This window comes from Euprymna scolopes, chromosome 1 (assembly GCF_053919585.1).
Source record: "Euprymna scolopes isolate OS-2025 chromosome 1, ASM5391958v1, whole genome shotgun sequence".
Lineage (NCBI taxonomy): Eukaryota > Metazoa > Mollusca > Cephalopoda > Sepiida > Sepiolidae > Euprymna > Euprymna scolopes.
Window position 1 is genome coordinate 199,790,701 of NC_136482.1, and position 130,906 is coordinate 199,921,606.

Genomic DNA, 130,906 nt, shown 5'->3' on the forward strand with positions numbered 1-130,906 from the left:
TCTTCCTGATCTACATCAATGATCTCCCAAAACACATACTTAAATCATTCGTTGACATCTATGCTGATGACACGACCATCTATGGCAACACATCAAAGGCTGTAAATGACAAAGTTCTCTCTGATTCTCTTTCCTCTGATCTTGAGCACATGGTACAGTGGGGGAAGACGTGGCTGGTTACTTTTACTGCATCTAAAACCAAGCTCCTATCTTTATATCATTAACGCTCTGATCCCCATCTGGCATCAATTATGATGGATGGCTCTCGTCTTGGGGAGGCTCCATGTTTTGACAAGCTTCTGGGTTTGACCTTTACTCCTGATCGGAAATGGAACACATATATCAAATCTGTTGCCAAGGCCGCTGGAAAAATGGTGGGATCCTTCTACTGCTCCAGCAGATATCTCACTGCTGATGCAATTCTCTATCTATATAAAAGCCAAGTACGTCCAAGGATGGAATACTGCTGCCATATCTGGGCAGGAGCTGCTAAAAACAGCCTATCTTGCCTACAAAAATAGACTTCGTAGCCTAGTAGGAGATGCTCTTTTCTCTTCCCTGCAACCTCTCTCCCATAGAAGGGACGTTGCGAGCCTGTCGTGATTTTATCATTATTTTCATCGGAAGTGCTCGTCTGAACTCCAATCTCTGGTTCCCCCTCGCCAATCTTTCATAAAAAACATTCGTCTAGTTAAAACGTCTGTCAATAATTTTCCCCACTCTTTATCTGTGCCTAAATCAAAGCGTAGATTCTTTCTTACAAGTGCGCGCCTGTGGAACTTTCTTCTGTTTGCCTGTTTCCCACCTGACTACAAATTCCTGATAAACCGCTCCCTTAAGTAAGACACTTTATCAGATCTCACTTACTAGCGATTACTACGATATTATCCCATTGATTACTGTACACACAATAACCATTATCCCCGAATGGCCTCTGGGCCTTGATAAGTGGTGACTTTCTTGTATATATATATATATATATATATATATATATATTGATATATATATTGATATGTAGTTTGCTTGAAGCATTGTGTGGGATAGGCATGTGAAAGAGATTTAGAAGGCTGTCACAATGCGAGGAATGAATTATAGTCGCTGTTGGTAAAAGGAGACAAGAACAAGTGGTGATTTACAAATCAATAAGTACATATATATATATATGTATTTATATATTTTTATTATTATTATTTATTTTTATTTTTTTTTTACATACTGAATAAGTATATATGTAAAAAAAAAATAAAATAATAATAAAAATATATATATACATTTATAATAATGAATAAATATATATATATATAAAAACAAATAAAAAATATATATATATGTACTTATTGATTTGTAAATCGCCACTTGTTCTCGTCTCCTCTTACCAACAGCGACTATAATTCATTCCTCGCATTGTGACAGCCTTCTAAATCTCTTTCACACACACACACACACACACACACACACACACACACACACATATATATATATATATATATATATATATATATATATATATATATATATCGGGTATATCTAGGCAGCATGTTCGCGTTGAGGCAAATGTTATTAAAAAGTATGGAATGTTTTTTTGTTTTTTTTTTATCGTTTCGAATATCCGAATTTTTGTTAATATATTTTTATCAAGGTTGTATAAGTTCAATCCAAATGTTTGTTTTTGTATAGCGAAAGCTTTCGGCTGGAACATTTCCATCATCCTCACACAGATTATGTCATTTAGGTTCTTAAAATTACGTTCTTTTTTTTTAATTACTCTCTCTATATATATAATTAATCCCGACCAATATTCTAGTCATTACATATTATAATGTATGTATTACATTTGTTAACGCCAAGATTTCTCAATCATAGGTCATTTGGACACTAAAAGATACATTCTGTCTTTCTTTCGTTCTTTCTATCTCTCTCTCTCTCTCTCTCTCTCTCTCTCTTTATATATATATATATATATATATATATATATATATATATATATAGTAGAAATGGTAATTAATAAAAACCTGAAGAAAGTGCTCAATACTGTTATAGAGCAAATATGCGTTTTATTTTTTATTACCGTTTTTTTTCTGTTCAGTTACATTTTTGTTTCAGCTACACGACTGTTAAGTCTGGGGAGGCTACATAAGGGCCAAAAAACGGTCGTGTAGCTGAACAGAAAAAAACGGTAATAAAAAACGTATATATATATATATATATATATATATATATATATATATATATATATATATATATATATATATATATAAGAGAAAGAAAATAAAAAACTGTAAGTTGAAATTTACAATCCAAATTTATTGTTCGACTGGATACTACCAAAAACATTTACAAAGTCCTTATTCCATGGAGTTTCAAAAAATGCTATTCTTGCTATTCTTCTCATCGGAGGACAGAAATAAATCAGCAAATTATATTTGTAGCAATGTTAGAATTTGCTGGTTCTGACATTAAATTAAACTGCAATTTGTTATAGTCATAAATTGAAAGAATGTACATTATATATATATATGTGTGTGTGTGTGTGTGTGTGTGTGTGTGTGTGTGTGTGTGTGTGTGTGTGCACACGCGCGTGTTTGTGTGTGTGTGTGCATCTATAACACTTTTCCTGGAGGTATATCAGACACAGCAGGGCACATACCTTCTCCCATTTCTTCTTTTCTCTTTCATAGTTCTTCCATTGTTGCGATGTTGCGAAATCATTCTTTCTTCGAAGGAAAACGCCGTGACGCGAAATTATATTTCTTTACATAAACATTTATTCACGTATCTGTTACGCAAGCGCTTCTTGCCTTGTCTTCATGACTGACGATAAAGTTCTAATTCCGTGACTATCTGGATGGGTCCTTTCTCTCTTTCCGATTGTCGATTACGTGTATATATAAAAATATCTCCTTCATTTTCCAACTGACGTCACAGATAAATCCTGACATTGTTTTGGTAAAACTATAAAAGTATTTGTTTAGTTTAAACTTGTTTATGCAAGTTTATTATTGTTTAGAAAATCTATTTTATTGCGAATCAAAATCTATTTTAAACAACTTTCTATTAGTGAAGCACTTCATACTTTGAAACGATTAACAATCGTGTTGCCATCTCTCGCTTTGTTTTCGTCACATGGGCATTCGATTATTCAACAAAGATCTTTAAAAAAAACACATGAAAATTAAAAATATTAAAAACGTGTTTATTTCCAATCCCAACATACTTTTTTTTTTATCAGGATGGAGATGGGGTATTAGCATTTTCATGTTGGAGTTTCTCGCTTTGATATGCGCACTAGTCTAAACTAATTTGCATATTGGTTTACAAAATTATATCTCATTAATTCAGTATTCGTTGTTAGTGTTTTCCAAATCAATGATTGTTTTCATCATACGTACTTCTGATAAACCAAAACATCTCATAACAAAAACACAGAAACAGCAACCAAGCAAACAAACCAGTGAGCATCCATTGTAACCCCCTTCTTTATCATTAATTTCAGCATTACATTTCGCTACACAAATCAGCCATTTTATTATTTTGTTAAGTGTATATTAAAAACAAAGCATAACTAAGCATCTCTTCATCAAAAAAATTTATTTCTAAGCATAATTAAATTCCCTCAGAATGCATTTTGGCCCATCTGTACACCAGTTATCCATTTCATTCTTTTATCATATTGTATATTATCTCGTTAATATACAAGCAACAAAAGCCTTAGGGAAATGAACGTTGATTCATTGATTTTTATTATGATAAAAGGTTTACGAAATCCTGTTTCACGTGAATTGGGTTTTGGTCTTTCTATAAATAAACCATCCCATAACGATTACTTAGTGGAAATTAGCTTATTTGTCAAATATATAACAACGCTTATTTGTCAAATATATAACAAAGCTATGCGATTTGCAAATTTTATACTTAAAGTTTTTTTTTAGCATTAACATCGTAGCGCCTCAATTTGCACTAAATAACCATAATCTGCACACACACACACACACACACACACACACACACACACACACACACACACACACACACACACACACACATATATATATAACTAATTCATTTATTCGCATAAATTTAATATATGAAAGTATAGATTTATGCGTAAACTTTAAGTATTTACTTCAAAAGTGCTCAATACGTAGGTAGAGCTAGTTAGTAATTTATAAAATATATATGGCGATTAAGCTACACTGAATATTCTGCGTTTCATCCAACTATAGGATTCGTCAGGCTTATATATATATATTAGACGAAATACTGAACTGCCGTAGATTACAGGTTGAATAATATTGTAAACATAAAGTCCAAATTAATATTAATATCAATATAAAGACGATTCCAAGCAGACAAAGAAAGCTCAACATGCTAAATGGAACAATAATATAAATGGAAATTTGGAGTTAAATCATTTAGAATTACAACAAAATTTATTGTTTGACAAATGAATGCAAATAATTATTAAAGTTTTTTCCTTAGTCCATGGATTTTCAAAGAATAACTCATCTCATTGGAGGAAATGTTTTTAAAGTTATTTTGTTGTTGATTTTTTAGCGTTAATGAAATATTCGGTATTAACGTCTCCTATCTAGGAGATCAAGGAATTTGTTTTCTCTAAGACACCAGACCCAACATCATTCTTCAATAAACTGGTTTTAATATAAATGTTTAGGATTAGCGATAAATAATAAATATTTTTTTAAATTTTATTTTAATTTATTTTGTTCTATTTTACAAATTCTATTATGAATTCATTTTTTTTTTAATTAGGCCCTTCTCAACCTTCCTAATTTTCACATTGTTCATTTTTTTTTTCTCTCTTTAGAAAAGCGATGATGAGACGCAGGAGAGTTTACCTGATGAGGATTCAAAGAAGAAAAATTGTTCTCTTCAATAAAACAACCAACACAACAACAAAATAATTGCCATCAACACAACAACAAAATAATTGCAATTAACACAACAACAAAATAATTGCAATTAACACAACAATAAAATAATTGTTATCAACACAATAAAATAATTGTCATCAACACAACAAAATAATTGTAATTAACACAACAACAAAATAATTGCAATTAACACAACAACAAAATAATTGTCATTAACACAACAAAATAATTGCAATTAACACAACAACAAAATAATTACAATTAACACAACAACAAATTAATTGTCATTAACACAATAAAAATAATTACAATTGACACAACAACAAATTAATTGTCATTAACACAACAAAATAATTGTTGTTAACACAACAACAAAATAATTGTCATTAACACAACAATAAAATAATTGTCATTAACACAACAACAAAATATTTGCAATTAACACAACAACAAAATTATTGTCATTAACACAACAAAATAATTGCAATTAACACAACAATAAAATAATTGTTATTGACACAACAAAATAATTGCAATTAACACAAAACAAAATAATTGCAATTAACACAACAATAAAATAATTGCCATTAACACAACAAAATAATTGCAATTAACACAACAACAAAATTATTGCCAGTAACTTAACTTTTATTAAACAAAATAATTGTCATTAACACAACAAAATAATTGCAATTAACACAACAATAAAATAATTGTTATTGACACAACAAAATAATTGCAATTAACACAAAACAAAATAATTGCAATTAACACAACAATAAAATAATTGCCATTAACACAACAAAATAATTGCAATTAACACAACAACAAAATTATTGCCAGTAACTTAACTTTTATTAAACAAAATAATTGTCATTAACACAACAAAATAATTGCAATTAACACAACAATAAAATAATTGTTATTGACACAACAAAATAATTGCAATTAACACAAAACAAAATAATTGCAATTAACACAACAATAAAATAATTGCAATTAACACAACAATAAAATAATTGTTATTAACACAACAACAAAATTATTGCCAGTAACTCAACTTTTATTAAACAAAATAATCGCTATTAGATGTATCCAATCACAATGCCACAGCTTTGAATATTGTAATACAAACGACATTAAACAATTGTTCATTTTAAAAATATTTATAAACTTGTGTGAAACATCTATCATGCTCATAAGATTTGTACATATATATCCTTCCTGTCACGTAATATTGTGCCCGGCGAATAAGGGAAGGAAAAACGCGAATAATGAGACATTTTCTTTGTTTTACTTTTCACTTTTGAGACCAATTTTTTTTTTCTCTTTTTTTTTTTTCGCTTTTTTTTTTTTTTTCTCCTTTTTTTTTAAATATCTTGCTGACACCTCTCGATAATCAAAAGAAGAAAATTTAAAACAAGCAAAAATAACATCGTTGGTGTTATTTTTTAAATTTTTTATTTAAGTCATAAAAAAAATGACCCACATTTTTTTTTTCAATTTGTAATATTTCAGTCTCTAATTATTCTATTGAAATTTTATAAAATTCAATAGATTTACATTGGAAACTAAATAGCAAGTCAGACAAACACCGCCATTTGAAATTCTCAGTGCAATTACACTATAATAGCGAAGTTCGGAAAACGAAAAAAATCGATTAAAAACGTGGTATCTACTAACTTTTTTGTGTCAATTTCAACTAAAAGCAATGGTATCTATTTAATCGTCATGTCAGAAGTACTTAAATATTGACACATTATTTAAAAAAAAACTCGAGTTTTCGATCTTTATCGCAAAAACCATCGCCATATTTCTCTGGGGATACGTGATAAGGGAAGTAAGTCAATTATGCTAAAACGTAGTTCATTTTTATGATTGTTAACACGCAAGTTATTAAAAAAAAAAATGGCAACAATTAGACACTATTTACCTTTATTTAGAACTCTCCGGTGTTTTTTTTTTTTATTTTTTTTAGCAGAACGTTTTACTTTCGTAAAAAAAAAGTACGCTACAACAGAACACCGACCACTCTAATTTTCTTTTTAGAAGTATTCGAGGTCGCTACTGAAGGCGGTGAAATGGCGCAAAATAGTCCCAGGGTCCAGGGGTTCATACCATGCAAACGGCAAATTTGCGACGGGTTTAATTATCAGATTCGTTGTCAGCAACCTCGAATACCCCTAAAAACAAATTAGAGTGATCGGTGTTCTGTTGTAACGTAAGATAACATTTACCAATGTTTCCTTTAATAGTTGTTTATCTGCCTTATCATTTTTCATAATTTTTGTATATTTTCAATACTGTACGCATATTCTGTATGATGCTGTATATTCGTGTAACATGACAATTAAATAGAAATCATTCGTTTAATATTAAAATTTACAATTTCGCTTCATAGTGTAGTTCCACTAATTCTTCTAAAAAACAGATTTTTTTTGTCTTTAGGTCATAGGAATAATAATAATTTATGTATGAAACATTGGATCTCCTGTAGCAGATGTTTCCCTGGTTTTTACTTTCGCTTTTCTCGCTCACGTGTCTCTATTCCGAATTCATAGCAGCGAGCCGACATCAGTGGACTTGCTTTTATTTCTACCAAAACGATTATTAACAATATTTGTGTGGTTTTTTTTTTTTTGAAATGTTTAACAAATTTCAAACTGATAGAAATTATTTCACAATAAAAATAATAAAATTAAAACAAAAATCGTTTTTATTATTTCGAATCAAGTAAAACTTTCATTTTTTCTACTTGATTAAAACATTTTAAAAGCTTTTATTTTTCATATTATTTTCAATTTAAATTAAGTTTTTACAATATTTTGTTTATGAAATTGTTAGTTATTTGCTAGAATAACTTTTTAAATAAAAAAAAATGGAATTTTTTACTTGATTAAATAATTCGAAATAATAAAAATGATTTTTGTTTTAACTTCATTATTTTTATTGTGCAATAATTTCTATCAGCTTGAAATATGTTAAACATTAAAAAAAAAAAATGTTAATGACCGTTTTGGTAGAAAAATGTCTACTGGTATCGGTTCGGCGGTTCGGTTCGCTGCTATGAATTCTGAAATTGGGGAACGTGAGCGAGAAAAACGAAAGTAAAAACCAGTGAGACGTCTGCTACAGGAGAACCGAAACATCAAATTACTGGCATGATTCTTGATTTCATATAAATATTACTGCGAACACTAGCAGATCATAATTTTGAACGGCTACTAGTGTTTGATAAATTATGATTTTGAAAAGTGATGAGGCGATATACAAGTGCAGAAGAAACTTTCGAAAGGCCTTGTATTTTTCATCCACAAAATCTTAATAATTAATTTTTCATGTTTCATGCTGAGTACAAAAGTTTATAAACAAAATAAAACAGTGGTTATCACTAAATATTAGACAACATAAACGTCTTCTTGTTTGCCTAATCACTAGCAAGGAAAACTGGCATTGCCCGGGTCTAATTTTTATACATTACGTAGATATAAAAAAAAATAAAATAAAATTCGTATTCATTTGGGGAGGGGGAAACATTTTTGGGAGGGAGAAACAATTTTGGGGAGGGGGAAACATTTTGGGGAGGGGAAAACAATTTTGGGGAGGGAGGAAACATTTTGGGGAGGGAGAAACATTTTTTGGGGGGAGGGGGAAACCATGTAAAATATTTATGACATATGTATTTATTATTATGCTGTACTCAGAAGAATGACAACACTTTGATATAAAAAAAATATAAATCAGCTTTATTGTGGACTAGCCTGGGTGCCCGGTGTTGCCCGGGTGTTTGGGAGTATGTGTTGAGCCAAAAAAAAATGTGGTAGTAGGCAGGCAGGCTCGAACCCGTGGCGCGAAAGCAGAAGAGAAAATGAAAAAAAACTTGACGTCTTACCGCTACTTCATGGGGCGACCGGAAGTTCGGAACGTTGAAATTAAGTAAAGTCATCCCAACCGATACAATGACTTGCAAAAATGACGACGTAAACTAAAACCGATCCTCCTTGTAGAAAAGTGCTTAGTTGAGGATAATTGTTTTAAGCCAATTTTTTTCTATATTTGTTGTCCGAAGGGTTGAGCTTCAAAACGATACCGATCTCGTGAAAATCCGTCGCCTTTGTCGAAAGTTTTACGCATACATACATACATACATACATACATACATACATACATACATACATACATACATACATACATACATTTAAACAGACAGGTGAGATTTATATTATAGATGTTACATTATGTTGTGCTTAGAAGAACAGCAGTTTGATTTATAAAAATAAATAATTATATTGTTAATGCTTGGGTTGGTGGGGAGAAGTGGGAGAGGGTGGTTTGGCAATTGGCTGGTGGCTGGCGCACCGCTGGAATTTGGTCTCTTTCTCTATCGCTAAAACAAAACAAACTGCTCTCAATTCAATTCTAGTCTATGTTATATAATTCGTTGCAATTTTTTGACAATTGATTCGCCTCTCGTTTGGTGGCGTCAGCATACGCCAAAAACAAGTTCAATAACTAAGACGAATCATTCTCATTGTTTTTCCGATTCATTTTGGATTCTTAGTGTTTGGGTACACCCGACCTTGATTTTCTAAGAAAGATTTGAACTCACAAGCGTTTTCTCTAGTTACTTTATTTAGATAGCACAATTATGATGAGGTTTCTGCAAATTTCAAATATTTATACAATTTATACTTTTTATATCAACGTAGATTACAAAAGTCCATTTGTTGCTTTAGGCATGAAGTCCTAATGGTTTAGGGTGGAGTGGGGGATCGGTTGTCATGCGATTTGTAGATACTTTTTGAATTACTCTACGCTAGATTCTTTCGCCAAAATACTGCATTCACGTTGTGGATTGATCCTACTTACATTATTCCCAATTTTTTTTTCAAATTGTTTTATTCACAAAAATAAATACCACGTTGAACAATGAAGCTATTATGGCCACATTGTTATTTTGGTCACCCACAACTCATCTCTCTCTCTCTCTCTCTCTCTCTCTCTCTCTCTCTCTCTTCAGTTTCACAACAACTATTGTTGAAAGCGAGAGTTCTTTCTTTTCTTTCATCTCCTTCGCTCTGCCTGTCTGTCCCTCTCTCTTTATCTCATTTTCTCTTTACAATTGCTAATTTGTCGTACTAGTATGACTACTAAGAAACAATATTGATCCGGGCTAAATATAAAAATTGCTATAATCATGATGATCATGATGGCGATGATGATTCAAGGTTCAAATGATAGTTTAATGCATTCTTCTTTGATGATGGACCACGAAAGAAATTTTTCTAAAGTTTATAAATATTTCTCAAATGATGCCGTTGTTCAAAGTAATTTATAATAAAATGACATGTATTTTAACGAAATAGAAACACATTTCGCACGATTTTTTTTTCAATAAAGCATCAGCATAAATATTCGCATATTTCGACGTGTTTTTTTTTGTTGTTCATTTGATGTTCTTATTCATTGATTTTTTTACTTTGTGTGTGTGTAATTACGTTCCCTATCTACTCCGAAACAGCTGAATTGATTTTTTTTTCACGCAAATATACTTCATGTGCCTGGCAGTATTGTTAAATAGGTTTTGCATCGGAATGTCTTCGATAAGTATCAACAATCGAAAAAAAATCGATAAAAAAAGGAACGAGCGATTTTGACTAAAGTTAACGCCTTCTACAACCTAACATTATAAATTAATTTAAGAAGCAGAAAGACTCGGCATATAAAATCAAAAGTAGGTTCTTTGTTATGACAGGGGCGTGTTCGAAATTAATGTTTCTGTTTAGAGCACAGCTGAACTATAATACTTGACTTTTGCATTTTAAACTTTAATTTAAGCCATTATATAAAATAATTTTATGAAATCAACAGTAAGTTCTCTACGGTTCAATGTAAACTACGATGTATCGTAGACTAATCAGTGCTGGGGAGGCATGTGGAGCATTCACGAGAATAAAGAAGGAAACATCTCTTTAGGTCGTGACATTTCGAAGCTAAATGCTTCTTATCAGAAAAGGAGAAAAGCGTTTAGCTTCGAAATGCCATGGTCTAAAGATTTTTCCTTCTTTTTTCATCTTTATTGATCAGATAGTACAATAAAGTTCTTTGTAATTTTTATCACCCATCTTTTTAAATCAATTTATGGATTGCTTCATCACATCGACAACGTGTTGGGTCTGTATGTTAACACCTATGTGTATACTATGTGGCTGTAATTATCCAATCAGACGTGATTGCTTAGAGTAAAAGGATTTTAAAGTTAAAATTAAATCAGTTGCGTTGACAATAATATACTTTTAGGATTCAAGGTAAATTTAATTTGTCAGATGCAGTGAGTTATTAAGTATAATCGACGGGGTTTAGTCGCAGCTGAAAAAACATGTCGGTTCAACTTCAATTTTTTTTTTATTTATTTATTACATTTTCACCCCAAACAAGGCACATCGCCACTTTGATGTAAGGGCTACTGTCAGGGACAAAAGCTACAGGGGTACTATGTAGGGAGTTGGGCAGCAAGATGTCTTTTCACATTACACTTGAACTTCTGCATGCCAGTACAGTTGGGGAAGCAGGGACCCGGAAGGGAATTCCAAAGGCTAGCAGTTCTGAGGAAGAAACTATTGGAGTAGAAAGCTCTCTTACATCTAGGGATCTCTACTGCGTAGGGGTGAGATTTAGCTGCTTGCTGGATTTGTAGGGGGTATTTACGTCGAAGGGGTACAAGTGCTTGCAGTTCGTCGGAGCATTCACCATTAAAATACTTGTAGAATAGGCAGAGGGATGCAACATTTCGTCGATGGGACAGAGGCTGAAGCTTAGATGACAGTTCAGGACCTATCAGATTGGCGACTCTCTTTTGAACCTTGTCTAGGAGCAAGAGACTAGTAGCAGATGCACCAGCCCAAATATGACAACAACACTCTATACATGGGCGAATGGTAGCCTTATAGAGGTACAGGATACTTTTGGCCGTTAGTAGTTTCTAGCACGGTAGAGAGAGCCTACCTTCTTTGCAGCCGTCCTGGCAATGCTCTTAATGTTATTGTTCCAACTCATGTTTCCTGTGAACGTTAGGCCGAGAAGTTTAAAAGAAGTACTTTCAGATAATAGATCTTTGGCCATTGCTATTGGTGGTAGAGAAGGTTTCTTGTAATTATTGAAGGAAACCAGTTTAGTCTTGGCAGCAATGAATGTAACCATCTATTTTTGTTCCCATCCGACTACAGATCGGAGGTCATTCTCTAGTGTTTCTGCCATTTCCTTAGATATGTGTTCATTTGTTTTCCTGTCGTGTCTGTTATGCAGCGTGGTGTCATCAGCATATATACCCATCTCAGAGACAATTTTGTCAGGGAGATCATTTATGAATATTAGGAATAATAAAGGTCAGGATAGACCCCCCCCCTGCATTTATATCATATTGTTTAGATGTACGACCATCGAGGACAACCTGAATTTTTCTCTTCTCTTAGAAGGATTTAATTATGTTAAGTATTCGTCCAGTAATACCGTATGATCTAATTTTCCCGAGAAGACCTTCATGCCATACCCTGTCAAAAGCCTTAGATATATCTAGAGCTACCGCTCTACCCTCCACTGCTTTGTCCATTGAATAGTATATACGTTCAGAGATTACAGTTAGGATATCTACTGTGGAACGGGCTTGCCTAAATCCATATTGTTGGTCTGTCAGATATTTAGCATCTGTAAGGTGATAGACTAGAGCTTGGTTAATATTTTGGCTAAAAACAGGAGAAGGCTAATGGGGCGATAATTTAATGGGTCAGTTCTTTTGCCAGAATTCTTGAAAACTGGTACCACAGAAGCAGATTTCCAGCTGTCAGGAAATCAAGATTCATTAAGGTATTTGTTGTAAAGTTTGGAGAGAACTGGGGCTACTTCGGCAGAGCACTTTTTTAATAGAAAAGTCGGGATGAGATCAAGTCCACATGCTTTTGAAGTGTCAAGGTTTTTTGTGATAGCATGTACCTGAGATGGGGTAATTTTCAGATCGTCTAGTGTGGTGTCTGTCCGCAAAGGAAAGTCAGGGAGGGGGTGGTAAGTAGGGTCTAGTGTGGACTTGGAGGTAAACCGACTGACAAGCATGTTAGCCTTTTCGGTTGCTGAGCGAACAACCTCATGATTGTTGGATAGTGAGGGAATTGTTGATTGCCCATTATTTACTACACTGTTGTAGATTTTCCAGATATCACAGGTTTCTAATTTTTGTGCTTTGATGCGTTTTTTTTTTTTGTGGTTTCAGTAAATTCTCTCTTAGATGTCGCTATTTCTTTCTTACAGTTATTTCTAGCTTCTATATACTTCTGTCTGTTTGAACTGGATTTATGTCGGTTTAATCTGCGGTACGCATGCTGCCTTTGCGCGATGGCGGCTGCATAAGGAGAAGTAAACCATTGGGGAGAGTAAGGTTTGCTATAAAATTTCCGCATGGTACACGTGCTTCAATTACCGTTTTGAATCATTCAGTGGTCTCATTTGTGCACTGTTCAGCAGGAAGAGAAAAGATATTTCGCCATGGGGAATCTCTGATGAGATCCCTGATGGCTTCCCAGTCAGCCTTTTTATAATATCTCGTTGTTTTGAGCACTGGCTCTTCAGTTTTGGCTCTAGAGTTTAGGGCGATTTCAACCATTATCACGTTCAAGTGGGCTGTGAGAATTCGTTATACAATCATCGGGAATTGTGATCAGAAACAGACCTAGAAGTGATGCGGGTTGTTACTGGTCTGAGAAACGGGTTGGAAACGTAATAATCTGTGATAAGGAATAAGATATAGAGAAGCTATGTGTTGCTACCAGTTGCGTCTGCTGTGGTGGACATTGAAGTCACTAAATACATGCACTTGTATGCTAGTGTCGAGGGAGAGTGCTGTATCTATGCTATCAGAGACTTTGTTTATTAGGGTGCAGTCCTGGGTCATTAACTTTAGGAAAAAAAGTTTTATGCTTGGAGTTCTTCATATATTTACATTTTGTTTGATTTGGTTGTAGAAAAAAAATTTTTTTTTTTTTGTTTGACTTTGAAAACCATGAAAAACATGAAAACCATGAAAACCATGAAAAGGGGACAAAACAGTATTGACAGAGCAAATTAAGATGCTACACTCTGATTCTAGTTATGTTTTCATGAATAATTCTTAGTCATGCTTACGTACTTCCTCTGAATGAACTAATCAATTTATATGCGTTCGTTTACAGGAATCAAACGGATATTGAAAATTCTTGGCGTTCAACGTTTTTTTTAACTGATAGGACCATATTTTCCTTTTCTTATGATACTAGCCTGGGCGTTGTCCGGGAGTTTGTAGGTGTATGTTGAACAAAAAAAAAGTGGTAGTAGGCAGGCAGGCTCGAACCCATGATGCGAAGATGGAAAAGAAAGTGAAAGAAAATCTGACGTCTTACTGCTACTCCATGACGCGACCGGAAGTTCAGAACATTAAAATTACACAAAGTCAATCCAACTGATACAATGACTTGAAAAATACCTCGCAAAAAATCGACCCCTCCTTGTAAGCAGCCCAGTTGAGGGTGAAGGAATTAATGTTTTTGGCCAATTTTTTGCTATTTGTCGTCCGAGACGTCGAGCTTTAATACGATACCGATTTCGTGAAAATCCATTGCCTCTGTCGAAAGTTTTAGACATACATACATACATGATGATGATGATGATGATTGCAACGTCTTGTCAGACGAGTGCCACTCTCTCAGACACTTAAAGTCCATGAGCTCGAAAATGACTTCCATCGCCACAGGACCATTTTTATAGACAAATGCCTGAGGGAGTATCTATACATATGATGTTACAGAGTCTTAGCTTTGTACGACAGCTAAGTCTCTCGGTTCAAAATGTTAAAATCCAGCAACAAGCAAGAGCAAGATAGCCAGCAACAAGTTAAACTGCAGACCAGCTTAATGCGGGTACTGGTCTCCCGCTTTATAGTTTTTTTAAATCAGAGATTTGCTTCTCCTAGAAAGGTTGCCTTCACCACGGCTTACGGGAGTCCTCTCCACCCCAGCACATACATACATACACACAAACACACATGGTGCTAGTTGGCCGTTGACCCTAAAAAGTGTTCATTCACCCTTACATACATACATACATACATACATACATACATACATACATACATTTAAACAGACAGGTGAAATTTATATTATAGATGTCATGTGAAATTTATGCTAATAATTCATGCTTCATTTGTGTCGGACTTTTTTGCAGTTGTTTTCTTCAGTTGTAACTTTTATAAACACTTTGAACTCTAAAGTAAATTTTTGGCTTTACTTTCGTCAACGTCGTAACTTTCGCTTCCCTTATTTTGTCATTTAGTCCTCTCATTCCTTGAGCGATGTTTCCGGCAAAAGGAGGAGAATTGCTGTTTTCTGAGTTAAAATCTATCCAAGCTATAACACCTATTGATGGTTTGTGTTTTATGCCATGATCACGTTTGACACACCGTCAGATCACCGAAGTTAAGCAACAATAAACCTGGCCAGTACCAGATGAATAACCATTGAGAATATTAGGCGCTATATGTGCTCTCCGCTTATTTCGGCATTGTTTCTAGTCGTCCTGAATATCTACTTTCCATTGAAACTAAACAATGCCGACTCAGGAGAAATAGGTTTGGGAATTGCGCAACTCTTGACACAAAAAAATTCATGCACAGGTACGCTTACAAACTGAACGAAGCCATTTTTTTACCTTGATGTATTATTTTATTTATTTTAAGCTCTTTACATCAAGTGGCTTTATGCCTTGTTTGAAATGATTTTCATGAAAAATACTTATCAACACTTTTTTTATTAGAAGAAATCGTAAATAAAATATATAAAGTAGAACCTCGATATACGGTGGCCCTAGGATACGTTTTTTCAGGTTACGTTGTGGAATACGATGTTTTTCCGGCCCCTGGTTACGGTATTTGTCCCGCCTTACGGTGTTATTTATAATATTATTTGATTATATACATGTGTGTATTATATACTGCACCGTATATTGTTACTAATTTTTAATGCCATATCCCGGGGGTTCTACTGTAGTTTTAATACAGATAAACATTTTTATAATGTCCTATTCCCCACAATTTATAAATATCGATAAATTTTCAAGAGCACAGTCTTATTTATTTGACAGGTTTATTGACCTTATAATTGATCAGCTATCTTTGGAGAATCGAAGTTTTCTGTTAGATTTTTGTAGGTGTCGTTCGGTAGTGCGCATATACTTTCTATGAAATGTTAAAATTTGTGAACATCCGGTTTTAAATGAAGTTGTAATTCCTTACTTCATAGTTCACCTTGTAGACGTTCTGCCATTGAGAAAAAAAATTGACATATTGGAGATCGTGACACTAGAGTTTTTAAATGAAAAATCTTGGACACGATTATTGCGAAACATCGCTCATAATAACAAAAATTACTTAAGCAAAATATAAAAAAGAGAAGATATCATTCATTTATCTTTAGCGTGACTGGCAAAACAGAGGTGATACCTTGGGAATTAATCGTTTAACTCTGTGGATGTCTGTTCTCAACTTTCCGACTGATTTTCACCTCATATTAGTTCAACCTCCTGTGCTTATAAATGTGTCGTTATCACATAGCCTTCTGTAGTAATGATGCGGAGAGACAGAGAAATAAGCGGCCACGGTTAGCATGTGATCGCTGTAAGGATATAGTAACATTTTAATTTGAAACTATTTAAATTACGAGACGATATGAAAATTTAGGCGTTCTTGAAAGTCCGAATTACCAGAATAAAAAGGGCTAGTTTGCTCGAGTGACTTTTGTTTTGGGACGCCACGTCGTTCGTGTGTTTTTACTGCTGGTGAGAAAAGGAAGAAAGGAGTGTTGCTGCTGCTGCTGTTGTTGATGTTGATTTTATGCAGAGCGAAGTCTTTGTTGTTAATAAATATAAGGATCATGCTGAAATAACAAGAAAGCCATTAGAAATTAGCTTGTATGAAAATGTTATTAATTGGCATGATAAATATTTTTCGAATCTTTTCAGAATGAACTTTTTTATTTTACAGATCGAATGAGTTGTGATCATCCAATCAGATGTGATTGCGTAAATTTTAAAGTTAAATCAGTTTTTTGGGGGGTTTTTTTTTTACATGGAGGTCACCATTTATCAAGGTCCGGAGGCCACTCAGGGATAAGCGTTATTGCATGTACAGTAATCAATGAGATAGTATTGTAGTAATCATTAGTATTGGAGATTTGATAGAGTGTCTTACTTAAGTGAGCTGTTTTTCAGGAATTTGTTTATGTTGGACTTGAAGACATCCAAGTTGTAGTCAGGTGGGAAACAGGCAAACGGAACAGAGTTCCACAGTCGTGCACTTCTGAGAAAGAAGCTCTGCTCATGGAATCTACGTTTGGATTTAGGCACAGATAAAGAGTGGGGAAAATTATTGACAGTAGTTTCAGCCAGGCGGGTGTTGTGCTGACAATAATATACTTTTAGGATTCAATGTAAATTTAATTTGTCAGATGTAGCGGGTGAATAGATATGACAGATAGGGTTTAGTTGTAGTTAGTTAGAAACCCATTCTTAACACGGGGAAAGGAGGGCGTTTTATAACAAGTTTGTACTTTCACTTAATTTAAATTAAAAAAATACCCTAAAAATTGTATTCAACTTGAAAATCCTAGCACGTCCACCTTCTGCACAAGTGTCTTTATTTCAGATCGTGATTCGCGTCAAAAACTGCGACATTTTGATGTTCTAAATAAAATACATTTTTTTTGCATCCCATTTCTTTGGTGTTTTTTTTTTTTTGTATTTTTTCGACGATGTTCAGCGTTCAGTTCTTTTTAATCTTAACGACGTCAAGTCAAATAAGGCGAACCGATGACAAGTTGTTAAAGTTTGTTTTCGCCATCGACCAATCAAAATCACGAAGAAATGGTCCATAAAATGTGCTTCATTTGGTCACAAATTTCAACATTTTGTAATTTCCAATCCAAGGCTGAAAAATCCGCTGTTTCGAGAATATCCCTTGATATGCGTTTCTCTTCGCAGTCATCCGACGTCTCCCATCTGGAATGCAAAAATTAATAAATAAATAAATAAATAAATAATACTTATTGTTTGATATGAGATTTTTTAAATTCAGATTAATGCTGTATTACAATAACATATTATAACAGTGAATTGATGAAGACCACTAGACCAACGAGTCAAATGAGCTGGAACAAATGAAGCACGGGATGTATCAAACAGTTCTGAGGAACACATACCATAATAGTATTTATAAAAAAAAGGTTGAGACTAACAACATCACGTCTGTGAAAGAAAAGATTGCAGAGAAGAAGAAATAGTGGTGTACATCAAATTATACATAGGTTTTTGCAATTTATGAAGGACATTCAAATAAGACAGACATACCATTCACTGGACAAAGTGGGGGGGGGCAGAGCTTTTGACAGGGTATGGTATGAGGGTCTCCTCAGGAAAATTAGATCATACGGTATCACTGGTAGAATACTTAACATAATTAAATCCTTCTTAGATAAGAGAAAAATGCAGGTTGTCCTCGATGGTCGTACATCTAAATAATATGATATAAATGCGGGAGTGCCCCAGGGTTCTATCCTTGGACCTCTATTGTTTCTGATATTCATAAATGACCTCCCCGACAAAATTGTATGTGAGATGGGTATATATGCTGATGACACTACACTCTATGGCAGGCACGACAGGAAGACGAATGAACACGCAGAAACACTAGAGGAAGACCTCTAATCTGTAGTGGAATGGGGACAAAAATGGTTGGTCACGTTCAATGCCGCCAAGACTAAACTAGTGTCATTCAATAATTACAAGAAACCCTCTCTACCACCTATAGCAATGGCCAGTGACTCTTTATCTGAGAGTACATCTTTCAAACTCCTTGGCCTAACGTTCACAGGAAACATGAGTTGGAACAATTACATTGAAGGCATTGCCAGGGCCGCTGCAAGAAAGGTGGGCTCTCTCTACCATGCTAGACAACTACTAACACCCGAAAGTATCATGTACCTCTATAAGGCCACCATTCGCCCATGTATGGAGTATTGCTGTCACATTTGGGCTGGTGCACCTGCTACTAGTCTCTCGCTCCTTGACAAGGTTCAAAAGAGAGTTGCAAACCTGATAGGCCCTGAACTCGCATCTAAGCTTCAGCCTCTGTCCCATCGACGAAATGTTGCATCCCTCTGCCTTTTCTACAAGTATTTTAATGGTGAATGCTCTGACGAACTGCAATCACTTGTGCCCCCATGACGTGAGCACCCTCGACAAACCCGACAGGCTGCTAAATCCCACCCCCATACTGTAGAGATCCCTAGATGTAAAAGATCTTTCTACTCCAATAGTTTTTTCCCCAGAACCGCTAGACTTTGGAATTCCCTTCCAGGTCCCTGCTTCGCCAACTGTACTGACGTGCAGAAGTTCAAGTGTAATGTGAACCGACATCTTGCTGCCCAAATCTCTACATAGTACCCCAGCAGTTGTTGCCCCTGATAGTAGCCCCCTACACCAAAGTGGCAATTTGCCTTGTTTGGGGTGAAAATGTAAAAAAAAAAAAAAAAAAAAAAAATCACGATCCCACATATGACAGCAATACTCCATATATGGTTTGATAGTAGATTTGTAGAGATAGAGAATAATGGCGTCGTGTTTGAGTTTTTGTAATTGTAGAAAAAACAATTTTACACGAATCGGAAATTGTAATGGATTTAATATATGGACTTCAAGAAAGATTTGATAAAAAAGAATAGCTAAGAAGTTTTGGAATCGATTTCTCATCGAGAGCAAAGCCATTGGAATGTCAGGAAGAAAAAAAAAACAAAACTCTGCGAAGCAATAGGTAAGTTTTACAATTGATTAAACGAAACAATCCATTTCTTACTCCAATCCATAACTTCTAGTTTAGTTTCATGACTGACCAAAGAAAGATGGGCATTATAAAGAAAATTCGCAGGAAGTTGTTTTATATTTTGTAATCAGAAAAAAAAATCATATAGTATTACTCGACGAATATTTAATATAATTAAATCATCCTTGGACCTTTATTATTCCTGATATTCATATATGACCTTCCTGATAAAATTGTCTCTGAGATGGGCATATTTGCTGATGAAACCATACTCTATAACAGGCACGAGGGGAAAATGAATAAACACATACCCAAGGCAATGGTAGACATCTTAGAGGAAAACCTTCAGTCTGTAGTGGAATGGGGGTTATAAATGGATGGTAACTTTCAATTTTGCCAAAGCCAAGCTTATTTCTTTTAATAATTACAACAACAAAAAATCTTCTCGTGGCTAAAGATACATTACCTGAAAGTACTTCATTCAAACTCCCCGGCTTAACGTTCACAGGTAATAGGAATTGGAACAGATACATAGGGGGCATTGCCAAGACTGCTGCAAAGAAAGTTGGATCTCTTTACCGTGTGAGAAAGTTACTTATGCCTGAAAGTATCCTATACCTTGACAAGGTCACCATTTGCCCTTGTATAGAGTATTGTTGTTACATTTGTGCTGGTGCATCTGCTACTAGTCTCTTACTCCTGGACAGGGTTCAAAACAGTGTCGCCAACCTAATAGCTCCCGCACTCAACTAGGTTTTAACCTCTATCCCATCGACGAAATGTTGCAGCCCTCTGTCTATTTTACAAGTACTTGTACTCCTTCGACGTAAATACCTCCGACAAACCCGACAAACAGCAAAATCCCACTCTTACCCAGTAGAGATCCGCAAAACCTAGTTTTTCCCCTCATACTGTTAGACTTTGGAACTTCCTTCCGGGTCACTGCTACCTTGACTGCACAGACATGCAGAAGTTCAAGTGTAATGTAAATAGACATCTTGGTGCTCAACTCCCTACATAGTATCTCTGCGAATTATATCCCAAATAGTAACCCTCTACATCAAAGTGGCACTGTGCCTTGAATGGGGTGAAAATACACAAAAAAGCACAGTGTAATATAAGAAAGGTAACATTAGATTTAAGCGTAATTCCTTTTACGGTGTTATGGGTCTAAGGAAGATGACATATTGCTATTGTGGGTTGTCACTCCTGTTCTCACGCTGAAATTAGTAATTAAACTGTCCCCAATAGTATCAAATTGACTGTCTATTGCTTTAAACATAATTCAACATTCATAATTCTTGTTTTTGCTTTTTAATTTTTATTAAATAAAGTTCAATATCAATATAATTAAACCGTGTTCCTTATTTTTTCATCCAATTTTTTAAGTAAATGATAAATAAAATTATAGTCGTTTCAATCCATGAAACAACAATATTTTCTTTACAAAATGTCACACAACTATTCCCGTTTTAATTAATTCTCATTGTTCTTTCTTTTTTAAATAAATTAAGTTTCAATCTATATCGTGTTTCATTTTCAATGCAAGTTTTTAAGCCTTCTAATGTTTTTGTAAAAAGCTCTGATTCATTATCGTTAGTTTGACTTTTCGACAGATCTTGCATGCTAGGACTTCAGGTACGAAATCATTTTTTTTTTTTTTGAAAAAGCCTGAATCTATATTACTCCTGGCTCTTCACTTTGTTTTATGCACATGTGTTCCACACATTTACACTCTGCATAATATGAATTATGGCGTAGTTTTCGATAAATACTCTTTCGACATTCTTCCTCCCACATTCATATCACATAGACGCCATCTTGTTTTTTTTTTCACTTACCAATTGTTACTAAACAAATACATCGAATAATTTACTGTCCATAATCTATCATGATAACCTTTCAAATTATTTGAATAACTTACTTGAATTTTCGCGGCTGTCGGTGAAAGTTGAATACATTAATCTGTATTTATTTTGTGAATTACAGAGAGAGGGGGGGGGAGAGAAAGAAAAAAAGAAGGCGGATAGAAACCAAAGAATGCAGAACGCACAATTGCCGAAGTCTCTCTCTCTCTCTCTCTCTCTCCTTCTCTCTCTCTCTCTCTCACACTCTGTTAAAATTAGTGAGTGAGAGAAAAGAGGAGAATTTGATAATTACGCGATCCGACTTGACCTCTTTCGTTTTTTTTACATGGGAATCACCACTTATCAAAGCCTGAATGCCTTTCGAGGATAAAATAATAGCGTATAAATACTTAGTAATGGAAATGGGGTAAAAATGGACTATTTAAGGTGGGATCAACAAGAACTTGTTTGCATTGGACTTGAATACCTTTTCTTTCTATTTCTCTTTCTCTCAATTTAATCAGATAAACTTACTGCTTTCTCTTTTTTCTTTCTTTCTACTCCTTTCTCTTATTTACATCGAATCATTCCTTCAACAAAGTTACATTTTATGTTCGATTCTGCCAGCGTGCTTTTTGGTTTTTTCTCTTTTTTTACAGTATTGAGCTTTAGGGATTAGCTATTTCCAATTGTTTTTTAAATAACCATTAAATTACTGTCCTGTAGTGGAATGGAAACGTCACTAACCCTATGCGCGTTTAACCGGCTTCCTCCAAAGGAGGAAGTTCCATGGGAGTATGAACTCACAAGCGGTCCCCAGTCGCATATATATCCCCATTAGGGGAGATGACTACGTTAGGTTTTTGCAACTCTTGCAGGGAGGTGTCGTTTTCTTACATATAGCACCTGGAATTCCCAAATGGTCACCTAGCTCTCTTCCTGATCTACATCAATGATCTCCCTAAACACATACTTAAATCATTCGTTGACATCTATGCTGATGGCACGACCATCTATGGCAACGTATCAAAGGCTGTAAATGACAAAGTTCTCTCTAATTCTCTCTCCTCTGATCTTGAGCGTGTGGTACAATGGGGGAAGAGGTGGCTGGTCACTTTTAATGCATCCAAAACCAAGTTTCTATCTTTACATCATCAACGCTCTGATCCCCATCTGGCATCAATTGAAATGGATGGCTCTCGCCTTGGGGAGGCTCCATGTTTTGACAAGCTTCTGGGTTTGACCTTTACTCCTGATCTGAAATGGAACACGTACATCAAATCTGTTGCCAGGGACGCTGGGAAAATGGTGGGATCCTTCTACCGCTCCAGAAGATATCTCACTACTAATGCAATTCTCTATCTGTATAAAAGTTAAGTACGTCCAAGGATGGAGTACTGCTGCCACATCTGGGCAGGAGCTGCTAAAAACAGCCTATCCTGCCTTGACAGAGTACAAAATAGACTTCGTGGTTCAGTGGGGGATGCCCTTTTTTCTTCCCTGCAACCTCTCTCCCACAGATAAGACGTTGCGATCCTGTCTTTGTTTTATCGTTATTTCCATGACAGGTGCTCGTCTGAGCTCCAATCCCTCGTTCCCCCTCGCCAATCTTTCACGAGAAACACCCGTTTGGCTGAAACTACTGTCAATAATTTTCCCCACTCTATATCTGTGCCTAAATCCAAACGTAGATTCTATTAGCAAAGCTTCTTTCTTAGAACTGCACGCCAGTGGAACTCTCTGCCGCTTGCCTGTTTCTCACCTGACTACAACTTGGACGTCTTCAAGTCCAACACAAACTCCTGACAAACCGCCCCCTTAAGTAAGACACTCTATCAAAACCCCCAATACTAATGATTACTGCAATACTATATCATTGATTACTGTACACGCAATATCCCTTATCCCTGAGTGGCCTTCGGGCCTTGATAAGTGGTGATCCCCATGTAAAAAAAAAACAGACAAACCTATCTGGTACTGACTAGGCTCAACGTTGTTTAACTTTGGTGATCTAACGAGAACCGGTGTGTCAACGTGATTATGTCGTAATATGATCACCTGTAAGTTCTGTAAGCATATATATTAATTGCAGACATTATAGAATGCGAGGTAATCGTCGCAACAATAGCCTTAATCGTTTTATGCAAAAGAAAAAAAAATCAGAGTTTACTTGCAATGTTTGTTGCTGCAACTAAATTGCCGTTATCAAGACGTCGACAAATTCGAAAGTAATTACTGTCAGAAATAAAACTGTTAATACACGAAGTTAAGTATTATTATTGGATGCTAATAATAGTTAATATGACCGCGAACTACTTTGTTTATGAAAACGTTTCCCAAATATTAATTCACTGTGAATGAATATTAAACAAGAACATTTACATGTATTCTTACTGGTCTTTTTTTATAACTGTAAATGCAATGTATGGTAGTACCCAACTGAAACATTGCAGAAAAGGTTTTTATCTGTTGACCGTAATTAGAGTGTTTATTGTGTGCGCTTTTAATTTTTATTAAGAGGATAATTACGACTAGTAAATAATTGTCGTTTGTTATAAGTTAAATGATTAGCTATGAACCGTTTGAAACAATTTGTAAGTAATATGGGTTAATGTAAGAAAATACCAGAGATTGTTATTATAATGCGTATCTGTAATGTTAACAATCAGTAATGTATGAAAATATGTATGGTACTAAATTAAAATCATTCGATGTAATGGGTGACAGGCAGAGAACATGTTTATGATAGAGTACAAATTCTGCCGACATTTTTTGTAATATAATGGAATCAAAATAGACTTCGTAGCCTCGTAGGGGATGTACTTTTCTCTTCCCTGCCACCTCTTCTCACAGAAGTTGCGAGTTTGTCTCTGTTTTATCCTTATTTTCATGGTAAGAGCTCGACTGATTTATAATATATGGTTCCCCCGTCGCCAAACTTTCACAAGAAACACCTGTCTAGCAGAAAACACTATAAATAATTCACCCACTCTTTATCTGTACCTAAACCTATACGTAGATTCCATGAACAAAGCTTCTTTCTTAGAACTGCACGCCTGTGGAATTGTCTTCCGTTTTCCTGCTTTCCAGCTGACTACAATATGGTTGTCTTCAAGTCTAACGTAAACAAGTTTTTGATGATCCGTTCCATAAAAGTTAACAAATTTACCAAATTTCCTTTACTAACGAGTACTATATTCTCCAATTGCCTACTGTACACTCTTTAACCGTTATCCTTGAGTGACCTTTGGGCCTTGATAAGTGGTGATGCCTATGTAAAAAAAATCAAAATACTGAAGGAAGAGAAATAATAAACGAGATTTGGATCGAAAATGAAATCGATAACCATATCGAAATATGATGTCTGGTTATATAACTGTAAATGGAATATCAAAATATGATGTCTGGTTATATAACTGTAAATGGAATATCGAAATATGATGTCTGGTTATATAACTGTAAATGGAATATCAAAATATGATGTCTTGTTATATAACCGTAAATGGAATATCGAAATATGATGTCTTGTTATATAACTGTAAATAGAATATCGAAATATGATGTCTGGTTATATAACTGTAAATGGAATATAAAAATATGATGTCTTGTTATATAACTGTAAATAGAATATCGAAATATGATGTCTGGTTATATAACTGTAAATGGAATATCAAAATATGATGTCTGGTTATATAACTGTAAATGGAATATCGAAATATGATGTCTGGTTATATAACTGTAAATGGAATATAAAAATATGATGTCTTGTTATATAACCGTAAATAGAATATGGAAATATGATGTCTTGTTATATAACTGTAAATGGAATATCAAAATATGATGTCTTGTTATATAACCGTAAATGGAATATCGAAATATGATGTCCTGTTATATAACTGTAAATAGAATATCGAAATATGATGTCTTGTTATATAACTGTAAATAGAATATCGAAATATGATGTCTTGTTATATAACTGTAAATGGAATATCAAAATATGATGTCTGGTTATATAACTGTAAATGGAATATGGAAATATGATGTCTGGTTATATAACTGTAAATGGAATATCGAAATATGATGTCTGGTTATATAACTGTAAATAGAATATCGAAATATGATGTCTGATTATATAACTGTAAATGGAATAAAAAAAGATGATGTCTGGTTATATAACTGTAAATGGGATATCAAAATATGATGTCTTGTTATATAACTGTAAATGGAATATCGAAATATGATGTCTGGTTATATAACTGTAAATGGAATATCGAAATATGATGTCTGGTTATATAACTGTAAATGGAATATCAAAATATGATGTCTTGTTATATAACTGTAAATGGAATATCGAAATATGATGTCTGGTTATATAACTGTAAATGGAATATCGAAATATGATGTCTGGTTATATAACTGTAAATGGAATATCGAAATATGATGTCTTGTTATATAACTGCAAATGGAATATCGAAATATGATGTCTTGTTATATAACTGTAAATGGAATATCAAGATATGATGTCTGGTTATATAACTGTAAATGGAATATCGAAATATCATGTCTGGTTATATAACTGTAAATGGAATATCAAAATATGATGTCTGGTTATATAACTGTAAATGGGATATCAAAATATGATGTCTTGTTATATAACTGTAAATGGAATATCGAAATATGATGTCTGGTTATATAACTGTAAATGGAATATCGAAATATGATGTCTGGTTATATAACTGTAAATAGAATATCGAAATATGATGTCTGGTTATATAACTGTAAATGGAATATCAAAATATGATGTCTGGTTATATAACTGTAAATGGAATATCGAAATATGATGTCTGGTTATATAACTGTAAATGGAATATCGAAATATGATGTCTGGTTATATAACTGTAAATGGAATATCAAAATATTATGTCTGGTTATATAACTGTAAATGGAATATCGAAATATGATGTCTGGTTATATAACTGTAAATGGAATATCGAAATATGATGTGTGGTTATATAACTGTAAATGGAATATCAAAATATGATTCTGGTTATATAACTGTAAATGGAATATCGAAATATGATGTCTGGTTATATAACTGTAAATGGAATATCGAAATATCATGTCTGGTTATATAACTGTAAATGGAATATAAAAATATGATGTCTGGTTATATAACTGTAAATGGAATATCAAAATATGATTTCTTGTTATATAACTGTAAATGGAATATCAAAATATGATGTCTGGTTATATAACTGTAAATGGAATATCGAAATATGATGTCTTGTTATATAACTGTAAATGGAATATCAAAATATGATGTCTGGTTATATAACTGTAAATGGAATATCGAAATATGATGTCTTGTTATATAACTGTACATGGAATATCGAAATATAATGTCTTGTTATATAACTGTAAATGGAATATCGAAATATGATGTCTGGTTATATAACTGTAAATGGAATATCAAAATATGATGTCTGGTTATATAACTGTAAATGGAATATCGAAATATGATGTCTGGTTATATAACTGTAAATGGAATATCGAAATATGATGTCTTGTTATATAACTGTAAATGGAATATCGAAATATGATGTCTTGTTATATAACTGTAAATGGAATATCAAGATATGATGTCTGGTTATATAACTGTAAATGGAATATCGAAATATGATGTCTGGTTATATAACTGTAAATGGAATATCAAAATATGATGTCTTGTTATATAACTGTAAATGGAATATCAAAATATGATGTCTGGTTATATAACTGTAAATGAATATCAAAATATGATGTCTGGTTATATAACTGTAAATGGAATATCGAAATATGATGTCTGGTTATATAACTGTAAATGGAATATCAAAATATGAGGTCTGGTTATATAACTGTAAATGGAATATCAAAATATGATGTCTGGTTATATAACTGTAAATGGAATATCAAAATATGATGTCTTGTTATATAACTGTAAATAGAATATCGAAATATGATGTCTGGTTATATAACTGTAAATGGAATATCGAAATATGATGTCTTGTTATATAACTGTAAATGGAATATCGAAATATGATGTCTGGTTATATAACTGTAAACGGAATATCGAAATATGATGTCTGGTTATATAACTGTAAATGGAATATCGAAATATGATGTCTTGTTATATAACTGTAAATTGAATATCAAAATATGATGTCTGGTTATATAACTGTAAATGGAATATCAAAATATGATGTCTGGTTATATACCTGTACATGGAATATCGAAATATGATGTCTTGTTATATAACTGTAAATGGAATAAAAAAATATATGTCTGGTTATATAACTATAAATGGAATATCGAAATACTATGTCTGGTTATATAACTGTAAATGGAATATCAAAATATGATGTCTGGTTATATAACTGTAAATGGGATATCAAAATATGATGTCTTGTTATATAACTGTAAATGGAATATCGAAATATGATGTCTTGTTATATAACTGTAAATGGAATATCGAAATATGATGTCTGGTTATATAACTGTAAACGGAATATCGAAATATGATGTCTTGTTATATAACTGTAAATGGAATATCAAAATATGATGTCTGGTTATATAACTGTGAATGGAATATCAAAATATTATGTCTGGTTATATAACTGTAAATTGAATATCGAAATATGATGTCTGGTTATATAACTGTAAATGGAATATCGAAATATGATGTCTTGTTATATAACTGTAAATGGAATATCGAAATATAATGTCTTGTTATATAACTGTAAATGGAATATCGAAATATGATGCCTGGTTATATAACTGTAAATGGAATATCAAAATATGATGTCTGGTTATATAACTGTAAATGGAATATCGAAATATGATGTCTGGTTATATAACTGTAAATGGAATATCGAAATATGATGTCTGGTTATATAACTGTAAATGGAATATCGAAATATGATGTCTTGTTATATAACTGTAAATGGAATATCAAGATATGATGTCTGGTTATATAACTGTAAATGGAATATCGAAATATGATGTCTGGTTATATAACTGTAAATGGAATATCAAAATATGATGTCTTGTTATATAACTGTAAATGGAATATCAAAATATGATGTCTGGTTATATAACTGTAAATGAATATCAAAATATGATGTCTGGTTATATAACTGTAAATGGAATATCGAAATATGATGTCTGGTTATATAACTGTAAATGGAATATCGAAATATGATGTCTGGTTATATAACTGTAAATGGAATATCAAAATATGATGTCTGGTTATATAACTGTAAATGGAATATCAAAATATGATGTCTTGTTATATAACTGTAAATGGAATATCAAAATATGATGTCTGGTTATATAACTGTAAATGGAATATCGAAATATGATGTCTGGTTATATAACTGTAAATGGAATATAAAAATATGATGTCTGGTTATATAACTGTAAACGGAATATCGAAATATGATGTCTGGTTATATAACTGTAAATGGAATATCGAAATATGATGTCTTGTTATATAACTGTAAATTGAATATCAAAATATGATGTCTGGTTATATAACTGTAAATGGAATATCAAAATATGATGTCTGGCTATATAACTGTACATGGAATATCGAAATATGATGTCTTGTTATATAACTGTAAATGGAATATCAAAATATGATGTCTGGTTATATAACTGTAAATGGAATATCAAAATATGATGTCTGGTTATATAACTGTGAATTGAATATCAAAATATTATGTCTGGTTATATAACTGTAAATGGAATATCGAAATATGATGTCTGGTTATATAACTGTAAATGGAATATCGAAATATGATGTCTGGTTATATAACTAAATGGAATATCAAAATATGATGTTTGGTTATATAACTGTAAATGGAATATCGAAATATGATGTCTGGTTATATAACTGTAAATGGAATATCGAAATATGATGTCTTGTTATATAACTGTAAATGGAATATCGAAATATAATGTCTTGTTATATAACTGTAAATGGAATATCAAAATATGATGCCTGGTTATATAATTGTAAATGGAATATCAAAATATGATGTCTGGTTATATAACTGTAAATGGAATATCGAAATATGATGTCTGGTTATATAACTGTAAATGGAATATCGAAATATGATGTCTTGTGATATAACTGTAAATGGAATATCGAAATATGATGTCTTGTTATATAACTGTAAATGGAATATCAAGATATGATGTCTGGTTATATAACTGTAAATGGAATATCGAAATATGATGTCTGGTTATATAACTGTAAATGGAATATCAAAATATGATGTCTTGTTATATAACTGTAAATGGAATATCAAAATATGATGTCTGGTTATATAACTGTAAATGAATATCAAAATATGATGTCTGGTTATATAACTGTAAATGGAATATCGAAATATGATGTCTGGTTATATAACTGTAAATGGAATATCAAAATATGATGTCTGGTTATATAACTGTAAATGGAATATCAAAATATGATGTCTGGTTATATAACTGTAAATGGAATATCGAAATATGATGTCTTGTTATATAACTGTAAATGGAATATCAAAATATGATGTCTGGTTATATAACTGTAAATGGAATATCGAAATATGATGTCTTGTTATATAACTGTACATGGAATATCGAAATATAATGTCTTGTTATATAACTGTAAATGGAATATCGAAATATGATGTCTGGTTATATAACTGTAAATGGAATATCAAAATATGATGTCTGGTTATATAACTGTAAATGGAATATCGAAATATGATGTCTGGTTATATAACTGTAAATGGAATATCGAAATATGATGTCTTGTTATATAACTGTAAATGGAATATCGAAATATGATGTCTGGTTATATAACTGTAAATGGAATATCAAGATATGATGTCTGGTTATATAACTGTAAATGGAATATCGAAATATGATGTCTGGTTATATAACTGTAAATGGAATATCAAAATATGATGTCTTGTTATATAACTGTAAATGGAATATCAAAATATGATGTCTGGTTATATAACTGTAAATGAATATCAAAATATGATGTCTGGTTATATAACTGTAAATGGAATATCGAAATATGATGTCTGGTTATATAACTGTAAATGGAATATCAAAATATGAGGTCTGGTTATATAACTGTAAATGGAATATCAAAATATGATGTCTGGTTATATAACTGTAAATGGAATATCAAAATATGATGTCTTGTTATATAACTGTAAATGGAATAAAAAAAGATGATGTCTGGTTATATAACTGTAAATGGAATATCGAAATATGATGTCTTGTTATATAACTGTAAATGGAATATCGAAATATGATGTCTGGTTATATAACTGTAAACGGAATATCGAAATATGATGTCTGGTTATATAACTGTAAATGGAATATCGAAATATGATGTCTTGTTATATAACTGTAAATTGAATATCAAAATATGATGTCTGGTTATATAACTGTAAATGGAATATCAAAATATGATGTCTGGTTATATACCTGTACATGGAATATCGAAATATGATGTCTTGTTATATAACTGTAAATGGAATAAAAAAATATATGTCTGGTTATATAACTATAAATGGAATATCGAAATACTATGTCTGGTTATATAACTGTAAATGGAATATCAAAATATGATGTCTGGTTATATAACTGTAAATGGGATATCAAAATATGATGTCTTGTTATATAACTGTAAATGGAATATCGAAATATGATGTCTTGTTATATAACTGTAAATGGAATATCGAAATATGATGTCTGGTTATATAACTGTAAACGGAATATCGAAATATGATGTCTTGTTATATAACTGTAAATGGAATATCAAAATATGATGTCTGGTTATATAACTGTGAATGGAATATCAAAATATTATGTCTGGTTATATAACTGTAAATTGAATATCGAAATATGATGTCTGGTTATATAACTGTAAATGGAATATCGAAATATGATGTCTTGTTATATAACTGTAAATGGAATATCGAAATATAATGTCTTGTTATATAACTGTAAATGGAATATCGAAATATGATGCCTGGTTATATAACTGTAAATGGAATATCAAAATATGATGTCTGGTTATATAACTGTAAATGGAATATCGAAATATGATGTCTGGTTATATAACTGTAAATGGAATATCGAAATATGATGTCTTGTTATATAACTGTAAATGGAATATCGAAATATGATGTCTTGTTATATAACTGTAAATGGAATATCAAGATATGATGTCTGGTTATATAACTGTAAATGGAATATCGAAATATGATGTCTGGTTATATAACTGTAAATGGAATATCAAAATATGATGTCTTGTTATATAACTGTAAATGGAATATCAAAATATGATGTCTGGTTATATAACTGTAAATGAATATCAAAATATGATGTCTGGTTATATAACTGTAAATGGAATATCGAAATATGATGTCTGGTTATATAACTGTAAATGGAATATCGAAATATGATGTCTGGTTATATAACTGTAAATGGAATATCAAAATATGATGTCTGGTTATATAACTGTAAATGGAATATCAAAATATGATGTCTTGTTATATAACTGTAAATGGAATATCAAAATATGATGTCTGGTTATATAACTGTAAATGGAATATCGAAATATGATGTCTGGTTATATAACTGTAAATGGAATATAAAAATATGATGTCTGGTTATATAACTGTAAACGGAATATCGAAATATGATGTCTGGTTATATAACTGTAAATGGAATATCGAAATATGATGTCTTGTTATATAACTGTAAATTGAATATCAAAATATGATGTCTGGTTATATAACTGTAAATGGAATATCAAAATATGATGTCTGGCTATATAACTGTACATGGAATATCGAAATATGATGTCTTGTTATATAACTGTAAATGGAATATCAAAATATGATGTCTGGTTATATAACTGTAAATGGAATATCAAAATATGATGTCTGGTTATATAACTGTGAATTGAATATCAAAATATTATGTCTGGTTATATAACTGTAAATGGAATATCGAAATATGATGTCTGGTTATATAACTGTAAATGGAATATCGAAATATGATGTCTGGTTATATAACTAAATGGAATATCAAAATATGATGTTTGGTTATATAACTGTAAATGGAATATCGAAATATGATGTCTGGTTATATAACTGTAAATAGAATATCGAAATATGATGTCTTGTTATATAACTGTAAATGGAATATCGAAATATAATGTCTTGTTATATAACTGTAAATGGAATATCAAAATATGATGCCTGGTTATATAATTGTAAATGGAATATCAAAATATGATGTCTGGTTATATAACTGTAAATGGAATATCGAAATATGATGTCTGGTTATATAACTGTAAATGGAATATCGAAATATGATGTCTTGTGATATAACTGTAAATGGAATATCGAAATATGATGTCTTGTTATATAACTGTAAATGGAATATCAAGATATGATGTCTGGTTATATAACTGTAAATGGAATATCGAAATATGATGTCTGGTTATATAACTGTAAATGGAATATCAAAATATGATGTCTTGTTATATAACTGTAAATGGAATATCAAAATATGATGTCTGGTTATATAACTGTAAATGAATATCAAAATATGATGTCTGGTTATATAACTGTAAATGGAATATCGAAATATGATGTCTGGTTATATAACTGTAAATGGAATATCAAAATATGATGTCTGGTTATATAACTGTAAATGGAATATCAAAATATGATGTCTGGTTATATAACTGTAAATGGAATATCAAAATATGATGTCTTGTTATATAACTGTAAATGGAATATCAAAATATGATGTCTGGTTATATAACTGTAAATGGAATATCAAAATATGATGTCTGGTTATATAACTGTGAATTGAATATCAAAATATTATGTCTGGTTATATAACTGTAAATGGAATATCGAAATATGATGTCTGGTTATATAACTGTAAATGGAATATCGAAATATGATGTCTGGTTATATAACTAAATGGAATATCAAAATATGATGTTTGGTTATATAACTGTAAATGGAATATCGAAATATGATGTCTGGTTATATAACTGTAAATGGAATATCGAAATATGATGTCTTGTTATATAACTGTAAATGGAATATCGAAATATAATGTCTTGTTATATAACTGTAAATGGAATATCAAAATATGATGCCTGGTTATATAATTGTAAATGGAATATCAAAATATGATGTCTGGTTATATAACTGTAAATGGAATATCGAAATATGATGTCTGGTTATATAACTGTAAATGGAATATCGAAATATGATGTCTTGTGATATAACTGTAAATGGAATATCGAAATATGATGTCTTGTTATATAACTGTAAATGGAATATCAAGATATGATGTCTGGTTATATAACTGTAAATGGAATATCGAAATATGATGTCTGGTTATATAACTGTAAATGGAATATCAAAATATGATGTCTTGTTATATAACTGTAAATGGAATATCAAAATATGATGTCTGGTTATATAACTGTAAATGAATATCAAAATATGATGTCTGGTTATATAACTGTAAATGGAATATCGAAATATGATGTCTTGTTATATAACTGTAAATTGAATATCAAAATATGATGTCTGGTTATATAACTGTACATGGAATATCAAAATATGATGTCTGGCTATATAACTGTACATGGAATATCGAAATATGATGTCTTGTTATATAACTGTAAATGGAATATCAAAATATGATGTCTGGTTATATAACTGTAAATGGAATATCAAAATATGATGTCTGGTTATATAACTGTGAATGGAATATCAAAATATTATGTCTGGTTATATAACTGTAAATGGAATATCGAAATATGATGTCTGGTTATATAACTGTAAATGGAATATCGAAATATGATGTCTGGTTATATAACTAAATGGAATATCAAAATATGATGTTTGGTTATATAACTGTAAATGGAATATCGAAATATGATGTCTGGTTATATAACTGTAAATGGAATATCGAAATAGATTTTAAATTGAAGCGAAAGTAGCTGCGCTTGTCAATGTTATGAAAAAGAAAATATTCATAAGAAAATATTCTTCATAGCAAAAGAAATGTTGGAAAAAAAACAAAAACAATTCGAATAAATATTCACAAATAATAAGCAAATAAGATTATAGTTTTCCAAAACAATAACTGACCTGGTTATGTGACGTCAGATAACGAACAAAGAGTTATTATATAATCATAGGTCAGAGGTTTGGGGGAAATATCAGATATTTTGTAATTCATATGCAAAACTAGGAAAATATATGACTATGACTGAAACATTGGTAAAGTTGCAGTATCTTTCTAACCTCAAAAAATCCTTTAAAATCACCATTTTTAAAGGTTTTCGAGGGTGCTGAAAACGAAAATAACGTTTTAAATTCCATGAAACGAGTAGTTTTAAAAATATGAAGAAGTTATAGTTTCAAAAAGTGGGGGATCACTTTTCTATATTAATTTAACGTAAAATGAACGTATACTTTATAGACATATAGATATATTGAGGGCGAGGACATCTGTTAATTTTTTAGGGGTGGTGTTTATTTGGTAATTGTGGCTTGGTAGACCAACACAAAGGCTACTTTAAAAAAAACTTGGTTTTGGGGTGTGCTAAAAACGAATGTCGCATTTAAATTTTCCGCAAATAAGTATTTTTCCGGTAATATGTTATAATTGGTGGCCATTGTTGTACGCGCAAGCGCGCATATTTTTACTCAATGCCCGAGAAAATAACATATTTGCAGAAAATTTAAATGCGATATTCGTCTCAGCACACCCGAAAACTTATAGAAAACAAGTTTTTTTTTAAGGTAGTTTTTGTGTTGGTCTACCAGGCCACAATAAAAACCACCCCTAAAAACTAATAGATCCCACCCAAAAAGGGGGGGCATAAATTTGGTGCTGCTTTTACGTTAAATTAATATTCAAAAGTGATCCTCCACTTTTTGAACTATAATTTTTTCATATCTTGGAAACTACTCGTTTCCAAGAATCTTAAACGTTATTTTCGTTTTCATCACCTTTGAAAAGCTCTATTAGTGATATTTTAAAAAAGATTTTTTGAGGTCAGAAAGATACCACAACTTCATCGAAACATTTTATGGCTGTAAAAAAAAAGTGTCAAAAATAGTTTCTGGATGATGGATGATCCCCTTAATGTGTGACCTTAAGGGCAAATGTCACATAGTCCACTACACAATTCAGGTCATTAGCTTTAATTTGTTAAATTCTAATCAATAGTCGCTGAGATTTGAAACTTATAAAGGTACCAAAAAAATTGATATCTCATACATGTATATATATATAAAGAAAGAGATAGATAGATAGATAGATAGATAGAGAGATAGAGAGAGAGAGAGAGAGAGAGAGACAGCACTTATTTTGGTAATTTTATAAGTTCCAAATGTCAGCGACTATTGATCAGAATTTAACAAATGAAAGGTAATGACCTGAATTATGACAGAGTATAGAAAGATAGGATTTGGGTTTGATGGTGAGTGACCACCGCTCGTCAGTGTCTCAGAGTGCGACGCTCCGCAGCTGTTCGCTCATGCTTGTTGTTGAAGAAGACTATCCTGCTATCACATGTGAAGCGCCAGGTCTCTCTATCCACTGCCAAAGTCTCCAAAAGATTGAAGAGGATATTGCGACACTTGAGGGTGAGCTTGATGCAGTCTATGTAGCGTTTCTTCAGGTAGCCGATGTTTCGTCGGCCGTGAGTGAACTGACCGAAGAGAACTGTTTGAGGACATCCTGATGACGTGGACCAATGATTGAAGCTGACGATGGATAAGAAGTGACTCTAGTTCTCCTGCGAATTTCTGAATGAGACACTTTGTGCCACCGATGGAGGCCGAGGATCTGTTGTCGTCTGATGTGAAATGACTCTAGCAACCTGATGTGATGGCCATACGGAACCCATGCGTCGGAACCATACAGGAGGATGGGTATGATGACTGCATTGTACACAGCAGCTCTTGTATGGGTCCTGAGATTGCAGTTGGCGAACACTCGGTAATTCAGGCGATCAAAAGCAGAAGAGGTGAGATTAATCCAACGCTGAACTTCGTTGTTAAGGTCGTAGAAGAATGAGAGATTGGAGCCAAGACATGTGAAGCTGCAGGTATTCTTTTGAGGGATACCATTGACAGTGAAGATGGGAGTATCAGTTGGAGACATATTTGGCAGAATTTCCGTCTTCTTGGTGTTGATAAGAAGGCCAGTTCGGTGGCGGGTATTGCAAACTACGTCAAGTCCGCTGGAGGTATGGCTAGGGAATGCAGCATCATCGGCATATTGTATGTTGAAGATAAGCTCTTCAGAGGTTTTTGCCTTGGCCTAAAGACGTTTCAAGTAGACGGTACTAGACAGCAACGGCATCAAAAGGTTGAAGGTCACGCCGCGAAACCAAAGTGATGGCAAGCAGGAACCAAGACGTATCCTTGCTTCACATCGAAATTTACGACGAAAGTGTCTAATTACGCACCTGACATGGTAACACAAGCACGCATGACCGAGAAGAAAGTAGGAGGGCAACGAAAATTCCGGAGAATGTTCCATAACAGCTCACAATTCACGATGTTGAAGGACTTGGTTTGATCTATAAGGCAAAACAGACTTCAAGATGCTTTTCCCGGGGGAAACGAACAAAGAAAATCTTATCAGCAGTTTTATGCTCTTGGCGGAAGCCACTTTGTGATTCTGAGACGACAAGATCAACAATCTCCAGAAGTCGAGTGATCATGATCTTAGCCAATACTTTGCCGGCCACAGAGAGGAGAGAGATGCCTCGACTGTTGCCACAGTCACCCTTACGTTTGTGGACGAGGATGGTGTAAGCATCCTTCACTGCTGTGCAGGATGAACCGTTGGAGACGCAAAAGGAGGTCAGTTCCGCCACACTTTAGAATCTCAGCGGGTATCTGTCGGGACCGGCTGCTTTGTTGCTTTTTAGGCTGTGAATGGTCTCCTTCACTTCACTGATAGATGGTGGGTTGTCCAGCACAGGAATGGATGGCAGGGGAGATTATCAATAATGGGGGGATCGGTGACATTGATCTTATTAAGCAGCTCCCGCGGGTGTTCAGCTCATCTTTCCGGGATACTTCTCTTCTCTTTGATGAGAGCGCCATCTTTACAACGCACGTGGTGCATGGAGCGTTGCCTTGGGCCATGGGTCATCTTTACTGCCTCGTAAAAACCGTGAGTGTTGCCAAGGTCCACACGACTTTCGGATCTCCCTAGCCTTCTTCAGCCACCGTTCATTTTTCCATCCAATGCAATTCTTGCTACACCATGGCACGGAGGGACGAAAAAGCTCGCACAGTGTGGAATATGCTGGATTTCTAAGAAGGGCATCATGAGCGACATTTCTATTGGATATTGTTTTTATTTATGTTTTATTTGTGTTCATCATCACCATCGTCATAAACATCAAAGAGACCTGGCGTTCTTAAAACGGTTTTCCTATATGAGCTTTTTAATAGAAGATCTGCCCATTACACATATTTCATCAAAAAGACCTGGCATCCTTAAGATGGTTTTCCTTAAAATGAAATATATCCATACTCGTAGCCAAATTAAATATTGAAATGCTTATAGCTGTGGAACAATAGGATAAAACTACAAGAAAATTTGCAGGTCTTTCGGAGATTATAATACTATTCTATGGTTAAAATTTTATGATAATTGGTAAAAAAGAACCTATATTGTTAAACCAAGAAAATATGGCCAAATTTGCTTATATTTGTATATATAGTGTCTTGGCAAGCCAGCTTAAGTTTTGCTGCTTTGGGATAAATTTTGCTTAGGATTTTTCTTTGTTGTCTCCCCTGTGGCCTTGTCAGGCCAATAACGCACGCTATACGACATGATCTGTTACGAAGCCTTATGTACGCAAGTGCATTTCAAAGACGTATTTATATACACACTCACTATATAGACTGCTATAACACACACACACACACACACACACACATATATATATATATATATATATATATATATATATATATATATATATATATATATATATATATATATATAAATTGAGGTTGTTATTTTTCAGAAGTAGGGTAACCAGTGAAATATAACGAGGCTGATACAAAAGTGCTCAATACGGAAATAGAGCAAGTTACATTTCTAATTTTCTGCTTATGTAAAGACAAATTGAATATATATATATATATATATATATATATAATATAATTTATATATATTATTATATTATTATATTATTATATTATATTATTCTATTATATAGACTTTTTTTTAAGATCATCAAGCCAAATATCAGCTGACGTAATATTGTAAACAAAACCAGACGGAATTTGATGGGCGACATTATCATTATTATTTCAAACAAAATTTGCGAATTAGTCCATCGGGAAAATTATTCCTTGCAATATATAATATTCAATATATAATACTACATAAATAATCTGCATAAATTCAATCATTTTTAAGTGTATTGTACGATCAAGTAATTCATGTATTGTACGATCAAGTCATTCAAGTATTGTACGATCAAGTAATTCAAGTATTGTACGATCAAGTAATTCAAGTATTGTACGATCAAGTAATTCAAGTATTGTACGATCAAGTAATTCAAGTATTGTACGATCAAGTAATTCAAGTATTGTACGATCAAGTAATTCAAGTATTGTACGATCAAGTAATTCAAGTATTGTACGATCAAGTAATTCAAGTATTGTACGATCAAGTAATTCATGTATTGTACGATCAAGTCATTCAAGTATTGTACGATCAAGTAATTCAAGTATTGTACGATCAAGTAATTCAAGTATTGTACGATCAAGTAATTCAAGTATTGTACGATCAAGTAATTCAAGTATTGTACGATCAAGTAATTCAAGTATTGTACGATCAAGTAATTCAAGTATTGTACGATCAAGTAATTCAAGTATTGTACGATCAAGTAATTCATGTATTGTACGATCAAGTCATTCAAGTATTGTACGATCAAGTAATTCAAGTATTGTACGATTAAGTAATTCAAGTATTGTACGATTAAGTAATTCAAGTATTGTACGATCAAGTAATTCAAGTATTGTACGATCAAGTAATTCAAGTATTGTACGATTAAGTAATTCTATTGTACGATCAATTCTAGACGCCTGGAATATTAAATATTACGAGGAATAATTTTCCGGGTGGACTAATTCGCAAATTTTGTTTTAAATAATAATGATAATGACGTCCATCAAATTCCGTCTGTATTTGTTTACAATATTACGTCAGCTGATATTTGGCTTGGTGATCTTTTTTATCTATAAGAGAAGAAAGACTATGTTTAAGATCGTCAAGCCCAAATATCAGCTGACGTAATATTATAAACGAACACAGACGGAATTTGATGAACGATATTATTTTTTATTTTATGCGAATTAATCGATCAGGCAAAGTATTCTTCGTACTATATAACATTCAATAGAGGATTGATTCTATAATTATGCATACGCAATCTGCATAAATTAAAATATCATATTTAAGCGTATTGTAATAACAGGAAACGCCAGGCGGCCAGCTAATATATCTATAAAAGTGGGAATGTGTGTGTGTGTGTGTGTGTGTGTGTGTGTGTGTGTGTGTGTGTGTGTGTGTGTGTGAGAGAGAGAGAGAGAGAGAGGACATTTCTCAACCTATATACTCAACGTATTTTTAAAACTCTTACTTTGGAGTTTCACTATCGACACATCATCTTTTAGATTATAGGTTGAGTGGAAGGTTATTGCGGTTTTTTTAAATTTTGATTTCAAATGATATATTTTCAAATAAGTTTTCGTTAGAATACCTTTATTTTTTGTCTATCTAATCGTATGAATTACAATATTTTTAAAACAATTATGTCTTCTTTTCAGAACTTTGAATAAAAGATGGAAAAAAAAGCAAATTCGCACAATTTTCTTATTTCAATTCAAGCTATAACGTTCACGAGATTACTGTACTTTCTGGCTCTAAATTGAAATTTTCAAAACGGAAGAAGAGATGGTTCAGATATGTTAGATTTGCAAGAGATTTTGTTTAACTATAAACATTTTTGTATTGGGGTGTATAAACACTCTATGGGACTAACCATGTCTGGAACACCCAGGTGACTAACGCTGAGTTAACGAAATGGATTTGAACAAACAAATAACGTCTCGAAGCACATTTTGTTTGTAATCAATGTAGAAATGTTTATGGTGGTTTGCAATTTCACGCTCAAATGTATCAGTTCATCTGATTTATTGTTTTTAAATAATAAAACTCCTAAAAGTAAATAAATATAATCACATTCTTTGATTACACGTTTCATACCTTTTAGCATAGACGAAAATGACCCTTCCTACAAGTTCATACCTTTTAGCATAGACGAAAATGACCCTTCCTATAATTGCATACATTTTGGCCAGAATGAAACTGGCCCTTTTTACGGGTGTACACCTTTGGACCTGAATGAAATTGATCTTTTCTGCGAGTTCATACCTTTCCGTCTTGTCGTGGCCGACCCTTTCTGCTAGTGCCGCGATCCCACAAAAGAGTTTGTAATCGATAATCGACTCCTCATTGATCCCCGTCATCGCATGAATCATCTCCATTTTTTCCCGGTTGAAATTATTCACAGTAACATCCCGAAGCGCAGTTTCCAAATCCTAAAAGAGAAATCAAAATGGTTGCCACACTACAAAGAAACATTGTTCAAGATGACCAAGTAATTTATTATTTTTTTTATTATTATTTATCATTTTTTTTAATTGATCATCACTGTAGCAGCTTGTTTTCTTTTATTTTTATTTTTCTTCTCGTCTAAAACAAGGCGTATTGCCACTCAAAACGTAAGGGGATACTAATAGCGAATTGTGGGGAGTTGAGTAGATAGACATCTGTGCATATTACATTTACACTTTTGTGAGTTAGTACAGTCAGGCAAAATATATATATGTGTGTGTGTGTGTGTGTGTGTTTGTGTGTGTGTGTGTGTGTGTGTGTGTGTGTGCGTGTGTGTGTGTGTGCGTGTGTATGTGTGTGTGTGTCACCCTTACACTCGCCTTCTTAGAAAAGACCCTTTATGAAAGGATAGAGCAAAAGTACGGGCACAATATAAAAACACTCTTCATAAAATCTTGGAAAAGATACCTAGACGACTGCTTTATCCCCTGGAGAACCTCATGGGGGGATATCAAAGAACTCCACACTTTGCTACAAAATCTACACCCAAAAATAAACTTCACACTAGAACAAAGCCCCACAGAACTACCTTTCCTAGACATCCTAGTAACAATTAAAAAACAACAAAATAATCACAGACATCTACCACAAACCCACAGACACTCAACAATAGCTCCACTTCAAAAGCCACCATCCTAAAAACTGTCTAAAATCAATACCCTACTCCCTAGCACGTAGAGTCTGCACAATAGGAACAGACAGGCACCTCCGTTTAACTAGACTGAATGAACTACAAATAACACTGCGGAAAAGAGGATATCCACTACCACTAATACAGAAAGGTATTGAACTGGCTGAAAAAATTTCAATAGACCAACTAAGAATCCCAAAAGAACACAGCAAAGAACAAATTTTAGCATACGTCTCCACACACAACACAAACAACCCAGAACTATTCACACAGATAACAAAAAACCTTATCCTCCTCAATCAGAACGACAAACTAAACAACATACTTAAAATAACAAAAATAATAAAAAGCAAACGCCAACCCCAAAACTTAAAACACATCCTAACTACCTCAAAACTCGTCCCACACACTACAAAAGGGGTTACAAAATGCAACAAACCGCGATGTGGAGTATGTGACATAATAATAGAAGGTAACACATATACATTCAAAAACCCAGCACAAACATTCAAAATAAAAAAGGATCTAAATTGCACCTCCAGAAATGTAGTATATGCCCTAAGATGCACAGCATGCAACAAATCCTACATAGGCGCCACCAAAAATTTCAGCAATAGAGTGGCCTTACATAAGAGCAACATCAAAATTGCAGATAACAGACACCTCTATGTTTCAAAACACGTACACACATGCAGTGGAAACAGCTTCAAAATAATGCCAATCTTCCAAACAGACAATTATTTTTATTTACTTACACAGGAAAAAAACTTCATCACCAGATTCACTCCTGAACTGAACAGAGCCTAATATCAACACACAAAAACATGAAATGCAAGGCACACTCGCATGCACATCCATATACATATACACACCCACACATAAATCAGAACCGACACATTAAAACACACACACGTGCGCGCATACAACCACACACAAACATAACACTCCTATCTCTAATACAACACACTGAACAATACCAACCCTACTTAACCGCGAAACCAACAACACTAGGAAACACCTCGAACCATAGTATAATATTTGTTCCAACACCTCGCTCCCTCCTCAGTCAGTAGAGGAGAACCCCCTCATGACTAAGACAACTATCGTCCCTTCTATCATCCCCCTCTCATACCTATACCTCCTCCAATTGCCCCCCCCTCTGGGGAACAAAATCTTCCCCACACTAGGAACCGATCCTGGGTCTGGCCATACCCACATGGGGAGACAAATAAATAGAAACATTAAAAAATCCCCAATACATATTTTTAAATACACCCCTCTATCTAAACAAACATAATATAAGGAATACCCGAAGAGACTGAAACGAAAAATCACAATACTAAAATTGAAGAATCCAAAAAATAAATATCGAAATAGAATGAAAGCACCCCTACCCTTATTTCAGAAGAGCTGGTCCCCCCCCCTCCTCACGCATACATATTAGTAACGACCTTGGATCACAGTCACCTTCTTAGGGAAGCAAATAACCTCATAATACTATAAAACAGTACACCTATTCTCAAACCAATAAAAGAAAACACACACACACACACTACCCTAAAGGAAAAGGAAAAAAAAACAAGCAGAAAGAGAGAGTGACTACAGCCGAGGTCAGCGGCCTCGACAAGCCCAATAAAAGAGTAATAAAAATTGAACATGCCAATGAATAATAGACACTTACACGCCTCAACCCCTTGGAAACACTTCAAATGAATTACGAAAATGACATTTTTACATCTCCAACACATTTGAAAATAATTTCTGACGAGGACGCTTCACAGAACGTCTGAAACGCGTAAAAACGATTTCAATGATCTAAAAACATTATTAAAATGATACAAACAGAATTCTCAATGGAAAACAAAGACACGGAATAATAATGTTAAAAAATACACATTGTTGGTGACTACTCCCTTATTTAAATATATATATATATATGTATATATCCAAACTCTACAACAAATGTCTTAATGAAGCTTGCTTTCCGGGCTGTTGGAAAACTGCTTCTGTTGTACCAGTATTCAAGAATTCTGGCGAAAGGACAGACCCATCAAATTATCGCCCCATTAGCCTCCTCCCACTTTTTGCCAAAATATTTGAGACCATAATTAACCATGCTCTAGTCCATCATCTTACAGATGCTAAACTACTGACTGACAAACAATATGGATTTAGACAAGCCCGTTCCACAGCAGACATCCTCACTGTGATCTCTGAACGTATATACCATTCACTGGACAAAGCGGGGGAAGGCAGAGCGGTAGCTCTAGATATATCTAAGGCTTTTGACAGGGTATGGCATGAGGGTCTCCTCAGTAAAATCAGATCATACGGTATCACTGGTAGAATACTTAACATAATTAAATCCTTCTTAGATAAGAGAAAAATCCAGGTAGTCCTCGACGGTCGCACATCTAAACAATATGATATAAATGCGGGAGTGCCCCAGGGTTCTATCCTTGGACCTCTATTGTTCCTGATATTCATAAATGACCTCCCCGACAACATTGCCTCTGAGATGGGTATATATGCTGATGACACTACACTCTATGGCAGACACGACAGGAAGACGAATGAACACATTTCTAAAGAAATGGCAGAAACACTAGAGGAAGACCTCCAATCTGTAGTGGAATGGGGACAAAAGTGGTTGGTCGCGTTCAATGCTGCCAAGACTAAACTAGTTTCATTCAATAATTACAAGAAACCCTCTCTACCACCTATAGCAATGGCCAACGACTCTTTATCTGAGAGTCCATCTTTCAAACTCCTTGGCCTAACGTTCACAGGAAACATGAGTTGGAACAATTACATTGAAGGCATTGCCAGGGCCGCTGCAAGAAAGGTAGGCTCTCTCTACCGTGCTAGAAAACTACTAACACCCGAAAGTATCCTGTACCTCTATAAGGCCACCATTCGCCCATGTATGGAGTATTGCTGCCACATCTGGGCTGGTGCATCTGCTACTAGTCTCTCGCTCCTTGACAAGGTTCAAAAGAGAGTCGCAAACCTGATAGGCCCTGAACTCGCATCTAAGCTTCAGCCTCTGTCCCATCGACGAAATGTTGCATCCCTCTGCCTTTTCTACAAGTATTTTAGTGGTGAATGCTCTGACGAACTGCAATCACTTGTGCCCCCACGACGCGAGCACCCTCGACAAACCCGACAGGCTACTAGATCCCACCCCCACACTGTAGAGATCCCTAGATGTAAAAGATCTTTTTACTCCAATAGTTTCTTCCCCAGAACCGCAGGACTCTGGAATTCCATTCCAGGTCCCTGCTTCCCCAACAGTACTGACGTGCAGAAGTTCAAGTGTAACGTGAACCGACACCTTGCTGCCCAAATCCCTACATAGTACCCCAGTAGTTGTTTCCCCTGATAGTAGCCCCCTACACCAAAGTGGCAATTTGCCTTGTTTGGGGTGAAAATGTAAAAAAAAAAAAAAAAAAATGTATATATATATATATATATATATATATATATATATATATATATATATATATATATATGAGAGAGAGAGAGAGATAGATAGAGAGAAAGAGAGTGACATATTGGTTGTTTCGACTTACCTTAAAGTGTATCCTCATCATTTGTGGCCGCTGATATTTGCGAAAGATATTTTGGTAAACACTTCGGAATTGTGGAGTTACAACACAGTAACGCCTTAAATAATCTTCAGGCGCCATATCTGTTCGAAAAAGAATTCATTTTATTTACTTTTCAAATAAATAGTTATCATTTAATAAAAGTGACCATTTCAAGAGTGTGGAGATTAGAAAGGAAAAATAAGAATTGTAATCGAAAATTAGCACTGATCGTCGAATTGGGAGTGGCAGTTTTTGAAGTAAAGAAATAACATTTTTTTTAGATGAAGATTGATTATTCGTAGTAGTTGTATTATTTGGACTACTGTTCTCATTTTGTATATTGAACGTGATTCTTAGAAGGCTTCGGCCGATGTAACCTCCAACTGTCTTCAGGTGCACATTTTCAAACTCCAAAGAACCTGTGATGTAACAAATATAAATTTTAAGTTATAATCAGTTCTGACAGAGTTCGAAGGTTCACTCCTCAGCACGGGCGATACCAAGAATACAATACGGTTATGGCAACGAAAGCATGCTATTCCCCACCCCTGGTCTAAATAAAGGGTTCCGTTCGAAATTCCGTACAGATTACCCAGTTTGATAAGAGACACTTGAAGGCGGTCGGAAGTTACATCGATCGAAACGTTGTGAGAAAAATATATATTAGATAATAAAAGTATGTAATGTAATCTAGCTATAATCGAATTATTTGGGGGCAAATAATGAAAAAAGGATAAGGAATAGAAAATAGAAAAATAGCAGAGAGTTAGGGTTTGCAAATATGTGAAAAGTTTTCTTAAATACAGTTCGAGTGACAGGGATGAAGGCGTTTTAGTTCCAACAATTCCGGCTCATTATGTCGAGGGAGAAATGGCTGTTGCCTTTGATTACCTTCTTGGAGCTTTTTTTCATTAAGCAGTCAAATACACATCAAACGAAGTAAAGGAACTAGAAAAAAGGTGTAGCGCCAAGCGTTTGAGGTCATAAACTGGCTGGCGTGATCCTATAAGGCGCAGTGATGGAATTATACAGGGTGGGCCAAAATAAGGGTCCTATCTTTAAATTTGAATAACTTCCACAAAATAAAAGTCACCAAACTTTATGTGTGTGTAGACTGACCCTTCCGAGATTTTTTTTAAATAAACAAAAAAAATTTTGGCCGAAAAACACTTCTTAAAACTTACATGAATTTATGAATTTTTAAAAATAGGACCCTTATTTTTGGCCCACCCTGTATTTTACTCAATGCGCACAACCCTCAATACAGGGGAGACAACTCTTGACGAATTTATGTGTTTCTTATTGTTACACAGCAGGGGGCGTAAGTCGTCGTCTTCTCGTGCATACCTTTCGGTCCATGCTCAACTCTCCGACTGGCATTCTTCTACTTTCGATGAGTTCGCTAACCTAATTTTTATGGAAACCTCCGAACCTACTTACGTCAGCAAAAAGGTCAAGTTTTGTTTATTGTTAAACTATTTTCGTACACCAGGTTAACTTTTGCTAGTGTAAACATTTCCCATCGCTTCATTTCCTATCGTAAATATCCTAAAATATTTTCTCTTTTTTAAACGAAATATTTGCCATTATTTTATTGTTATAAAATCTAACTAGCTCAACTATGCAAACTAGCTAATGCAACTCAATCTTCACATTCGCAGGGTCCTAATCTTCAGCATCATAAATACCAATAAAAATGGTTACAAAATATAATAGAATTATTGATGCTAAAAACGGAGTCTACCATCGGTTTACTGATCTACATAAAAATCATCTATCTATCTTGTCGAGCTCCTTGCCCGGACCAATGGGACTCTCTCTCTCTCTCTCTCTCTCTCTCTCTCTCTCTCTCTCTCTCTCTCTCTCTCTCTCTCTCTTTCCAGATTTCCCTGTTTTCTATCAGCTGCCTCAGACATTCAGGATCACAGTTGGCATCATGTGCGATTTGCTAGATGTACATGAATCTATGTTGTCCTATGTTTGTGCACCCATGCCGTGGAGTCCACACTAATACATTTCTCACTAGCTCTTTCTTTCTCCTCTGGCAGTGACCAACAAATCATAGATGTCGCTTCCTGATGGAAGTAGATATGGCAGGTAGATTGCCATAAAGTTGCTGCTTCGTGGGATGATCTTGCCAAGATATATTTTACACTTTTCGTAGCATACGGTTGTACGTGCCGTCTAGCTTTCTTTCCAATCTTTTGGTGAGTGTCCAGGTTGTAGAACCGTAAACAAGGACAGACTCCACCACTGCTCTAAAGAACTGCCTTCTCAGTTTGTCAATTAGTCTTGAAGTCCATACTGACCGCAGTTTACCCAATGCAGCCCATGCTTTTGAGATACAAATTTCGATCTCTCTCTCTCTCTCTCTCTCTCTCTCTCTCTCTCTCTCTCTCTGTGTGTGTGTGTGAAAACTATGTCGCTACCCATTCACTTCTTTCTGTGTTCTGCCATCTAAAGCTTTGATTTCCCCCTTCGCATTGAAAGTCATAAACTTTGTCTCACCTGCATTAACGTAAATACTAATGTCATTTGCAGCTAACGAAAAGTCTGCAAATGACATAAAAACAGAAATGACAGCCAGTTGTGTTTGTTGGCGTATATTGACAGCAAGCCGTGTCTGGTGTTGTGTAATGACAACAGTTGTGTTTGTTGGCGTATATTGACAGCAAGCCGTGTCTGGTGTTGTGTAATGACAGCCAGTTGTGTTTGTTGGCGTATATTGACAGCAAGCCGTGTCTGGTGTTGTGTAATGACAGCCAGTTGTGTTTGTTGCCGTATATTGACAGCAAGCCGTGTCTAGTGTTGTGTAATGACAACCAGTTGTGTTTGTTGGCGTATATTGACAGCAAGCCGTGTCTGGTGTTGTGTAATAACAACCAGTTGTGTTTGTTGCCGTATATTGACAGCAAGCCGTGTCTGGTGTTGTGTAATGACAGCCAGTTGTGTTTGTTGGCGTATATTGACAGCAAGCCGTGTCTGGTGTTGTGTAATGACAACCAGTTGTGTTTGTTGGCGTATATTGACAGCAAGCCGTGTCTGGTGTTGTGTAATGACAACAGCTGTGTTTGTTGGCGTATATTGACAGCAAGCCGTGTCTGGTGTTGTGTAATGACAACCAGTTGTGTTTGTTGCCGTATATTGACAGCAAGCCGTGTCTGGTGTTGTGTAATGACAGCCAGTTGTGTTTGTTGGCGTATATTGACAGCAAGCCGTGTCTGGTGTTGTGTAATGACAACCAGTTGTGTTTGTTGGCGTATATTGACAGCAAGCCGTGTCTGGTGTTGTGTAATGACAACAGTTGTGTTTGTTGCCGTATATTGACAGCAAGCCGTGTCTGGTGTTGTGTAATGACAGCCAGTTGTGTTTGTTGCCGTATATTGACAGCAAGCCGTGTCTGGTGTTGTGTAATGACAACAGTTGTGTTTGTTGGCGTATATTGACAGCAAGCCGTGTCTGGTGTTGTGTAATGACAGCCAGTTGTGTTTGTTGCCGTATATTGACAGCAAGCCGTGTCTGGTGTTGTGTAATGACAGCCAGTTGTGTTTGTTGCCGTATATTGACAGCAAGCCGTGTCTGGTGTTGTGTAATGACAGCCAGTTGTGTTTGTTGCCGTATATTGACAGCAAGCCGTGTCTGGTGTTGTGTAATGACAGCCAGTTGTGTTTGTTGGCGTATATTGACAGCAAGCCGTGTCTGGTGTTGTGTAATGACAACAGTTGTGTTTGTTGGCGTATATTGACAGCAAGTCGTGTCTGGTATTGTGTAATGACAACAGCTGTGTTTGTTGGCGTATATTGACAGCAAGCCGTGTCTGGTGTTGTGTAATGACAGCCAGTTGTGTTTGTTGGCGTATATTGACAGCAAGCCGTGTCTGGTGTTGTGTAATGACAGCCAGTTGTGTTTGTTGCCGTATATTGACAGCAAGCCGTGTCTGGTGTTGTGTAATGACAGCCAGTTGTGTTTGTTGGCGTATATTGACAGCAAGCCGTGTCTGGTGTTGTGTAATGACAGCCAGTTGTGTTTGTTGCCGTATATTGACAGCAAGCCGTGTCTGGTGTTGTGTAATGACAACAGTTGTGTTTGTTGGCGTATATTGACAGTAAGCCGTGTCTGGTGTTGTGTAATGACAACCAGTTGTGTTTGTTGCCGTATATTGACAGCAAGCCGTGTCTGGTGTTGTGTAATGACAGCCAGTTGTGTTTGTTGCCGTATATTGACAGCAAGCCGTGTCTGGTGTTGTGTAATGACAGCCAGTTGTGTTTGTTGGCGTATATTGACAGCAAGCCGTGTCTGGTGTTGTGTAATGACAGCCAGTTGTGTTTGTTGCCGTATATTGACAGCAAGCCGTGTCTGGTGTTGTGTAATGACAGCCAGTTGTGTTTGTTGGCGTATATTGACAGCAAGCCGTGTCTGTTGTTGTGTAATGACAGCCAGTTGTGTTTGTTGCCGTATATTGACAGCAAGCCGTGTCTGGTGTTGTGTAATGACAACAGTTGTGTTTGTTGGCGTATATTGACAGTAAGCCGTGTCTGGTGTTGTGTAATGACAACCAGTTGTGTTTGTTGCCGTATATTGACAGCAAGCCGTGTCTGGTGTTGTGTAATGACAGCCAGTTGTGTTTGTTGCCGTATATTGACAGCAAGCCGTGTCTGGTGTTGTGTAATGACAGCCAGTTGTGTTTGTTGGCGTATATTGACAGCAAGCCGTGTCTGGTGTTGTGTAATGACAGCCAGTTGTGTTTTTTGCCTATATTGACAGCAAGCCGTGTCTGGTGTTGTGTAATGACAACAGTTGTGTTTGTTGGCGTATATTGACAGCAAGCCGTGTCTGGTGTTGTGTAATGACAGCCAGTTGTGTTTGTTGCCGTATATTGACAGCAAGCCGTGTCTGGTGTTGTGTAATGACAGCCAGTTGTGTTTGTTGGCGTATATTGACAGCAAGCCGTGTCTGGTGTTGTGTAATGACAACCAGTTGTGTTTGGTGCCGTATATTGACAGCAAGCCGTGTCTGGTGTTGTGTAATGACAACCAGTTGTGTTTGTTGGCGTATATCGACAGCAAGCCGTGTCTGGTGTTGTGTAATGACAACCAGTTGTGTTTGTTGGCGTATATTGACAGCAAGCCGTGTCTGGTGTTGTGTAATGACAACCAGTTGTGTTTGTTGGCGTATATTGACAGCAAGCCGTGTCTGGTGTTGTGTAATGACAACAGGCTGACGTAGCAGACAGAAAGAACGAACATACTAGTGTAAAATACATGTCGGCGACTTATGTGGTAAACGAAGAAAATAAAAAACATTTTATTGCAATGTTTGTGTGGAAGCCCTCATTTCCTTTACGACTGTTTCTATCCTACAATGTTTGCGTAATAGAGACCAACAACGTTACAGAAAGCAACGTTGGATAATTATTCATGATGTCCTGGTGATTTTATATTGATTGTTAACTTATGATCAATTCATGACAAATAATAACATGGAATATTCAACATATGAATTCGTTCAGTTCCACCATCGTCATCAGCAGCTGGTTTGGTGACGTCATAATTTTATAGGGCTTTACACTGTTCAATAATTTCTCAGAGACTCTTGATTGGAAGACAGCATTTTAGGATTTGTTGTCGACAATTAGTCAGATAGAAACTGAACCATTTCGGTGGCCTTTAATCTATCAGGCTGATGTATTCCCTTGGATAGTTCATTCAAAAGTTATAACTAACTCATATTAGTTCGTGTAAAGTACCGGACTGTGTATATCTAAATATATGTTATATAGTGTTTTATATCACGTGTCTCTTTAAAATATGTTTATGTAAATGTTTAATTGTTAATAGAATCGTCTAGTGTGTCTATAGTTCGTGTTATGTACATTGCGAGTGCGGGTGTTCGTTGGTTACACATTAGATATTTTCTCGCGGACAAAGGACAACATACCTTCTTTTATCGTTTCTTTCTCTTTGGGTGGTTGGCAACAGCTTCACGTTCTGTAAACAGGTTATATTTTGTATAACTTTATTTCTTTAATATTTCGTGTCGTGGAGTTTGCAAAGGTTTCTATTGGTTTCTACATCTTTCTAAAATGCGTCCATTTGCGCTCTGGTGGACGTAAAAATAACGGCGGATTCCGAGTTCAATCTCCATACTTCCTCAATTATTTACGTGATTATATCATGACCGCTTCTTTGTTAGTTAAGCATTTTACGTACAAAAAACTCTTATTCCTTATTGTCAATTATAAATATTGTTAACATTATATTGCTGAACTATATTCCAAGTCCTTTGATATTTGTAAATATTTTATTGCGATGTTAAAATATTTCACTCATTGGTAAATTCGAAATCCGTTTTTGTTTCAAATACTACAAATTTCAATAATATTGTACATTCATGAAAATACAATAAATCTAATCTTTAGACGTAACAGATTATCCTGTCAAGCCATAATATTTAATATCAGGATCTAAACTAATATTTTTCAAGAGTTTCTTTTATTTTAAAGATCAAATTAAACTAAATACAGCAAAAACAGGTATTTTTAAAAACATAATAACCGTATAGTCTGATTTATCTCCCTTTGTTAGAAGTTTCGAAAGAATGAACACAAGATTAAATAGGTTTCAAAAGTCATATTAAACGAAATGGGTTTGAATGAACAGGTGACATTTTGTATGTTATCAAATGTAGACCTGTTTATGCCTCTCCTTTTGCTAACCAAATGGAGCATGCAGCGTGAATATTAAGGCAGAACGGGTTATAACAGAATGAATGTTTAGGCAGAACGGGTTATAACAGAATGAATGTTTAGGCAGAACGGGTTATAACAGAATGAATGTTTAGGCAGAACGGGTTATAACAGAATGAATGTTTAGGCAGAACGGGTTATAACAGAATGAATGTTTAGGCAGAACGTTTATAACAGAATGAATGTTTAGGCAGAACGGGTCATAACAGAATGAATGTTTAGGCAGAACGGTTATAACAGAATGAATGTTTAGGCAGAACGTTTATAACAGAATGAATGTTTAGGAAGAACGGGTTATAACAGAATGAATGTTTTGGCAGAACGGTTATAACAGAATGAATGTTTAGGCAGAACGGTTGTAACAGAATGAATGTTTAGGCAGAACGTTTATAACAGAATGAATGTTTAGGCAGAACGGTTATAACAGAATGAATGTTTAGGCAGAACGGGTTATAACAGAATGAATGTTTAGGCAGAACGGGTTATAACAGAATGAATGTTTAGGCAGAACGGGTTATAACAGAATGAATGTTTAGGCAGAACGTTTATAACAGAATGAATGTTTAGGCAAAACGGGTTATAACGGAATGAATGTTTATGAAGAACGGGTTATAACAGAATAAATGTTTAGGAAGAACGGGTTATAACAGAATGAATGTTTAGGCAGAACGTTTATAACAGAATGAATGTTTAGGCAAAACGGGTTATAACAGAATTAATGTTTAGGAAGAACGGGTTATAACAGAATGAATGTTTAGGCAGAACGTTTATAACAGAATGAATGTTTAGGCAGAACGGTTGTAACAGAATGAATGTTTAGGCAGAACGTTTATAACAGAATGAATGTTTAGGCAGAACGGGTTATAACAGAATGAATGTTTAGGCAGAACGGTTATAACAGAATGAATGTTTAGGCAGAACGTTTATAACAGAATGAATATTTAGGCAGAACGGGTCATAACAGAATGAATGTTTAGGCAGAACGGTTATAACAGAATGAATGTTTAGGCAGAACGGTTGTAACAGAATGAATCTTTAGGCAGAACGGTTGTAACAGAATGAATGTTTAGGCAGAACGGGTTATAACAGAATGAATCTTTAGGAATAACGGGTTATAACAGAATGAATGTTTAGGCAGAACGGTTATAACAGAATGAATGTTTAGGCAGAACGGTTATAACAGAATGAATGTTTAGGCAGAACGGTTGTAACAGAATGAATGTTTAGGCAGAACGTTTATAACAGAATGAATATTTAGGCAGAACGGGTTATAACAGAATGAATGTTTAGGCAGAACGGGTTATAACAGAATGAATGTTTAGGCAGAACGGTTGTAACAGAATGAATGTTTAGGCAGAACGGTTGTAACAGAATGAATGTTTAGGCAGAACGTTTATAACAGAATGAATCTTTAGGAAGAACGGGTTATAACAGAATGAATGTTTAGGCAGAACGGTTATAACAGAATGAATGTTTAGGCAGAACGGTTATAACAGAATGAATGTTTAGGCAGAACGTTTATAACAGAATGAATATTTAGGCAGAACGGTTATAACAGAATGAATGTTTAGGCAGAACGGTTGTAACAGAATGAATGTTTAGGCAGAACGTTTATAACAGAATGAATGTTTAGGCAGAACGGGTTATAACAGAATGAATCTTTAGGAAGAACGGGTTATAACAGAATGAATGTTTAGGAAGAACGGTTATAACAGAATGAATGTTTAGGAAGAACGGTTATAACAGAATGAATGTTTAGGCAGAACGGTTATAACAGAATGAATGTTTAGGAAGAACGGGTTATAACAGAATGAATCTTTAGGAAGAACGGGTTATAACAGAATGAATGTTTAGGCAGAACGGTTATAACAGAATGAATGTTTAGGAAGAACGGGTTATAACAGAATGAATCTTTAGGAAGAACGGGTTATAACAGAATGAATGTTTAGGCAGAACGGTTATAACAGAATGAATGTTTAGGAAGAACGGTTATAACAGAATGAATGTTTAGGAAGAACGGTTATAACAGAATGAATGTTTAGGAAGAACGGTTATAACAGAATGAATGTTTAGGAAGAACGGTTATAACAGAATGAATGTTTAGGAAGAACGGTTATAACAGAATGAATGTTTAGGAAGAACGGTTATAACAGAATGAATGTTTAGGAAGAACGGGTTATAACAGAATGAATGTTTAGGAAGAACGGTTATAACAGAATGAATGTTTAGGAAGAACGGTTATAACAGAATGAATGTTTAGGAAGAACGGGTTATAACAGAATGAATGTTTAGGAAGAACGGTTATAACAGAATGAATGTTTAGGAAGAACGGTTATAACAGAATGAATGTTTAGGAAGAACGGGTTATAACAGAATGAATGTTTAGGAAGAACGGTTATAACAGAATGAATGTTTAGGAAGAACGGGTTATAACAGAATGAATGTTTAGGAAGAACGGTTATAACAGAATGAATGTTTAGGAAGAACGGTTATAACAGAATGAATGTTTAGGAAGAACGGTTATAACAGAATGAATGTTTAGGAAGAACGGTTATAACAGAATGAATGTTTAGGAAGAACGGTTATAACAGAATGAATGTTTAGGAAGAACGGTTATAACAGAATGAATGTTTAGGAAGAACGGTTATAACAGAATGAATGTTTAGGAAGAACGGGTTATAACAGAATGAATGTTTAGGCAGAACGGTTATAACAGAATGAATGTTTAGGAAGAACGGTTATAACAGAATGAATGTTTAGGAAGAACGGTTATAACAGAATGAATGTTTAGGAAGAACGGGTTATAACAGAATGAATGTTTAGGAAGAACGGTTATAACAGAATGAATGTTTAGGAAGAACGGGTTATAACAGAATGAATGTTTAGGAAGAACGGTTATAACAGAATGAATGTTTAGGAAGAACGGTTATAACAGAATGAATGTTTAGGAAGAACGGTTATAACAGAATGAATGTTTAGGAAGAACGGTTATAACAGAATGAATTTTTAGGAAGAACGGTTATAACAGAATGAATGTTTAGGAAGAACGGTTATAACAGAATGAATGTTTAGGAAGAACGGTTATAACAGAATGAATGTTTAGGAAGAACGGGTTATAACAGAATGAATGTTTAGGAAGAACGGTTATAACAGAATGAATGTTTAGGAAGAACGGTTATAACAGAATGAATGTTTAGGAAGAACGGGTTATAACAGAATGAATGTTTAGGAAGAACGGTTATAACAGAATGAATGTTTAGGAAGAACGGTTATAACAGAATGAATGTTTAGGAAGAACGGGTTATAACAGAATGAATGTTTAGGAAGAACGGTTATAACAGAATGAATGTTTAGGAAGAACGGGTTATAACAGAATGAATGTTTAGGAAGAACGGTTATAACAGAATGAATGTTTAGGAAGAACGGTTATAACAGAATGAATGTTTAGGAAGAACGGTTATAACAGAATGAATGTTTAGGAAGAACGGTTATAACAGAATGAATGTTTAGGAAGAACGGTTATAACAGAATGAATGTTTAGGAAGAACGGTTATAACAGAATGAATGTTTAGGAAGAACGGGTTATAACAGAATGAATGTTTAGGAAGAACGGTTATAACAGAATGAATGTTTAGGAAGAACGGTTATAACAGAATGAATGTTTAGGAAGAACGGGTTATAACAGAATGAATGTTTAGGAAGAACGGTTATAACAGAATGAATGTTTAGGAAGAACGGTTATAACAGAATGAATGTTTAGGAAGAACGGGTTATAACAGAATGAATGTTTAGGAAGAACGGTTATAACAGAATGAATGTTTAGGAAGAACGGGTTATAACAGAATGAATGTTTAAGAAGAACGGTTATAACAGAATGAATGTTTCGGAAGAACGGTTATAACAGAATGAATGTTTAGGAAGAACGGTTATAACAGAATGAATGTTTAGGAAGAACGGTTATAACAGAATGAATGTTTAGGCAGAACGGTTATAACAGAATGAATGTTTAGGCAGAACGGGTTATAACAGAATGAATCTTTAGGAAGAACGGGTTATAACAGAATGAATGTTTAGGCAGAACGGTTATAACAGAATGAATGTTTAGGAAGAACGGTTATAACAGAATGAATGTTTAGGAAGAACGGTTATAACAGAATGAATGTTTAGGCAGAACGGTTATAACAGAATGAATGTTTAGGCAGAACGGTTGTAACAGAATGAATGTTTAGGCAGAACGGTTGTAACAGAATGAATGTTTAGGCAGAACGGTTATAACAGAATGAATGTTTAGGCAGAACGGTTATAACAGAATGAATGTTTAGGCAGAACGTTTATAACAGAATGAATGTTTAGGCAGAACGGGTTATAACAGAATGAATCTTTAGGAAGAACGGGTTATAACAGAATGAATGTTTAGGCAGAACGGTTATAACAGAATGAATGTTTAGGAAGAACGGTTATAACAGAATGAATGTTTAGGCAGAACGGTTATAACAGAATGAATGTTTAGGCAGAACGGTTGTAACAGAATGAATGTTTAGGCAGAACGGTTGTAACAGAATGAATGTTTAGGCAGAACGGTTATAACAGAATGAATGTTTAGGCAGAACGGTTATAACAGAATGAATGTTTAGGCAGAACGGTTGTAACAGAATGAATGTTTAGGCAGAACGGTTGTAACAGAATGAATGTTTAGGCAGAACGGTTGTAACAGAATGAATCTTTAGGAAGAACGGTTATAACAGAATGAATGTTTAGGAAGAACGGTTATAACAGAATGAATGTTTAGGCAGAACGGGTTATAACAGAATGAGTGATTAGGCAAAACGGGTTATAACAGAATGAATGTTTAGGCAGAACGGTTATAACAGAATGAATGTTTAGGCAGAACGGTTATAACAGAATGAATGTTTAGGCAGAACGGTTATAACAGAATGAATGTTTAGGCAGAACGGTTATAACAGAATGAATGTTTAGGCAGAACGGTTATAACAGAATGAATGTTTAGGCAGAACGGTTGTAACAGAATGAATGTTTAGGCAGAACGGTTGTAACAGAATGAATGTTTAGGCAGAACGGTTATAACAGAATGAATGTTTAGGCAGAACGGTTATAACAGAATGAATGTTTAGGCAGAACGGTTATAACAGAATGAATGTTTAGGCAGAACGGTTGTAACAGAATGAATGTTTAGGCAGAACGTTTATAACAGAATGAATGTTTAGGCAGAACGGGTTATAACAGAATGAATGTTTAGGCAGAACGGTTATAACAGAATGAATGTTTAGGCAGAACGTTTATAACAGAATGAATATTTAGGCAGAACGGGTCATAACAGAATGAATGTTTAGGCAGAACAGTTATAACAGAATGAATGTTTAGGCAGAACGGTTGTAACAGAATGAATGTTTAGGCAGAACGGTTGTAACAGAATGAATGTTTAGGCAGAACGGGTTATAACAGAATGAATCTTTAGGAAGAACGGGTTATAACAGAATGAATGTTTAGGCAGAACGGTTGTAACAGAATGAATGTTTAGGCAGAACGGTTGTAACAGAATGAATGTTTAGGCAGAACGGGTTATAACAGAATGAATGTTTAGGCAGAACGGTTATAACAGAATGAATGTTTTGGCAGAACGGTTATAACAGAATGAATGTTTAGGCAGAACGGTTATAACAGAATGAATGTTTAGGCAGAACGGTTATAACAGAATGAATGTTTAGGCAGAACGGTTATAACAGAATGAATGTTTAGGCAGAACGGTTGTAACAGAATGAATGTTTAGGCAGAACGGTTGTAACAGAATGAATGTTTAGGCAGAACGGTTATAACAGAATGAATGTTTAGGCAGAACGGTTATAACAGAATGAATGTTTAGGCAGAACGGTTATAACAGAATGAATGTTTAGGCAGAACGGTTATAACAGAATGAATGTTTAGGCAGAACGGTTGTAACAGAATGAATGTTTTGGCAGAACGTTTATAACAGAATGAATGTTTAGGCAGAACGGTTGTAACAGAATGAATGTTTAGGCAGAACGTTTATAACAGAATGAATGTTTAGGCAGAACGGTTATAACAGAATGAATGTTTAGGCAGAACGGTTATAACAGAATGAATGTTTAGGCAGAACGGTTATAACAGAATGAATGTTTAGGCAGAACGGTTATAACAGAATGAATGTTTTGGCAGAACGGTTATAACAGAATGAATGTTTAGGCAGAACGGTTATAACAGAATGAATGTTTAGGCAGAACGGTTATAACAGAATGAATGTTTAGGCAGAACGGTTATAACAGAATGAATGTTTAGGCAGAACGGTTGTAACAGAATGAATGTTTTGGCAGAACGGTTATAACAGAATGAATGTTTTGGCAGAACGGTTATAACAGAATGAATGTTTTGGCAGAACGGTTGTAACAGAATGAATGTTTAGGCAGAACGGTTATAACAGAATGAATGTTTTGGCAGAACGGTTATAACAGAATGAATGTTTAGGCAGAACGGTTATAACAGAATGAATGTTTAGGCAGAACGGTTATAACAGAATGAATGTTTAGGCAGAACGGTTATAACAGAATGAATGTTTAGGCAGAACGGTTGTAACAGAATGAATGTTTTGGCAGAACGGTTATAACAGAATGAATGTTTTGGCAGAACGGTTATAACAGAATGAATGTTTTGGCAGAACGGTTGTAACAGAATGAATGTTTAGGCAGAACGGTTATAACAGAATGAATGTTTTGGCAGAACGGTTATAACAGAATGAATGTTTTGGCAGAACGGTTATAACAGAATGAATGTTTTGGCAGAACGGTTATAACAGAATGAATGTTTTGGCAGAACGGTTGTAACAGAATGAATGTTTTGGCAGAACGGTTGTAACAGAATGAATGTTTAGGCAGAACGGTTATAACAGAATGAATGTTTTGGCAGAACGGTTATAACAGAATGAATGTTTTGGCAGAACGGTTATAACAGAATGAATGTTTTGGCAGAACGGTTGTAACAGAATGAATGTTTTGGCAGAACGGTTATAACAGAATGAATGTTTTGGCAGAACGGTTATAACAGAATGAATGTTTTGGCAGAACGGTTGTAACAGAATGAATGTTTAGGCAGAACGGTTATAACAGAATGAATGTTTTGGCAGAACGGTTATAACAGAATGAATGTTTTGGCAGAACGGTTATAACAGAATGAATGTTTTGGCAGAACGGTTATAACAGAATGAATGTTTTGGCAGAACGGTTATAACAGAATGAATGTTTTGGCAGAACGGTTGTAACAGAATGAATGTTTAGGCAGAACGGTTATAACAGAATGAATGTTTTGGCAGAACGGTTATAACAGAATGAATGTTTTGGCAGAACGGTTATAACAGAATGAATGTTTTGGCAGAACGGTTGTAACAGAATGAATGTTTAGGCAGAACGGTTATAACAGAATGAATGTTTTGGCAGAACGGTTATAACAGAATGAATGTTTAGGCAGAACGGTTATAACAGAATGAATGTTTAGGCAGAACGGTTATAACAGAATGAATGTTTAGGCAGAACGGTTATAACAGAATGAATGTTTAGGCAGAACGGGTTATAACAGAATGAATGTTTTGGCAGAACGGTTATAACAGAATGAATGTTTTGGCAGAACGGTTATAACAGAATGAATGTTTTGGCAGAACGGTTGTAACAGAATGAATGTTTAGGCAGAACGGTTATAACAGAATGAATGTTTTGGCAGAACGGTTATAACAGAATGAATGTTTTGGCAGAACGGTTATAACAGAATGAATGTTTTGGCAGAACGGTTGTAACAGAATGAATGTTTAGGCAGAACGGTTATAACAGAATGAATGTTTTGGCAGAACGGTTATAACAGAATGAATGTTTAGGCAGAACGGTTATAACAGAATGAATGTTTAGGCAGAACGGTTATAACAGAATGAATGTTTAGGCAGAACGGTTATAACAGAATGAATGTTTAGGCAGAACGGGTTATAACAGAATGAATGTTTAGGCAGAACGGTTATAACAGAATGAATGTTTAGGCAGAACGTTTATAACAGAATGAATATTTAGGCAGAACGGGTCATAACAGAATGAATGTTTAGGCAGAACGGTTATAACAGAATGAATGTTTAGGCAGAACGTTTATAACAGAATGAATATTTAGGCAGAACGGGTCATAACAGAATGAATGTTTAGGCAGAACGGGTCATAACAGAATGAATGTTTAGGCAGAACGGGTTATAACAGAATGAATGTTTAGGCAGAACGGGTTATAACAGAATGAATGTTTGGGCAGAACCGTCACGCAGGTGTTAACAGTTGAAATAGACGTTTGGAATGTTCGATTTCGATACTACTTGTCCATTCTTAGTGACTTTATCTGCTATCTAGACCCTCCACGTGTAGAACCTGAACTGCATAAATATCTGTTTTTCATCCATAGGGGAAACGTTATTATGATTGTTATTAAACATACATTTATTGTTTTAACAGTAAATACCGTTACACACACACACACACACACACATACACACACACATATATATATATATTTGTGTGTGCATGTGTATACATATATATATACACACACACATGTATACATGTATGTATAATGCATATATATAGATATATCCACATATACATACATGAAATAAAATGGAGGTGGAAGGACCTGGATATTCAACGTTTCGCCCGATTTATGCGGACTTCTTCAAGAGGGATGGTTATTGACTTGAAGAAGCTCGCATAAATCGGGCGAAACGTTGAATATCCAGGTCCTTCAACCTCCATTTTATTTCATATCGTCGGATTTAATCCAGCTCAACAATCATATATATACATATAAATGTACATACATACATATATATATGCAGATATACACATATACATACATATATGTACACATATATATATACACATATACATACATATATATAGAGAGAGAGAAAGAGAGAGAGAGAGAGAGAGAGAGAAATAAAAAGGAACAAACCGACTTATGTGTTCTCAACGTTTCGTTTTTATTTCAAGACTTAACAGGAAGTCTCCAAATAAAGACGAAACGTTGATGAACACATAAATCGGTTTGTTCCTTTTTATTTCTATATTTTGTCTGAATACGATTACCATTATTCTCACTATATACATATATACACATATGTATACAATTATATATACATCTACACATATCTACATACACATATAATTAGATATATATACATATATATGCACACATATATGCATACATATATACCCATGTAAATACATATATACACATACATATATACACATGTACATGCATACATATACACACATATACATATATATATACATATGTATACATATACATACATATATACATACGAACATATACATACACATATACTTACTTATATATACATATATATACACATATATGCACACATATACATCTATATACATATATATATTCATATATATGCACACACATATATATACATATGTCTCTGTCTGTCTGTCTGTCTGTCTGTCTGTCTGTTTCTCTCTCTCTCTCTCTCTCTCTCTCTCTCTCTCTCTCTCTCTCTCTCTCTCTCTCTCTCTCTCGGGCAGTCTGTCGATTTCGATGATGACGCGGAGGTTGATTAGTGTCCGTGTCGATAGTGCGATGTGAGGCTGATCGGAGCTCTGAAACCCCGGCCTCAGATGTGATACCTGATGGCAGGAAATCCGCGTAATGGCGCCCGTAGTCGCGCTCTTTTTGCTTCCTGAGTAACCCCGAACAAGGCACAGTGCCACTTTGATGTAGAGGGCTACTATCGGGGGCATAAGTTGCAGGGATACTATGTAGGGAGTTGGGCAGCAAGATGTTCGTTCATATTACACTTGAACTTCAGTTACAAGAGCTTGTAATTCGTCGGAGCATTCACTATTAAAATACTTGTAGAACAAACACGCAACATTTCGTTTAAGACAACTTAATATGTTAAGATGTAACATACAACGTTACACTCCCCGTTAACTTAATATATGTTCACATCTTTATATGCCTCAGTCGCCGAAACCTATTTACTATCGAACATATTTCTTATACTCTCCTTTATCCTCACATTTCTCAAGCGCAGTTCACAGATGTTATACTTGTCATCACACTAGATAGATAAAGAGTAACATAGCATAAGTGAGCGTCGGGAAAATGTCAGTGAAAAATAAATGAAGCGATTTTTAATATGAAACTTAATGACTTATGCTTAATTCGCTTGCGTCAAATGACATTTACATTCTCGATTACTAGAATAAGAGATTACCAGTATTGGATTTGCCGAACATTATTAGTCTTTCAGATATTTACATTTTTCTTAATTTTTTAAAATGTACTGAACCCCTTAATTTTAAAATTTTATAATGTGATAAATCAAATAACTTTGACAAGAAATAAAGACGACAATTAATGCAGCTTACAAAATGTCTGATTTCAACAAATAATTCCTTGTATGAAGAGCACCATGTTCCTGAAACAAAACGCATATATAAACTCACCGCAAATTCAAATAAGTGACCCCCTCCCTAAAATGCTTACCTTGCAGAACACGTCCATCAATTGGTAACTCGAAACGACATGCTCGAAAAGAAAATTCCAATTGTTCTTGCAGCCATGATTGAATCTCGTTGCTCTAAAATGGAAATTGAATGCACCATCGTTAACCATTGTTCGTGAAGTAATTACGCATTTTGTGCGGTAAAATACTTGATTATTTATATTTCTTTTAATATTCATTATTTTTTAAATATTTTGCTATTTTATTTATTTTTATTATTTATTATTTGTTGTTAAAACTTTTATCTAGTAAATTGAGATTTTTGTCTGATATAAATTCATAAACAAGGACTATGATGACGTAGAATTAATATTCGTACTTTTATATTTCATCATCGATATTTCTCTAAGATAATCAGCAATATATATATATATATATATATATATATATATATTTACTATTTTTAAAACAGTAATCTCAGGATATGTATGTTTCGAGGTTACTATGTATCATCAGCGTAGTTTGACTGTGTTTCTCTAAGAATCGAACCCTGAACCATGTGTATCATAGTCCGGCACGTTTAACCATTACGCCACGAAATCCTAGACAAAATTCCCTTTTTATTTCTATCGTTTATATACTTATGTAGATTTCTTATTGATTTTTTTAAACGAGGTTTTTGTTTGGACTCAGATAAATAATATTCATTTAGTATTTTTTATTTTTAATGATATATATATATATATATATATATATATATATATATATATATATAGAGAGAGAGAGAGAGAGAAAGAAAAGTAAAGAATATAAGCATGAAAGGGAAATAATTGGGGGATTTTATTGAAAGCAGACGAGTGCCGTACAATTTTATTGTGTTTATGGGGGGCAAAAAATAAGACTAAAATTAAACAGAAATTAAAACAAGTGAATTTATTGAAAGTCTGGAAAAATCATGGATTACAATAGAAAAATGCGAGCATGAAAAGTAATATGATTAAGCTTAAAAATAGAAAAGTAAAAGACTAGTTGTTAAAACGAAAAAACAAGGACAAAATATTCTAGTAAAAATATAATAAATTTATAATTTAAAATATTGCAGCATTAAGAATTCTTATTAAAATTCAATTTATAACATTATATAATCAATTCTTAGTGCTGCAATATTTTAAGTTATAAATTTATTATAGTTTTAACAACTAGTCCTTTACTAGCTTAACTATATTAATTTTCATGCTCGAATTTTTCTATTATAAATTTTTATATATATATATATATATATATATATATATATATATATATATATATATATTGTTTCAACATTGATTGAACACGACAGAGTTATTCTTTTTCCGATTTTTCAGGATATCGTTTCCATTCGCCGAGCGGCTTTTTCATTTCAGCTGGTATATTGTATAAAATGGCGCCCAAAAAGTTGTTGTTAAACCATATTCTACTACAGCACTTTCTATCGATTCAAAGGAAAAGAAAGAGAAAACGATAACAATATCAATTACTCCAGACGACGATCGGATGCACCGATAGAAAGCGCTTGAGAAGAATATGGCTGAACAACAACTTTTGGACGCCATTTTATGCAATATGCCAACTGAAATTATATGTATATATGTATATATATATATATATATATATATATATATATATATATAAATATGCATACAAATAGAAAATTGAAAATTACATTAACATTACTCGCTGTGTTCATCTGTCCGAAAAAACTAACAATATTTTTTGTCTGTGGTTTGTTCGTTGTTCCGTTCTGAAATGAGAATGAAAAATATTACAAATGAATACAATGTTAATTATCATTGATATAGTTTCACTTATATACGAATAGATACAATATATATATATATATATATATATATATATATATATATATATACAATATATACAATATATATAAATATATACAATATATATATACAATATATACAATATATATATATAAATATATAAAAATATATGCAATATATATAAAATATATACAATATATACAACATTTATAATATATACAATGTATAAAATATATACAATATATACAAATATATACAATATATATATAGTATATAAAAATATATAAAATATATACAATATATATACAATATATACAAATATATACAATATATATACGATATATACAATATATACAAATATATAAAAATATATACAATATATACAAATATATACAATATATACAAATAAATACAATATGTAATATATACAAATATATTCAATATATACAAATATATACAATATATACAAATATATACAATATATACAAATATATATAATATGTAAAATATAATATATATAAATATATACAACATATACAAATATATACAATATATACAAATATATACAATATATGTAATAGATATAATATATACAATATATACAAATATATACAATATTTACAAATTTACACTGATATATAAAATATATATAAATATATACAATATATATAAATATATGCAATATATACAAATATATAAAATATATATGCAATGTATACAAATATATACAATATATACAAATATATTCAATATATATAAATATATACTATATATACAAAGATATACAATATATAAAATGTATACAAATATATACAATATATACAAATATATTCAATATATATAAATATATACTATATATATACAAAGATATACAATATATAAAATGTATACAAAGATATACAATATATAAAATATATACAAAGATATACAATATATACAGATAATGGGAACTTAAAGAAAGACAAGCAAACATATGTAGAGACCTAGACGATCCATGTAGATTATGCAATCATGAAAAATTTGCTATCCAACTTTAAAGAACCTCAACATCTATTAAACTGTAGGAGAGAAATAGTGAACAACTGTGCTCACAGGATAAACTTTACTCTAGGATAGTGACACAAAATAATTTTAAAATTAACAATAGAAAATAAATAAACATACATAGATCTCTCATTACCCCCTCTCTATTTTCTTTTCTCTGTACCATTCACTCCCCCTCCCCCTCACTATATCCACATATCTCCACCCAAGCCTACCTGAATCTGCTACCCTCCCCCACACACACACAATACAACCTAATATACTTTAAACTTAAAAACTGAAATATTGTCATTACCTGCCTTCCCCCTCCATTATCTCCTACCCCAACACCCCCTCCTTTTTCTTTCTCTTCCCCCCCGTACTCCTCCTAAAAACAATTCTTCCTAATACTAACCAACCATTTCTGTAAGGTCTGGCGAAGCTGTTAGATCGTAATCACGGTCCAACATCCGAAACATATGTAACCAAACAGATAAAACGGTAATAAAAAAATAAAACACATATTTGCTCTGCAATAGTATTGAGCACTCTCTTCAGGTTTTTACTAATTACCAGTTTTACCATATATATATATATATAAAGTGAAAGTGTCTGTCTGTTTGTCTGTCTGTCTGTGTACATTTCCCTACACAATAACTGTCAATTTTTAGTCTACAGACTCGAAATTTGATATACAGGTTATGGTGATTTGGGAAAATCAGAAATTTGGCTGTTAAGACCTTTGAGAACTCTACCAAACTCCTCCGCCAATTTTGGGTATAAACAATTGAAATTTTAGATATAGGTTTCTTGGACATGAATCTAACTTAACAACTTGATTTGAGCCCAAAATAATAAATGTTAAGGGGTCATAATAGGGGTCAAAGTTAAAGGATTGACCGTTTTTTTTTTGTTGTTTTTTTGCTCAACATACACCTCCAAACACCCGGGCAAAGTTATTAAGTTAGATCCATGTCCAAGGAACCATATATCTAAAATTTCAAGTGTTTAGACCCAAAATTGTCGGAGGAGTTTGGTAACGTTCTCAAAGGTCAAATCGTTCAACTTTGACCCCTTAACGGCCAAATTTCTGGCCGAAAACCGATTACAAAGATTTTCCCAAATCTCAACACCCTGTATATCAAATTTCGAGTTTGCAGACTGAAAATTAACAGAGTTATTACGTAGGGAAATGTACACAGACACACACAGACACGCTCACTTTTATATATATATATATATATATATATATATATATATATATATATATATATATATATATATATATATATATTCCAAACTAGACGGTACTGGATATGACCTTAAACTATATCCGATGGTAAGGCCCCAACTTGTGGGATATGGTACTCATGCAGAGAGCGAGCCAAACGTAACTCAGCACACGCTTGACTTTCCTCGTCCTTTCCTTGTCCCTCAGTCCTCATGCAAATGAGTGCGTTTTCTGACAAAGGGTGAAGAAAAAGCTGCTTTAAAGGTCGGTAGTACTTGGTAAACAGTAGTCTGAGATGTCGGAAATTTTTCTGCCTCTATGTCTATCCTTGTGGCCATGTCACTAGTAAAGGTGCTGGAGGTAAACGTTTTGTCTGGGCTGACGTTATCCGCCTGATAGTCAGGAACCCGAACCTTTGATTAACCACTAAGGAACCTGTCCTATCAGCAGGCGCAAAGTACTGGGACTGCTGTATTGCCATTTGGTGAATGGACTCTGGACCATACAGTAGTTTATGGTAGAGTCTCTTGATGCCATACTAGTGGGTAATTGTTACGGCTTTACTTTTTCGTGTACTACAAAAAAAAAAAATTTCCTGTCTTTTTCTCTCTTACTTTCTCTGTCTGTACTGCTCTAACCAAGTATGCCGACCTGTTCCACAAATCCCAAAACCTCAACATGAAACATCTCAAAAAAAAAAAATTCGAATAAACCTAGAACCCCTTCTTCCAGCATAGACCCCTACTACCATGTCTCTTTCTCCAACATCAGGAGTCTATGTTCCAACCTTCCAGAGGTTGAAACCCAATTACAAGAGGCGACACCGGACATATTCTTTCTAAGTGAAACTGGAACAGGGCCGACCACTTCGCTAGATGAGTTCATAATTAATGGATACTCTAACTTAACATCTAAATCTGACCCTCAAGATCGCCATGGGCATGGAATATGTGCCTACATTAAGGATGGCTTTCCATGTGGCAGGGATATCTCTAGAGAAGATCCTAATTTACCCTATATGTGCTTCCAGGTTACACTTGCTTACACCACTGCATTCATATTTGCCCTCGCATCGGCCCCGCAACAGCGGAGTTACTGTCTTTAAGTGCATATCTGAGAAAATAGACCACATCCTGTCTGCACACCCGTCGGCTAACATCCACATCTGTGGTGACTTCAACATCCATAACGTGGAATGGCTGACCCATTCAAATAAGACGGACGATGAGGGGAGGTTTTGTCATGATTTTGCCATTGCTTATGACCTCACTCAGATTGTTCGCGAGCCCACCCGTGTGCCGCATACTACAAGTCAATATGCAAGTCTCATAGACATTTTTCTCTCAACTTCCCCTGAGCTATGTTCATGTTCTGTTCTTTCTCCTAGGATCCTCCGACCACTCCGTCGTATCAGTTAAGATAAAAATGAAATGTAATAAGTCCTCAGACGTACCCCTCCACCATACTGTATACCGATACTCCATGGCTGACTGGGATAGCTTCCATACATTCATATCTGATTTACCTCTGCACTCCATGTTTAAAAAGGAAGTGTCCTCTATAGTATCAGACCTGACCGAATGGTTAATTGTAGGCATAGACCGATTCATACCATCTAAAAATTCCAACAATAACCTAACAGCCAGCCATGGTTTTCCCCAGAATGTGCTGCTGCCATCGCGCACAGAAATCACTTTTTCCATAGCTACCAACGTAACAAATGCACTAAGACTAAAGCTGCTTTCAGGAACGCCAGCAACCACTGTAAAAGAGTAATTAAAAAATGCAAGAGAGCTATATGCTCAGTCCGTTAAATCCAAAGTAGCTGAGCAGCGGCTTGGTTCCCACCAGTTTTGGCAAATAACAAATAGGATCCTGAACAGAAGTGTGCGTTCTATCCCAACCATCATCAATGGACCAGAGGTCATCTCCTCAGCTTCAGACAAGGCCAAACTATTTGCAAAGAACTTTGCAGTTAATTCTACCCTATGTGACGAAGGCCATCAACTCCCCATATTTCCTCCTATAACACACAACACGCTAGGTAACATACACATATCTGTGCATGAGGTCGCCAAGCTAATCAAGAACCTTGATTCCAGTAAAGCAACTGGCCCTAACGGCATCCCAATTATAGTGTTAAAAAAGCTTCAAACAGAACTTGCTCCCATACTTACGAAACTGTTTAAGCGTTGTCTTAAGGAGAAGTGCTTTCCAGCACCCTGGAAAACCTCATCAGTATGCCCTGTATTTAAGAACTCAGGTGATAAGTCATCTCCCTCTCAGTACAGACCAATAAGTCTCCTGTGTGTCATGAGTAAGTTGCTGGAATCCATATAAAATAGAGAATTAGTCAACTACCTCAGCAGAAATAACCTTCTTAGTGACACACAATATGGTTTCCGTTCTGCAAGATCTACCGCAGATGTGCTAACGGTTATATCTCAGGGTTAGCGAATCTCTTAACAAAGGCTTCCTTTCCAGGGCAATTGCTCTTGACATATCAAAGGCTTTCGACAAGGTATGACATAAAGGCCTACTTCACAAGATCTCCAGCTACGGTATAACTGGAAATATTCTCTCTATCATTAAATCATTTCTCTTTGATAGGCTCATAAGAGTAGTGGTTGATGGACAAAAATCAGAGGCCTGCAGTATTAATGCTGGAGTCCCTCAAGGGTCCATTCTGGGCCCAACTCTCTTCCTGATCTGCATCAATGATCTCCCTAAACACATACTTACTTAAATCTTTCGTTGAAATCTATGCTGATGACACGACCATCTACAGCAACACATCAAAGACTGTAAATGACAAAGCTCTCTCTGATTCCCTCTCCTCTGATCTCGAACGAGTGGTTCAGTGGGGGAAGATGTGGCTGGTTACCTTTAATACATCTAAAGCCAAACTCCTATCCTTACATCATCAACGCTCTGATCCTCATCTGGCATCAATTGAAATGGATGGCTCTCGTCTAGGAGAAGCCCCATGTTTTTACAAGCTTCTGGGCTTGACCTTCACTCCTGATCTGAAAAGGAACACATACATCAAGTCTGTTGCCAAGGTCGCTGGAAAGATGGTGGGATCCTTCTACCGCCCCAGAAGATATCTCACTACTGATGCAATTCTATCTATATAAAAGTCAAGTACGTCCAAGGATGGAATACTGCTGCCATATCTGGGCAGGAGCTGCTAAAAACAGCCTATCCTGCCTTGACAGAGTACAAAATATACTTCGTGGCTTAGTGGGGGATGTCCTTTTCTCTTCCCCGGAACCTCTCTCCCACAGAAGAGACGTTGCAAGCCTATCTTTGTTTTATCGTTATTACCATGGCAGGTGCTCGTCTGAACTCCAATCTCTGGTCCCTCCCTCGCCAATCTTTTACAAAAAACACCCGTCTAGCTGAATCCACTGTCAAAAACTTTCCCCACTCTTTATCTATGCCTAAATCAAAACGTAGATTCCATGAACAAAGCTTCTTTCTCAGAACTGCACGCCTGTGGAACTCTGTTCCGTCTGCCTGATTCCCTCCTGACTACAACTTGGATGTCTTCAAGTCCAACGTAAACAAATTCCTGATGAACCACCCCCTTAAGTAGACACTTTAAATATCCACACTAACGTACTGTACTTACAATAACCCTTATCCCTGAGTGGCTTCCGGGCCTTGATAAGTGGTGACCACCTTGTAAAAAAAAAAAAAGAGTAAACCTAGCGTCGCCGAGGAAATTAAGCTGTCTGACATAACATAAAGCTGAGCCAATGACAATGTAGCACGATGTTTTTCAACGCAATGTCGTTTGCGCGAGTTGAAAATTCAAAGCAGCAGACGACAATTTTGAAGAAAAGAAAACAAATTAGTAAAAAAAATGCTCACCATTTCGTACTTTCACGTCAGACAAAAAAACATGAATTTTACAGCCTTAAGTGAGCAGCTGAAAACACCAGCCAGAGTCCTCAATTTTGTCAAGAAAAAAGTTACTGGCACGGATGAAAACTTGTGCACCATGTGGACACAGATGCAATCTTATCATAAGAGGAAAGGTAATCGATGGCTATTCCTGAAGGTGTCAGGCTACCAAACCAAATGCCGAATCTTTACATCAGCCGGACTGGTAACTTTTTTGGTAAATCTAGGCTGATAATTGCCATCATAATTAAAATTATCCACTTGTAGGCGTTTGAGCGAGAAACACAGAAAGATCTCCAGCGCGAATGCAGAATACGATCTACGCACACACACCATTAATAAAACAACGGTCTGAGGAAACAACAACAATATCTGTTTTAATATGAAAAGAAAAAAAACTATCCCACCCAGTTTTGTTTCAACTTTTCTAGTTCTCAGGTTTTTCCTTGAAAAAAAAATGAAATAAAATAAATAAATAAATAAATGACACTGAAAAAAAACAAAAATAAAAGAATTGTTTTAAATTTTTCTTGAAAAAAAATTACAAATAAAATTACTTGAAAGTATTTTTATTTGACTTACCTCCAAACCTTTTCTCGAACAAAAAAATCTTTTACATTATTTATTTTAAAATGCATATATATATATATATATATATATATATATATATATATATATATATATATATATATATAGCAAAAAAAAAAGAAAATGTATTGTTATAACATTTTTTTTTACAGTTAAAATTTAAGGTAAGTTTTCTTTTCTTGTTATGCTTTCATCGGCGACGCTCAGCTTAATTTCCTCTGCGACGCTCGGCTTACTCCGGCTGTTGACGTCATGTTCCAGAGAAAGCCGGGCAGACTCTGAGTTACGTCATTCACCTAAAATATTTTATGTACTAAAAACAGTTTTTCATGAAACTATTTTAGTTAAAACAATGTTGTAATAAAAATAATTTATTTAGAAAAGGGAACTGTTATTTAATATATATATATATATATATATATATATATATATATATATATATTAGATTTAATGTTTTTATTAACATATTTTATGTACAAAGCCAGTTTTGTTTCGCTAATAACGTGTTGCTAACTTCGAAGTTTCATAACATATGCATCTGGGCTTTTGTTTACATGTTATAGCAATTAGTAGTAGCAATAATATTTTAATGAACGGAGACATCAGCGTCTCGCTCTCTCTCTCTCTCTCTCTCTCTCTCTCTCTCTCTCTCTCTCTCAATAAACAAATGTAAAGAACAATAAACAATGAAAAAAACAAATAACTGTTCAATTTTTTGTCCCCGCCGGCCGAGAGATGTGTGTTATAGTTTTTTTATTACGAAATAACTTAAAATCAATTATTTCTTAACAACTTTTGAAAGATATAACCCTAAACTTTATAGAATTAAAAACAAACACAGCTGTGAGAACACGCTATTCGAATACTGCCTTGAGCGTTCATAAATGTGTATTCTGTAATTAATGTATATTCCGGAATTAAATCTTAACCAATCAAATTTGCCGGAAAGAGTGACACACAAAAGAACACACATGCTATCGTATTAATATATAGGTTTTTATTATTATTATTATTATTATTATTATTATTATTATTATTATTATTATTATTATTAGATAGATAGATAGATAGATATAATCATCACGTACACGTTTCAAGATGAACAGCCGTATGAGTTAGTTTATACTGATTCCTAACTTTTTTGGTTTTATTTTTTTACAAAGAATATTAATAGCTAGATATGACATATATCTTTCTTAAAAAGAACATTTCAACATCGATAAATATTACAATTACATTATAATATTGTTTTGTGTTTTAAAGGTATACGTTTGGAATCCCTCGTCGTCTGCGTTGCAGGCGATGTAAGCTTTGAATCTCTCGCCGTCAGTGTTATCGTCGATCAAGTTTCAAATACCTGGTCGTCATTGTTTTAGTCTTCCACGCTGGTAAAAATCAACACAAACGCAATGATATAGTCAATAAAAAGCTTATGTGCAAAAGTATGTTACTGACGTACAGGTCATGATTCTAGGGGCATTACTGCCACGAATCGCGACCCAATAACGTGTTTAATTCAAGTATATTTATAGTCTCTGGATAAGTCCATTATTACTAAAAATGGGTAGATCAACTCAGCCCATAACATTTTTGCTTTTCATTTCATAAATTCTTTACTGTCTTCTCAACAACAAATTCATGAATTGTAGTCAGTGACGTATCGTATTATTGTATCGGATATTTCATTAATCAAATGCATTCAAATCATTGACACCAACTGATCACAATTACGATCAGATCGCAATCTAATCAATAACAGTAATCTTTATCATGAAACAGTTTCACAAAATGATTTCCTATTAGTAACTGCCATTTCAGAATATAATGCGCTTCTTAGCAGTTTTGGATCGAAGAAAGGTATTTCACTTTACAAAGCCAATTAATTGCAACGATAGTTCATTATAATTCTGGATAATCAGATAATGGTAGAAGTCTTAAGTAATTCACCATTATATTATTAGTATCCCCCGCACAGATGATTGAACCTTCAACCTCCAGAAGAGTGTCATTTAGAACTGAATTTTACCTAGTACTTTATCCACGTGTCTGCAAGGCTGACAGAACGAGAGCATGTTGCCCACGTTGATTAAATATTCGCGACACTTGAAGAAGACCGGATGTTACATCGGCAGAGACATTGTAAAAATAACACCCAAAGTGAGAAGAGTAGTCCGAAGAATCTAAATAATACGAATTATCAATCTTCATCTCAAAAATTGAAAAAAATAAAATCCGTGTTTTGTTGACTTTTTGGTGGCGGAAATAATTGGATTGGGAGTGATTCACTTCCAAAAAAAATTTTTTTTTAATCTCAAAACAAATTTTTTTAATCTCAAAAAAATTTTATTTTAATCTCAAAAAATTTTTTTTTAATCTCAAAAAAAATTTTTTTTATCTCAAAACAATTTTTTTTAATCTCAAAAATGTTTTTTAATCTCAAAACAATTTCGTTTTAGTCTGCGGCACATCAATCCTTTTTGAGTGTTATATAGCAACAAACACTGAGATGAAACGATTGTGAAATATCATTTGAAGACAAGTTACTATTTTATTCTTTGCTCTTGAAGGGGGGGGTCATTCATACCTTTTTCCAATGATGATTCAACGTAAGTGAAATTGATAGAAACGATTTCATAATCCATGTCGATGAAAGCCTACTAGTGTCTCTCTGTACAGGGGTTTGTCAGAACAACCTGGCATGAGGATACTTTTTCCATAGAAGTAAACCCTGACCAAATATTCAAAATCACATTCAGTATTCGCTGCCCAAATAAGATCTCCTCACTATGGCTAACCTACATTAGCTTTTACAAGGAATGGTGCACCTTCTCCAAGTGATGTTACCTCAAGTAACAACACAAAGCTGGATACTCCACCAGGCTAGATAAATTCTTGTCCTGGAATCCAGTAAGACCTAGAGACCGAAATGAAAGTATACTGCAACATATGAAAATGATTAATTATGGAGAGGAAGTTATGTTCTCAATTTCTTTACTAACTCATTAGTTGAGAGATAAAGAACTTTAATGGAACATTCGAATATCTATGTATCTCATATAGAGATCAAGTGCGAGTCCCAGGTAGTGGTTTCCTTAAATTCCCGAGAATTTCGACTGAAGTAAAAGAAAACAAGTTATACCAAACTTCTTTCAAGGAAAAAATAATATTTTCAGCAAAAACTCACGTTGTTTGGTTGTTGTTTGGGTCGCATGGCCATCTTCTGTCTATTTGTACTTCTTGTCGCCAATGGCGGCGGTTTCGATTGGTAACGAGGAAGTGGGGGTGGCTTCATTTCAATCTTGATCTCGTCTTCCTTTTCGTTGCTAAGAAATATATATATGAAAATATGTCAGTAGTTTTAACACAACGTTTAATCATCTATACATATAAAGGGAAACTTGTTTATATATATTATTCATGATTAAAAGCAAAAGGAGAAAAAGTCAATCGACCGGTTTCGCTCTCACTCAACAAAAAATGATTTTTTCAATATTTTAAAAATATCGTTATGATATATATGAAGTGATGATTCTCCATTGTATATATACGATAAAACTATCTATATTTTACATATACATAGTTCCTTTTTTTTTCACCCTTTCAAAATCCATCGATATATCTCTTGTTGAGTGTAGGCGAAACCGGTCGGCATTCTTCTTTTTACATTTTTTTTTAATCATAAATAATAAAAATAAACAAGTCTCCCCTTCATAATTGCGGTAACACACACACATACACACACATTTAACGGTATAAAATACCATTTTTATGGATTTGGTTGGATCATTCAGGTATTTTGATTTGAGGGATTTAATAAAAGTTTGATGCGTTTTTTATTCACTTTCAGATGTAGTTATTCTATTCTGTACATTATAAACATTATATATGGATACTATGACTATTCTTGAAAACTCTTCGTAATCGTACACTCTATCAATTGGATCAAGACGACACATATGTTATCACGTTGCAAATTTAACTTTTTAAAATGAAACAACAAATCGACCGTTCACGCATGCACGATTAACAAACAGAGTCGAAACCAAGATTTTTACCCGGCCCCATTTTAATCAAAACGATATTTCTACATGAAATAATTGACGATTTCTTCCGTTTTGTTTTCGATATTATGTGTCCACGAGACCACTCTTTCTAACTGTATCACGTTCATGCTGGTTCGATGCAGATACCAAAAGATTTTAGCGGACATACAAACACACAAACCCACTGACGACTGAAACTTATATATATTTTTTTATTACATTTTCACCCCAAACAAGGCACGTTGCCACTTTGATGTAGGGGCTACTATCAGGGACCTAAGTTCCAAGGGTACTATGTAGGGAGTTTAGCAGCAAGATGTTCACATTACACTTGAACTTCTGCATGTCAGTACAGTTGGGGAAGCAGGAAACCGGAAGAGAATTCCAAAGTTCTGCCGTTCTGGGGAAGGAGCTATTAGAGTAAAAGGCTTTCCTACATATAGGGATCTCAACTGTGTAGGGTGGGACTTTGCTGCTTGTCGGGTTTGTCGGAGGTATTTTCGTCGAGCGGGTACAAGGGCTTGTAGTTCATCAGAGCATTCACCATTAAAATACTTGTCAAACAGGCAGAAGGATGCAACATTTCGTCGATGGGACAGCGGCTGAAGCTTAGATGACAGTTTGGGACCTATTAGGTTGGCAACTCTCTTTTGAACCCTGTCCAGTAGCGAGAGACTTGTAGCAGATGCACCAGCCTAAATGTGACAGCAGTATTCCATATACGGGCGGGTGGTAGCTTTGTAAAAGTACAGGATACTTTCTAGCACGATAAAGAGAGCCCACTTTCTTTGCAGCAGCCTTAGCAATGATCTCGATGTATCTATTCCAACTCATGTTTCCTGTGAACGTTACGCTAAGGAGCTTGAAGGAAGTGCTCTCATGTAAAGTATATCTAGCCATAGCTATTGGTGGATAGTAAGGTTTCATCTAATTATTAAAAGAAACAAACTTTATCTTCGCAGCGTTGAATGTTACCATCCATTTTTAACCCCATTCAACTACAGATTAAAGGTCTTCCTCTAGTGTTTTGGCCATTACCTTAGATATGGGCTCATTAGTTTCCCCCACGTGCCTGCTATAGAGCGTGGTGTCGGCGACAAATATACCCATCTCAGAAACAATTTATCAGGTAAGTCATTTATGAATATCAGAAATAACAAAGTCAAAGAATCGATCACTGTGGCACACCCGGATTTATATCAAATGTTTTGGACATACGCCCATCGAGGACGTCCTGGATTCTTCTTTCATTTAAGGATATAATTATGCTAAGCATTCGGCCAGTAATACCATAGGATGTTATTTTCATGAGAAGACCATCGTGCCATATCCTGTCAAAAGCCTTAGATATATCAAAGGCTACTGCCCTCCCTTCCCCTGCTTTATCCAGTGCTTGATATAAACGTTCAGTTAAAATATCTGCAGTAGAACGGGCTTGCCTAAATCCATATTAGTGGTCTGATAGAAGTTTAGCAGCTTTAAGGTGTTGAACCAGAACTTGATTAAATAAGGACTCAAATATTTTGGCGAAAAGAGAGAGGAGGCTAATTGGGCGATAATTTAATGGGTCAGTTCTTTCGCCAGAGTTTTTGTAAATCTACGGTATGCATGTTGCCTCTGAGCCATGGCAGCTGCGCATGTAGAAGTAAACCATTGTGGAGGGTGGGATTTGCTATAAAACTTCTGTGAGGAAACATGTGCTTCAATTGCTGCGTTGAACCATTCAGTGGTCTCATTTGTGCACTGTTCTGCAGGAAGAGAAAAGATATTTTCCTATGGGGCGTCTCTGATGTGATCTCTAATGGCATCCCAGTCAGCCTTATTGTCGTTTTGAGCAATGGCTCTTCAACTTGGGATCGAGAGTTTAGAGTAATGTCTATCATTATCACAGCATGATCAGCATTACCGAGTGGGCAATGAGCATTTGTTACACAATCATCAGGAACTGTTGTCAGAAATAGATCCAAAAGTGAAACTTACTGGTCCTGGCGATCTAGGAGACGGGTCGGGAATGTTACTGTCAGTGTCAGGGAATAGGATATCGTGAAGTTATGGATGACGCTGTGTCAGTGTAGTTAGAGAAGCCAAGACAATTTCTGTGGTGGGCATTAAAGTCTCCAAATATATGTATTTGGGCGCTAGTGTCAAGGGAGAGTGCTACATCTATGCTGTCAGAGACATGATTGATTAGAGTACAATCCTGGGTTGAAGGAGAGCGATAAAGAAAATACAGGTAGCTAACACTATGTTGCAAAGTTAGTTTAAAGCACATGAAGGGCTGGTCACCTGATTCTAGTTTAGATTCCCTAGACATGGGGAGGGTGTTACGAATATAGACTCCAAGTCCGTGCATGTATCTGTCAGAATCATTATGACAACGTGGAAGATAACCAGACATGTTAAAGATGTTAGATGGGATGGAAGAGTGCACGTTAGTTTAACTTAGGGCTAATATATCCTGGGAGTTTGCTAGGAGAAATGATTCTACATCATCTAAGTTAGTTCTAAGTCCTCGGATATTTGCAAATGCAAACCTCAAGGCAAGGGGCGAATTGTTTGAGTGTGTGTCTGGTTTCTGGTTTGAATGTTTCTTTGTTTGCTTTTTTTTTTTATTGGGCTGCCATTTCATTTTATTTCATAGTTTCAGATCTAGGGTGAGGTGCTAGCCAAACGGATGGGCATAGCCACCATCATGTGGATACCCAGCGTTGTCCGTGGGAAGAGAGAGCTCGTATACTAAGGATATTGAGCAACCCTTCCCCGCCAGCCCCCCTAAAAAATAAATGAATAAAAAAACAACTATTGTTTCAATCAAAATAGCAGCGGATACCCGTGCAAGCGCAAAAATAGCCGCAGTAAACAGGCTCCAACTTGTAACGCGAAAGAGGAAAATAAGGTGAAAAAAGCTAACGTGCTAGCTGTCACGGTCACGACGACTTATGATGTCTGGACGGTTCGAAATAACGTTTTATAAACGTACATTGAAATTGCAAGACGTATGACTTGCAAAAATGTCGACGCAAAAGTAAAAAAAAAAACGGTCGAGTGGACTAGCACAGAATTAATCTTTTTGGCCAATTTTCAGATATTTTTATCCGAGAGATTTATCTTTCTAACGATAACAATTTTGTCATTGTTTGATGCATCTGTCAAAAGTCTTCAGTAGAAATAAACACACTAACACTAACACACACACACATACATACAAATTAATATACATTTTCCCTTTTATATATTAGATAATGCCGTTTACTTCAAGTTCAGTTATCATCTTTCTCATGGATTTAGTTGGATCATTAAGGCATTCTGATTTAATCCCTTCATAAATGTCTTGTTTTATATATTTTTTAATTCGCTGTAGAATATTTTTTTTATTTGAGGAGATCAATGTATTAATTTTATTCGTGGAGATCAATCAGCAAAGACGAATTCATCACTTCTCTGTATAAAAAGACTATTTCAACCAATTCCTGTATCTTAAACTTCAAAAGTGAATGTCCATACCGGTAGAAAACTGCAATTATAAAGAATCTAATTGATCGAACCAAATTGATCTCAAATATAAAGATATTCTACAATGATTTAAAAAATATAAAATAGATTTTAATTAATAACCAATTCCACAATTTCTTAGTCGATAAACAAATTAAACTAACAATTAGAAACGTAGACCAAACTAATAATAACAAATTAATAATCCCCACCAAATCAACATATTCTATTGCAACCAGCTACACCACGACTTTAAATCTGAAGAAACCAAAGAATATTATATAGTATTAGCGGGGGGTACCCGGCGTTGTCCGGGTGTTTGGAGGTGTGTGTGTGTGTGTTGAGTGGATAGATCAAAATAACCCTGTTTAAAAAAAAAAAAAAAAAAAAAAAACGTTGGCCAGATGTTTGGAGGTGTAAAAGAAAAAAAATGTTTTAATAGAAAGGTAGGCTCGAACCCCGAACCTTTGACGCGGACGTGGAAAGGAAATGGAAAAAAAAAACACCTGCTACCTTACCATCTCGACCACGGGAATACATGAATTGATAACTGTGTTAAGTTGACGTTTATAAAGCGAGATTAACAGGTGCGAGAACGTTAAGTCGCGTGATGTTTGACCTAGTTTTGCGCTGGAAGTCAATTTCTGTTTTCCCCGCTACGTGGCGATCAAAAAATATCTCGAAAATAGCTTGTAAAAGTCGGGTAAATTAAAGATAGTTGCGGCCCGATTTCCTTAGTCGTAGATATTATTATCTAGACAGCATATAAAAGGTTTTAAGAAGGCGTGAGCCAACCGAGAATGACGGCCAAAAAAGCCTTTTGTAGACATACACAAAAAGCGAACACACACACACATACATATATACATGCATACACACATTTTCGCTTTTATATATATAGATGATAAAATAAATAAAGAGATTAGGGGATTCCTTACGTGTCGTTTTTTGAAATATTTGATCCATCTTCCTCGGAATCGTGATATTCTTTATTTCCTTGATTTCTTTTTCTCTGAAGATCTCGCAGCTTCCTTTCTTTTTTAACGTTTCCTCTTCGACCTGCAGAAACTCCATTTTGCTGATTCTCGTCTGCATTTTCATTTGTAAATTCATTGCCGTCGTCCTCCGTCTATCATAACAAAGATTACATAATGATGATTGACCGCAAATGAATAATACAGAAGACCTGATGTGTGTATATGTGTGTGTATGTGTGTGTGTATGTATGTATATATATATATATATATATATATATATATATATATATATATATATATGTATATATTTATATGTCAGGTCATGTTATATGCTACTGGTACCATGTAACCCAGTACTACCTGCCTCATGGTTGGGTCACCGGCGACTAAACTGGTTCCCCCACCAGACTTGTTTGGTGAGGAGGGTGGCTAGTCTCCCTGAAGGATTAAAAACAAGACCTTCTAAAGAGCGAATGAACCCTTTTTGGGGGTCAACGGCCAACTAGCACCGTGTGGTTGTGTGTATGCATGTGTGTGTTGGGGTGGAGAGGGCTCCCGTAAGCCGTGGTAAAGGCAACCTTTCTAGGAGAAGCAAATCTCTGATTTAAAAAAAAAACTATAAAGCGGGAGACCAGTACCTGCATTAAGCTGGTCTGCAGTTTAACTTGTTGCTGGCTATCTTGCTCTTGCTTGTTGCTGGATCTCAACATTTTGAACCGAGAGAGAGACTTAGCTGTCGTACAAAGCTAAGACTCTGTAACATCATCTGTGTACAGATACTCCCTCAGGCATTTGTCTATTAAAATAGTCCTGTGGCGATGGAAGTAATTTTTTGGGCTCATGGATAAGTGTCTGAGAGAGTGGCACTCGTCTGACAAGACGTTGTAATCATCATATATATAATATATTTAGACAATATTTTTCATTGAAGCAAACGTTGTTAAAACAGCATAAATATCTTCTCAATATATTTATTTTTGATCTTCTCGATTTCTTAATTTTTATCGTGTTAAATTTTTTTTTTAAATATGTTCTGTATGTAGCACGAATGTTTTCGATTCCGCGTTGGATTATCATCAGTTAAAAATAGTAAATGAACAAAACAAAAATGAAGAAAAAGAACTTAAAAGGCAACAGAGATATGGGCATATTAAGTCAGTTTTAGACAAAAATCCCATGAAGTCAGAATCAACGTCACAGAACAAAGTCGCACTACGACAAGCGTGTTAAGATATTATGAATGGATTCGTACGCAATATTATTAATTGTGAACTGTTGAGTTTTGTGTAAATAGCTTCACGAAAACGTTTGTGATACATACGAAATATTCAACATTTATTTTTACTATACAAAAAAATCATAAAAAAATAGAAAAAATAAAAAAGGTATAATTGTTGTGGCTGAGTTGTGGAATTGGATGGTTTCGAAAAGTATCGGATGTTGTTTGCACACACGCAGATACATAACCGGGCAATGCCTGGTATCATTGACCCGGTTGACGAAAAACACAGTGAAACAAACTATTCGAGTTTATGGCAGACAAAGAAACATCCTAAATATTGACCTCTTATGTCAATGACTAAAACAAAGAATGAAATGGAATTTGGTCAATAAAACCGGGACCCACAAGAGACAGAGTGGAAGAACAAACGACAGACGCACTAACACAACGACAGACATTCCCATCTTCACTCCGTTTAGTTTCCTTGTAAGCCAACTGTTACCAATGACAGTTAAAAAGTAAAAAAAGAATTTACAAACTGGGGTGAGTTGTTATTAAAAATATATATCCGTAAGCATTTGGGAAAACTGAAAATTATAGTTACGTTGCTTAAAACCGTTATATCGACCGATGTTCCTATTGCGTTTAACAGTTTGCTTGAAAATATATAGATGTATATATAACTTACTATGGATTTTGGGACAGATTTATAAGAGCATCCTAAGTGTGGAGTTGTGCAGTGAATTGTTTGTTCACATTATATTTAAATTTACGTGTGTTGGTTTAGTCATGGAAATAAGAAAACAAGATGGAAATTCCAAAGCTAACGACGGAATAAGTCCTCCAGCGCCTGAGACCCTCATTCAAATATATATAGTAAAATCGATCCCCGACATAGATGTTCAAATCTTCGGTAACAAAAGCTACATACACAAATCTATTCGGCTAGAGATTTCTGTCAGGTATTCGTGTATGTTGTTAGAAAATAAAATTTTAGTTTGGTTCGCTTCTTTCGATTTTAATATTCAATCCGCTTCGATATTTTTATTGACCATGCATACAAGAAGTACTAGTTTTCACTCTCGCATACAAATCTACTACAATTGCTACTCGCGTACACTGGGAAAACTTTATTGTTTTTTTTTATAAAAAGAAAGAGGTGTATGATTAAATTAAATGATGCTTTCGCGGACTCTGGAATCCGATATTATACTGTGCCATTATATGCACTAGTACGCCTGTAAAAGGTATGCATTCGAATGTTCTCTCGCAGCAAAATCATTTTTTTTATGAATCTTATACTTTCGACATTAAAAAGATATTGAGATGCAATATAACAAAATAAGAATCGATGTGTCCACTCTAACTCAGAGTTTAAAAAAGGCAAAACGGAAATGTTATTTAAGTTACTTGACAAACATAAACTTATAAACAAACGTGTTGTCGACGCATATGCTTTCTCCTTGGTCGAACGTAATCATAGTTAGATGCAGATAGTTAAGAATAAGGTTAGAATTAAAAAAATACATAGAATCAAAATTAAGTAGAATAGAATGTTCCATTAGAAGTTGAATGAGAGCTACGTGGCCCAAGAGTTACGTAACGGAAAGTTGCTCGCATAACGTGGCGAATGAGCAATAATGTTTCTCTTCCCACAGAAGAGAGAGCAGTTGAGTTTTTTTTTGTTTTTTTTTTTTGTTTTTTTTTTTTGCTGTTTCCTTCCCTCAATGGAGATGATTGAGAGAAATATATGTGTGCGCACATATGTACCATATAAAAAGAAAGAATGAAGTAAATTGTTCAAACCCAAGTGAATTTCGTTATTGAAAAGAACACACACATAGTATGACGCGTTAAATGAGCAGAGAAGATTTCTCTTTTCACTGAATTGACAATTAACATGACTGTTGTTTTCTTAGATAGTTACCCTCCCCCATGGGGGATGGATTATTATACATATTAATGGGTCTATTATGAGAATTCATCGAACTACTGTTCTCATCTTAAGTGTCATTTACACCACGTTTTGGTCGATGTAACCTCCGACCTTCTCCGGGCGTGTCTTGTCGACTCGGTAATGTTTCTGTCGAACTCGGGAATTTGGACGGTATTTTGAACGGAACCCTTTATTCAGTTCTCGTTACGCCAGTCATGACTGGATAGAAGTCCTAGGTGATTCGCAATTTTTTTTTTTTTTTCGATCGCCCACGCTGAGAATTGAACCTTCAGGAGAATATTACTTTTACAATTATTTTTTCAAGTACCTTAACCACTGCGCCACGGACCCTTTGCAGAAACGTAATGTAAATGTGCATAAAAAATAAAATCGAAGTGAATTTGTGTTGTTCTTTTATTAATACGATTTAACGAAAAAAGCCCTTTTTTAATTTTTTTTTTTTTACAAAGGATTCACCAATTAACAAGACCCGAAGGCCATTGGAAGATACTTTGGTAATTTAGCAATCATTAATGGTGTATATTGGGTAGAATTTGAATTATTTAAGGGAACAGCTCAACAAGAACTTGTTTACATTGGACTTGAAGGCTACGATATTGTAATCAGTCAGTAAGCAAACCAATGAAATAGTGTTCTACATGCGGACAGTTCTAGGAAATAAACTGTGTCCATGGAATCTGCGTTTAGATTTAGGCCCAGATGGATAATGGGGAAAATTATTGATATTGGCTGTAGCTAGTCGAGTGTTTTTTGTGAAAGTTTGGAAAAAGGAGGACCATAGTCTACAAAGAGAGAGAGAGAGAAGGAAAGGAAATGAATTACTACTTAATGTCGTTTACAGAATGAAACTGTCGAGGTGGTGAGCTACCGTCTTTCGGATAATCTGTCGGATCAAATAAGTATCGTGTTGCACAGATAGGAAAGAATATCACGAAATATAGAAACTTGTCATTTTAAAGACTTGACACAAAGTCGACTCACCTGCGATTCTTCATCGTTTTCTTTGCCTTCTGATTCCTTCTTTTGTTTTGATGACCGCAAACGGTGTTTTTTCTTCCGATGTTTCAACCGCCCAACTGATAAATAGATATACACATACATTACTATATGTAAGAATAACTGTATATATATATATATATATATATCCTTCAGAGTGTAAGAGAATATATAATTATTTCGACAGCCAGACAACGTTCTGAAGTTTCTATTGCTTATTGATCGTTAGGTAAGCTTGTCGTGACGACATCCTTAGCGAGTATAAAATTCCTTTTCGTGAGATATCGGCTTGGGTTGTAGATGGTCGCTACAATCACATCCTTTGCTCAATTGGTAGAGTGCCTCGCATGTAAGAGGCTCGGGTTCGAATCCCGAGTTCGGATGTGTCTAACTGATGAGTCCAGATGAGGATGAAGCTCGAGTCTTGGACTTCCGGTTTGTTGACTTTGATGGCTCTTGTAGGCTGCGACGTTGTCTGGTTGTGGAAATAATTATATATATACAGTCCTGGTCAAAATCATAAGACCACTTAAGAAAGTAAGCGTTTATGCATATTATCGAATTTTTAATCAAACAAATGGTTGAAACCATTGCCAAAAGGGAAAATATGATGGAAAAAAATCTGCTTCATTCGAAACCTTAACTCTGATCTAATAATTATTTTTAAAAAACAAACATTTTCACCTTGACCAGTACTATATATATATATATATATATATATATATATATATATATATATATATATATATATGATCAGTATTCAATCCCTGACATCGGATCCTAATAGTTATATATATATTGTTGTTGCCCAGGATTAAATGATGATCAACGAATGTTTCACACTCCCATATTTTTACTGTCATCGAAATCAGTGAAATCAGTGAAATCGACCATTTTTTTCAATCAAATCGATTGATTGATTGTTCTAATTAGGGACTACGCAGTGCACTTCGAGGAAGCTTCGCGTGCCTCCCCACAGTGACTTAGTTCACAAAACATTGTAGTCTACATTGCACTGTAGAGAACCTACCGTTGATTTTATGTAATTATTTTTATCAGAGAGACGGTAGCACTCTCTATATAGGGATGGCCCGTACACGCCTATATACGCCTACAAAACAAAACTATCCAAATCTCAACTAAAATCAAATTATAAGTTTCAAAAAGCACATATTCTTACAGAGAAGCGTCTTACGAATCCAGCGAGTGTCAGAACGTCGGTTAAAATGTCAAAAGAGAGCAAAAAAAAAAAGGGGTACAAAAATGGCCAATTGTTCTTCTTTCTTCTTTCTTCTTCTTCTTTCTTCTTTCTTTTGAGACGATGTATCTCGATGTACGAACGGTCTCTGACAACAGTTCAAGCATCAATCGACTGCTCTTTACACGGAGAAGTGCAGTGACCCATCGCTTTTTAGCTAACTCCATAATTAAATAAGATTACGTGTAATAACAAGTTTTAAACACTATATACCCAATGTAGACAGACCACTTCGAACACGGAACTTCTCTCAAAAGGGACAGCTCCAAATAATACACCGGATGCTCACAGACGTTCCAGTTTGCCAGTGGCCTATATTTCTTGCACGCTGAATATTTGAGGTGAACGTTAAGGTTTTTTCTTTAAACAGTAACCCACCAGCGTTAATGAAACCACGAAATCTTTATCTCAGTTGATCAAAATTGTTATAAGAGTAACCTATCAGCAAGTACGACGTCAAAAAACAATGTTATAAAAACAAATAATTCTTCAGATTTTGGACTGTAAAATATGTACAAAATGTCAATGCTGTGACCAGGATTCGAACCTAGGTTAGCACGGCCACAACGTGGGGTCCTAACCTCTAGACGATCACGGCTAACACTGACGTCTGTCGCTCTTGGCAGAAAGACACATGACTACTGTCAAACTATTGAAAAATAAGGAGGAAACTTGAAATTCTCACGCATGCGCAAAATACACTATAGCAACCATTGTTAAATGCAGCTGAATCTCTTCGCTCGCTAAGAAAAGTAGATCAGACCAGTTCTTCTAAGAACTCACCAAACGCCAAATGAAATAAGTTAAATTAACCGCAAAAGAAACTGCAAGAAAGTCATCTTCTAAGAACTCACTGGAAGCTGACCAAAAAGAATCAAAATCCAAGCCCTAACCACAAAAATAACTAGATATTGTGGCTACTATACACAATCTACTAATAAAAACAAGTAAGTTTTCTAAAATAAACTACAATAAATTAACCAAGTAACCTCACACTGTCACTGATTAGGACTTCATATAAAGATAACAACTACACTATTGGTGTATATACCTTTCCACACTTTAACTATTGGTGACGGGGCAGTATCTCAATTCTACGAGAGTTGTCTTGCTATAAGATAAGTGATATTATAGTAAGATAGACATAAGTGTTATATGTTTACATTTAATAAAAAATGCCAAAGTCAGCACGTAGTAAAACAGCTCAGAGAAATATAGACTATGAAAAAAACAAAGTCAAGGTATTATCTGAGCAAAAAGAATACTATCAGAAAAATGCTGAAATAATAAAAATTAAGTATCATGCAAATCCTGAGGCAAAGAAGGCTGCCTCACGTGCTGACTCAAAAGCACGGTATAACAGGGATCCCGAGGGCAAAAAAAACTGCCTCACGTGCTCTTTATAACAAAGAACCAGAAAAAAGAAGGCTGCCTCACGTGCTCTTTATAACAAAGAACCAGAAAAAAAGAAGGCTGCTTCACGTGCTCTTCATAACAAAGAACCAGAAAAAAGAAGGCTGCCTCACATGCTGACTCAAAAGCACGGTATAACAGGGATTCCGAGGGAAAAAAAGCTGCCTCACGTGCTCTTTATAACAAAGAACCAGAAAAAAGAAGGCTGCCTCACGTGCTGACTCAAAAGCACGGTATAACAGGGATTCCGAGGGGAAAAAAGCTGCCTCACATGCTCTTTATAATAAAGAACCAGAAAAAAGAAGGCTGCCTCACGTGCTGACTCAAAAGCACGGTATAACAGGGATCCCAAGGGGAAAAAAGCTGCCTCATGCACAAACTATTATAAAAAGACCTAAAACCCAGCAGGAAGCGACCTGCTACTAATGGAGGCGGCTCATTTCCGCCTCCTAAAAAAGACAATACTATCATGAATGTAAGTTTAAAAATAAGACTGTAAGTAAAAATACTAATTAACAAGAATAAAAAAGCATTGGTAATGCAAAAGGATATAGGGATGGTATGCCAAAAAGTATACAAACAAGATAGCTATGAATGGCTAGGCACATGGAAATAGAATTGCATCCAAAGTATAGCCCTATAGCTTTTTACAACCGTAATGATGGCACGGAATGAAGATTGGAGAAAAGCTATAGGGCTATACTTTGGATGCAATTCTATTTCCATGTGCCTAGCCATTCATAGCTATCTTGTTTGTATACTTTTTGGCATACCATCCCTATATCCTTTTGCATTTCCAATGCTTTTTTATTCTTGTATATATAATGGATTGAATAAAAGTTTAAAATTCAAAAGTCAAGTATCATGGTTCAATTGTGGTCTAAACAAGAAACACTCATTTCCAACCCGTCTTTGTTATATCAAGGAAGTTACTGTTGATTTTATATGCCGGGCCTTTCTGATTGTGCTGAAATGAAGCTTCTCAAATGCACGTGTGATGTTAAGATGTTTACTTTGGTCAAGCTCGACTGTCCCTTCTTTCATCGGATGTTTTCGATTATCGATACTTATCAATTATCGATACTTATTGATTATCGATACTTATCGATTATCGATACTTATCGAAGGCATTTCAATACAAAACCTATCAAAGAACACTGCCAAATGAATGTTGGAAGAAAATGACGATAACTTTTTGGATACTCTTTTTCATCCCAAACAAAGCATGTTGCCACTTAGAATATAAGGGACTATTAGTTATGATTGTGTCGAATAGGGAACTGTAGGGAGTTGAGTAGCGAGATGTCAGTACATGTTTAAACTTCTACATGTTAGTACAGTTAAGGAAGCAGGAAACAAGGAGGGAATTCCAAAATTTAGTAATTTGAAGGAAGAAACTATTAGAGTAGAAGTCTTTCCGGTATTTAAGGACCTCAACAGTGAAGAGGTGGGATTTTGCTGCTTGTCAAGTTGGTCAAGGTATGTACGTCGAGGGGGCACAAGTGCTATGAGACCATCAGAGCATATTCCATTAGAGTACTTGTAAAATCGGCACAGAAATGCAACATGAAATGCTATGAAAAGATCGCTCTAAAACTAAATCCGTAAAAAAAAAAAGTTTGTTTTTCGTATAACACGAAAATAAATTCACACAAAATTTATCGACTTTATTTGAGCATGAAAAGTTTGCGAGAAATGACGTCATAGCATTAAAATTTGACATCATGACATCGTGACATCGTGACATCGTGACAAATAAACAATCATCACGACATTGTGACATCGTGACATTGTGACATCGTGACATTGTGACATCGTGACATTGTGACATTGTGACATCGTAACATCGTGACATCGTGACATTGTGACATCGTGACATTGTGACATCGTGACATTGCAACATTGCGACAAATAAACAATCATCGCGACATCGTGACATTGTGACATTGTGACATCGCGACATTGTGACATCGTGACATCGCGACATTGTGACAAATAAACAATCATCGCGACATCGTGACATTGTGACATTGCGACATCGTGACATTTTGACATCGTGAGATCGTGACATTGTGACATCATGACATCGTGACATCGCGACATTGTGACACCGTGACATTGTGACATCGTGACATTGTGACATTGTGACATCGTGACATCGTGACATCGTGACATTGTGACATTGTGACATCGCGACATTGTGACATCCTGACATTGCGACATCATGACATCGTGACATCGTGACATTGCGACAGTTTTAGTATAATCTAATTTATGAAAACTCACTATGTATGTATGCATGTATGTATGTATGTATGTATGTTTATGTCAGGTCATGTCATATGCTACTGGTACCATGTAACCCAGTACTACCTGCCTCATGGTCGGATCACCGGCGACTAAACTGGTTCCCCCACCAGACTTGTTTGGTGAGGAGGGCGGCTAGTTTCCCTGAAGGATTAAAAACAAGACTTTCCAAAGGGCGAATGAACTCTTTTTCTGGGTCAACAGTCAACTAGCACCGTGTATATTTGTGTGTGTGTATATGTGTATTGGGGTAGAGAGGGCTCCCGTAAGCCGTGGTGAAGGCAACCTTTCTAGGAGAAGGAAATTTCTGATTTAAAAAACCATAAATCGGAAGACCAGTACCCGCATTAAGCTGGTCTGCACTTTAATTTGTTGCTGGCTATCTTGCTCTTGCTTGTTGCTAGATTTCAACATTTTGAACCGAGAGAGAGACTTAGCTGTTGTACAAAGCTAAGACTGTAACATCATATTTGTATAGATACTCCCTCAGACGTTTGGGCTCATGGATTTTAAATGTCTGGGGGAGTGGCACTCGTCTGACAAGACGTTGCAATCATCATCATCATCATGTATGTATGTATGTATGTTTGTATGTATGTTTGTCTCCATATTTTCAAACTCTACCCGAAACTAAAAGTCACAGACCGGCGCTAAGGGCTTCAAATTATTGGATTTTCTACGGACTGTTCTTTTATGGGTCTTTAGCTTGTTAAAATAATTAAAATAGTTAAAATAGTTAAAATAATTTTTAAGAGGTCAAAATGAAAAAATCGTTACACATTTTGTACATTTATCTTAGTTTATTTTTAATCAGTTCATATGTGTGTCACATTGATACAGTGATAACGTCACTAGCTTTGAATGATAAAGTTTTGATTTCAGTTTCGATTCTAGCTGATAGCACCTAAATAATTTTTTTTTTGCTTTTGAAATCACGATTCTATAATAATATGAAGGGTAACAGGGGGGGGGGCAATAGGCCCCATTACTTGAGGGATACTCCAAGAGCGCTCTTTTCCACAACTTATAAATCTTGGGGCAACAAACCCAACTAGTTTTTTAGTTTAAGCCAATCAGAAGTCTCTATTTCAGTTGCTTCATTCAAGAGAGGTAAGTTCAAACCGAAATTACAAGTGGAAGTTTGCACCACATGGTTTTAATCATTCAGCGGCCATATTGAAACCTGAACACAAACTTTTTTGCCTGTGACAGTCCTTCAGCAAAACTTCTGTTTTCGCCAAAATCTTACAAGTTCCAAGCTTCTCCATTGTGAACCAAACCAATATTTAATTGAAGTAAGTAATTCTTTCATAATTTACATGATACATTCTCAGATTATTTTATTTTTTTCCTTGTCATCATGAATGCTGATCAGCTCCAGAAGAATATTGAGATTTATTAATGTGATCAATGGAACAGTGCCTAGCTTACATGATGAAATTTGATCTGTATTTTCGTATAAGGTACTTTTAAATGAAGGGAAATACCACAATAGTGTGTTATGAGGCTGAATTCCTACAGGTGCTTAATGCCCAAGAATTAGAATACATAATAATCATATACATTGATATTTTGATTAAAAAAAGTAGCAATACAAATGATATTTCAGCCACAAAACTGGTTTGATTATGTATAAACTTGCATATTACCATTTATTTATTTGATTGGCATTCAAATTTAATAAATGTGTCCATTGTTTATACTTGCTGCTTAATGCCCCCACATTTTATGTTTTCATAGAATGGTGTTAACATACAAGAAAAAGAAAAATTGTGGGCGAGTGAACTTCAGCAGCAGTCAAGCAATGAATGACGCATATAACGCAGTCATGAATGGACATATGTCTGCCAACCGAGCATCAAAACAATTTGGTGTGAACAAGAAATCGCCGAACCAAAGGTGAAATCCCTGTGCATGCCCATGTTGGCAGAAAGACGGCACTGTCTCCCACCCTTGAAACCGAACTGATAGAGTGCATCAAACTAATGTCTGGATGGGACTGGGGCTTCTCATCAGAGCAAGTAAAAGACAAAGTTCAAGACTTTATGTACACAATGAAACTCGACACTCCCTTCAAAAACGGACGACCTGGTCGGGACTGGATTGACAGATTTCTTTCTCACCATCCTGATATCACACCAAGGAAGACAGAACACCTCAGTTTCTCAATAGCTGCAGCAGAGTGTCCAAAAGTAATTGAACATTGGTTTGAACTCTTGGACAATATCTTAACCACTGCTGGTGCGAAGGACATGCCATGCCAAATCTGTAACGCAGATGAAAGTGGATTTGTTACTGACCCCAACTCCCAAGTCGTTTTGGCTGCAAAAGGATCAAAAAGAGCGAACCAGCACATTGGTGGATCTGGCAGAGAACAGATAACTGGGAACTGTTCTGGTTCTGCCAGTGGAAAAGTTCTTCCTCCGTACATTGTGTACAAGGGCAAAAACCTCTACGAAGCATGGTGCACAGGTGGTCCTGACGGAGCATGTTACTCTACCAGTGAGAAAGGGTAGATGGAGGACCCACAATTTCTCGACTGGTTCACCAAGCTGTTCCTGGTCAACACAAGAGATGTCAGTGATAAACCACCGTCTTGATATTTGATGGCCATTTTTCCCATCTTTCATACGCTTTGGTTCAAAAAGCAAAGGAGAACAATGTCATTCTATTGCGACTTCCGGTCCACCTCACTCATCTGCTGCAAACATTTGATCGTGCAGTGTTCCGGCCTGTGAAATGGCAACAATTGTTGTTAGCTTGCCAGAACACACAGGGGACCAGTGGGAAAGAAAGGCTTTCCCAGCCAGTTAAAGAAACTGTTTGAAGAGTCTTTTGAGTCTGAGACTATCAAAGCAGGCTTCAGTTCAACAGGGATTTGCCCGTTCAATCCCCAAGCTTTCAGTGTGATTGATCGGCTGCAAGTGAACACACCATGACCACCGTTCGCCTCTTCCTCTAAACCCCAGTCTGGCACTCTTTCAGACCACTTGCCTGCTTCTCCTTCATCAGGAACTCAGTCAGCTCCCCCACCATCTACTGCCCCTTCATTAGGAACACCATCTGCCGCCCCTTTATCGACCTTTCCTCCAACTGCCCCAACTGCTGGAGTGTTATCTCATGTCCATGGTGTTTCATCCTCCTCTTTGTCTATTAGGGACTTTTTTCCTTAAGCAGCTAAAGACTCATTTCTCTAATACAGGAAGAGGAAGATCGGCCAGAATTCAATGCTTTCACTATGGCGAAAGTCTTACAGAGTTTAAGGGAGGAAAAGCTTGCAAAGAGGGGGCGAGGACAAGGCAGAGGTAGGGGTAAGGGAAAGAGCAGGTGCAAAACCACCCAAAAGGACACAAAGTACCCAGGATCACGTAGCCCGACGGACTCTGACTCATCAGGTGACACTGAATGTGAACGGTGTGGACAAGCTGGTCGTGATAACTGGATACAGTGAGACGTTTGAAGCCTCTGGTATCATGCCAAATGTAGACATCACTGGGAGCCTTGAAGATACAGAAGATGAGAAGGGGCTGTGCGATATTTGTACTCAATAAGGTGTGTGCCTAATATCCTCAAGGCAGGTGCTTAATGCCCCTCAAAATCTACCAAATCAGAATTACGTGTATGTGCCAATAAAAAAATCAAAATAAAATATTTCTTATGGCTTTTTATTCCGACAAGTGGTGAATATTCATAACACGTAAGTAAAGAAAACTATGATACGTTTTATTTTAACATTTGATTCAGATTTTTTTTAGATGATTTGTGCTCATATTTCCCCCTGTTACCCTAGAAAATTTGGACAAAATTGTCTGTGAGATGGGTATATTTGCTGATGACATCACGCTCTATAACAGGCACGACAGGAAAACAAATGAACACATATCTAGGGAAATAGTAGAAACACTAGAGGATGACCTCCAATCTGTAGTGGAATGGGGATAAAAATGGATGGTCACATTCAATGCGGCCAAGACTAAGCTTGTTTCCTCCAATAATTACGAGAAACCTTCTCTACCACCAATAGCAATGGCCAAGAACACATTACTTGAAAGTACTTGTTTTAAACTCTTCGGTCTAACGTTCACATGGAACAGATACATTGAGAGCATTGCCAAGGCTGCTGTGAAGGAGGTGGGCTCTCTCTACCGTGCCAGAAAGCTACTTACCCCTGAAAGCATCCTATACCTCTATAAAGCCATCATTCGCCCATGTATGGAGTATTGTTCTCATATTTGGGTTGGTGCATCTGCTACTTGTCTCTCACTCCTGGACAGGGTTCAAAAGAGAGTCGCCAACCTGATAGGTCCTGAACTGTCATCTAAGCTTCGACCTCTGTCCCATCGACGAAATGTTGCATCCCTCTGCCTGTTCTATAAGTATTTTAATGGTGAAAGCTCTGACGAACTACAAGCACTTTTACCCCCTCGACGTAAATACCTTCGACAAATCCGACAAGCAGCTAAATCCCACACCTACACAATAAAAGCCTTCTACTCCAATAGTTTCTTCCCCAGAACTGCTAGACTTTGGAACTCCCTTCCGGGATTCTGCTTTCCCAACTGTACTGACATGCAGAAGTTCAAGTGTAATGTGAACAGACATCTTGCTGCTCAACTCCATACATAGTATCCCTGCAACTTATATCTCCGATAGTAGCCCCCTACTTCAAAATGGCCTTGTCAGAGGTGAAAATTTAATAATAAAATAATGTATCATATTTAAACGTATTTTACGACGACGGTTATGGTTTAACGGAAGCTGTGTTCATTGTGAATTCATCGTATAAAATGTAGGTCTCTCATTTCCCTATTCTTATCTGGTTCTCATCAATTTGCATGAGAAATGTAGCCATACTTAAGAGAACCAGAAGACAAATGTGTGAGGATTAATTCAGTGTAATTCACAAATCAACTTGTGATATTAATTGTAACATTTCTTTTTACTAAACTTTAAGTTGAAGACACCATTAACAACGAATGGTGTCTTGGTTGGTTGGTTGTTTTGTTTTACGGCATATCAACCCTTTTCAGGTTATTAAATGCCGAATCTGGTGATTTTGTAGAACGATTTTTTAATATAGTATATTTGTTTTTTAAGTCATATTCTATTTAACCCATAGTTGGGACCCTAACAGGTCAGAGTGGACCTGGGAGCAATGGCAATTAAAGGGTGGCTCCACACTCCCTAAGGCCTGCAAACTGGGGCCTCACCATCGGGTATACTTTAAGGTCATATCCAGGACCGTTAATGGTGTCTGGAAAAACTGTACTCGGTATGCGTGCAAATACAGAAATACGTTTTAATTATTTTATACTACCAGGGAAACCCGACGTTGCCCGGAATCGAAGGATAATCAACGAATGCTTCACACTCCCATATTTTTTATTGTCATCGAAATCAGTGAAATTGACCATTTTTCAATCAAATCGATTGATTGACTGCTCTAATAAGAGATCCATCGCGGTGCCATCAATTAAGCTTCACATGCCTCCCCTCTGCAGTAATTTTCTCCACAATACATTGTAGTCTACATTGCACTGTAGAGAACCTACTGTTGATTTTATAAATGTATTTTTATATAAAAATTTGAATTAAAGTTTAACATGCAAAAGTCATGTTTCAAGTGTGCTCTAAACAGAATATTTATTTCGAGCGCGCCACTATCATATCAAAGAACTTACTGTAGATTTTGTATGCCAGTTCTTTCTGCTTGTACGGTGCTAATGGCTTTAATTAAAGTTTAAAATGGAAAAGCCAAGTACCATGGTACAATTGTGCTTTAAACAGAAACATTCATTTCGAACGTGCCCTTGCCATATTAAATAACCTACTGTTGGTTGTGTGTGCCGGCCTTTCTACTTGTGTGGTAATAAAACTCCTCAAATGGATTTGTGATGTTAGGCTGTGTAAGGTGTTAACTTTGGTCAAAATCGTTAATTCCTTCTTTCATAGAATTTTTCGATTTTCGATACTTATTGACTATATTCCGATAACAAAACCTATCTAAGAACGCTGCCAGATACATAAAGTACATTCGTATCGGAGTCTATAGGGAAAGAACTCACACACACACACACACAAACACACACACACACACAAAGTTCATTTTACATAACAGTGGACACAAAGTTATACTTTGTTTGTTTTTTCCTTGCCGACTAACAATAATTCCACTGATATACAACAGTTGCATGTATGGCATAATCACGCTGACACACTGGAATTTCAAAGTTCGAGGGAAGAAACTATTGTTACAGGAAAAACGGCTGTCCCCTTTTCCTGTAAATAAGAACGTTAAATAAGTGGAAAATGAGATTAGGATAAGCCGAGATTCGAACCTTGTGAGCCAGGTTCAGAAATAGATTTAGAATTTGGAATGTTAGAATTTCGCTATTGTTAAATTCTATATAACATAGTTCGATATTGTTTGTTTTGTAAAAAAATTATTTGTTCATTCTTTTATGAAAACTGAATTAAAAAGGTCAGCTAAAAATAATGAACAATACAAATTAAAAATATATTGTAAAAAAAATAGGTTAATTGAGAATTCCTTGTTTGCAGAAGTGTGTTTTGGAAACGGTGCTTAGCTACGTGAGTTGGTCACGTTTTGGAACCACACATCTGACGTCATAGCAAAAGGGAATTCTCAATATAGGAGCTAGTTTTTAGTCAGATCAAGACAGTCAAGCAGACAGGTTCGAGCAGCCAGCAAAGGCAGTCGGAAAGAGTTACATGATCAGAGGAGGGTCCCTTTAGAAGCGAAGGGAGAACATTTAACCATGTAGAAACGAATTTGAATTTCTGACGTCATCATCATTTCTACCGGTCAAATGAAATAATGAACATCATCGATTTTTGTAACTGTTTTGTCTTCGTGTCGTCATTCAACAATTGAAGGTAACATGTTAATCATCTTAATATGAACTTTGTATTTTTTTTTTTTTTACATAGTGATCACCACTTATCAAGGCCCGGAAGCCACTCAGGGATAAGGGTTATTGCAAGTACATTACGTTAGGAGATTTGCTGAAGTGTTTACTTAAAGGGGCGGTTCATTAGGAATTTGTTAACAGTGGACTTAAAGACATCCAAGTTGTAGTCCGGAGGGAAGCAGGCAGACGGAACAAAGTTCCACAGGCGTGCAGTTCTAAGAAAGAAGCTTTTTTCATGGAATCCGCGTTTTGATTTAGGCACAGATATAGAGTGGGGGAAATTTTTCACAATGGATTCAGCTAGATGGGTGTTTTTCGTGAAAGATTGGCGAGGGGGGACCAGAGATTGGAGTTCAGACGAGCATCTGCCATGGAAATAACGATAAAACAGGCTCGCAACGTCTCTTCTGTGGGAGAGAGGTTGCAGGGTAGAGAAAAGGGCATCCCCCACTAAGCCACGAAGTCTATTTTGTACTTTGTCAAGGTAGGATAGGCTGTTTTTAGCAGCTCCTGCCCAGATATGGCAACAGTATTCCATCCTTGGACGTACTTGGCTTTTATATAGATAGAGAATTGCATCAGTAGTGAGATATCTTCTGGAGCGGTAGAAGGATCCCACCATCTTTCCAGCGACCTTGGCAACAGACTTGATGTAAGTGTTCCATTTCAAATCAGGAGTAAAGGTCAAACCCAGAAGCTTGTCAAAACACGAGGCCTCACCCAGACGAGAGCCATCCAACACAATTGATGCCAGATGGGGATCAGAGCGTTGATGATGTAAGGATAGGAGTTTGGTTTTGGATGCATTAAAGGTAACCAGCCACATCTTCCCCCACTGAACCACGCGCTCGAGATCAGAGGAGAGAGAATCAGAGAGAACTTTGTCATTTACAGCCTTTGATGTGTTGCTGTAGATGGTCGTGTCATCAGCATAGATGTCAACGAATGATTTAAGTATGTGTTTAGGGAGGTCATTGATGTAGATCAGGAAGAGAGTTGGACCCAGGATTGACCCCTGAGGGACTCAAACATTAATACTGCAGGCCTATGATTTTTGTCCATCTATAACCCCCTTCCAATTAATATACCCCCCCCTCCTCCATCATAGATAATGATTCTCCCCCTCTGATGTAAGAGAACATTAATACACATTAATTCAATAATGAATTCTCATCATCCTCTCACTCTGTTATAAATGTCTCTCTCATCATCGTCAACCCTGTATTACATGTACCCGTTATATGTCCCCGTCATCTCTCGATATATGATCCCCAATATGAACCCCCCTGCTATACAACACTATTAGAGTAGAAAGCTTTCTGGCTTTTAGGGACCTCAACAGGGAAGGAGTGTGATTTTATTGTTAAGCAGGTTTGTCGGGGATATCTACGTATATGTGTATATTACTATGTATGTATATGTGTATATTACTATGTATGTATATGTGTATATTACTATGCATGTATATATATCACTATGTATGTATATGTGTATATCACTATGTATGTATATGTGTATATTACTATGTATGTATATGTGTATATTACTATGTATGTATATGTGTATATTACTATGTATGTATATGTGTATATTACTATGTATGTATATGTATATATCACTATGTATGTATATGTGTATATCACTATGTATGTATATGTGTATATTACTATGTATGTATATGTGTATATCACTATGTATGTATATGTATATATCACTATGTATGTATATGTGTATATCACTATGTATGTATATGTGTATATTACTATGTATGTATATGTGTATATCACTATGTATGTATATGTATATATCACTATGTATGTATATGTGTATATCACTATGTATGTATATGTGTATATCACTATGTATGTATATGTGTATATTACTATGTATGTATATGTGTATATTACTATGTATGTATATGTATATATCACTATGTATGTATATGTATATATCACTATGTATGTATATGTATATATCACTATGTATGTATATGTGTATATCACTATGTATGTATATGTGTATATCACTATGTATGTATATGTGTATATTACTATGTATGTATATGTATATATCACTATGTATGTATATGTGTATATCACTATGTATGTATATGTGTATATCACTATGTATGTATATGTGTATATCACTATGTATGTATATGTGTATATTACTATGTATGTATATGTGTATATTACTATGTATGTATATGTGTATATTACTATGTATGTATATGTGTATATGACTATGTATGTATATGTGTATATTACTATGTATGTATATGTGTATATCACTATGTATGTATATGTGTATATTACTATGTATGTATATGTGTATATTACTATGTATGTATATGTGTATATCACTATGTATGTATATGTCTATATCACTATGTATGTATATGTGTATATTACTATGTATTACTACATTATTGGAATGAAAACGAATTTGGTGAAAAAAATAACTTATTGTAGCCCCCCCCCCTAAAAAAAGGTGGACAAGTTGTAGAACTGAAATTTTCTACAACTTGGAAACGATATTTGTCGTTGGCATCGTTATATTTACATATATATGTCGTTGGCATCGTTATATTTACATATATATATTTACATATATATATATACATATATATGTCGTTGGCATCGTTATATTCGTTATATTACGTAGTCTTAAATTTACTGATAAACTTGTTTGAACCTGTGACTTTCTCTTCAGTTGAATTATGTGATAAATAAAAGTCTAATTCCTCTGGCTTCTTGAATATAATGTTGTCGGCTTTTGATCTGAACATCACGTAGATGTTAACTCCTGGGTTTCAATCAATGAGGAAATAATTAATTGCTAACTAAACTTTCCTTATAAAGTTTTAATAAATTCATTTTGGTATTGGATGGAGTGCTTTATCGATAGTCCCCATTACAAGAGTAGAGTAAGACATAAAGTTGATCTTTTATGTACAGAAAATCCCCCCCCCAAAAAAAAAGGAGCAATCTGTATTGGATAAAACTTAAAAGTTTCCTCGATTAAGAAGGGTCTCTCCTTCATCAACCGAAGAGAGTAAACTGGAAAAATATGATATGATGATAGGAGGTGTCTTCAATAAGTTTCCAGACTTTTTCATATTGCTATGATATATATTGATAATACACACGTGAAACACTATTCCTCCTTCGAAGTTATCTCCTCCGGTTGCAATGCTCTTATTGTACCATTCAAACAACTTCTCGAACGCCCTATGGAAGTCCTCTTGTGTTAGCATGTCAATGATCGTCTTCACCGCCTCCTTCATCTCCTCAATTGTCCCATAACAACAGTCTCCAAGGTTTTCCTTGAGCTTAGGGAATAACCAAAAGTCACAGGAGAAAATATAAACTATAGGGAGGGTGAGGAACTGTCTTGATGCCCATCTTGGTCATAACGTCTTTCTTTCTGATCTTCTCTGGGCACTCTTGGGACAAACTTTGCGCAAATCTTCCACATCTTCAGTTCCTCGTGAATAATTGTGTGTACAGTTCCCACACTGACATCAAACTGTACACTTATTGTCTCCATAGATACACGACGGTCTTTATTTGACCAATCATCTTTGATGTTCTGACTTCCTTACTTCTCTCATCATCCCACACCTCTAATCATCCCACAGAAATAAAACCAACACTAGCAGAAATAATAATAATAATAATAATAATAATAATAATAATAATAATAACAAACCAACCCCGGACAAGAACAACCATACCATAAATAAAAATACTAATAACGAACAAGATAAATGCCATTGTAGACACCGCACACTTTGCCCAGTTCAAAATAAATGTCTAACAAAAAGCGTAGTTTATCAAGCAACAATACTTGCGAAAGAAAACCCGAATAACAAGAAATATTACATAGGCATGATTTCCTTAGATTTCAAAGCCCGATACTATGACCACAAAAGTACATTCAAAAATAAAAAAACACCATATAAAAACAACACTAGCGAATAAATACTGGGAACTCAAAGAAAGCGGACATTCGCCGGTAGTCAAATGGAAAATAATGAGACAAGCTACCACATGCAGACATTTAGACGACCCATGTAAATTATGCCTCTATGAAAAATTTTCTATCCTGTACTTTAAAGAACCTCAAAATCTATTAAACTGTAGGCGAGAAATAGCAAACAACTGTGTTCACAAAATAAAACTTACTCTAGGATAGCGATACAAAATAGCTTTAAAACTAACAATAACAATAGAAAATAAACAAATAAATAAATTAAATAAGCATGAATATACATAAACGATCACACACATATATGTATATATATATATATATGTATATATATATGTGCATGTATGTGTGTACACATAGGTATATGTATATATACAAATAAAAAGGAGAACGTCTACCTAAAACCACTAACCTAGTTCTAAAACAGATCCTTTGTTTGATAAAATGTATGCCCATTGGCTGATAGGAAGGGGCGCGGTGGATACTAGAAAGCTGATTGGCTTACTAGAAATCCTCAACATATATAAAAACAAGATGCAACCACAGAATTCGCGCATAAGCCTGCCGAATCCTATAGTTGGATGAAACGCAGAATATTCAGTGTAGCTTAATCGCCATATATATTTTATAAATTACTAACTAGCTCTACCTACATATTGAGCACTTTTAAGTAAATACTTAAAGTTTACGCATAAATCTATACTTTCGTATATTAAATTTATGTGAATAAATGAAGTAGTTATATATATATATATATATATATATATATATATATATATATATATATATATATATATATATATTCGTACATTTATAAGCTACAATCAACATCCAATTGAATGCTTTGACGATAATTACGGTTTTCGAAAGGCGAACAATTAAAAGATACATCTGCCTTACTTAATAATTGCTAGGTTTATTTATGGTGTCTTTTACATATAAAAAACGCCCAATACGTCTGCTGATGAGGAGACTTTGTTTAAAAAAACTATATGTCAAAATTATTGTCCGTGGCTTAATGTCACAATAAAACATCGTTTCCGAAACGATCGTACAAATTATTGACTTTGTTGTTGTTCCTTCTTATGAAACAGATTTTTAATTTTTAATTCTAATTTGAATTTTAAATTATCAATCACATTACTATATATATATATATATATATATATATATATATATATATATATATATATTACATTACTATATATATATATAATTTATATATATATATAATTTATATATATATATATCACATTACTATATATATATATAATTTATATATATAATATATATATAATTTATATTTAATTATTATAGTAAAAAAATAATTATATATATATATATATATATATATATATATATATATATATATATATATATATATTTACTCACTAGGAATTTTCACACAGACCATCATCAGAGAATACTGTTTTAGGACAACTTGTGATATTATCTGGAGTCTAAGTGACAACAAGTCTATCATTATTACCTGATTTTCTCCTTGTGCTGTTCGTGTTTTTGTCATCTGCAAAAAAATAAACTAAAATATGAGGTTCTTAAATTACAGAACATTTGTTTTGTCTTAAAAATGCAAGTTTTTATACGGTATAATCACGCTGACAACGACGTTAAGCATTGTTAAGCCTGGTCAGTATTAAAATGAGTGGCCATATTGGAATACCAGTTTTGTATGTGCTCTCTGCTTATCTCGGCATTGTTTCCAGTCGTCGTAGATTTGTTTTCTTTGCCACTTTGAAATCATGCAGTGCTAACTCAGAAGAGGTTTTGGTGGAGATTGCACCACCTTGCTTAACTATTACACGTGCAAGCAATCTTATAGTGAGGTTAGGGTTAGGGTTATAGTGAGGTATCCATTCTCTCTTGAAACAAAACAGAGGCCATTTACTTCGATGACATTTTTTTATAAAGAAGTCACCAGTTATCAAGGCCCGAAGGCCACTTAAGGATAAGGTTTAATGAGTGCATGGAAGTCAATGGGAACATATCGTAGTAATCGTTAATAGTAGAAATTTGGTAAATTGGATTACTTAAGAGGATGGTTCAACAAAAATTTGTTTACGTTGGACTTTAAGACGACCATACTGTAGTCAGCTGAAAAGCAGGCAAACGGAAAAGAGTTCCACAGACGTGCAGTTCTTAGAAAGAAGCTTTGTTCATGGAATTTACGTTTAGGTTTAGGCAGTGAGTGAGGAAATTATTGATAGTGGTTTCAGATAGACGAGTTTTTATTAACAAAATTATTATATTGAACAATGTTAATATTTTTGACTTCTCGTTCCTTATTGACTTGATTGTCGCGCTTGGAATGATGGGAAATATAGTCTATTAATAGACTATTTTTTTTAATAAAAAATATCAATACATTAATAAGTTTTAATAAAAAATATAGTCTATTAATAGACTACATTTTTTTAATAAAAAATATCAATAAATTAATAAGTTTTAAATCGAAAAGATTTAGAAAGAAAACGATTATTTATCTATATTAAACTATCAGGAAGACCTGTCGTTGCCCAGGATTGGATGAGGAACTCTATATCCGTTTCCGTCCAACAGTAAAGTTTGCGCTCACTGCAAGATCCACGTCACTCAAAAATCCTTACCAGGCATTTTCGTTGGTTTTCCACTATACCATTCGATGACAAATAAGTAACTTCATCCGTGAAGTCATCGATCCAGCACCACCATCAGACTTGAAGAAACGTCGCGGTGGCCAATTCAAAACCTGACTCAGGACGCTGAACTGATTCTGGGTCCTCAGCTTTACAACGTCCATCGCTGGATCCACGAATTTCACTCATAACGGAAGTAGCTTCGAATCGCTGTCCCTGGTCAACCAGTGTTTGGGACTTTATGACTATGACTTCCCTTCATCCCATAACACTTTATTCGGATTTTATTCGTATTTATTGCATTTAAGTATTCCATTTATTTGGAGTAGTGTAACGTTATACCCATATTTTTAACAGTATCGTTGCATTTAAACAGTGTACGCATATTTTTAACAGTGTCGTTACATTTTAACGTTATGCCCATATTTTTAACCGTGTCGTTACATTTTAACATTGTACGCATATTTTTAACAGTGTCGTTACATTTTAACGTTGTGCCCATATTTTAACAGTGTCGTTACATTTTAACGTTGTGCCCATATTTTTAACAGTGCCGTTACATTTTAACATTGTGTCCATATTTTTAACAGTGCCGTTACATTTTAACGTTGTGCCCATATTTTTAACAGTGCCTTTATATTTAAAAATTGTAGGCATATTTTTAACGGTGTCGTTACATTTAAACATTGTACGTATATTTTTAACGGTGTCATTACATTTTAATGAACCCGACATGTTGTAGACTCTATTGCAAGTAACATAAGAAAAGAAAAACCATCGACGCCCGTTTTCTTTTAAAGTCTTTATATCTGGTATTTCCAACACCATATTTTTTCTGAATATCAAAACAATTTATTATTTCTCTTTTTCCAGCAACGTGTGACTTTTCATCTCTGCTCTGACACCACTCACACATTTTGAATAAGTTTCGAATCTCATTTCTCCGATTACTTGTGTCTCGAACACGTCTTCTTTCTAACTGTGGCCATGTCTCGAACACGTCTTCTTCCTAACTGTGGCCATGTCTTGAACACGCCTTCTTCCTAACTGTGGCCATGTCTCGAACACGCCTTGTTCCTAACTGTGGCCATGTCTCGAACACGTCTTCTTCCTAACTGTGGCCATGTCTCGAACATGTCTTCTTCCTAACTGTGGCCATGTCTCGAACACGTCTTCTTCCTAACTGTGGCCATGTCTCGAACACGTCTTCTTCCTAATTGTGGCCATGTCTCGAAAACGCCTTCTTCCTAACTGTGTCCATGTCTCAAACACGTCTTCTTCCTAACTGCGGCCATATCTCGAACACGCCTTCTTCCTAACTGTGGCCATGTCTCGAACACGTCTTCTTCCTAACTGTGGCCATGTCTCGAACAAGCCTTCTTCCTAACTGTGGCCATGTCTTGAAGACGCCTTCTTCCTAACTGTGGCCATGTCTCGAACACGTCTTCTTCCTAACTGTGGCCATGTCTCGAACACGCCTTCTTCCTAACTGTGGCCATGTCTCGAACACGTCTTCTTCCTAACTGTGGCCATGTCCCAAACACGTCTTCTTCCTAACTGTGGCCATGTCTCGAAGACGCCTTCTTCCTAACTGTGGCCATGTCTCGAACACGCCTTCTTCCTAACTGTGGCCATGTCTCGAACACACCTTCTTCCTAACTGTGGCCATGTCTTGAACACGCCTTCTTCCTAACTGTGGCCATGTCTCGAACACGCCTTCTTCCTAACTGTGGCCATGTCTCGAACACGCCTTCTTCCTAACTGTGGCCATGTCTCGAACACGCCTTCTATCTAACTGTGGCCATATCCCAAACACGTCTTCTTCCTAACTGTGGCCATGTCTCGAACCCGTGCCTCTCTGGTTACGCACCCAATGTTGTTTTTTATCTTTGTTATGGCATCACATCGCGCAGCTAGCTTGGTCATTTGCATATGGCTGCTGCTGCTGATAATCCAGCTCTGTTACAGTAAGGACGAAAGAATCACTCAGCATTAATTGAAATTAATTGTTAAGTTAAATCAATCGAACTAAACTTGCATAAATTCATAGTTTTTATTATTATTATCATTATTATTATTATTATTATTATTATTATTAACATTATTATTATTATTATTATTATTATTATTAACCAACACAGATTCAACCTCGCTGACCAGGAACTAATGATTCCTGATTAAATTTTTAAACTTCATAAAACCATTTTTAATATTTATTTTTACACATGAAGACAATTAAATGTGTCATGATTTTTTACAACCTCATCTCAAATCTATTCATTCTATGATGATTTTAATAATCGGTTATAGTCTAGATTGCTTGTTTTTTTATGACTTCCGGTTTTTGTTCCGCAAATAAGACGACGGTTACAAGCACGATAAGTCTCTTATTAATGATTATCTGTTTCTCTGATAACGCGAAAGCCCCCTTCCTTCCCCATGTTAAGAATGGCTTTCTTGTTCGTCTGTATCATGTCTAATTATCCAGATGGACAGTAGAAAGCGGGAGTCAACAAGAGCAGACAATCTTGAGTATAACTGAATAATTTTATCAACCAACCCCACCTTAATCACACAAGTAATTAATTGCACGCAGAGATATTCATATGATCATATTTACTTCTAATATGGGTTAGTGTTGCTATGGTTACTGCTATACAATCGAATACAACAGACTTACATTTTGTATTTGTGAAACATTTCTCACAATGTTACTAACGTGTAATCTCTTGTGCAGTCTTTTTTGTTCATTTCTGTACTTTTTTTTTTTTTACCTAAAGATTGGAGGTTGATGCCCTCGAAATTACCAGTTGAATTAAGAGTTGTTGCAGGCGAATTTTGGAGGCGATTAAAAGCACTGAAAAAAAGTGACAAAAAAAATAATAATTAATATATATTTCTACAAAGGAAAATCAAATATAGAGAAGACAGTATAATGCAGATGTGTAATGAGGCAACATTAGATAAAAGGCAGAAAAATATTTGTAAAAATGAAAATCGACAAAAATATACAATTTTCATTGGAATAACAAGTAAATGTAAAGAAAATTAAATGTAAAGAAAATTAAATGTATAGAAACGAATACAATGCAAAAGTGTAACAAATAGACACAAACTGAATGAAATTATAATATAATCGTGGAATGCACACCTTTATTACAACATTATATATGTGTGTATTGTGTTCTTAATTGGTCGGGTAGTGGATGTGTATTGTAATATTTCGGGAAATACACTTTCGTCAGACATTTGTTCAATTTTCAAACATGCATGTCATGACTAATGTAAAATGAGCAATTTTTTTTCAGAAATTATTATTTTTTAAAATCCATTAAATTTAAATTTGAAAATATAAAACTTGTGTTGATACTCAATATTATTTATTTTTCTCATTTTCAATATTTACCTTATTTATTTAATTTTTTTATTTACTTTTATCATTTGTTTTATTCTTTTATTTATTTTCTGCGATCCTATTAAAACAATTGATGCTAAGTGATGTTATTAAAGAGAAACAACTTTGCGAACGGTTAAAGGGAGATAATTATTGTAATGCTAATTTACATATTAACATAAATATACGCGCTCAGACATATACATGGGGCCAAATCTACAGGAACGCTACGTAGGGAATTGAGGAGCGAAATGTCTGTTCAATTTTGATGCACAGTTTTGTAGTAATAAGGATTATCCATTACCACATTTAATCTAAACCTTTGGCATAAAACATTCAATCGAAGTCAACGGGCTAAAACGTTTGCCCGTTTTTAAAGGGTTAAAAGTTTAGTTTTAAATATAATTATGACAACTTTTTCTTTTATAAACGTATTATTACTAACTTCAACTTCTCGTATTACTTGTTACCAGTGATTGTTGCTGATAACACTGGAACCTGAGTGATAGCAAGTTTCCATATATATTCCATTACTCTCCCTTATATTCCATTATTTTTGTTAATTTCTAGGTGTTCTCGCAGCAGACATTTCCCCGTGATTTTCTGATAACACCTGGCGTTTCTATATAGAATCTGAGCGATAAGAAATCTCCTTAATATTCTAATATTCTCTGCTCCCTTCAAATCGAAATCTGGATAGTGCTACCTCCCCGAAGGCTTTCTATTCTCTCAAACCTCCCTCGATCACTTTGCATGGTAGCATCCGATGTTTTTGCTACTGCGTTTGATGAGGGGCATCATTTATTAGTATTTACTTGAAGGAAGTTCTACGTTTGCGTCGGCTATTTTGACATAGACTTATTACTTTTAGGGTTGAAAATGATTTCTTTGGAAAATACGTTGAGTTAACACGTTCCTATGAAAACTCAGATGCTTTCGGAAGTGACGAAAAAATCAAATTTAATCGAAGCGGAAAAGGTCTCATGGAATGTAGACAGGACAGAAATCGCATTAAAAAAAGATTAACAACGCTTTTCGCTTCCAGATCACCTACACAGTGTCTGTTGATCAATCAAGGAGAATTGTTTTGTCCAATCAAATGCGCTTTCTTTGGAATATAACAAAAATAATACCTTATCTTAATAGACTAATGGAGATAATTATGAATTATTTTCGGAGAAAAAAAGCTGGTATTCATTTTTTTATATTGTTTTCATAATATAAAATTAATCTGAAAATGTTCTTTGTTTATGTTTGGAAAAGCGTGTCGTTTGAGTGACACAATTGCAACGACCGCTATCAATGGAAGTTACTGTTATCCATAAAGTCCAGTTACGAAAGCATGAAGTTCTAGCATTCTTCAAACTACACGATCTGAAAATGCAATAGGATCGTTATACGGACGGTTATTAATAGAAGTTCTTTGCTCAACCGGTCGATGTGTCGTTATTTATGAGAGGTCCTCGCCTGATGTGTCGCTAATGTCGGCGAAGAGGACAGAGAGAAAGAAAGCAAAACGGAAGCGTCGCTCGCTGTCAGTAGCGGTATATCAAACAAGGATGGCACGAGCCGTTATTTTGAGTTTTCAAGCGTATATATTTAAGAATAATGTCAACAGTTCACGGTCAGGTCGGTAACACAAATAATAAATGGAAAAAATAATTAATAAAAAAAGGGAACAAAATGAATCTACCAACGTTTTAATTCAACAAGCTTAATGCGTTCATTCCGTAAATTGTGATATATTTTTTTTACATGGGGGTCACCACTTATCAAGGCCCGACGGCCACTCAGGGATAAAGGTTATTGCGTGTACAGTAATCAATGAGATAGTATTGTAGTAATCATTAGTATTGCGGGTTTTGATAGAGTGTCTTACTTAAGGGGGCGGTTTGTCAGGAGTTTGTTTGTGTTGGACTTGAAGACGTCCATGTTGTAGTCAGGTGGGAAACAGGTAAGCGGCAGAGAGTTCCACTGGTGTGCAGTTCCAAGAAAGAGGCTTTGCTCATGGAATCTACGTTTGGATTTAGGCACAGATAAAGAGTGGAGAAAATTATTGATAGTAGTTTCAGCCAGACGGGTGTTTCTCGTGAAAGATTGGCGAGGGGGGGGGCGAAGGATTGGAGCTCAGACGAGCACCTGCCATGGAAATAACGATAAAACAAAGACAGGCTTGCAATGTCTCTTCTGTGGGAGAGAGGTTGCAGGGAAGAGAAAAGGGCATCCCCCACTAAACCACGAAAGTTTTGTAACTACAATGTTATGCTAAATATGTGCTTTTTTTTTTGTTTTTTTTTTGTTTGTTTTTTTGCAACTGTTATCATAATTGAGGGTTTCAAATGTAATGCATTTAAAAAAGAGAATAATTATGTTTTGGAAGTCTTCCTTTAGTCAAAGAGAATTGTTTTGTACAATCAAATGCGTTTATTTGGGAATTATGAAGATAATTATTTTTAAGAGAAAAGGGTGGAATCCATTTTTTATATTGTTTCCTTGATATAAAATCTATTTGTAAATGCCTTGTTCGTTTACGTTTGAGAAGTTTGCGTGAAGTTTGCGTGAGAAAGTATATAAAATGCGTTCAATCCGTAAATGGTGATTTGCTTATAAATGCATTTTGCATATACTGTCATGCTAAACGTGTTTTTTTTTTGTTTATTATTTGTTGTTGTTTTTTTTTTTTTGCTTTTTTATTATTTGTTGTTGTTTTTTTGTTTTTGTTTTTTATTACATTTTCACCCCAAACAAAGCACATTGCCACTTTGATGTTGGAGGCTACTATCAGGGACATAAGCTACTTGGGGTACTATGTGGGGAGTTGGGCAGCAAGATGTCGGTTCACGTCACACTTGAACTTCTGCATGTCAGTACAGTTGGGGAAGCAGGAACCCGGAATGGAATTCCAAAATCTAGCGGTTCTGGAGTAGAAGGATCTCTTATATCTAGGGATCTCAACTGTGAAGGGGTGGGATTTTGCAGCTTGTCGGGTTTGTCGGGGGTATTTACGTTGAGGGAGTACAAATTAATTTTTGTTATTTTCTTTTATTCTTTGTGATGCTGTTATCATAATTAAGAGCCACGAATGTATATGTTGTGCAAAGAATTTTATAAACGAGAATAATTACGTTCTGGAAGTTTTTCTTTGATAACGCAATGCTTTCGGGGGTCGACTATTACTGTGAAATTCTTGGTGCGTTCTTTCACGCGGTTTCCTGATTTCGCGCGTAAAGATTTTCGGGTGCAAAAATTTGGAGAAGACAAACATCGGAAGATGCGGATGAGGCTTGTGAATGATCTGCAAAATAAAAAAAAAATACGAAATTGTTTTTTATTTTAAATTTAAAGCATTTTTTTAATTGTTTCATTTCTTCCTTTTTTTTTCACTGAATATGAAGTTCACATTTGCAAAAATGATTGAGACTCGCCATAACATTGAAACTTATTTCATTGTCCTATAAACTATTGACAATTACATTGACAGACAGACAACATTCAATAAAGCTATAATTCGGTATGGATTCAACCGAGATACTATCTATATAATAAGTGAAGTTTGTGTGTCTGTCTGTCTATAGTGGTACCAAATCTTGCATAAATCATAATTACAATATTGCTAAGGCCGCTGCAAAGAAGGCGGGGTCTTTCTACCGTGCCAAAAAAGCTACTTACACCCGAACGTATCCTGTACCTCTATAAAGCCATCATTCGCGCATGTATGGAGTATTGTTGTCATATTTGGGCTGGTGTATCTGCTACTTGTCTCTCGCCCCTGGACAGGGTTCAAAAGAGAGTCGCCAACCTAATAGGTCCTGAACTGTCATCTAAGCTTCAGCCTCTGTTTCATCGATGAAATGTAGCATCCCTATGCCTGTTCTACAAATACTTTAATGGTGAATGTTCTGACGAACTACAAGCACTTGTACCCCCGTCGACGTAAATACCTTCGACAAATCCGACAAACAGCTAAATCCCACACCTACACAATAAGAGCCTTTCTACTCCAGTTTCTTCCCCAGAACTGCTAGACTTTGGAACTCCCTTCCGGGATTCTGCTTTTCCAACTCTGCTGACATGCAGAAGTTCAAGTGTAATGTGAACGGACATCTTGCTGCTGAACTTCCTCCATAGTATCCCTGCAACTTATGTCTCCAATAGTAGACCCTACTTCAAAATGGCACTGTGTCTTGTTTGAGGTTAAAATTGAATAAATAATTTATAAATGTGTTCTGATGAACTCATCACACTTGTTCCCCCCTCGATATAGTACCCTTGACAAGCCTGTTTAGCAACAAAATTCCACCCCTTCGAACTACTATATTTTGGAATTCTCTTCCTCTTACTTGCTTCCCTGATTGTACTTTTTAATTGTTTGCTTCCTTCTTTCCACCCAGCTGAATATGAAGTTCATACGTGCAAATAAGATGCACACTAGCCATAGCATTGAAACTTATTTCATTGTCTTATAAACTGTGGACAAAAATGTTGACAGACATATAACATTCAATAGATATGCATCTATATAATAAGTGTAGCTTGTTTGTTTGTCTGTCGTTGCACCAAAATTTGCATTAAGCATATTACAATAACAGGTCTCGCACTTTCAACTAAGCTCCACCCCCTGTCCCATCGTCGCTCATCATCATCGCACTTGTATCTCCTACACGTACAACGTACATACAAACGACAAACCTGCTTAACAAAGAAAATCCAACCCCTTCATAGTAGAGGTCCCTAAATGCGGGAAAGCTTTCTATTCTCGTAGCTTCTTTCCTCGGACTGCTAGTTTTGGGAATTCCCTACCTGTTACCTGCTTCCCTGGCTGTACTGATATGCTGGTATGCTGGTATGCAGCACTTTGTAGATTAAATAAACGGTTCTGTTCGAAATTCTGAGTTCGACAAAAAGATTCACGAGTTCAACAAGATACACATGAAGAAGGTCGAAGGTTATATCGATTGAAACGCTGTAAAAAAAATAACACGCAAAGGGAGAAGAGTAGTCCGAAAAATTCAAATAATACGAAAAAAAAAGATGTACATAATTAAGAAAAATAATTCAACAATTAAAGTTCTGTAATATGCGGAGTTCCGGTCTATTGTTGGATGATAACAATTTCATATCGAGGAAACCGTTTCATACCTATTCAGATAATGCATACAACTGGATAAAATTTTATTTATTTAATGGCAACAGGTTTTTTTTTTGTTTGTTTGTTTTTGTAAATCAAATAAATACTTACATATCGTTTGGCATGTTGCTTCAAATCTGATCTCTATAAGAAAGCACAAAAACAAATAACGTTACAATAGAGCGAGTGATCGTGTTATCGTTTAAATAAGTAGAAACATTTAGACAAAAGTCAACGCATTAAAAATAAACAAAAATTGAAACAAGGCAAGAAACGACCGCCAACACATCACAGTCAATAACAACAGCAAAAAAGGGATTTACAGAAAATAAAAAAATTCTTACTAGATCTCCGAAGAGGGTGCTTCTCCCGAAATATTACATGACAAATATACTAAAATAGTTTAATTGTTTAATATAATTTCAAATATAAAAACAACGCTTCTTAACATAATACTTTTGTGGAGAAATAAGAATCACAAGGAAGAATGATAACACACAAATAATGGCACTGGTGAGAACAACCGAAATATTAAGGAAAGTCCTCGGATGTTGAAATCACCTCATATAGACAGGAAACGCTGACCAACTACAATTAAGTTGATATATTAGGTTGTGGCAAAAGGTTTTGCCTGTTTTAAATTTTCATCTTGAAAATGAAAAAATATGAGTTTTTTTTAATCTGTATTCATAACAATAATGATCTCTCTCTTTAACTTCATCTGTCAATGAACTTCAATGTTGGTATTTTTTAAGATGTGTGTGTGTGTGTGTGTGTGTGTGTGTGTGTATGTGTGTTTGTTTGTTTGTTTATACAATATAGCCATTTCGTCACGATAAAAGAACGCCCCGTACTCATAAGTAACATAAACTCCTCTGTATGTCTCCTTCTGGCGCCTCTTTTTAAGCAATGCATGGGATGATGGTTTTACGATGAACGAACATCAACTGAACTATCCCCTAAAGGATAAACTAATGCCTTGGACGATAGTATAATAACAATGGAACATATACCACATAATCCATCCTCTGAATTGCACGTTGAAAAATAGTACATTAGTCCGAAATAGTATGCGAGGTGAATTGAAGATTATATATTTAATAGAAGTTAATCTCCATTAGTAATAGATGTCGATCTTACAAATTATCATCTAAAGTGTCATTAAGAATGATGTAAATACGTTTTTATATACTAGCGTAGCCCATGTCCAAGCGTTGCCCGAGAAAATTGAGAAATCCAATAAACTCTCATCACTTAACGCCATACAAATATTTTTGTTCGAGGTTCTTTTAGGTCAAATTGAATGCTTGTTTTATCTGTCTCTATTCCATTTAATTTATTTTATAATATTACATTTTTAAATAAAATAATCAGTTAGAAACCGGGAAGATATTTTTGTAACACGTATACATTGCTAGTTTTACTTCTTAACAGTATTTTTCAACGTACGGCGTTCTATGACTGGTTAGACTTTTGCACGTCTTAAACGACCTCTGAACCCCTTTGTACTCGCTGTGAACCTCGTAGAATAATAGAGAGCAGCAGTACGACCGCTATAAAGCCACTATTAGAGTGATTTGTTGCCCTAGAGATTTTTTTTACGAGGTGCCTTCAACAAGTTTCCAGATGTTTTATACACATATTTAAAATTGTCATAGACTCTTGAAAACTCAGTGTGTTATCTTTATACACCTTATGAGATGACTGACCAATTTTTATGATTTCAGGCTCAAGTGAGAAAATTGAGAAATCCAAGAAACTCGTGTTGTCGTCATTGAACGTTATATTAATATTTTTGTTCGAAGTACTTTTAGGCTAAATTGAATAATAATCAGGTTAAAGTTGGGAAAAGATTTCTGAGCGCCAAAAACAATTGAGCTGAAAAAAAAATCATTCTAAAAAAATGACAGAATTGTTTATAAAAATTAAAAGGACTATATAATTACTTTTTTTTAGTTTTCATACAACTCATAGCTTCACTATATCTCACTCCCTATCACAAATTGTTACGTTTCCAACCCGTTTCCCTGACCAGGAAGAACAACACGCATCACTTCTAGATCTGTTTTTGACCACAGTTCCCGATGACTGCATAACGAAGGCCCACATTTAGTCTCAATGATAGAACGAAAATACTGGGAATTATATTTAAAAAAAAAAAAAAAAAAAAAAAACGTTTGGTACTTTATGCAGAATACGGACCGTTCTGAAATAATAACGTTATTATTTAGAAACCTATTCTTAAAATGCAATGCAGGTTTTTTATTTTTTTGTTTTTGTTTTTTGTTTGTTTGTTTGTTTTATTTTTTACTATTACATACTTTCACCTAACTATTTTATAAACAAAAGACACCGTAAAACTTTAATTTAACTTGAAAATCCTATGTTAAAATATAACATGGTCCGTATTGTGCATAAATATCTAAACAAAATCTTTCGAATATATGTGAATATTTGAAATAATCAAGAGGAGGTCCATTCTGCTTTCTTTCTTTCTTTTTTTTTTGTTTTTTTTATGATGATGAATAATTATTTTTGTATTATTTGGACTATTAGTTTCAATTTTTTTCACATTTCGGTCGATGTAACTTCCGACTATCTTAAGGTGTATTCACACTCACACTAGATGTTATTGGTGAATAGTGATTTTTTTTTTTTTTTTTTTTGCTTTCCCAACGAACATAGCCGTTAGAAATTCAAAATGGAAATGACACCAAGTTTCTTTCTTTCTTTCTTTTTTTTTTTTTAAATAAATCCGGATCGATTCCATTTTAAATTTCTAACGACTATGTTCGTTGGGGAAAAAAAAAATTTCACTATTCACAAATAACATCCGACGTGAATACACTTGAAGATAGTCAGAAATTACATCGGCCGAAACGTTGTGGAGAAAACAAGATGAGAATAATAGTCCAAATGATATAAAAAATAATAAAGGAGAGTTTAAGAAAGATGAACATTAAATTCTTACAATCAAGGCCAAAAGCCACACGAGGATAAAACTTAATGGAATGCTTATAAGATATCTCACTACTGATGCAATTCTCTATCTATATAAAAGCCAAGTACGTCCAAGGATGGAATACTGCTGCCATATCTGGGCAGGAGCTGCTAAAAACAGCCTATCCTGCCTTGGCAGAGTACAAAATAGACTTCGTGGCTTAGTGGGGGATGGCCTTTTCTCTTCCCTGCAACTTCTCTTCCACAGAAGAGACGTTGCAAGCCTATCTTTGTTTTATCGTTATTTCCATGGCAGGTGCTCGTCTTAACTCCAATATCTGGTCCCCCCTCGCCAATCTTTTACAAAAAGCACCCGTCTAGCTGAATCCACTGTCAAAAACTTTCCCCACTCTTTATCTATGCCTAAATCAAAACGTAGATTCCATGAACAAAGCTTCTTAGAACTGCACGCCTTTGGAACTATGTTCCGTCTGCCTGCTTCCCTCCTTACTACAATTTGGATGTCTTCAAGTCCAACGTGAACAAATTCCTGATGAACCGCCCCCTTAAGTAGACGCTTTAAATATCCACACTAACGTACTGTACTTACAATAACCCTTATCCCTGAGTGGCTTCCGGGCCTTGATAAGTGGTAACCACCTTGTAAAAAAAATTATAAGTTGATGAATAACATATTGAGGGCATAATGAATGGTTGATGCAATGAAAAAACTTTGAATATTTCTAGAGGACAGTAACAATAGGAATCTATGGATGTTGGATTTGAAGATGTTGTAATTTGCAGGGAATTAGGCCCCTCGTAATGTGGTATGCAAACGGAAAATACTACTTTCATTTTTTTATGGATATATTTTTTAGTATTACTAAAATAAAGACTTTCGAAATAACACAAGAAAATTACTTCTTCGAATAAAAATACTTCTTGTCAAGTCCCAAAGAAGATTATACGTTTTACTGAATTATGCAATCGACAAGTCTCTGCAAGAAATTCTTTTGCTTGGAGCAAATCTCCGACGGGTACTTTCAATGTGTCTTTATTTAAATAATATCTTTAAGGGATCTATGAAACAGTAAAACAAGTGTCGGTCTTGTCAATCATTTTATTTTTTTTTTTTTTTTTTTTTGAATGAGACATCACTTCTCAAGGTTAAATGCGCCCGAGGATAAGTGTTAATGAAATGGACAGACTGACAGTTAAATGATGAATAATATTATGAGAGGATTGAAAATGGTGAATGCAATTAAGAAAGTTTGATTACTTATGAGGACGGTTTGTGACAAGTATTTATTGATATGCGATTTAAAGACGACCATGTTGTAGACCGCAGAGAAGAAATCCAGTCGTAACAGAGCGCGTTTATGGCGGCTTTATGCACATGTCGAACTGTGTGACGTCATGGTAAGGGAAAAGGCTATAAAAAGAACGTGTGTGCAGACAGATGACGATGACGTTAGAGAAGACGATCACGTCACAGAGACATGGTTGACGTCACAGACTAATAATAAATAGAAGAATATTGAATAAATGTATTTTCTTAAAACTTAAAGTTCTTTCCTATTCGTTGTTTTCTTTGCGACTGAGTCTACAACGTTTTGGGTCCCAAATGTCTACAAGTTAACGAGTGTGTAAAGCGTGTGTACTACGTGTCTCAGAGAAACGGTTCTTGGAAATTCCGCCTAACAGTAGATACAAAGAATGAAAAATGCAGCTTTTTTTTTTTTAATTCCATTTTCTCCTCAAACAAGGCACAATGACACTTTGGTGTAGGGGGGGGGCTACTATCGGGGACATGTTACAGTGATACTATGCAGGGAGTTGAGCAGCGAGATGTTTGTTGATATTACACATGAACCTCTGCATGTCAGTACAGTTGGGAAAGCAGAATCTCGGAAGGGAGTTCCAAAGTTTAGCAGTTCTGGGGAAGAAACTATTGGAGTAGAAGGCCTTCTTACACCTAAGGATCTCTACTGTGGAGGGGTGGGATTTGGCTGCTTGTCAGGTTTGTTGGGGGTAGTCATGTCGAGCAGGTACAAGTCCGTGTAGTTCGTCAGAGCATTCACTATTAAAGTACTTGTAAAACAGACAGAGGGATGCAAGATTTCGTCGATGGAACAGAGATTGAAGCTTAGATGACAGTTCATGTCCTATCAGGTTGGCGACTCTCTTTTGACCCTGGTCAGGAGTGAGAGACTAGTAGCAGACGAACCAGCCCATATGTGACAACAGTACTCCAGTGGCCTTGTAGAGATACATGATACTTTCAGTCGTAAGTAGCTCTCTAGCACGGTACAGAGAGCCTACCTTTTTTGCAGCGGCCTTGGCAATGCTCTCAATGTATCTGTTCCAGTTCATGTTCCCTATGAACGTTAAACCGGGGAGTTTGAAAGAGGTACTTCCAGGTAATGTATTGGAAATAAGCTTAGTCTTGGCAGCGTTGAATGTGGCCATCCATTTTTGTCCTCATTCCACTACAGATTGGAGGTCATCCTCTAGTGTTTCCACCATTTCCTTGGATATGCGTTCATTTGTTTTCACCTCGTGCTTGTTATAAAGCGTGGTGTCATCAGCAAATATGCCCATCTCAGAAACAATTTTATCATGGAGGTCATTTATGAGTATTAGGAATAATAAATGTCCAAGGATAGACCCCTGAGGTACTTCCGCATTTATATCATATTGTTCAGATGTACGACCGTCGGGGAAAACCTGGATTTTTCTCTTATTCAAGAAAGATTTATTTATTCTTCCAGTGATACCGTAAGATCTGATTTTCCAGAGACGATTATCGTGCCATACCCTATTAAAAGCCTTAGAAGACACTTTTTTTTAATGTTCTGAATATTTTGCAAGAAGAAACCATATCGGAGCTCAGTCGAGTATTTTACTTATTCATGGTGTAAAAGAAGAGGGGGCAATTATAAATCAAAGAAAATTTTCATAGAGTTTTCGAACCAATATTAACTAATCTGTTGCCAAATCTGCTGGAAAAATGGTGAGATAGTTCTACCTCTCCAGTAGATGTCTCACTGCTGATGCAATTCTCTATCTATATAAGAGCCAAGTTCGTCCAAGGATGGAGTACTGTTGCCACATCTGGGCAAGAGCTGCTAGAAGCATCTTATTCTGCCTTGACAGAGTTCAAAATAGATGTCTAGTGGGGGATGTTTTTTTTCTCTTCCCTACAACTTTTTCCTAACAGCCTGTCTCAGCTTTATCGTAATTTTCATGGCAAGTGTTTGTCTTAGCTCCAATCTATAGTCCCCCTGCCTGACTTTCGCGAAAAACACTCGTCTACCTGAAACCACTATCAATACTTTCCCCCACTCTTTATCTGTACCTAAACCTAAACGTGGATTCCATGAACAAAGTTTCTTTCTTAGAACTGCATACCTGTAGGACCCTGTTCCGTTTTTCTGCTTTCCAACTGATTACAATATGGTCATCTTCACGTCCAGCGTGAAAAGTTCTTGATTAGCCATTCCCATTAATTAATTTCCATTAATTAATTCCCATTGATTAATTCCCATTAATTAATTCCCATTAATTAATTCCCATTAATTAATTCCCATTAATTTATTCCCATTAATTAATTCCCATTAATTAATTCCCATTAATTAATTCAATTTACCAAACTTCCACTATTAATGATTACTACGATATTGTCCCATTGATTACCGTATATTCATTGGCCCTTATCCTCGAGTTTTTTTATATATTTTATATTTACATATATATGTTTTTATATGAGAGTATTCTGTACCTCTACAAAGTCACCATTCGCCCATGTATGGGTATTGTTGCCACATTTAGGCTGGTGCATCTGCTACTAGTCTTTCTCTCCTAGACAGAGTTAAAAAAAAAAAAAAAAAAAAAAGAATCATCAACTTTATAGATCTCGGTCTGTCAACCAAACTCCAATCGACGAAGTATTACATCCCTTTATTCATCTCTCTCTCTCTCTCTCTCTCTCTCTCTCTCTCTCTCTCTCTCTCTCTCTCTCTCTCTCTCTCTCTATTCTTTCTAACTTCTTACTGGTATATATTCAAATTAATCCTTGCTATTGCGTAATTCAACTCACATCTTTTAACATGTGATTTTAAATCACGTTTTCTAATCGAATTTATTGTTTTTATCCCTAGGTTTGAAAACTTATTTTGTTTATATGTACCACATACTTTTCTTGTTTCTAAGTTAATCTAAATAATGTACTAAAATTTACTTTCTTTCAAAACATTCTCTCTGCATACCTTTTTTTCTACATAACAGTTAACAAATTAATAATAATGTTCGTTATCTAACATTTTAGCCTTTTGATAATAGTCGACTTTCCTAAATCGACTATCAGCAAGGCAACCTGATGTCGCCCCGGCATAATCTAACAGAAACAGAAGACCATCAAATACTACAAAATCTTAATTATGAATTTAGAGAATTAAAAAAATAATAAATCGAACAATAAATACATTTTTATGTAATCGAACGATGAATAAAGTTCAAAAACAATAAATAGTGACTTGTACAAAATGACTTGTAGCATCACCATAACGTACTATTTTCTCTCGTGAATTAATACTCCCTTGCTGACTGATGCGGCCTCGCACTGACCATTCAGCTACTAGGACGCGTTAATCCTATATGCCCCTTAAGGGACTAATTACCCCTGTCGAGAACTGGCCAGCTGTGATCAGATGAGCTCAGACCACCAATGAAGACTTCTTCTCTGACTCGCTGTCCATTGAATCCCCTGCCCCCCAGGCTGCAACTACTTCACTGGAAAACCCAAGGACACTTCAAGTTTCTGCCTCTCGACACGAGAACATCGTAGAACTTTCAATTTCTTCTTTTCTTTCATTCATCTCGGACAACTGTAAATCTATAAGGCCGGCATTCGCCCATGCATGGCATATCGTTGCCACATTTGGGCTGGTGCATCTCCCTATTGGATAGAATTCAAAAAAGAGTTTTCAATCTAATATATCCCACTTTGTCAACCCCTCTCACATTGCCGCAACGTTGCATCTCTGTGCCTGTTTTACGAGTATTTTCATGGAATGTGTTCTTATGAACTCGTTTCACTTGTGCCCCCCCGACGTACATATCTCCGACAAACCCGCTTGGCAACAAAATCACACCTCTTCACTATTAAGGTCCCTATATACCAGAAAGCTTTCTAATCTAATAGTTTCTTCCCTCGAACTGCTAGACTTTGGAATTCCCTTTCTGCTACCTGTTTTCCTGGCTGTGCTGATATGCAGAAGTTTAAATGTAACGTAAACAAACATCTTGTAAATATTTCCTAGACATGGTCCCAAATAGTAGCCCAAGTGGAGACATCCCTTGTTTGGGGTGAACGTGAGTAAAAAAAAAACGTGAGTAAAAAAAAAACGTGAGTAAAAAAAAAAAAAAAAACGTGAGTAAAAAAAAAAAACGTGGGTAAAAAAAAAACGTGAGTAAAAAAAAACGGGAGTAAAAAAAACGTGAGTAAAAAAAAACGTGAGTAAAAAAAAACGTGAGTAAAAAAAAACGTGAGTAAAAAAAAACGTGAGTAAAAAAAACGTGAGTAAAAAAAAAACGTAAGTAAAAAAACGTGAGTAAAAAAATAACGTGAGTAAAAAAACGTGAGTAAAAAAAACGTGAGTAAAAAAACGTGAGTAAAAAAAAACGTGAGTAAAAAAAACGTGAGTAAAAAAACGTGAGTTAAAAAAAACGTGAGTAAAAAACGTGAGTAATAAAAACGTGAGTAAAAAACGTGAGTAAAAAAAAACGTGAGTAAAAAAAACGTGAGTAAAAAAAACGTGAGTAAAAAAAAACGTAAGTAAAAGAAAACGTGAGTAAAAAAAAAACGTGAGTAAAAAAAAACGTGAGTAAAAAAACGTGAGTAAAAAAAACGTGAGTAAAAAAAAAACGTGAGTAAAAAACGTGAGTAAAAAAAAACGTGAGTAAAAAAAAACGTGAGTAAAAAAAACGTGAGTAAAAAAACGTGAGTAAAAAAAAACGTGAGTAAAAAAAAAATGAGTAAAAAAACGTGAGTAAAAAAAACGTGAGTAAAAAGAACGTGAGTAAAAAAAACGTGAGTAAAAAAAAACGTGGGTAAAAAAAAAACGTGAGTAAAAAAAAACGTGAGTAAAGAAAACGCGAGTAAAAAAAAAACGTGAGTAAAAAAAACGTGAGTAAAAAAAACGTGAGTAAAAAAAAACATAAGTAAAAAAAACACATGAGTAAAAAAAAACGTGAGTAAAAAAACGTGAGTAAAAAAACGTGCGTAAAAAAAACGTGAGTAAAAAAAATGAGTAAAAAAAAACGTGAGTAAAAAAAAACGTTAGTAAAAAAAACGTGAGTAAAAAAACGTGAGTAAAAAAAACGTGAGTAAGAAAAAACGTGAGTAAAAAAAAAGTGAGTAAAAAAAACGTGAGTAAAAAAAAACGTAAGTAAAAAAAACGTGAGTAAAAAAAACGTGAATAAAAAAACGTGAGTAAAAAAAACGTGAGTAAAAAAAAACGTGAGTAAAAAAAACGTGAGTAAAAAAACGTGAGTAAAAAAAGTGAGTAAAAAAAACGTGAGTAAAAAAAACGTGAGTAAAAAACGTGAGTAAAAAAAAAGTGAGTAAAAAAAACGTGAGTAATAAAAACGTGAGTAAAAAACGTGAGTAAAAAAAAACGTGAGTAAAAAAAACGTGAGTAAAAAAAACGTGAGTAAAAAAAAACGTAAGTAAAAAAAAACGTGAGTAAAAAAAAAACGTGAGTAAAAAAAAACGTGAGTAAAAAAACGTGAGTAAAAAAAACGTGAGTAAAAAAAAAACGTGAGTAAAAAACGTGAGTAAAAAAAAACGTGAGTAAAAAAACGTGAGTAAAAAAAAACGTGAGTAAAAAAAACGTGAGTAAAAAAACGTGAGTAAAAAAAAACGTGAGTAAAAAAAAAATGAGTAAAAAAACGTGAGTAAAAAAAACGTGAGTAAAAAGAACGTGAGTAAAAAAAACGTGAGTAAAAAAAAACGTGGGTAAAAAAAAACGTGAGTAAAAAAAACGTGAGTAAAAAAAAACATAAGTAAAAAAAAAACATGAGTAAAAAAAAACGTGAGTAAAAAAACGTGAGTAAAAAAACGTGCGTAAAAAAACGTGAGTAAAAAAAATGAGTAAAAAAAAACGTGAGTAAAAAAAAACGTTAGTAAAAAAAACGTGAGTAAAAAAACGTGAGTAAAAAAAACGTGAGTAAAAAAAAACGTGAGTAAAAAAAAAAGTGAGTAAAAAAAACGTGAGTAAAAAAAAACGTAAGTAAAAAAAACGTGAGTAAAAAAAACGTGAATAAAAAAACGTGAGTAAAAAAACGTGAGTAAAAAAAAGTGAGTAAAAAAAACGTGAGTAAAAAAAACGTGAGTAAAAAAAAACGTAAGTAAAAAAAAACGTGAGTAAAAAAACGTGAGTAAAAAAAACGTGAGTAAAAAAAAAAAACGTAAGTAAAAAAAACGTGAGTAAAAAAAAACGTGAGTAAAAAAACGTGAGTAAAAAAAAAATGAGTAAAAAAAAACGTGAGTAAAAGAAACGTGAGTAAAAAAACGTGAGTAAAAAAAACGTGAGTAAAAAAAAACGTGAGTAAAAAAAAACGTAAGTAAAAAAAAACGTGAGTAAAAAAAAACGTAAGTAAAAAAAACGTAAGTAAAAAAAACGTGAGTAAAAAAAAACGTGAATAAAAAACGTGAGTAAAAAAAACGTGAGTAAAAAAAAACGTGAGTAAAAAAAACGTGAGTAAAAAAACGTGAGTAAAAAAAAACGTGAGTAAAAAAAACGTGAGTAAAAAAAACGTGAGTAAAAAAAAACGTGAGTAAAAAAAACGTGAGTAAAAAAAACGTGAGTAAAAAAAAACGTAAGTAAAAAAAAACGTGAGTAAAAAAACGTGAGTAAAAAAAAACGTAAGTAAAAAAAAACGTGAGTAAAAAAAACGTGCGTAAAAAAACGTGAGTAAAAAAACGTGAGTAAAAAAAAACGTGAGTAAAAAAAACGTGAGTAAAAAACGTGAGTAAAAAAACGTGAGTAAAAAAAAACGTGAGTAAAAAAAACGTGAGTAAAAAAAAACGTGAGTAAAAAACGTGAGTAAAAAAAACCTTGAGTAAAAACAAAAACGTGAGTAAAAAAAAACGTGAGTAAAAAAACGTGAGTAAAAAAAAACGTGAGTAAAAAAAACGTGAGTAAAAAAAAACGTGAGTAAAAAAAAAAACGTGAGTAAAAAAACGTGAGTAAAAAAATAACGTGAGTAAAAAAAACGTTAGTAAAAAAACGTGAGTAAAAAAAAACGTTAGTAAAAAAAACGTGAGTAAAAAAAAAACGTGAGTAAAAAAAAGATGTTGATTAATTATTCTGCACTTTTATGTTGAAAATTAATTTTTTATCGGGAGTTTATTGCACTCTTGCATAAAACGTTCTTAAAAACTTTCTGACATAATAATAAACTTGGAAGATTCGTTTTATATGCACACACATATTGAAAACCAAAGATATTTCCAAAACATATCGATGAAAAAAATATGAAAAAAAATTTATTATTAAGAGAACAGATTGAATTATTAAAAAAACTCATACAAAAATTATTTGTTTAAAAACTAAAAAAATATACATAAATTTTAATTTTCAAATTTCTGACCAAAAATTATTTTTTTGTTTTTAGATTCTCATGAGAAAATACACAGTTAAAAGAAAAATAAAAAAGAAAAATAATTCAGCATAATGTTTGATAATATATATATGTGTGTGTGTGTGTTATTGTATATGTATATATATATGTATATATATTTATATGCGTGTGTGTATGTATATACATGTATGTGTGCATTTGTGTGTCTGTATGTATGTGTGTATATATAATATATGTATGTGTATATATATAATTTTCTATTTATTTTTTTTATTTATTTAGTTTGAAACATTTTATATATATATATATATATATATATATATATATATATATAACAGACGCCCCATTTCACAAACTTGGCCATTTATTTGTTCTTCTGATCAGTTTTCTTAATTTAATTCTGGGACTTTCACGTGCATATCTAAGCTGACCTAATTATTAACGCTAACTTTCGCGCTTTTTGTCTGGGTCAGTTTGACCTTGCTTTTCAAATTTAAACTTTCACCGCTTTTTGGGTCTTTTTTTTAAATTTCTTTTTAAACCTTAATTTTTTTTATTCATGCAGCCTTGACAGACGTGTTTTAAATATTCTCTCCGGGGTTTTTTCTTTTAATGATTTGGAATTCATTCCATTTGCGCTTTTTCCAAGGAACTCTGCCTTTTGGATTATTTTGGACCATTTGGAATTTACCCATTGGATTGAAATTTTAAATTCGACCGTTTTGGATTTTACCATTCTTGGATTTTTACCCTTCACCGGACTATCCATTCATGTGAAATCTTTTTATCATTTTTCTTTTGCCTCCTGTTCCCCTTACCTCACCCTTTTTTTTAACCAAGTAAGATCTTTGACTTACTTGTAGTTTCATTAAATACTTTTATATGCAAAATCCGATCCTGCATTTTGCTAATTCCTGCCCTCTGATGAGAAGGAGAGTATTTCTTCGAAACTCCGCGGATTAAGGACTATCCACTTATCTTGTGCTTCCTTTTTTAAAATTAAATATGTTTTTAACTCTTTTTCAAGATGTCTTTTAACATGTTTTATTAATCATTTTTTCATATTATAAGCTGTGTTTCCTTTTCGGTTTTATTGAGTTTTTACATCTGGCTGAGTTTATTTTACTTGTGAATATTAACTCTTTAATATTTATAATATATTTTAAGTTTACCATTTTGATTACCTTGGTAAACTTATTGTAATTTTTATTGTAATTTTTTATTATATATATATATATATATATATATATATATATATATATATATATATATATATATATATATATATATATATAGTGGAGAAAAAAGGATTGTAACAAAAATGTATCCAATGTAAAATAAATTTTATCTTTCGGAAAATAAAATAGAATCACTTTTGGCCCAGTTTTATAAATTCCTTATCAATTTCTTTGAGAAATGAAGCAAAAAATTATAATTCTTCGTAATAGTCAGTATAGTGGTTGTTGGACTTTATTCTGTGACGTTTTGGTCATATGACTTTTAGTGAAACGGTCTTCTATTTATAGTGGCCGTGGTAAGATACCGCAAAGTCTTTTTTTTTCTTTCTTTTTTTGTATATTCCTCTCTAAAATGCAGTTTCGGTAGAAAAGGTGCACTGTCAAATTTGAGCACATGTTAAGCGGTTAGTGTTAATTTTTTGTGTTTTTGTGTTCAACAGTTCATGCGTGTACGATTTCGTGTTTAACGATTCGTATGTAGCAGCGGTTAATGTGAATGCTTTGTTTAGCAGTTCATGGGTTTATGTTTTCTGTTTAGCGGTTCGTATGTATATGTTTCGTGTTTAGCGGTTTATGTGTTTATGTTTTTGTGTTTAGCGGTTTAATGTGTATATGTTTTCGTATACTTTTTTAAAGTCGAAATCAATTTGCAAATCAAATTTCGCCGAGTCCGTACAAGTCGAATCCGACACTTGGCAATCAAATCACAGCTTAACTGCTTCTATTAGAGAAAGACGTGTATATTTTACGGCCTCGCATGGTACGCATATTTGCATAATTTCCCCTGCTCGTTTCATCGGGCTGCCTAGCAGGCTTTCAAAACCGACTTCAATATTGGCGAATTCCAGCTAACAGCGAAAACGTTAGTCGTAAATTTCTGTCGAGTGTTCCTTAATCATGCTTATTTAATGCAAGTGAATTTGCCCACCTTTGACGTCATGTACACTTTTTATAGTTTTCTTTGACTAAAGAGTTCTTCTCATTGATTAGACTGGCGGAGAGAACCTTTATAAACCATGCGTTTGTATTTTTCATTAACGTAAATATCCACGATAAGAAGGGTAACGTGGAAACTTTAATACGTGCAAGAAAACAGACACCAAAATACTGCATAGCAATAATTTTCAAAATCTATCGTTTAACCATGGATTTTTTTAAAATTATTTATTACTGTCGTATTATTATTATTATTATTATTATTATTATTATTATTATTATTATTATTATTATTATCATCATTATTATCATCATCATCATCATCGCCGCCGCCGCCGCTCATTAAGAATTTTCAGACTGGCCATCATTAAAGATTTCTCTTTGAGAACAAATTATGGTGTTTCCTGGAGTTTGAATGACAACAAGTCTCCCCAGAGTTCCAGTACTCTCCACTTCTTTCGGTAACCGTTGCAGATTAATTGGCGTTATCAGAACAGCCATTTACTTCTCATTTGGCAGCGACCATTGATCTTCACTTGGATTTAGGTGTCAATAAACCTCCCCAAGGTGCCACTCCTCTTTGCAGTCATCCAGTCAGAGTCTAGTTAATGCACTCTCTCCACCCCCCTTAACCCTCTACAACTTTCCATCCCCCTTAACCCTCTACAACTATTCTATGCGGTTCCAGTCGATGCCGACACTTTTTATTGGGAGGGGGTCTAATTTAAAATTATACAGTTTCAGTTTTCTTGATTCCTTGTGATGTTCCTTTGTGTTTTATTTCTGTAGCAGTTTCTATATGTCAGGCGCTTGAAGTTAATGTGTGTTGGTCTCTCCATTCAAGGGTTTCTTTATTATTCGTTTTCATTATTGTTATCTGCTGTATCTTCTCAGCTTTTCCTTTGATTCTAATTTCCCCTATTCTTTTTTCTAACTTTTTCAGGATTGTTCCTAGTGCTCCTAATATTATTGGGTTTATCTTGAATGTCTTCATCTTCCATATCTCTCTTAGCTTTCTGTCACGTTCTGTGTATTTGTTTTGTTTCTCCGTACCTTTGATATTCACTGTGTGAACTGCTGGAACGGCAAAATCTATGATCTGACAGCACTTTTTGTTCACTATTGTGACATCCGGTTTCTTGCTTAGATTGCTTTATCTGTTTGTACATCAATGTCCCAGAGGATTTTGTGAGTCTCGTTTCCATTTACTGTTGCCGGTTTGTGCTTGTACCACTTGTCTAGGTGTTTAAGATGCAGCCACCTGCATAATTTCAAGTATACTGCCTTCACCTCTTGATCTTCTCTATTCTTATATTCTTTTGATGCTAGTTTGCTGCATTCGCTTATTATGTGTGTTTTTGTTTGTTTGTTTGTTTGTTTCGTCTTTTTGTACACAAAGTCTGCATTTGCTGTTTTCTTCTGTCTTGTCAATCTTTGCTTTGACGTTGTTCGTTCTAATCGTGTTATCTTGTGCGATTGTTATTAATGATCCAGTTTCTCTGTTGATGTTTCCTTTTCGTAGTCACGACCAAGTGTTTTCGTGAGTCACATTTGTAATCCTTATAAACTGCCCGTGTAGCTGTTTCTCTTCTCATTTTTCTTCTCTTGTCTCATCCCTCCCCTTTCTGTTTTATTTTTTCAGCTGTGGTAATTTTCATTTCGGTGTTCTGCATTATGTATTTTTCGAATTCTTTTTCTCGTCATTTATACAGTCTTCTATACAAGCCAATCCTCGTCGTCCGTGTTTCCTTTTCACGTAGAGTCGGTCAGCATTATCATTTTGGTGTAGTGCATTGTGCATGATCATAAGTCCCATGGTGTTCTGGTCGAGATAATTCAGTTCTTTGTTGGTCCAACTTATAAACGGTTCGTAGAATATTGTTAGTGACACTGTCGACGTGTTTATACATTTTGTAAGGTTTCTGCTTTATAATTTGGTGTTGGGAAGTTTCTTGTCCTTCTGAGATATTCCTTTCCAATTCTCTCTTTAATGGTGTCTGCTTCCAGAACTGTCAAATATTTGTAGGTGTCATATTGATCCAATTTCCGCTTGGTTGGGTAAATCCTTTGCGTTGCTTCTAGTTTTCCCATTATCATGATCAGCAGTGCGCACTTGTCCGTACCGAATTTCTCTCGAATATTCTGGTTGTGTTTATTAGCGTTTCTACTTCCGTTGTTACTTGCTTGAACCTTATATATATATGTGTGTGTGTGTGTGTGTGTGTGTGTGTGTGTGTGTGTGTGTGTGTGTGTGTGTGTGTGTGTGTGTGTGTGTTTTGTTACCGTTTTATCTGTTTGGTTACATGTTTCGGATGTTGGACCATGTTTACGATCAAACAGCCTCGTCAGACCTTACAGAAAAAGTTTTCTGTAAGGTCTGTTAATAATAAAAATTTGTTAATAATAAAAATTTGTTAATAATAAAAAATTGTTAATAATAAAAATTTGTTAATAATAGAAATTTGTTAATAATAAAAATTTGTTAATAATAAGAATTTGTTAATAATAAAAAATGGTTAATAATAAAAATTTGTTAATAATAAAAAATGGTTAATAATAAAAAATGGTTAATAATAAAAAATTGTTAATAATAAAAAATTGTTAATAATAAAAAATCGTTAATAATAAAAATTTGTTAATAATAAAAATTTATTAATAATAAAAAAATTGTTAATAATAAAAAAATTGTTAATAATAAAAATTTGTTAATAATAAAAAATGGTTAATAATAATAAAAATGTGTTAATAATAATAAAAATGTTAATATTAAAAATGTGTTGATAATAAAAAATTGTTAATAATAAAAAATTGTTAATAATAAAATATGCGTTTTTCTAGCCTTCAAAACGCATTTATATACGTAATTCATAAATTTCAAAATATATGAAACGCTTCACATGCGGGTAACATTTCTTTAAGTTTATGTTTTTTGACGTAGAAATCGTAGTCGTAGTTATCGTGGTGGAAAAATGTGAAGCATAAATTAAAAAATCTGTTAATAATAATTAAAAAAAAATGCGTTATTTCTAGCTTGCTAAACGTATTTATATACGTAATGCTTAAATTTCAAAATATAAGCAACGAGAATTTTTGTAGGAATTTTTGACACCCCTAACACGAATCTGCGAATAAAATATAAAAATCTCGTAATTTCTCTGTTAAAAGTGGGTTGTTTATTTTTTTTTTTATGGATTATACTTCCAAAATAAACTATTAAACTTGTTTTAAAAGTAATAGAAATATTTTTTTAAACAGTAATGAATTTTCCGAACTCAATATTTTTCAATTTTTAAACTTTAAAAATCTATCAAAATTTTTCTATTGATTCTATTTTTACGATATTTTTAGGGTCAATGTGAAATTTTATGTTCTTTCCAATAAACCGAATATAATATTTCAGACAAACGTTTTTTTTAATTCACGTCTCCCCCCATTTTCAAGTTTCTATTAAAAAGTAAATAATTAATTTACTCACCGAAAAGTAAATAATTAATTTACTCACAAATTGAAGAGAAAATGTCAATAAATAATATATTCAAATTTAAAACAAAAAAAACGAAGTGTTTTTTAGAATTTTACCGGTAAAGTTTGAAGTTTAAAACCTTTCTTTTAAAACCACGTTATTTGTTTTTTCTTTTTTCTTTTTTTTTAATGGAACCTTTGTCCTTGCTCCTTTAATTGAAAAAAAAATTAGGGATTGAATTACATTTTACGAGGAGTTATAAGTTTGAAAAGACAGGGGGGGTCGAATAATTCACGCCTCCATTTTGAAATGTCTATTAAAAAGTAAATAATTAATTTATGTACCAAAGTCTTATATATCACAAATTGAAGAGAAAAGGACAATAAATAATATATTCAAATTTAACACAAAAAAGTACTGCTTTTTAGAAATTTACCTGTAAAGTCCGAAGTTTAAAACCTTTTTAAAAAAAAAAAACCACGTTGTTTGTTTTTTTGTTTTTTTTTAATGGAACCTTAGTCCTTGCTCCTTTAATTGAAAAAAAATTAGGGCTTGAATTACATTTTTCGAGGAGTTATAAGCTTGGAAAGATGGGGTGGAAGTATTCACTATTTTCACGAAATTTCTGACACACCTAAAGCAACGCTTCAATTGCTCGTAACATTGAATCGGAAAATCGAAAGATTATGTTATGGCTATGCATGTAATAACCAGTTACGGCTGGTGTAATCACATTATCGTTGGAAACAGTAGAATTGGTCCCTCTGACAACTGGTAGGAGTGGGAGGACTTAATATTCAGAGAGGAAAATAGGGACTCCTTCGAGATGTTGCTATTATGTATCTTTTTTTAACCTGAAATTTGTTGACAGTGTTAGTTGAGAAAATAAGATTTGTACTTACCATTCGCAGGAAAATATGGTTTATAAATGCCTCGTAGCCATTGGGTTGCCTCTTTGCAAAATACTTTTTGCATAAGTCACACATGTTGTCCCCTGGTGGACAGCGGTGCGTATTCGCGAACAGCTTGTTAACAGCAAGATCCGTCTGTGAATAATCGATACCTCGAAGCGGTAGATTGCGGGTTTCCGGACGCCGCTCTTCAGGCGCATAAGGTACAGAAGTCTTTTGCAAAATAGAAGAATGACTAGCCGAACGCTGTTCGGCTTGATTATTCAGATAGTGCGGTAATATTAGGTTTAATGACGGGGATGCCGAGGTCTGATTAACAACGGTTACTTCTTTTGTCATCGTTTGCATTTTATTGGCTGCAGAGTGTTTTTGTTTACACTTGTAAATTTATGATCCGCAAAAGTAGCTCTCAAAATTGTCAACCATAAATGTAATCGTGACAGTAACGTTGTATAATTTCAGTGCTTGATTGACACGCGGAAGTTATGAGTTCAATTCCTGGTTGCGGCATTCGTTCTTTTTTTACTTATATTATAAACACTTAATATTGTTTAAAATGTTAAACAAAATTAGATTAATTTTGTTTATAAAGTTTTTTTTTAATTATTATTATCAATTTCGTTGGTAGAGCCTTGTTAAACCAGTAGTGTGTATATGTTGTTGCTATGTGTTCTGTAGTTAATAATTTCTTGTTGCGTTCGTTGTATGTTTTCAATCGACATCCGAGGTTGTTTTCTGGAGACGTATTCACGTGCGTCGCGTCTGAAAGAAATTGGTAAAAGAAATAGAAAATAAAAACGCTTGTGTATGCAAATTTTATATTTCGCAGAAAATACGAGGTGCCTTCGATAAGTTTTTAGACGTTTTTGTAATAGCATTTAAAATTGTCGTAGACTCTTGAAAATTCAGTATGTTACCCAAACATATGGAATGCTTCAGAGTGTATTTAGACTGCATGAATCGGCCATCCGTTTTTGAGAGGCATAAAAGATTCAAAGAAGACAAGGAGTCTGTGAGGGTTGATGAGAGTAGTGGGAGGAGTAAGGAAGTCAGAACATCAAAGTTGATTGGCCAAATAAAGAATTTCATGGATAAGAATCGTCGTGTGTCTTTAGAGGCAATAAGTGCACGGTTTGATGTCAGTGTGGGAACTGTACACACAATTATTCGCGAGGAACTGAAGATGCAGAAGATTTGCGTGAAGTTTGTTTCAAGGTTGCTAAAACAAGATCAGACTATTTGACCAAAATGAGCATCAAAACAGTTCCTCGCCCTCCCTATAGTCCAGACCTTGCTCCCTGTGACTTTTGGTTATTCCCTATGCTCAAGGAAAACCTTAGAGGCTGTCGTTAGGAGACAATTGATGAGATGAAAGAGGCTGTGACGAAGGTCATTGACATGCTTACACAAGAGGACGCCCATTGGGATTTCTAGAAGTTGCTGGAACGATACAATAAGTGCATTGCAGCCGGGGGAGATTACTTCGAAGGGGACTAACGTTTCATGCACGTACTATCAATAAAAGTGCCT

General features: G+C 34.5%; 2 protein-coding genes across 4 annotated transcripts in view; one reads left to right on the top strand and one right to left on the bottom strand.

Moving 5' to 3' along the window:
- LOC145279450 (E3 ubiquitin-protein ligase TRIM45-like) overlaps window positions 1-4,945 on the top strand; it is a 556,560-nt gene extending 551,615 nt beyond the window's left edge. For all 3 annotated transcript variants that reach the window (XM_080130734.1, XM_080130753.1, XM_080130850.1), the window contains one exon: window positions 4,826-4,945. In XM_080130734.1, the coding sequence (XP_079986860.1) occupies window positions 4,826-4,897 (72 nt within the window). In that variant the 3' untranslated portion in view covers window positions 4,898-4,945. The remainder of the gene's footprint in view (window positions 1-4,825) is intronic.
- Window positions 4,946-15,639: 10,694 nt separating this feature from the next.
- On the bottom strand, window positions 15,640-118,293 carry LOC145282885 (uncharacterized). The gene is made up of 12 exons (XM_080132260.1): window positions 118,282-118,293; window positions 109,240-109,409; window positions 105,495-105,577; window positions 101,577-101,612; window positions 84,173-84,267; window positions 79,974-80,164; window positions 74,685-74,823; window positions 64,635-64,712; window positions 62,974-63,067; window positions 45,645-45,763; window positions 41,199-41,365; window positions 15,640-17,963 (listed from the first exon to the last, which is right to left on the bottom strand). Exons 1-12 carry the CDS (start codon window positions 118,291-118,293, stop codon window positions 17,819-17,821), a joined length of 1,329 nt encoding a protein of 442 aa, XP_079988386.1. The 3' UTR covers window positions 15,640-17,818.
- Between the last annotated feature and the right edge of the window lie 12,613 nt (window positions 118,294-130,906).

Excerpts from the sequence above, each read along its gene's own strand:
- LOC145282885 (XM_080132260.1), bottom strand. Across the intron at positions 105,578-109,239 it reads CAAAGAAAAACTTCCAGAAC|TGCTTTTAATCGCCTCCAAA; the intron begins GTAATTATTCTC and ends ACTTTTTTTCAG. Across the intron at positions 63,068-64,634 it reads ACACAGCGAGTAATGTTAAT|AGCAACGAGATTCAATCATG; the intron begins GTAATTTTCAAT and ends TTTCCATTTTAG.